This window comes from Jaculus jaculus, chromosome 5 (assembly GCF_020740685.1).
Source record: "Jaculus jaculus isolate mJacJac1 chromosome 5, mJacJac1.mat.Y.cur, whole genome shotgun sequence".
NCBI lineage: Eukaryota > Metazoa > Chordata > Mammalia > Rodentia > Dipodidae > Jaculus > Jaculus jaculus.
Window position 1 is genome coordinate 60,069,009 of NC_059106.1, and position 144,179 is coordinate 60,213,187.

Genomic DNA, 144,179 nt, shown 5'->3' on the forward strand with positions numbered 1-144,179 from the left:
TCCCTCCCCACATCTAACACGTGTCCCTGGCACAGGTAACAGTATCTTCATTTTACAAATGAAGAAACTGAGAGTGATGGGCTCAAAGTCATATATGTAGAAAATGGTTTCCAAGATTCAAACTGGGAACATCTGTTTCCAGAATCTGTGTTCTGTCTCTTGAGACGTGACTTCTCATTTCCCTTTTTCCCAATCGTGGGGCTTGGAACCTTCTAGACCTTGACTTCTATCTTCAGAGCCAGTGGCCCACATTTGGGAGGTGGTCAGATGGGGTCTTGTACTTGTGGGTCATTCTTTCCCATACACAGGTGAGGAGCTGCAAGTGTGTGCAGTAAGGACTGAGTTTGGGACCTCAGGAAGGAAGACCCCTATTATATAAGTTAAGAGCAAGCTCAGTTGTGGGGTGACTCAAAAGGAAGTATTGTGCTGTAGTGTGCAGCTGTAATCCCCAGTTTGGGGAGGCAGAGGCAGGAGGATTGTGAGTTCTTAAGTCAGCCTCAGCTACATAGTGAGTTCAGCACCAGCCTGAGATACATAGCAAGACTCGATCTCTAAAAACCTAAGGGTATAGATCATTAGTAGAGTGTTAGCAAGGCCCTGGGTTCAATCCTCAACAATAGCCAAACACACACACACACAAACCTAGGTGTGGGGGCTGGAGAGGTGGCTCAGCAGTTAAAGGCACTTACTTGCAAAACCTGAAGACCCAGGTTCAATTCCCCAGTACCCGTATCAAGCCAGATGCACAAAGTGGAGCATGTGTCTAGAGTTTGCAGGGGTAAGAGGCCCTGGCACACCCATACTCACACATACTCTCTCTGTGTCTGCCTCTTTGTCTCTCACATAAATAAATGAAATTATTTTTAAAAATTAAAAAACAAATGTGGTGCACACTTGTAATCCCAGCCCCTGGAATATCAGGCAGGAGGATCTCAAAGACAGTCACAGCAAATTCAAGGTCAGCATGGGCTACATGATACTCTATCTTAAAAGCATAAATAGGGCTGGGGAGATGGCTTACTGGTTAAAGAGCCTGCCTGAGAAGCCTGAGAACCCATGTTTGATTCCCCAGATCCCACGTAAGCCAGATGCACATGATGTATGTGCAAGGTCATGCATGGGCACAAAGTGGTGCATGTGGCTGGAGTTCTATTGCAGTGGCTGGAGACCCTGTTGTGCCAATTCTCTATTTCACTCTCTCTCATTTAAAAAAAAAAACAAACCATAAATAAATAGCTGGGCATGGTGGAACACACCCTTAATCTCAGCCCTCAGAAGGCAGAGGTAGTAGGATCGCTATGAGTTCCAGGCCAGCAAGGGCTAGAGTGTGACCCTACCTCAGAAAAAGAAAAGGAAAGGAAAAGAAGTAGCTGGGCATGGTGGTGCACGCCTTTAATCCCAGCACTTGGGAGGCAGAGGTAGGAGGATTGCCACAAATTCAAGATCACCCTGAGACTACATCTTGAATTCCAGGTCAGCCTGAGCTAGAATGAAACCCTACCTCTAATAACAAACAATTGCTTCCCTGCCTTTTGGCTAAGACCAAGTGAAAAAAAAAAAGAAAAGAAAAAGAAAGAAAAGAAAAGAAAAGAAGGGGAGAGATGGCTTAGCAGTTAAGGTGCATGTTTGCAAAGCCTAAGGAGCCAGGTTCGATTCTCCAGGTCCACATGAGCCAGAGGCACATGGTGATGCATGTGTCTGGAATTGGTTTGCAGTGGCTGGAGGCCCTAGCGTGCCCATCCCCCCTCTAATAAATAAATAAAAATAAATCTTAAAAAACAAAAAAGGTTCTTGCTTGTAAAGCCTGCTGACCAGGCAGGGTTTGATTCCCCAGTACCCACATAAAGCCAGATACACAAAGTGGCACATGTGTCTGGAGTTCATTTACAGAGGCAGGAGGCCCTGGAGTAAGTGCCCATACACTTTTTTGTTTGTTTGTTTGTTCTGAGGTAGGGTCTCACTGTCGCCCAGGCTGACCTGGAATTCACTATATAGTCTCAGGGTGGCTTCAAACTCATAGCGATTCTCCTACCTCTGCCTCCCGAGTGCTGGGATTAAAGGCGTGTGCCACCATGACTGGCATTTTTTGAAAAATCTTAAGTCTATTTTTGTTTATACTTTTTTATTTTATTTATTTATTTTTTTTTACTTTGGATCTCATTCTAGCCCGGGCTGATTTAGAACTCACTCTGTAGTCCCAGGCTCGCCTGGAACTCATGGTGATTTTCCTAACTCTGCCTTCTAAGTGCTGAGATTAAAGGCATGTGTCACCAGGCCCTGCCTGAGTTTTTTTTTTTTTCTTTAATATTTGTTATTTGTATTTATTTATTTGAGAGAGAGAGAAAAAAAATGGGTGCGCCAGGGCATCCAACCACTGCAAACAAATTCCAGATGCATGCACTACCTTGTGCATCTGGCTTACGTGGATACTGGGGAATTGGTCCTGGGTCCTCCAGACTTTTTTTTTTTGGTGTTTTGAGGTAGGGTCTCACTTTAGCTCAAGCTGACCTGGAATTCACTCTGTAATCTCAGGGTGGCCTCGAACATTTTATTTTTATTTTTATTTATTTATTTATTGTGGCTTTTCAAGGTAGGGTCTCACTTTAGCTCAGGCTGACCCAGAATTTACTGTGTAATCTCAGGGTGGCCTTGAACTCATGGTGATCCTCCTACCTCCTGAGTGCTGGGATTAAAGGCATGTGCCACCACGCCTGGCTCTTATTTTTATTTGAGAGAGAGGTGCACCAGGGTCTCCAGCTTCTGCAAACAAACTCCATGTGCATGTGCCACCTTGTGCATCTGGCATATGTGGGTCCTGAGGAATCAAACCTGGGTCCTTTGGCTTTGTAGGCAAGTGCTTTTTACTATTAAGCCATTTCTCCAGCCCCTGAGATTTTTTTTAAAAATATTTTTTCGAGGTAAGAGTCTCACTCTAGCTCATGCTAACCTGGAATTCATTATGTAGTCTCAGGGTAGCCTCAAAATCATGGCAATCCTTCTACCTCTGCCTCCTGAATGCTGGCATTAATGGCATGTGCTACCACGCCGGCTATAATTTTTTTAAATTTTTTTGTTTATTTATTTGAGAGAGACAGAGAGAGAGAGAGAGAGAGAGAGAGAGAGAGAGAGAGAATGGGCACGCCAGGGCCTCCGGCCACTGCGAATGAACTCCAGACGCGTGTGCCCCTTGTGCATCTGGCTAACGTGGGTCCTGGGGAATCGAGCCCTGAACCGGGGTCCTTAGGCTTCACAAGCAAGCACTTAACTGCTAAGCCATCTCTCCAGTCCCCCGCTATAATCTTTTAAAAGTATTTTATTTATTTATTTGAGAGACAGAGAGAAAGCGGCAGATAGATAGAGAGAATGGGTGAGCCAGGGCCTCCAGCCCCTGCAAATGAACTCCATATGCATGTGCCACCTTGTGCATCTGGCTTATGTGGGTTCTGGGGAATCAAAACTGGGTCCTTTGGCTTTGTAGGCAAGCATCTTAACTGCTAAGCCATCTCTCCAGCCCCTAGGTATAATTTTTTAAAAAAAAATTTTTGTTTTTTATTTATTTGTTTGAGAGCGACAGACAGAGAGAGAAAGAGGTAGATAGATAGATAGAGAATGGGCACGCCAGGGCCTCTAGCCACTGCAAAGGAACTCCAGACATGTGCGCCACTTGTGCATTTGGCTAACGTGGGTTCTGGGAAATCGAGCCTTGAACCAGGGTCCTTAGGCTTCACAGGCAAGCGCTTAACTGCTAAGCCATCTCTCCAGCCCCCTAGGTATAATTTTTTAAATTTTTATTTATTTGTAAAAAGAGAGAGAGAGAGAGAGAGAGAGAGAGAGAGAGAGAGAGATTCAGAGACACAAAGAGAGAATGGGCTCTCTTAAATAAATAAATAAATAACTTAATAAAACATTAAAAATAAGAGGGACTGACCTAAAATGTCAGGCCAAAAGTTGTGGCATACTCCTTTAATCCCAGTACTTGGGAGGCAGAGGTAGGAGGATCACTGAGTTCGAGGCCACCCTGAGATTACATAATGAATTTCAGGTCAGCCTGGGCTAGAGTGAGACCTTACCTCGAAAAACCAAAGGGAGGGGGGAAAGTCACTTGAACTGAGTTTTTTTTTTTTTTTTTTTTTTTTTTTTAATTTGAGAGAGAGAGATTGAGAGAGAGAGAGAGAAGAGGTATACCAGGACCTCCAGCTGCTGCAAATGTATGCATCACCTTCTGCATCTGGCTTACATGCGTCCTGGGGAATTGAACCTTGAACCTGGGCCCTTTGGCTTTGCAGGCAAGCACCTTAACCACTAAGCCATCCCTCCAGCCCTGAGCTGAGATTTAAACCCAGGTCATCTCCAATCAAATCTGTTTGTTTCCTATCTCAGGATGTGGGATTTGGGAGTATCTCAGAAAGAGCTAGTCAGGAACATGGGATAGGAGGGCCTGTGCCTATGTTGGGGAGAAGCTGGGGGTCACCAGGTTACACCTAGATCTACAGAGAGGCTGTGTAGGAAGGGGTCTTCTTGCTGCCTCCCCTGCGTCTTGAGGAGTTCCTTACCCAGGTGCTTCTCGACCCCTCAGATCTTCAAGGAGGGTCTGTGTTGGCTCACTTGCTGGGTCTGGAGGCCATGTGCCATGGGTCTGAGGTATTCAGGGGAGCCTGTGCTGTGGTGGGCTGACTGGGGGTCCTCCTCCAGGGGTTCCGCAGACAGGCCTCTGGTTCTCCCCTGTGTCCCACTGCACACTTGCCTCAGGAAGACCTACCCTCCGGCTATGTCCATGGAGAAGTAATTCACACAGCACACCTCATTCAGCTCCCCTGAGTCACGGCGTCTAGCGAAGGCTTGCACTCCCCTCAGAGAGGGCTTCATGAAGGTAGGACTGCATTCCATCTCCAACGAAGGTCCCTGGGAGAAGGTCTATATCCCTTCAATCCCTTGAAAATAGATTTTTTTCTTTTTTTGTCTTTCCTCAGAACTACAGGCTTCTGAAGACAAAGTCATGACTCTTCTCAGACCAAGAACTCCTGACAACTCAGCTTCATTTTGGGTCGCGGGCATGTGAGAGAGTCATGTCTTTTCCCTCAAAAGAGAGCCCCTGAATGCTCTCAAACTGAGTCTCCTATGCCTCAGACTTCTCTGGTACTTAGCCTAGAGCTTTCCAGTGTGTGTGTGTGTGTGTGTGTTTGTGTGTGTGTGTGTGTGTGTGTGTGTGTCTATTTGGGGAGGGGTAGCTAAGCCTTCCAGTCACTCAGCCTCTGCCAGTTTTCCAACAGCCATGCATGATTCTACCCAGCTACACAGCCTAGGAGGAAGGTCCCTTCCTGCAGGGCTGGGCCCTGGTCCTGGGTGGGAGGTGGTGGTGCTGAGGGGACAGCCTTGAGTGCTACACCCTGCCAGGGCCATGACCGCCTCTCCCTGCAATAAGTGAGGAGACAGGAGCTATTAATATAAGATGAGTTCACAGGCTCACAGCTTCCGCAGGCTGGAAAACAGGCTCCCGGGGCCAGGGGCTGCAGCAAGGCTCGTCTGTCAGACTCCCTCTCGCAGCCTGGAGCCCATCCTCCCCCAGCCCCTCATCCTGCAGCTCCTTCCACGCCAAGATCTAGGTCCATGCGCATAGGCATATGCAGGCACACATGTGGGGGACCGGGTGCCTAGAGAAGACACACGCAGGTGTGCATGTGCCAGATGCAGCTGCACACTAGTGCGCTAGTGCAAGCAGTTGTGTACACACAAACACGTCTCTGCACACACGAGCACAAGCCTCATCAAGTCTGCGTGCACATGAACACATGCTGGGAAAGACTCTTCAGTGTATGTGACTTTGAACATATGTGCATAAGGCTTCCCCGTGTATGCATGCATGACCACGTGGGTCTAGACATGTTTGCATAAGCAAACCCATTTGCACAGCACTGCACACCTATAAACATACAGATACCAACCTGTCTGTGTGTATACAGGTGGCATCCATGGCATGTAAACACAACGGTGTGCAGGAGCATATTTACATATATGGTGTGTGCGTGCACACACACACACACACACATGCGCGTGCGCTCCCTGCTGACACCCATACTGAGCAATCATGAGTCCACTGGCCAATCTCTGCATTTGAACGCCGGTAGGCATCCCCGCCCTTTTCTTATGCCTCATAACTGACAGCTCCTGCCAACTCTCATGGCTACCTTCAGTTCCCACCTCCCCCGGGGTCCCCAGATCCCTGATTAACCCCCTCACTAATTAGCCTCCAGCCCCCTGACTTTGCTGCAGGCCTTCATGGGAGCTGGAGGCAAGAGGCTGCAAACTGGCCAAGCACGCTGGGTCAAGGGAATAGTGTGCATGTCAGGGGTGAAGGTGGGAGTGCTGAGAGCCCAGGGCCTGGCTGTAGCCAGCCAGGGCACCCTGCTTACTAGGGTGAGGGGAGCAGCACTAGAATCATCTCTGTGTGTATATATAAACAATATATATACATATATATATATAGATTTTTCTTTTTTTTAAATTATTTATTTATTTGAGAGTGACAGACACAGAGAGAAAGACAGATAGAGGGAGAGAGAGAGAATGGGCGCGCCAGGGCTTCCAGCCTCTGCAAACGAACTCCAGACGCGTGTGCCCCCTTGTGCATCTGGCTAACATGGGACCTGGGGAACCGAGCCTCGAACCGGGGTCCTTAGGCTTCACAGGCAAGCGCTTAACCGCTAAGCCATCTCTCCAGCCCTTTTCTTGTTTTTTCTTTTTTCTTTTCTTTTTTTTTCTTTTTCGAGGTAGGGTCTCACTCTGGTTCAGGCTGACCTGGAATTCGCCATGGAGTCTCAGGGTGGCCTTGAACTCTCGGTGATCCTCCTACCTCTGCCTCCCGAGTGCCTTTTCTTGTTTTTTTGAGGTAGGGTCTTGCTAGAGCTGGACTACACACTGTAGTCTCAGGCTGGTCTTGAACACATAGTAATCCTCCTACCTCTGCCTCCCAGCTTAGAATCATATTTTATCATGAGGGCAATTTTGTAATTTGCATGTATTGTCACATGAAGCCATTCCCTTTTTTTTTTTTTTCAAGGTGGGGTCATGCTGTAGCCCCGGCTGACTTTGAATTCATTTTGTAGTCTTCTGCCTTGAACTCTTGGCAATCCTCTTACCTTTGCCTCCTGAGTGCTAGGATTAAAGATGAGTGTCACCATGCCTGACTTCAGGAAGCCATTCCTGCATGCACACTTCAACACTCACTACTGGTGTCTGAGGCATGTTCCACCCAGGTCTGCACACCAAGTATACTCAGTGCACATGTTTAGTATGCATGCAAGCAGTGGACTGTCAAGACATTCAGACATTTATATATACATACACACACACACACACAGGGGCTGGAAGTGTGGCCAGGTCTTGGGCTCAGTCCTCTGTCCAAAATCCAAACAAAAAAGCCAGGCAGGTAGCCGGGTGTGGTGGCGCACGCCTTTAATCCCAGCACTCGGGAGGCAGAGGTAGGATTGCCATGAGTTCAAGGACACCCTGAGATGATAGAGTTAATTCCAGGTCAGCCTGGACCAGAGTGAGACCCTACCTCAAAAAAAAAAAAAAAAAAAAAAGCCAGGCAGGGCTGAAGAGATGGCTTAGTGGTTAAAGCATTGGCTTGCAAAGCCTACAGACCCAGGTTCTAGTCCCCAGGACTCCTGTAGAGCCAGATACACAAGGTGGCACATACGTCTGGAGTTCCTTTGCAGTGGCTAGAGGCCCTAGCATGTCCGTTGTCTCTCGTGCTTTCTTTCTCCCTCTGTAATAAATACATAAATAAATGAATGAGTGAATACAGGCATGGTGGCTTATGCCTGTAATCCTAGTGCTTGGGAAGCTGAGGCAGGAGGATCCACAGAAGTTTAAGACCAGCTTGGGTTACAGAGTAAGCTCCAGACCAATCTGGGATAGAGTGACATACAAACAAAACCCACCAGAGCTTTAGTTCCAGCACTTGGGAGGCTGAGGTAGAAGGATTGCCATGAGTTTGAGGACAGTATGGGGCTACAAAGTGAGTTCCAGGTCAGCATGGGCTAGAGTGAGACCCTGACTCGAAAGAAAGAAAACAAAAAACAAAAACGGGCTGGAAAGATGGCTTAGGGGCTAAGGCGCTTGCCTGCAAAGCCTAAGGACCCACATTTAATTCCCCACTACTTACATAAGCCAGATGCACATGTTGGTGCATGTGTCCAGGATTGTTTGCAGTGGCTAGAGGCCCTGGCACGCCAGCCCATTCTCTCATTCTCTCTTTCTCAAATAAATAAATCATATATTATATGTAAATAACAGGGGCTGGCCAGGTATGGTGGCACACACCTTTAATCCCAGCACTTGGGAAGCAGAGGTAGGAGAAATGCTGAGAGTTTGAGGCCACCCTGAGACTACATTCCAGGTCAGCCTGAGCTAGAGTGAGATGCTACCTCAAAAAAACAAAAACCAAAACACAAAACAAATGAACAAACAAATAAGAACAAAAGCAAACCAGGAGCTGGAAAGATGGTTTAGCAGTTAAGATGCTTGCTTGCAAAGCCTAAGGACCCAGGTTCAATTCCCCAGGACCCACATAAAGTCAGATGCCCAAAGTGGTGCAGGCATCTGGAGTTTGTTTGCAGCAGATAGAGGCCCTGGCATGCCCATTCTCTCTCTATGCCTCTTTCTCTCTTCCTCTCTCAAATAAAATATAAAAAATTTTAAAAAACAAAACAAGAGCCAGTCACGGTAGTGCACGCCTTTAATCCCAGCACTTGGGAAGCAGAGGTAGGAGGATCACTGTGAGTTCAAGGCCACCCTGAGACTACAATAGTGAGTTCCAGGTCAGCCTGGACTAGAGTGAGACCCTACCTTGAAAAAACTGAAAAACCGGGCTGGAGAGATAGCTTAGCAGTTAAGGCACTTGCCTGCAAAGCCAAAGGAGTCAGATTTGATTCCCCAGGACCCATATAAGACACAAGGTGGTACATGTGTCTGCAGTTCATTTGCAGCAGCTGGAGGCCCTGGCACGCCCATTCTATCTCTCTCTCTAATACATAAATAAAACTTAAAAAAAACAAAAAACCAAAACACAACAACAGAACATGGATGTGGCGGTGCACACCTTTAATCCCAGCCCTCAGGAGGCAGACATAAGAGGACTAACGTGAGTTTGAGGCCAGCCTAGGACAACATAGTGAATTCCAGGTCAGCCTGGACTAGTGAGACTGTACCTCAAAAACAAAACAAAACAAAACAAAACCACAACAAAAATCCTTAACTGCTCCAAATACCCATGAACAGCCTCCTAACAGTACTTGTAGGCATGCAAACATCCTCAGGCGAGTGCACAGACATGGGGTCCAGGCACGCATGTACGCACCGCTGTGTGTCCCATACTTTGATGAACAAGCTAGCAAGTGACTGTAAGCTAGGGAGAAACCCCTTTGGCCTGGCTTTGGCTTTGCATGAAAGAAGCTGGTTTACCCAGTCTACTGACGCCAGTAGGACATGATGCCGCCCACCCAGACTCCAAGTTGCCTTTTCCCAGCTCCCATGCCGAATGCCCAGGCTTGAGTCCTCCTGGGGGGGCTCTTTCTTAAGTCTTCAGGCACCACAGGGACCCTGCTTGTGTTCCCAGAACAAAGAGCAGAGCCTCTGGCTTTACCACCTTCGAGCTCCAGTCCCATTGGCTCTGGGCCCCAGCCTACACAAGGTGCTGTGTTCTCTGGAGTATTGAAAAGATTTTTATTTCCATATGTGCTGCCAGCCTGCTGTGTGAATGAGGCAAGTTGCTATGCCTTTCTGTGCTGCCCTTCCTCAGTTGTGAAATAGGAATGAAAGGCGTGTGGTATGTTGGTAATCCTTCCAGGCCTGTTCTGAGGAGTCCATGGAATTGTTTAGGGATTTTCTCAACGCACAAAGAGGAGCAGTGGCAGCTGCTAAGACGGTGAGACACCAGAGTGGAGGGGTTGCAGCCAGGCCCAGACAGAAAGCGGCAGGTAGGAACTAGGGGAGCTAACCTCTGACTCACCACCGGCGGGCCTGCCCTCGTGCAGGGCATGTGAGAGTGCCAGCACATGTACGCGTAGCTCCTTAGGCAGGGCACGGGTGGCTGCCTGCTTTAGTGGGAGGCTTTGCGGGACCACATGCCTCCAATCTAACCTGTCTTCCTGAAACCACAGGACTGACAATTCTACCCTAAGAGACTCCTTGGAATGGTAAAGGGTACATACATGCAATCCTTAAAGCTTCAAGAATGCCCTTTGGTGGTCCATCCCCTAGGGCTGAAGGCCTAGGAGCACCCGACAAAGCTCCCACGAATCCCTGACCTAGGCTGGAGCAGGCTGCTACCGGCCGCAAGCACAACCCCAGGAAATGGTGCCAGGTTGCCCTGGTGGCCAGGAGAGGGCAGTGAGCAACTGGCCGAGGCAGAGAGCCCGAACGTGGCTTGGGAGGACTGTCAGATGTGCCTGCAATTATGTCTGTTCCTGTAACTGTTTGCTGACTTGTGTCCTTGTTTGTGCAAGGGCAGGGGGCTGCACACACTATGCGCACTTATTTCCGGGCCGGGATCTAGATCCTTGCGTGCCGCTCACACCTGTGGAAAATGCAGGGAAGCGTACGCGAACGAACGCGTGCTCGCAGGGCGCGCCTGCATGGAGGCCGGCCCCTACTTAGGAAGCCCACTTTGTTCCCAAGTAGTCAAGGATGCCGATTCCTTCCCCTGCAAAGGTCAAGGATGATTAGGTCCTCAGACAAGGTTCCTTTGCCTCAAAGGGCAGAAATAACTCACCTCGTCACTGTACCTGTAAAACTGGGCGCTGCGGGTGCGGCGGATACGAGCTGCCACCTCGCACGTGGCCTGGCACCCTCAGGACCCCATGCAGCCTGGCCCCCGTCATTTACCGTGCACACGGCGCGGCTGACAGGGTGTGGGCTGTTCCAGGCCAGCTACTTGAGCGGAGGCGGCCCGGCTCAACCTACAAAACCCTTTTCTCTTGTGGGAAATGGGGGGGGGGGGCGCAAGTGATCAACACGAAGCCTGCGTAGCCCGCGGCAGGTAGCGGGCGCCCGGCAAAGGCTCATTCTTCCCAGGATGCGCTCCGAGCGGCCAAGCGAGCCGCCGGGCCCAGGGTCAGCGCTCCCCGGCGGCGGCGGCAGCAGAAGGAAGCTCAGCCCTCCGGCTTCCCAGAACCGCATTCCTTCCCTCCTCGCAAGGGCGGCTCCGACACCATCTTGTCTGCTGCCAGGGCGGGCGGGCGTCTGGCTGCCTGTCCGTCACCGCGCGGCCGGCTCGGGCCGCCAAGTGCTGACTACACACGGGCCCGCGCGGGCGGCGGCGGCGGCGCGGGGGGCTGCAGGGCGCGCCGGCCCGGCCCGCGCCCACCTCGGCGATGAGCTCAGAGCGCCTGGCGCAGCACTTGCTGACAATTCAGAACTTCGGCCTCCTCTCCTGGGACGCCAGTGGGTGACTGTCTCTTCCAGCAGCAGGCGTGGTGACCCGCGGAGTCACCGGCCCTGCTCCAGCCAGTCTCCTGGGGCCGCCCGGCTGTGTCCGCGGGACCCGGAACTAGGTGTCTTGCTCATAAATTACCCCGAGGGACGGCCACCCGCAGCAGCTGTGCTGCCAACAACCGTTGCTTCCTGGGTCGGTCAATTCCTTTGGGTTACAATGTAAACCCAGCAACCCCCCCCCCCTTTCCCCAGGCAGGCAGGCAGGAAGGCAGGCAGGCAGGAGAGGGGGGCGTGCAGCAGCCTAAACCTTTTATCGGATTCCATTGTAAAGCGGTTCTATTTAAGGTACGTTGCTTGGGTCTGCTAGGCAGACAAGATGCCGGCCAGATGTTGGAAGGCGGCATCAGCATTCAGCTCCTCTCCTGCAGGGTGCAAGGAGATGTGGTCCTCCTGGGCTGGCAAGAGCCTTCCTCACAGAGGGGGATCCTGGGCCACTGGTCCCTCAATTTACAGCTACAGGCAAAGGCCTCCTGCGCTTCAAGACCATCCTCAGGCTCCATTATGGCCTGTGACTATCAGTGTTGCCTTTTCTAATGTCTTCTTCCATAACACACACACACACACCCAGGAGACTGAGTAGCTATGAAGAGTTTATCAAATTAATGAAAACACTAGCATTTAAGTAAGTATTCATGTTTATACATAAAATAGTTACATGGAATCTTCAGGTCACTGGGATATACATGGGGCATACACATACACACGCCTGGGAGGGAGGCAAATTAGACCAGGAGCCATAGGGCTCTCAAGCACTGGTTGTCCCAGCTGAGTGTGGTATGCATAAAATCCCTGTACTAGGGAGGCTGAGGCAGGCGGATCAAAAGTTCAAGGCTAGCTTTGGCTCCATAGCAAGTTTGAGGCTGGCCTGGGCTATGAGACCTTATTAAAAAAAAAAAAAAATCAAAGGATGTCCTTCTAAAAGCATGAGAGTAGAGCAGAAGAGGAAAGGGCCACTTTAGAGGTTTGGTTTAACCCCACTGCTCAGATCTTCAGCTGAAGAGCCCCTTCCCCAGCCTGTGGGGAAAGGGGCTTATTTTCAGATGGTATCCCCACTACATTATTCACTCTCAAAATCCTAATGTGGAAAACACACCCCAAAACCCACTGGAACATGTCCTTATAAATATATTTATATCAGAGAAAACAAGGCACTTTGGGAGCATTACAGCTTACTCTCCTACGAGTACATCATTCTAGACAGAAAGTAAAAATTGGTTAGTTTCTCAAGTGAATTAACTGAATCAAGTTAATACAGTACCAGAATTGTTCCCTGGCCTTCACTGAGGCCCTATTAAGGTGAGTGTGGCAGGAAGCACAAGAGGAGGCATGTCTCTGTGGGACACCTGGTCCCAGGATGGCTGGGCACTGGCAGAACTCAAAGCTGGATGCCCCCCAGGAAGGCTGACATCTCTCCTGAGTAGGAGTGCCTGCCCTGGTGCACAGATTCCCTCCCCAGGCCCTGAGGTCAGGTGAGGGGCGGTGGCAGAAAGCAGTCCTCGTGCAGTGCAGGGACACGGTGGGAATGCTTAAGCAGGGTCACTAAAGCCACAGAGACCTCAATCTGTCCAAGCTGGCGCTGCAGAGTCGGAGGATCGGCGCCACGGGAAGAGATTTCACATTAGCCCTGACAACACCGCCTCAGCTCTGCGGTGACATTGGCCAGGGTCGTTTCTGAGGGCGCTCGAGCTTCCACTGCAGGCAAGCAGGAGCTTGGGCCAGCTGCTCTAAGCCTCCAAGGGATGGCTGCCCACCCCCTTCGCCTGCTCCCTTGGAATGAAATCATCTCACGACCAAGCAAAGCCACAAGTCACTTCTGACATTGCCGACTGCAAGCTGGGCCCCTGGGCCACAGGAATGGGGGCAGGTCCCCTGGGCTAGGCAGTCCAGGAAGGGAGGTGGTTTCTTGGCTTCAGCTCTTAAGAGTCCTTATGGGTCACCATTTCATACTTTTACCAGCCTTGGCCCAGTTTAAATAACCACCGAACTTTGCATTCTACAATTACAGTATTCCACAAACACACGCCTACCTGCACCGGGTCCTTTATCATCTTAAAGGGCTTTGGGTTTAAAGAAGCCCCCCTTTTATTTTTTTGGTGCACATATGCATAAGTAGAGCCCAGAGGGCCTCTCAGCTGACTGGGTCCCCAGCCCCCCGAGCTGAGGAGCTTCGCAAGGCCGGCTGCTACAAAGCACTGAGCTTGGCTGCATAGATTTTAATGAGAGCGTCAGGCAGAGCTGTGCTGTGGCTCTCCGGGACTTGCAGATCATTACCAAACCAGCTGTAGGATGAGAACACAGCACATCGAAACCCTAGGAGGTCAGTGAGCTAATGATCTAATCCTACCTTCCGCAGGCAGGGCCCTCCCCACCTCCTCCTGCCCCCAGCCCTTTCCTGGTGGACTCTGTCCATTCCAGAAGCCAGGCCAACGCCACCCCCTTCAAGGTCAGCGCAGAATGAGAGCGAGCGGCTCTGGCTCCCCTTTTTCCGGAAAGGAGGAGGAGGATGGGGGTAATTTAGTCAAAGCCATTAGGCCCAAACCCTGGCCTGGCTAGGCCCCAGGACTCCTATTTGGGAGAACCACTGCCCTCTCTGCCTGCCTCCCACACCACTGCTGAGTTGCAGCCGGGCACCTTCACTAGACATTTTAGGGTTCTGATGAAAGCACCTTTGGCTTCCAAAGTGCAGAGTGGGAAACAGGCGCAGCATGGAGCTGGGTGCCAAGCCCGGTGCCAGAGATACTGGATCTGGGGAGTGCATTTGTGTGTGTGGTGGCGGTGGGGGCAGGACACTCTCTGGAGTAGCCATAGGAGAGCCTGCTGGCACCTGCAGCTCTATCCCCACATTTGAGTTCAAGAAGAGGCAGAGGGGAGGCATTCAGCTAGGGCGGGCAGCAGAACCCGTGATTACACACTCTCCTCAAGCCAGAGGGGTTTACGAGGGCTTTGGCAATTACTACAACCATTTGCTGTGCTGGGTAGAGACAGATCCTGTTTCTCTTTGTTTCAGGCTCTGAAAGCCAGAGAAGCCAGGAGAAGCCAATTTCAGTGTAAGAGGCTACACAATAGTTGGGGCAGAAGAGAAGAAACCTTGCTGTTGGCCAGACCTGACCAGTTTTTTCCTCAATAACAGCACCTGTGTACTAGCTCTGGAAAGGGGAGCAAAGAGGGAGCCACTATCGCCATGTGCAGTGGGGGGCGGGCAGAAAGAGGACCCCGAGTCCTTCTGCCTCTCAGCCTTCCTCACGGCTGCCAGGCCCCCCCAGGCAGGTACCTGCGGCGGCTGCCAGCCTGAGGGACTGAAGTTTCTGCAGCTGGCAGAGCCTATGCTTAAATTGGGGAAACAAAAGGGGGAGGAGCTGCAGCAGAACGGAAAACAGAACCTGTCAAGGCTGCCTGCCCCACTCCCTTCTCTACTTTTGGTCTCCCAGCACAGCTCCATGCCACATGACTGGCTGCAGATAGGAAGGAAGAACAAAAGGTTGTAAGAAAGGCCGTAAGGTCAGAGCTGCACTGGCAGGGCTGCCACAGGCCCTGAGCCCAGTGGGACCCCTGCACTGGGAGGTCTGGACTAGCACAGAGCCATAACTGCTCTGCCCGGACTCCAGCAGGTGCCCATTATTTGGTCCCAGAAAGCACAGGTGACTTGGAAACAGAAGTCTGATACTATCCAACTGAGTGACCTTGAGCAAGTCACTTTTCATTTCAAAGCTTCAGCATCCTTAGAAGGTAGAACCCAAGGAATTCCACTGTTCTTCCAGCCCTGCAGTTCCAAGTCTCTACGCTCTGCTCCTGACAGCCAGCAGATGCCCAAGTCCCTTGGTGTCAGGGCTAGTTTGGTCATGGAATATGTGAGGTTAAAACTGGGCCTTGCAGACTGAAGGCACCTAGCAGTGAGAGAGGGTCATTTAAAGGACACCTGAACACCATGCTCACTAAGAGGGGGCCTGGCAGAGAAACAACAGCCTCAGTCTTCAGAAAAGCATCACTTCTGGACAGAGGTCCCATGCCTCCTGGAACAAAGGCACCTGAGGAGGAGACATGGTGAGCAAAGCAGCCCCACCCAGAGCAGAGTGTGCGACAAAGGCTGTGGCGGTGTGGCTGGGACTCTTGGCTCCTCTGCCCTCTCAGGGCACAGAAGCGGGCAGCTATGCCTATGCAGGCCACTCCCACTGCTTTAAGACTAGGAGATGGCTAGCATTATTTGAATAGGCTGAGTGCAAAGATTTTGGAAGAAGGCCACAGGTGAAACTGGTTCTTCGAGGAAGGCACCATCTCCAGTTAGACCCAATCAAAGGGGTCTGCTTTAGGTCTCTGCCTTCCCTTCAATAGGCAACAGTCACTTGAAGGGAGGAGGAGTCGCCCCAGCAATGGGACCCTCAGGAGCCCATGGGCCAGGCGACAGGGGAAGGAAATACATAGTGATTTGGAGGAAGTACTTGGGTAGATCTTTGGTTGCTGTAGGGAAGACTCTGGCCCCTTGAAATTCTTTTTCTGCCCGCCCCCTCAGGATCAGATCGGCAGGGGAGGCATCAACAGGCAGGAAGGAGACAAGGAATGTGGGCAGCAGGCACAGAGTTAATCCGACCAGTCGTCTTCATCAAACTCAGAGGAGTCATCTTCTGAGTCGCTGTATTCAACAGCAATGCGACGTGACAAGATGGTAGCCACGTCATTCCCCACGACATCACGCTTCTCTTGTTCCCGCTGCTCCTCAACCCTGCGCAGCTGAAAGCCTGGTGGCAGAGTGAAGCAGGGTTAAGAAGGCAGGCCCCTAGTCTCAATCCATGTAGCCATCGGTGGGGACAGGATTGTAAAGGTCAGAGAAAAAGAATGAACCTCTGAGAAAGAAACAGACTAACAGCTTCTGAGGGTACAGTGGCTAACACACCCCACCCAGAGAGTGCTCAGACTGCCCGCGGCACCTTCCTGTAGCGGGGCTCAGCAGCTCTCCTGTCTCCTCTAGAACAGGAAGTCCTCTGAGGGTCACTCACAGAACAAACTGCTATAACCCACTGGGACTAGATCTGACCGCAGACAGAAAGGGGAAAGAGAAGAAGAGGAAAAAGGAAATAGGGTCCAAGGAGAAAAGAGGGAAGAGGACAGAGCACGACTCGGTGCAGCTGAAGACTGCCTACCAGCTGGGGCAGTGATGCTTGGTTTTAGTTTTCTCTCTTGGAATCCTTCCCCAAGAGGGGGGAAAAATGAAAGCATACCAAGTACACGCTTTCAAGAGTTCCAAGATCCCCACTTTAGCTAGGCGTGGGGGGGCACGCCTTTAATCTCAGCACTCGGGAGGCAGAAGTAGGAGCACTGCTGTGAGTTCGAGGCCACTCTGAGACTACATAGTGAATTCCAGTCAGCCTGGGCTAGAGCAAAACCCTACCTCGAAAAAACAAAACAAAACAAACCTCCCCCACTTCAGCTGAGTCTGTAAAGAAATCTCTTTGCTGGCTCCAGGCCTGAAGTCCCATTCTTGGACACTCCATTGAGGGGACAGATTTCCTTCCCCTGCCAACCCAGCTTTAGGAAAACAAGGATATATACATGGTTCCACACCCACAACTGGGATTTACCTTGACGGATAGCAGAAAGCAGGTCACTGCGGGCATCACTCACAGCAGGCAAGGAGGACTTGGGCTTGGTGGCATCAGAAAGCGGTGGTGACACAGCGGGCTGACCATCAGCGCCACTGAAGGGCAGAGGGGGAGGCCCTGGAGGGGGAGGGGGAGGGGGAGGCGGAGGAGCACCTCCTGGTGATTGGGATAAGGGAGGTGGTGGCATTGGGTAGTCAGCTGCAGGTGGTGGGGGAGGAGGTGGAGGGGCAGCAAAATCTGGATGAGGTGGAAAAGATGGAGGTGAAGGTGGTGGAGGGGTCCCTGGAGACCCAAATCCTATAGGTGGTGGTGGAGGTGGAACGCCTATTGGAGGTGGAGGAGGAGGGGCAGGTGGTGGAGCAAACCCAGGTTTGGGGCCTGGTGGAGAGCCCAGAGGAGGAGCTGGGGGTGGATGGCTTGGGCTGACCACACTGGTTCTTTTGGGTCCAGCCAAGCCAGATCCTCTTTGGTTGTCTGTCGGGTAGCTAAAAGAAAAATAGAGACAAGACTTACTATCACTCTCAGAATGCAAACACCCACCCAGAGGAAGGCTTCTCACAAGCTCAGACTCTTCTACCAAGACCTCTACCAGGACTCTGTCATTTCACTTTGGCTCAGCCAGAAGGAAACATGTAGAGGTCAGAGGAAACCAACGAGGAATGAGCAGTGGGGCAATGAGCTTCCCACCAGCAGAGGATCAGAATCAGAAATGTGGGAAACTATACCTGAGCAATACTGCCAGAGATCTCTCTTAGGTCTCCTTTAACCTTAGCTCTCCAAGATACAGCACCTTCCTAAGACCTCCTGAAGAGGAATGGCCCATGGGTGGCTGTCAGGTTAAGCCAGGACTAAGAATGAATACAAGAAAGAAGCAGGGAGGACTGGAGGGATGGCTTAGTGGCTAGTGGCTAAGGCGTTTGCCTGCAAAGCCAAAGGACCTACGTTCAATTCCCCAGGACCCATATTAGCCAGATGCACAAGGGGGCACACGCATCTGGAGTTCATTTGCAGTGGGTAGAGACCCTCACATGCCCATTCTCTCTCTCTCTCCCCCTCTTTCTCTTTCAAATAAATAAAAAAAATATTTTAAAAAAGGACTAGGGGCTGGAGAGATGGCTTAGTGGTTAAGGCACTTGCCTGCAAAGCCAAAGGGCTTAGGTTCGATTCCCCAGTACCCATGTAAGCCAGATGCACAAGTTGGCACATGTGTCTAGAGCTCGTTTGCAGCAGCTACAGGCCCTGATGTGCCTATTCTCTCTCTGTCTCCCTCCCTCCCTCTTTCTGCTTCTTTCTTGCAGTCTCAAATAATAAAATATTTTTTAAAAAAGAACTAGAATGAAAATTCTAACTCCAACCACTCACTGGGCTCTCTTTCTCAGGCTATTAACATTCACCAGGTTTGGTAAGGGTAGGAAACCTATGTGGAGTGGGCCACAGACAGGTTTAGGCAGCAGCATCTTCAGTTGAGAGATGGCAAGTCTCCATCTGAGGAATGAGGGATGGGACATAGGGAATGCATGTATCACTAACTCCCTCTCTTTTTTGAGACACAGAGAGAGAGAGAGAGAATTGGCACGCCAGGGCCTCAGCCACTGATATTGAACTCCAGACACTTGCGCCACCTACTGCACACGTATGACCTTGTGCTACCTTTGGGCGTTTGGCTTAGTGGCATCTGGAGAGAGATGGAACAAGGGTCCTAAGGCTTCACAGGCAGGTGCCTCAACCGCTAAGCCATCTCTCCAGTCCTATCTTTCTCTCTTTTTAGTATTTTTACATATTTACAAAGAGAGAGGGAGGAAGAGTATGTGCATGCCAGGGCCTCCAGCCACTGCAAACACACTCCAGGTGTGTGCGCCACTTTGTACATCTGGCTTTATGTGGGTACTAGGGAACTGAACCCAGGGTCATTAGGCTTTGCAGGCAAAGGCCTTAACAGCTGAGCCATCTCTCTAGCCTCCCTGCCTTCCTCTTGAGATAGGATCTCACTATATAACCCAGGGTGACTTCAAACTTGTAATTGTGCCTGTAACCGTGCCTCAGCCTCCCAAGTGCTGGAATTCCAGGTGTGAGCCACCAACTCTGAAGGCTCCACTTCTGGGATCAGATCAGTAGGACTGCAGCTTCAAGGCCTCAGGCCACATGTGAGGCCGAAGGCTTTCTTTTTCCATCTTTGCATCCACCCTGCACTAATAGCTATTCCTTCTTAGAAAAACATCCATCTTGGAATTTTCCACAGACCTTCAGGCTTCAGCTGCATCTGACAGGGCAACCAGCAGGAAGTGATTTGGAGGCAGAAGGAGATTTGGGATTAGTGGTTTCAAGGGCCGAGAATAGGGGGAAGAGAGGAGGAGAGTGCTGTTTTAGGTCTCTGTCTGAGGGGCCTTCAGCATATTCAGTCACTAATTAAACAGTGTCCAAGGAGAAAAGAGCACCTTTCAAAGGGCTCATCTGTCAGGCGTCAGAAAGCCATGCAATCTGAACAATCCACAGATTGCCTTTCAGCCATTACAGGCAATCTTCCTCTGTACACTAATAGCCAAAGGGGCCGACTTGGAAGTCCCATCTCCCACCCTTTTCCCTTGGTCTTGTCTCTTTCTGACTCTCCTCTGACAGGGTCTCGTTACAGAGCCTTGTTTCTCCTCAAACTTGTGGTGATCCTCCTGTCTCTGCCTACTGAGTGCTAGGATCACAAGTGTTTGCCACCATGCCCAGCTCAGCTCATTATTTCTGTAACATGGGGAGAGTAACAGTCCCTATCAAGATAATTCTTATTTTGGGCCGGGCGTGGTGGCGCATGCCTTTAATCCCAGCACTCGGGAGGCAGAGGTAGGAGGATTGCCGTGAGTTCAAGGCCACCCTGAGACTACATAGTGAATTCCAGGTCAGCCTGAGCCAGAGTGAGACCCTACCTCAAAAAAACAAAAAACAAACAAACAAACAAAAAAAGATAATTCTTATTTTAATATTTTTATTTTATTTATTTGACAGAGAGAAGAGAGAGAGAGGCAGAGAGTGAGAGAGAATGGGTGCACCAGGGCCTTCAGTCATTATAAACAAACTCTAGACACATGTACCACCTTGTGCTTCTGGCTGATGTGGGTACTAGGGAATTGAACCTGGGTCCTTAGGCTTCACAGGCCAAGTGCCTTAACTGCTAAGCCATCTCTCTAGCCCTCAAAATGCTTCTTGTAGGGATGAAGTAACATATAATGCTTAATATAATACCTGGCACCTTGCAAACACTTGATAAATGTTAGCTATTTCCAATACCTACACATTCTTTTTTTTGTGTGGTGGGGGGGTTGTTTTCGAGGTAGGGTCTCGCTCTAGGTCAGCCTGATCTGGAATTCAATATGTAGTCTCAGGGTGGCCTCCAACTCATGGTGATCCTCCTACCTCTGCCTCCTGAGTGCTGGGATTAAAGGTGTGTGCCACCATGCCTGGCACCCACATATTCTTTGCCTAGAGTAATTTTTAGTGGTCTTGGCCTAGATTTATTTATTTTTGTTTATTCTTATTCATTTACTTTGACAGTGACAGACAGAGAGAGAAAGAGGCACAGAGAAGAACAGGCACGCCAGGGCCTCCAGCCACTGCAAATGAACTCCAGACATGTGTGTCCTGGGAAATTGAGCCTTGAATCGGGGTACTTAGGCTTTACGGGCAAGCGCTTAACCACTAAACCATCTCTCCAGCCCTTGATTTATTTATTTTATTAATAGTAGTAGTAGTTTTTTTTTTTTTTTTTTTTTTTTTTTTTGGTTTTTCAAGGTACTCTCTCTAGCCCAGGGTGACATAGAATTCACTACATAGTCTCAGAGTGACCTTGAACTCATAGCAATCCTCCTACTTCTGCCTCCCCACCATGCCCAGCTTGCCTAGACTTTTTGGTTTTTTGTTTTTCGAGGTAGGGTCTCTATCTAGCTCAGACTGACCTGGATGGAATTCAGTATGTAGTCTCAGGGTGGCCTCGAACTCACGGTGATCCTCCTACCTCGGCCTCCCAAATGCTGGCTCCTAGACTTTTTTTAAACTAGTGTGGCAACTTCCATAAATACATACACAATATACCATGATCATCATCCTCTCCCACCACCCTCCCTTCTCCACTTTAAATCCCCCTCTACTGAATCCCTTCTTTCCAACTAGTCCTTTCTATTTTTGCTTGTTTGCTTGTTTTTGGTTTTTAGAGGTAGGGTCTTGCTCTAGCCCAGGCTTAGTCTCTTCTACTTTGATGTCACCATCTCTCCTCCCATTATGCAGGTCTTTTACAGGTGGCATCAGTCCTTGTGATGTCATGAATATCTACTTGGCCTAGATTTTGAACTATTGCTTTGTTCAACCACCTAGCATGGATGAAAAAGCTTCCACCATTTACCTGAATTCCACCGGTGGGGGAGGTAAATTGTCTTCCGAGAAGGAAGGAGACGGTGAAGAGGCAGAGTCTGACTGTGGTGGTGGTGGGTAGCTGCCTGCATCTACATTTTCAATGGAGCCAATGCTGCCATTCTGGTACACCAAGGCCGACGAGTACCTGACAATGAGCCCAATGCCAAAACCGTCATCCCAAAAGCCTACTTCCAGCCCTAACACGAAAAGAAATGTAAACATACAGTGCCTAAGTGGCTTTCTCTTCTCTTATTAAAAGATACCATTGCCGGGTGTGGTGGCGCACGCCTTTAATCCCAGCACTCGGGAGGCAGAGGTAGGAGGATCGCTGTGAGTTCAAGGCCACCCTGAGACTCCATAGTGAATTCCAGGTCAGTCTGGGCCAGAGTGAGACCCTACCTCGAAAAACCAAAAAAAAAAAAAAGATACCATAGAGCCAGGTGTGGTGGTGCATGCCTTTAATCCCAGGGAAGGAGAGGCAGGACTGCTGTGAGTTTGAGGCCAGCCTGAGACTACTGGGTGAGTTCTAAGTTAGCCTGGGCTACAGTGAAACCCTACCTTGAAAAAACCCCATAGAAATGCAATTGATACAAAATCTATTTAAGTGCTCACTTCAGCAGCACATATACTAAAATTGGAATGAGACACAGAAGATTAGCATGGCCCCTGCGCAAGGATGACACACAAATTCGTGAAGTGTTCCATGTTTTCTGAAGAAAAAAAAACTATTTAACATTAAATTATATATGTGTGTGTATGTGTATACATATATATATATTTTTGTTCCCTAGAAATTTCTGCTAGACTATAGTAATAGGATTCAACCCAGATTATCAAAATCCTGTTCTCTTCCTGGTACAGGTTTGCCAAACACAGCAGTTCTTTCTAATGCTTTTCCAAATATTAGGTGCAGCTATACCTGAATCCCAAAACCTTCTTGGGCAAAGGATGAAGCCAAGCCCTCACAGGCTGGTGAGCTGCAAACATGTGACTGGCATGCAGCCAGCTTTTTGAGGTCAGTAAGCCTCTGGGGTGTTCAGAGGCCAAGGAGGCAGTTGACTGTAGAATCAAGCCAAGGATGAACACAGGTTGCTGTATGGCAGTCAATGTGGTTTCTCTGCCAGGTCTCTCATGAAGTACAATAAGCTGCTGCTTAAGGTGGGGTGCTAGGGCTTGCCTCATACAAACCTGCCCCTCAGCACTCCTTGGGTGAATCTACTCAAGGTGAACATCAAAACTTCAAACAAGCATAAACACCACGCATCAGCTAGTGAAATTTGCCCTGCTCTACTTCCTCCTGCCTCCTTTCCACCATTTTGGGGTTCTACAGAACTCATCAAACCAGGTCCCAGGGACATCAGAGTTGGAGGGAAGTAACCAAATCCAATGATACTCTGAGGTGGAAAATCCCCAAAGCTGGGAACCCTGGAGGCTTGGCACAGTTCTTGCTCACCAGCAAGCATGTTCAAAGAGATTGGTTCACGTAGCTTGTTCCTGGACAACAAGAAAATGGGAGGCAAATTCCTCCACACCACACATCCCACCAAAAAGGGTGCACACAATAGTTGGCATTATTGTCTTAAGAGTCCTTGAACTATGCATGTGGCTGTTGCAACAGGATGGGACCACAGAACAAAATGGCCCATTTACTGCGTGGTGAAGGCAATGAAGGCACCCTCAAGTGGATTTCCCTATAGAAAGGAAGGTCCCTTTTCCCTCTTACCATCCCCATCACTCATTTTATATGTATTTTTTGTTTTTCAAGGTAGGGTCTTGCTGTAGTCCAGGGTGACCTGGGAATTCACTCTGTAGTCTCAGGGTGGCCTTGAACTCACGGTGATCCTCCTGGGTGCTGGGATTAAAGGTGTGAGCCACCACATCTGGCTTCATCACTCTTTCAAAACAAATCTCTTAGTCCACGAAGAACAAGTGTCAGAACTGTCAAGATTTTTAGAAATTATAATTTTCATGGTAGAGTTATTCCTAAAAGTAAGAACAACTTGACATTTTTCCTTTTATCATTCCTCAACATCTAGTATGGGCTGGCATGGTTCCCTGACAGCCAGGATGCAGTGTGTTTAGGTGATACTCATGCCAAGCAGTTCGGATATCTTGGCTTAAATATCTACAAAGGTCAGACACTAGGATTACCATCAAAACAAACTTTAAAACAATGTTTTCCCCTTTAAACCTCCACTGTGATTTGGTATTGGGAAATGGAGTCAGACTGACACCTCCCATTTCCCTGTAGAGATATATAGCCTCCACAGTGGCCAAGCAACCTTTCCCACACTGATTCTGAGATCTGCATTCAGTCCCTTGGCCAGCCTCTCTCCCAAGACTGACAAAGGCTCACTGAAAGTTGCTTTGGTAATGGAAAAAAAATTTGCCTGCCTGGCCCTCCCTACTCCCTCAACCTGCACAACCTTCAACCATGCTCTGAAGGCAAATGGTTCCCAAGACCACTTTCCTTCCCTTTCCATCCTCTTCTCTGAGACCCTTCAGCCAGACTAGTTTCTGGTAGAGTAGGGCACTAGATGTCATGGACTTTTTTTTTTCAGAACACTCAAGTCACCTCATTTAAAATGCTGGGTCTCTTGATTTATTTAGCATTGTTCATCACCAGATGGATGCACTTAAAAGTAGGTGATTAATAATAGTATTGACCTAACCCCCACAGCCAGATTTCAAGAGATGTGAAAGGTGTCCACCAGAGTTGCCCTTATCCGCAGCCCCTTAAAGAAAGGCACTGGGAGTGCAAAGACCACCACCTACCCGGAAGGCCCCAGCTTTTCTTTGGACTCCACAAATTCTTGTCCCATCTTCATTTTCTCCCACTCTTCCTTACGCGTCTTAATTTTACGCGGGTTTACATTCCCTCGATTTGGATTATCTTTCTTTTCTTTCTATAATGAAAATGACCAGAAAAGCCTTTGTAAAATATTTTTCCAGAGTCTTTCATTAAAATTCCATCTTTCTTTATGGGCATACATTCAAGAGATGATCTGCCTAGATGACACATGATAACACAGAATTTACAGAATTACCAGGTTCAGAGTGACCTAGAGGCCAGTCAATTCTAACAACCTCCTGGGCAAAACATTTGCTCAGTCTCATACATGAGCACTTCCAGTAATGGGAAACCCACTACTTCTCTGGGTAATTGTTTCATATCTTTAATTTTTTAAAAAAAAAAACCATATTTTTATTTTTTTATTTGAGAGACAGAAAGAGAGAGACAGAGACAGAAGGGATAGGTGCACCAGTACCTCTAGCCACTGCAAAGGAACTCCAAATGCATGCACCACTATGTGCATCTGGTTTACGTGGGATCTGGGGAATCGAACCTGGGTCTTTAGGCTTTGCAGGCAAGTGCCTTAACTTCTAAGCCATCTCTCCAGCCCCAGTTTTTTTATTTTTTAGGCAGAGAGACTCTAACTCTAGTCCAGATTGACCTACAATTCAGTTGGTAGTCCCAGGGTGGCCTTGAACTCAGGGCAATCCTCCTACCTCTGCTCCTGAGTGCTGGGATTAAAGGCATGCACCACCACGCCTGGCTTATTTTTATTTATTTAATTTATTTTTGTTTTTTTCAAGGTAGGGTCTTGCTCTAGCCCAGGCTGACCTGGAATTCACTTGGTAGTCTCAGGGTTGCCTTGAACTCATGGCAATCCTCCTATCTTTGCCTCCCGAATGCTGGGATTAAAGGCATGCACCACCATGCGTGGCTTATTTTTTAAATATTTTAAAAATATTTATTTATTAATTATTGCTTATTTATTTATTTTGTTGTTTCACGAGGTAGGGTCTCACTCTAGCCCAGGCTGACCTGGAATTCACTATGTAGTCTCATGGTGACCTCGAACTCTCGGCAATCCTCCTACCTCTCTCTACATCCTGATGCAGAGAGACAGAAAGAGGCAGACGGAGAGAATGGGTGTGCTGGGCCTCCTGTCACGGCAAACAAACTCCAGACTCATGTAGTACCTTATGCAACTGGCTTTTACGGCGTCTTTGGGAATCGAACCTGGGCCATCAGACTTTGCAAGAAAGCACCTATAACTGTTGATCCATCTCCCCAGCACCTGTTTCATGTCTTTAACCAGCTCTAATTGTTAGCAAGTTAGTAAACAGTTGTTTGTCATTTGCTCTGGCACAAAGAGAAATGTGGACTGCCAGCTTCAGTTATCTGGGCTATTTGGGGCAGACAAGGAAATAGTTAAAAACAAAAAAACAGGGCTGGAGAGATAGCTTAGCGGTTAAGCGCTTGCCTGTGAAGCCTAAGGACCCTGGTTCGAGGCTCGGTTCCCCAGGTCCCACGTTAGCCAGATGCACAAGGGGGCGCACGCGTCTGGAGTTCGTTTGCAGAGGCTGGAAGCCCTGGCGCGCCCATTCTCTCTCTCCCTCCATCTGTCTTTCTCTCTGTGTCGGTCTCTCTCAAATAAATAAATAAAAATTAAAAAAAAAAAAAACACACCAATGAAGAATTTTCCAGCTCCTGTAGCTGCACTAGTCTCTGGTGCTCTTGGGCTTGCTAGCATCACGCTAGTAAGACTGGGAGGCCAAAATTGGCAGGTCACGCAGCAACAGCAGGCTAAGCAGAGAGGACTGTGCCACAAGCTAGGTACACTTCCCATCCCGAGCTACCCACACAGAAGGGGTTAATCTGCTCCTGTTGCAAACCAAATGCTGCAGAACCTGGTGCCGGCCTTTGAGAAATGGGCTGCGAAACTGGCAGGGAAGGGAGCTAGACTAGGTAGAGTGCCCAAAGAGTCAGGTGTAAATTGCAAGAGAAATAAATGGAAAATGGAAGAGTCAATTTCTAAAACTCAGCCTGAATATACTCCATTGTTAATAGCGCTAGGAGGAACAAACACATTTTTGGTGTGACTTATGCTTTCATCTTGGTAATGCTTGGTATGGACACATTTTTTTTTAAGAGTTTTACCTGGAAGCAGCCACTTGGAATTACTTCACATAAGCCTGGCTTCCTTTTCATCCCCCTCCACAACCGTGCCTACTGATGTGTAGAGCAGAGGCCCTTCCCCTCACCCTGTGCTTTCTCTTCTCTTTCATGATATCCTTGGTGTCCTGCAGCATCTTCTCCTTCCAGAGATCAAAGAAGTATGAAGGGTTGGTGTAGAATTTGAGTGCCTCTTTTCCATCATCCCTGGGATAGAAATGAAGACAAGCAGCTGTCAGCAGATAGATGAGCTCCCAACCAAATCCAATATCCCAAACACCTACCAGTTAGCAGTTTTCACACTAAGAAATCGAGAAGCCATTCAAGTGGACTGCATGGCTCCTCCCCCATACCAACACTTCGATGTCCCCAAGTGGCAGCAGCACCTTCTCCTTTGTAACAATCTTTGCCTTACTTTCAACTCCTGACAGAGGAATTGGCATGGTCAGGGCAAGCACAGGCTAGAGTGGCAGGGATCCTGCTCATTTCTAATGATTTGCATCATCACAGACAACTCCTTAAGGATATCTGGATACTGTGATACATCTGAGGGGATTTCTGCCATTAGTTCTCCATCCCCTACCAATTCCCTATGAATCTCTAGGAAGCATTGTGGTCTTTTCACCTACTTGAAGCATGTGCACTCATGTGTAGGTCCACATGTACACAAATCGTGTAAGTGTATAACTGTTATTCTACATACACATAACCAGTGTCCTGAACTTTCTGCCTTCTTGAGTACCTCAGCATCCACCCCAACCACGAGGGGGCGCCACTGAGAACAAGTGGTCAGCTGGTTTAAGACCACAAGGTTTATACCATCTCTCAGTCGTGTAGTGAGCTACTGAGTGTCATTTTAAGGGTTACTTGCCAGGGCCAATGATCCTAGTTGGAATTGTCCATTTTGACATGGTTAAGCTTTCACTGTCCAGAAGGCATGCACTTCAGGGTGAAGATTTATTTTAACATTGTTATCCTGGACTAAGAATTGGAAACCAAGTGTGGTAGTGCATGCCTGTAATCCCAGAACTAGGGAGACAGAGGCAGAAGTATCCCGAGTTCAAGGCTACCTGGTTTACATGGAGAGACCTTGGCTCAGAAAAACAAACAAAAAAAGACAATTTTATTTGCTATGCTCCAGTCCTATCAAAACACACAGAACAGATTTCAAATACTAATAATCCTTACATTAAACACTGTTCTGAGATATATATACTGCTACTCATTTCTATAGAGCTAAGTCCAGATAACTGAGAGAAGACACTAATTCTGGTATTGTATGTCGACAAGAAAAATACTACTTCTAGGGTTGGAGAGATGGCTTATGGTTAAGGCACTTGCCTGTGAAGCCTAAGGATCCAGGTTCAATTCTCTAGATCCCACGTAAGCTGGATGCACAAAGTGGTGTCTGGAGTTCATTTGCAGTGGCTAGAGGACCTGGTGCACCCATCCCCCCCATTTTTCTCTGTCTCAAATTTAAAAAAAAAGAAAAATACTATTTCTAGAAAAATAAAATTTTCTTAGTAACATGTGTTTAACCTATTGTACCACAAAAACCCTGTACCATAGTCCCTTACAATATTATCAGGTACCCCTTCCTGCCCCTCAACTCTACTCAAACCCAACTAAAGGAAAGGACAGCAGCACAGTGTTAAAGCTCTATCCTGCTACCCTTGCTAGCACCATTGAGAGCAGAGGGGCAAGGACAATTTCACATAATAATAATGGGGTAGATAACGCTCTGCTTTCTTTGTATCTGTGTGAGAAGATACTACAGTCCTATTCCAGGTTCCCTGAATCAGTCTGGTGGTGTCCTTAAATTTCACAGGTATGTATATTACTTTGCTGTGTACCCATGTCTGAAGTAGACATTGCTATCTATAATTACTCCCCCCGCCCAAGGGAGGGTCTTACTCTAGCACAGGCTGACCTGGAACTCACTCTGTAGTAGCAGGCTGGCCTCAAACTCATGGCTATCCTCCTACCTCAGCCTCCCAAGTGCTGGGATGAAAGGTGGGCACCACCACACCTGGCCTGTAATTACTTTTTAACCTGTTCCAAATATATTTTATGGATACAACCGAGATAAATGTTCACTTTCTGCCGATGTTCACTGGTTTTGTGCAGGAGGAGAATATGGCCAAACCACTGGAGGTACGGGGCTCTAAGATGTGACCTCACTTTCCAAGTCCTGCTGCAGCAGCGTGGGTTCTTACAGAGGGAGACATCGAAAGGATGTTCAAAACAAAGTGAAAGACACTCACGTGGAAGAATGCCAATTATTCTGTAAGCTCTGGACAGACCCCTCTGAGCCTACAGCAGCCAGTCCGTGAGGCCGGTCCCACTAACACGCCCAAACATCTGGTAATCTAGTGGTTTCCAAATAAGTGGAAGCCCTGCTGGAATGTTGCCCCTGGGATCCATACTGTGCCTTGTAACAAGGTCCTTTTGCTTCTATAATAACTAAATTCCTTGGATGCAATCCAAGACGGACCTGCTTTTACCAAATTAAACTCTGCAGTATGCAATGTTATAGCAAACTTTCAATATACATTATATTCGCTATGAATTTCGGAAACCAAACAATAGTAAGTGACAACTGTATCTAGTGTAAACTTTATCTTTTCTGCCATAGGCAACTTGGGGGTAGAGAGTAGTGGGGTTTTTTAAACAATTCTTTGATGTAAACAGCATCTTTAGGCATTTTAGACAATCTAGTGGGTTTTTTTTTAGCTAAAGGCCAAAAAAAGAAAAAGAAAAAAAAAAAAAGCCAACCAGCTATTACCTGTAAGGGCTAAGATTGTTAAGAGGGGGAGGAGTATCACAGGTGTTATAGGTTTCCAAGACAGGCACTGGGAGAGAATTTCTGTCAAAAAGCTTCTGGTCTTGAATGGTGGAGCTTCTGAAGGCCTTCCGGGTGTTGATTCCTTGTAGTGACACTGAGAGAAGATGGAAGGCGTTAGAAAATGGACGACAGGCTATTTGAGCAAACACTGAGTCACACTAGTCAGAGAGGCCTCAGCTGCTGCATTTCTTGGCTGCGGCTGTCTGCAGCCAGGCTTTTTTTTTCCCTCCCTCCCCCTCTGGGGAAGCCCCACAAGGCTGTCAGCAGCCCAGCCATTTCATGACTGAACAAAATGAGGCAACACAAAGGTTTACTATGTGGCCAGATCCAGCAGGCCTTTCCTTAGGTGGAAGGGATCGTCCAAGTACTTTTATGGTAGCAAATACGATTGAGGGAAGGGAAATTTGAGAGCAAGGGAATTGGGGAATGGGAGAAAGGGAGTGTGTGTGTGTGTGCGGGGGGTGGCGCTGAAAAGGTTTCTTTATGCCACCATAGATAGGTCTCTGTGATTTCTCGTCTCGGTTTTTTCCAAATCAGGGGGAAGTTTTTCTTAAACTGCTCAGCAAAGCCTGCAAGTGCTGAGCTCAGCTTCCTTACCCTCCTCTTCCTTGGGATCCAGCTGAGTGACTTTAACTTGGAGTCGGTCGACCCTTTCAGCAAGGGAGCTTACCCGAGAGGCAAATGTATTTGCCTGAGTAAAAATCTCTCCAAAAATGTCCTCTGCATGCTTACCTGGAAAGAGTGAAGAGACCAAGTCACTAGTACACACAAATGACAGAAAATTTAGCTATTATTTCTCCCACCAAACATACATGCACATGCCTATCCTTGGAGAGACAGATATTGGCCATAGCTTGGGCAGTCTGTACATGTGTTCCATAACTGACAGAACCTTCTTGGCAAACTCCAACAGTCCTGAAACTCAAAGCAGGTCGAACAAAATCAAAAGGTGTGATGTCAAGAATTGATCCTGGAAGAGCAATGTCTCTATGCTTGTCTCTAGTGCTTTACCCTTTGCTAGTCTGTAGAGCACCTTAGAAAATGGGAGTTAAGGACCTACTCGTGTGCATAATGAATATGATAAATAAGAACTTTCTTCTCAGTGGAATTTCGTAAGCCCACTGAACAACCAAGATGAGTTATGGTATCTGAGGGCTTGAACTTACCACCACTCCACACACAGATGCATAACTTCTGCTAGGGGATGAAAAGGGTACCACTTTATGTTCTGTCCTTGCTGTAAGTTACAATCCTTCAAATCTACACCTCAGGGACGTAAAAAGCTGAAACTTTCAAGCCCTCCCTGGAAAACAATACACCAGTAGTCTATTTCCACAGTGTCTTGCTTTTGAAAGAAAGAAGAGTTCTGTACTTTCAACCCTGAATGCAAGGAGAATTTGCAGCCAAAGAAGCCTTACAGCAATATGAACTACCTCCATAGTGTTGTCCTAGCCACAACATGCCTTCTTACGAGAAGTGAAAAGTGGTCAATGGAACTCTCAGGAGCTGTAGATCGTTGCTAGAAAATTTTCGGTGCCAGGGAAGGGATACCTTCCAGTGAGTTGTTGGCCAGGCAGGTCCCCGATGCCCCCAAAACATTACAGGCCATTGCCCACCAGGAATAGATGGTAAGACCCTATTGCTGAAGACTCCACATACTTAGGCTACAAGGCCACTGAGAAATACTGCTGGAACTGAGCTGATAAACTCCTCCATGTAGACCAGCTGACAGAAAGCTGGAAGAAGTCATTCTGCATGCAGTTCAATGGGAGAAAGAGATACCACCAGTGAAGATACTTAACAGTGGACACTGCAAGCCTCATAATTGCCCAGCAAGGACAAATGAGCCAATGGGTACAATAGTGGCATGTCTGTCATGGTGGAAACCAGCTGCCCTCTAATTGGGCAGGAGGCCCGCTCCATGGGAGGGAATACACCCCTGATACTGAAAACTTAAAATAGGAGTAGTCATGAGACCTAGGGGTGTAATGTCTGCTGCTGTCTGGCTAAATGTGTACACTATGCTCATCAAACTGCCCAGTAAGCACTTCTGTTAATGTTCATACCCTTATATTAATGCTACTCTCACTTTTGGTAGAGAAGCTTCTCTTTTCAGATGGCAGTGACCCTGGGATGACTCACAAGACATCATAGTGCTGGAAAGAAATGACAAGAGTGCTTAGTACTGCAATATCTCTATCACACTTTCCAAGGCTCAGCATCCATGGTGGAAGAGGTGGCGGAGAGCATGTAAGAGCCAAAGGAAGGGTAGGACTCCTTACAACATGCTCCCCCCAGATACAAAATGGCCTAGATATCCATGACCTCACAGTGCCTGACACTACCTACACAAGACCATCATAATAGGAGGAAAAGATTATGACATCAAAACAAAACAGAGACTAATTGGGGGGGAATATGATGGAGAATGGAGTTTCAAAGGGGAAAGTGGGAGGAGGGAGAGCATTACCATGGAGTATCTTTTTTATAATCATGGAAGTTGTTAATAAAAAAAAAAAGTTGAAGCCGGGCGTGGTGGCGCACGCCTTTAATCCCAGCAATCGGGAGGCAGAGGTAGGAGGATCGCCATGAGTTCAAGGCCACCCTGAGACTACAGAGTTAATTCCAGGTCACCCTGGACCACAGTGAGACCCTACCTCGAAAAAGCAAAATAAATAAAAATAAAAAGAAAATTTGAAAAGAAAATAAATGGCATACATGAGTGAATATATCGTTTGAGTTCCTTTTATAAAAAAAATATTTAAGCCGTGGGGCTAGAGAGATAGCTTAGTGGTTAAGGCACTTGCCTGCAAAGCCAAGGGACCTTGATTCAAAATCCCAGGACCCACATAAGCCAGATGCACAAGGTGGCACATGCATCTAGAGTTCATTTGCAGTGGCTGGAAGCCCTGGAGTTCCCATTCTCTCTCTCTCTTTCCCTCTCTCAAATAAATAAATAAAGCTGGGCATGGTGCTCCACACCTTTAATCCCAGCACTTGGGAGGCAGAGGTAGGAGGTTCGCCGTGAGTTCGAGGCCACCCTGAGACTACATAGTGAATTCCAGGTCAGCCTGAGCTAGAGTGAGAGCCTACCTTGAAAAAAACCAAACCACAACAGACCAAAAAATAAAAATAAATAAATAAAATCACTGCAAACAAATGCCTGATGCATGTGCCACCTACCTTGTACATCTACCTGGCTTATGTGGTCACTGAGGAATCAAACCTGGGTCCTTTTGGCTTTGCCAGCAAGTGCCTTAATCTCTCCAGCCCCATTCGAGGTTTTTGTTTTTGAGTCTGGGTCTTGATAATGTAGAACTGACTAGTCTGTTCCTGGTGATCATCCTGCAGCTCTTCCCCACAGGACTGACATTACAGATGTACATGGCCACACACAGCTGTGTACATGGGTGCTGGGGAATCCAACTTGGATGGTCTTGAGCTCCCTGAGGTCTTTGTGCTTGGGTGGGAAGTGCTCTTAACCAGCCCTGTACCTGCGCACTTCTTTGGAAATAATTCTCTCTCAATTTCTGTTTCCTCATTTGTAAAATGAGTGTTGTAACTATAGCTATCTCATCAATTTATCTATTTACTTTTGTTTTTTTGAGGTAGGGTCTTGCTCTAGGCCAGGCTGACCTGGAATTCACTCTGTAGTCTCAGGGTGGCTTCAAATTCTTGGCAATCCTTCTATCTCTGCCTCGCAAGTGCTGGGACTAAAGGTGTGTGCCATCACGACTGGCTCATCAAATTATTATAAGGACTAAACAAACTAGAGATCCAGATTATTACAAAAAGATCATTCCTCCCTCCCCTCTCCTTTTTTTTTGTTTTTTTTCCAGGTAGGGTCTTGCTCTAGCCTAGCCTACCTGGAATTCACTATGTAGTCTCAGGGTGGCCTTGAGCTCAAGGTGATCCTCCTATCTCTGCTTCCCAAGTGCTGAGATTAAAAGTGTATGCCCCACACCCAGCTCATCCCCCCCCTTTTTTAGATTTTTTTTTATTTGTATTTTTTTTAAATTATTTATTTATTTATTTGAGAGCGACAGACACAGAGAGAAAGACAGATAGAGGGAGAGAGAGAGAATGGACGCACCAGGGCTTCCAGCCTCTGCAAACGAACTCCAGACGCATGCGCCCCCTTGTGCATCTGGCTAATGTGGGACCTGGGGAATCAAGCCTCGAACCAGAGTCCTTAGGCTTCACAGGCAAACGCTTAACCGCTAAGCCATCTCTCCAGCCCTAGATTTTATTTTTATTCATTAGAGACAAAGAGAGGGAGAGGGACAGAGAGTGAGAATGGGCATACCAGGGCCCCTAGCCACTGCAAACAAACTCCAAATGCATGTGCCACCATAAGCATCTGGCTTATGTGGGACCTGGGGAATTGAACCTGGGTTCTTAGGCATCACAGACATGCACCTTAACTGCTAAGCCATCTCTCCAGTCCCCCTGCCTTTTATGAGGTAGGGTCTCCCTCTAGCCCAGGCTGACCTGTAGCTTTGTTGCAAGTTGGCTTCAAACTACTTCAGCCTCCCAAGTGCTTGGATTAAGGGTGTGCACCACCATGCTGGTTAAGAGTCTTCCTAATGTTGTTCAGCCATATAGATAACTCCTCCCCCCTTCATTGTAGGGTCTCACTCTTGCCCAGGCTGACCTGGAACTCATGCTGTAGTCCAAGGTTAGCCTTGAACTCACAGTGATCCTCCTACCTCTACCTCCTGAGATTAAAGGTGTGTACCATCAAGCCTGGCTCACATAGATAATTTTTTTTTCTCCTCAATTTTTTTTATTAACAACTTCCATGATTGTAAACAATATGCCATGGTAATTCCCTCTCTTCCCCCTTTGAAACTTCATGCTCCATCATATCTCCTACCCCTTTCAATCAGTCTCTCTTTTATTTTGATGTCATCAGCTTTTCCTCCTATTATGATGGTCGTATGCGGATAGTGTCAGGAACTGTGAGGTCATGGATATCCAGGCCATTTTGTGTCTGGGGGGAGCACGTTGTAAGGAGTCCTACACTTCTTTTGGCTCTTAACATTCTTTCCACCACCTCTTCCGCAAGAGACCCTGAGCCTTGGAAAGTGTGTTAGAGATATTGTAGTACTAAGCACTCCTGTCACTTCTTTCCAGCACCATGATGCCTTTTGAGTCATTGCAAGGTCAATGCCATCTGAAAAGAGAAGATTCTCTACCAAAAGTGAGAATAGCATTCACATAGATAATTTAGAAAAATAATTTTATTTAATTACAGAGAGGGAGCGAGATGGACCCGTCAAGACCTCTTGCCACTGCAAACAAACAGCAGATATGTGCAGCACACTTTTGCATCTGGCTCTACATGGGTACTGGGAAATCAAACCTGGGTTTTCAGGCTTTGCAGGCAAGCATCTGAATAACTGAGCCATCTCTTCAGCCCAACACAGATAATTTCTAAGAGGTAACTATCTAAGCTGATGTGGCGTCTCACCTGTAGCCCCAGCCACTTAGGAGGCTGTGAGGCTGAGGCAGTACAAACACCTGAGCTCATGAGTTCCAGTGCAGCCTGGGAAACATCGCAAGATCATATCTCAAAAACAAACAAAAGAATGTGACTAAATATCCTAAGCTTTAAGCTTAGAGGAACTTTTAAATGATTTGATAGTCTCTAGTCTTCAAATGGCAAAAACTACTTCAATTCTAGAAATAGAGGTATGACATCAAAATAAAAGACTGATTGAGAGGGGAAGGGGATATGATGGAAGATGGAATTTCAAAGGGAAAAGTGGGGGGAGGGAAGGAATTACCATGGCATATTGTTTACAATCATGGAAGTTGTTAACTATAAAAAATTAAAATATTAATAAATAAATATTTATTTATGTCCTATTATTATTTTTAGTTTTTCAAGGTAGGGTTTCACTCCAGCCCAGGCTGACCTGGAATTCACTATGTAGTCTCAGGGTGGCCTTGAACTCACAGTGATGTTCCTACCTCTGCCTTCCAAGTGCTGGGATTAAGGGTGTGTGCCACCACGATTGGCTGCCTTTTTTTTTTTTAAGATTTATTTTTTATTTATTTATTAGGCAGAGAGAGAGAGAATGGGTGCACCAGGGCCTCCAGCCACTGCAAACGAATTCCAGATGCATGTGCCTCCTTGTGCTTACGTGCGACCTGCAGAATTGAATCTGGGTCCTTAGGATTCGCAGGCCAGTGCCTTAACTGCTAAAGTATCCCTCCAGTCCCTCTTTTTTTTTTTTTAATGCAAAGGAGCTGGGGGCGGGGGCGTTAGTGAGAGACAGGACTGGTGTACCAGGGCCTCCAGCCATTGCAATCAAATTCCAGACGTGTGCGCCCCCTTGCGCTCATGTGCGACCTTGTGCACTTGCTTACATAGGACCTGGAAAGTCAAACATGAGTCAGACATCGCAAGCAAACGCCTTAACCATTAAGCAATTTCTCCAGCCATGTTTTTTTTTTTTTTTTTGTTTGTTTGTTTTTGTTGTCCTGCGAAGTAGGGTTTCACTCTAGTCCAAGCTAACCTGGAATTCACTATGTAGTCTTAGGCTGGCCTCAACTCACTGCAATCCTTATAATTCAGCTTCCCAAGTGCTGGCATTAAAAGTCTGTGCCACCACGCCTGGCTCAGTCTGTTTCTTTTTTTGTTTGTTTGTTTTTGTTTTTTTCAGGCAGGGTCTCACTCCAGCCCAGGCTGGCCTACAACTCACAGCCATCCTTCTACCTCTGCCTCCAAAGTGCTGGGATTAAAGACGTATGCCACCACGCCGGGCTCAGCCTGTTTGTTTTTGAGGTAGGGTCTCACTGTAGCTCAGGCTGACCTGGACTTCACTGTATAGTTACAGGCTGGCATCCAACCCACAGCAATCCTCTAACATCTGCCTCTCAAGTACTGGAAAAAATTTTTATTTGATATAACAGGTTATACTTTTTTAAAATTTATTTTGTTTATTTTATTTATTTATTTGAGAGCAACAGACAGAGACAGAGAAAGAGGCAGAGAGAGAGAGAGAGAATGGGCACACTAGGGCTTCCAACCACTGCAAACGAACTCCAGACGCATGCACCCCCTTGTGTATCTGGCTAACATGGGTCCTAGGGAACTGAGCCTCAAACCGGGTTCCTTAGGCTTCATAGGCAAGTGCTTAACCGCTAAACCATCTCTCCAGCCCCAGGTTATATTTTTTAAGAACTATTTTTACTTACTTATTTGAGACAGAAAGAGACAGGCAGAGGGCTGGAGAGATGTCTTAGTGGTTGGATACTTGCCTGTGAAGCCTGATGATCTAGATTCAATTCCCCAGTGCCCACGTAAACCAGATGCACATGGTGGCACATGCGTCTGGAGTTTGTTTACAGTGGCTGGAGGTCCTGGTGTATACATTCTCTCTCTCTCCCTGTCACTCTACATTTTTCTGTCTCTCAAATAAATTCATAAAAAAATTACAAAAATCAGAGAGAATTGTGCACCAGGGCCTCTAGTCACTACAAACTCCATATACACACTAACTTGTACATCTGGCTTTTGGAGGTCCTGGGGAATAAAAGCTGGGTCCTTTGACTCTGCAGGCAAGCACCTTAACCACTAAGCCATCCCTGTAGCCTGGTTATAACAGGTTACATTTTATCCCCTCAATTCTGCTCCCATCTTTCTGGGGGCCCTCCTCAGGGGGATTATGGTGGTATTCACTGTGGGGTCATGAAGGCCACAGTCAGTTTTGGTGGTGGTGTTTTTTTTTTTCAGAGGTAGAGTCTCACTGTAGCCCAGGCTGACCTGGAATTCAGTCTGTAGTCACAGGGTGGCCTCAAACTCATGGTGATCCTCTTACCTCTGCCACCTGACCAAGAACAGCTTGTAGGACAAAGGGTTTGTTTGGCTTAGACTTGAGGGGAAGCTCCACGATGGCAGGGGGAAATGATGGCAAGAGCAGAGGGTGAACATCAGCTCCTGGCCAACATCAGGTGGACAACAACAGCAAGAGAGTGTGCCAAACACTGTCAAGGGGAAGCTGGCTACAACACCTATGAGGCCACCGCCAACAACACATGGCCTCTAGGAGGATCCAGTTCCCAAACTGCCAACAGCTGGGCACCTAGCATTCAGAACACGTAAGTTTATGGAGGACATCTGCAGCAAACCACCACATCTACCCTCCACATACACACAAGCACACATCACACCTGCACACACATAAACATTCGTACACTCAGTTCTGGTTAAAGTACAATGCAAAAGGCCAAGGTCAGAGCCTGAAGCACATTTGAACACATTCCTGAACCCTCTCTGCTTACGGAAATGCTATCTTTCAAGGCCCAGTTCAAATGAAACCTCTTCAAGCGTTCCTTGACTCTCCCTCTCCCCACCTATGCTCCCCTTCCCATACAAAATAATCCTTCCTTCTCTATATTCTGTATGAACTAACAGCACAGAATGGTAGGAACATTATATGCACAAATTGGTCAATAAATATTTACAAAGCTTCTACTGGGTGCCAGGAACTATACAGACAGAGGTTTAAAGAACAAATGAGGGCTGGAGAGATGGTTCAGCGGTTAAGGTGCTTGCCTGTGAAGACTAAGAAACCAGGTTCGATTCTTCAGTCCCACATTAGCCAGGTGCACATGGTGGCACATGTATCTGGAGTTCATTTGCACTGGCTAGAGGCCCTGGCATGCCCATTCTCTCTCTCTCTCTTTCCCCTCCACCTCTCTGTCTCTAATAAATAAAATGATAAAGAACAAATGATTCTTGCTGGGCATGGTGGCAGACCTTTACTCCCAGCACTTGGGAGGCAGAGGTAAGAGGATTACTGTGAGTTCACAGCCATCCTGAGACTACATAGTGAATTCCAGGTCAGCCTGGACTACAGTGAGACCCTACCTTGAAAAAAAACTATTTAAGGGGCTATAGAGATGGCTTAGCGGTTAAGGTGCTTGCCTGTGAAGCCTGATGATCCAGATTCAATTCCCCGGTGCCCATGTAAGCCAGATGCACATGGTGGCGCATGAGTCTGGAGTTTGTGTACAGTGGCTGGAGGTCCTGGTGTGCCCATTTTCTCCATCTGCCCCTTTCTCTCTCTAATAAAATTTATTTTTTTTTTTTTTTTTTTTTTTTTTTTTTTTTTTTTTTTTTTTTGAGGTAGGGTTTCACTCTAGGCCAGCCTGACCTGGAATCCACTATGTGGTCTCAGGGTGGCCTTGAACTCATGGTGATCCTCCTACCTCTGCCTCCAAGTGCTGGGATTAAAGGCTTGCACCACCACAATCAGCCTAAAAAAATTTTTTTTTAAGGAACAAATGTGGGCTGGAGAGATGGCTTAGTGGTTAAGGTGCTTTCCTACAAAGCCAAGGACCTATGTTTGACTCTCCAGATCCTATGTAAGCCAGACACACAAAAGTGAGGCAAGTGCAAGGTTGCACATGCCCACTAAGTGGCACGAGTGAGTGTATGGGTTCTATTGCAATGACTGAGGCCCTAGTGTGCCAATTCTCTCTTTTCTCTCTGTCACTCTCTCACTAAAATAAAAATATAAAGGGAGTTAGGAGTTCATTTGCAGTAGCTAGAAGCCCTGGTGCACCCATTCTCTCTCTCTGCCTCTTTCTCTCTGACTCTCTCATTAATTAAATTAATAAATATTTTTTTAAGTTTAAAATAAAATTTTAAAAGGGGTTAGAGGGATGGCTTAGTGGTTAAGGCATTTGCCTACAAAGCCAGAGGACCCAGGTTTAATTCCCCAGAACCCATGTTAGCCAGCTGCACAAGGGGGCACACACGTCTGGAGTTCGTTTGCAGTGGCTAGAGGCCCTGGCACACCCATTCTCTCTCTCCTTCTTTCTCTGTCTAATAAGTAAATAAAAAGAAAATATTTTAAAAATAAAATAAGGAACAAGCTGGGTATGGTGGGCACATGCTTTCAATTCCAGCACTCGGGAGGCAGAGGTAGAGGATTACCAAAAGTTTGAGGCCATCCTGAGACTACATAATGAATTCCAGGTCAGTCTGAACTAGAGTAAGACCTTACCTTTAAAAAAAAAAAAAAAAAAGTGAATTCTCTTCATCCTCTCTTCATTGTCCCAAGAATTATTCGTTTCTTGGTACATTATGAGCTCCTACAAGGCAAAGACCATTTATTCTTGTCCCTGTATCTCAGCATCCAGCATATGAATTACACTGTCACTAGATGAAGCGTCAGCCAGCCCCATATGTGAGAAAATTTTGTTTCCTTAGGCAAAGCTGACCTAGCCCTCAGATGGGCTTCCTCGAGACAGGAGGGTCTGAGCACAAGTGGGAGACTCCGGAGTGGCATCTATCAACACTATGCTAGAAAAACACCTGAGAGGGAGCCTAACTCCTGCTGAGTGAGAAAAGAAGCGTCATTAGCTGGGTGTTCTTTGTCCTGTAGAGAAGGAACCAGGTGTGATGGACTTCGACCCGTTGGGCCTTCTCAGGGTGACAGAAGCAGAGGTGATGCTTTAGAAGCGGGGTGGCTCTGCAGCGTCGCGTGCTTCTTCGCCGGCGCTCCTTTGTGTAAGACATGCACTGGCAGGGCTCCGCTTCTTCTTCGTGTCCCGCCCAGGGTTCCTTAAGCCCTGGATCAACTGAGACGGTCCCTGAGCTAGGTGATGGCTTAGGCATCTCAGACTATGCATCATATGGTCACAGAGCTGTTTCCTCAGGCTCCTACTTTAGAGGAAAGGCCTATTACTATCTGGGGGAATACAGGCTTCTTTAATATTCCACTGCCTTTACTGAGAGCAGTGATGCGACAGGAGGGGTGAGCGTCAGAAATAATTCACACCAAGATGCCTTGGTTAAGGACGATCACTGAAATGGCATTTTGACGGGGATGCTTATGGGAGCTGGGGTAGCACTAGACAAATTCAGAACTAGTCCAAGCATCGGAGCTTGCCAGACCTCAGCTTCAAACAAACAATGCCGGCTTGATTCAGCATGACACCCAAACCACATGCAAGTGCACCACCCAAGACACTCATTTATCCATTTTTTTTTTTTTTAATGCACAGGCAGGAGCAAGCGAGCGAACAAGAGGCGCGCCGGAGCCTCCAGCCGCTGTCATGGACCGCAGACAGGCGTGCCACCTAGCGTGCCCGTGCAACCTTGGCACTTGTGTCACCCTGCATCTGGCTGACGTGGGACCGGGAGAGCTGAACCTGGGTCCTTAGGCTTTGCAGACAAGTGCCTTAACCACGAAGCCACCTCTCCAGCCCTTATCCAATTTTTTCTTAGTTTGTCAATGTAGTGTTTCCCTGTAGGCCAAGCTGACCTGGAATTCACTATGTAGTCTCAGGACGGCTTCAAACTCATGGCTATCCTCCTGCCTCCTGCTGGGATTAAAGGCGTGTGCCACCATGCCCGGCTCCCTTATCCAGTCTTTAAAAAATATTTTATCTATTTGTTATCAGAGAGAGAGAGAGAGAGAGACAGGGAGAAACACAAACACATACACACAAAGAGTGGGTGTGCCAGGGCCTCTTGCCACTGCAAATGCAAACTCCAGATGCATGTGCCACTTTGCACACATGCTTTTACATGGGACTGGGGAATCAAAACCCAGGCCATTAGGCTTTTCAAGCAAGTGTCTTAACCACTGAACCATCTCTCCCACCCCCATTTATCCAATTTTTAAAGTTGTATTTCCCTAAGCTCCAAAGAAGACCAGGCTAACTCCACCTTCCTCTAGAGAAGAACACCTCCAGCTACCATTTGTGTCACTGTGTGTTCACACAGCTTGCAAAACTCCCAATTCTCTAGAGACTGCAGAAGTAATTTGTACCCTGAACTTGGACCTGGGGGCTTGCAGCACAATTAAATGTGTACCAGGGTAGACAAGTCAGCCAGAATCTGAGTGCATGTTTGCTTTACTTCTCTTTGGGAAAAGGGGGGCGAGGCGTGGGGTAGAAAAAGACTATTGGCACATTTGAGGCTTCCACAAAGTCAGGCTACATGGAACGGCTCGTGTAATTACAGGCACATTCCTCGACCCAAGACACTGCTCTGTGAACCTCCCACTTTACACAGAGAATTCTGCTCTGTCATTCCATCTGCAGTTTTTGCTGCAGCCCTTCCTGACACCCTTCCCACAGATTTCTTTTGAAGCAGGTGGAGAAGGTAGAGGGAACCCAGGGGGTGCTGGTAGATGAAGAAAGGGTAGAGGGGAAAATCTGAACAAAAAGGAGCCTTTCTTTGGGGACGGGGGATGGGATATATTTTCACATTACTTGGGGAAGGCAGATGGGGAAGGAATAGGAACAGGGGAAGAGAAGGAAACTAAATAAAGAGCACCAACGACCCCTGAGGGCAAAGCACAGGCTCTCCAAGGCACTCACTCAGGCTGCCCAGCTGTCGGATGACATTTGCCAGGGTGATGTTGGTCCTGCATTCCAGCTCGCTTGTATCGCTAGGCAACGTCTGACGGCACAGGTGCCTTGGCTCGATGTTCCTGGTTACTAACGGCATGGTGGACCTGCTTCAGGCAATGTTCTCAATGATGAAAAACAACCTAAAAAAGAAATAACAGGAAAGTATTACTCAGCCACAAATTCCAGGCACACTGGGGCTGTGTGAATCTTTTTCCCTTTCTTTTCTTTCTTTTTTGGTACTGCTCTGATCTGAAACAATTTTTATAAAATCTTCACTCCTCTATCTTTTGTTCCCCTTAAATACCTCTTCCCCCGTTCTTTTCAAGATTAACTATCAGAAGACTTACTGTAAGCTTAAAAATTCTGAACAGGTGACTGCTATGTACACAGGCAACACAAAAAAAACCTTAAAGTGGGACTGGAGAGGTGGTTTAGCTGTGAAGCCTAGGGACCCAGGTTTGATTCCCCAGTACCCATATAAGCCAGCTGCACCAAACAAGCCAGATGTACATGGTGGTACATGCATCTAGAGTTCCTTTGCAGTGGCTAGAGACCCTGGTATGCCCATTCTCTCTCTCAAATAAATAATTTAAAATAAAAATATTTTTTTTTAATTTTTTATTTATTTATTTGAGAGCGACAGACACAGAGAGAAAGACAGATAGAGGGAGAGAGAGAGAATGGGCGCGCCAGGGCTTCCAGCCTCTGCAAACAAACTCCAGATGCGTGCGCCCCCTTGTGCATCTGGCTAACGTGGGACCTGGGGAACCGAGCCTTGAACCGGGGTCCTTAGGCTTCACAGGCAAGCGCTTAACTGCTAAGCCATCTCTCCAGCCCAAAATAAAAATATTTTTAAAAACCACCTTGGGACTGGCTTAGCAGTTAAGGAACATGCCTGCACAGCCTAAGGACCCCAGTTTGAGTCCCCAGTACCCACGTAAGCCAGATGCATAAGGTATGCATGTGGAGTTCACTTTCAGTGGCTGGAGGCCCTGCTGTGCCCATTCTCTCTCTCTTTCTCTCTAATAAATAAAATATTTTAAAAAATTTTTTAGAAAAAAAGGGCTGGAGAGATGGCTAAGTGATTAAGCACTTGCTGGTGAAGTCTGAGGACCCCCAGGACCCACATTAGCCAGATGCACAAGGGGGCACACATCTGGAATTCGTTTGCAGTGGCTGGAGGCCCTGATGTGCCCATTCTCTCTATATATCTGCTTCTTTCTTTCTCTGTCGCTCCCAAACAAATAAATAAAAATAATCAAAAAAGTTAAAAACAAAACACCTTAGGGGCTGGAGAGATGGCTTAGCGGTTAAAGCATTTGCCTATAAAGCCAAAGGACTCAGGTTCAATTCCTCAGGACCCACATAAACCAGATGCACAAGGTGGCACAAGCATCTGGAGTTCATTACAGTGACTCAAGGATGTGGCCCACCCATTCTCTCTCTCTCTCAAATAAATTAAAAAAGAAAGACAAACCTTAAAGTGACTATTGCTCCAACTAACAAGAGTACCCAAGGCAAGAAGGCATGGCCAGAAAATAGTCCATTCAGCAGGCATCACATGGTATGATTCTATCTTTGGGATGTCTCTAACCAAGTTACATCAGATTCTAGGCCATTAATTATAAGGACCAAAAAAGCTCCCCCAGCACTTGGGAGGCATTGGTAGGAGGACTGCCATGAGTTTGAGGCCACCCTGAGACTAATTCCAGGTCAGTCTGGGCTACAGTGAAACCCTACCTTGAACTCCCCGGCCCCCCCCAAAAAGAGCTCCCTGACTGAGCCGTAGCTCAGCTGGAGCAGCGCTTGCCTTGCACACACGACTCCCTGAATGGACCCGAGGCAGGAGAATCGGGAGTTCAGATCCTTGGTTACACAGAGAATTTGACTGAGGCCAGCCTGTCCAAAAATGACCAAACAACAAAGCAGACCTCTCTATTTGATACCTTCCACAGTGAAACCAAGCTGTCAACAGTTTCCATTGATACGCCTCTGGACACAAGTTCTCTAGGTCTTCCTATAGGTGGCTGTTGATGTACAACTAAATACTAGCGCCAGTATCTACTAACACTAGCAAAGTTTAGCCTATAAATTGACAGAATGAAAGAAAATCAAGGCAATTCTTATATATTCAATATGTCAAGCATGATGCTGAGCCAACTGTGCTTTAAGATTTTCTAGTTCTTCCTCCTCTCCCCAGGCACTCTCTTTCTTCTACTGGGTTCTGTACACCTGGGCCAAGGAGCTCTGGAGGCACAGGAAGTGTCTGGAGCAGACCCGGAAACCTTCCAGTTGCTATTGCTTATCCTGGCGACTGAACCCCTTTCCCTAGGAAATGTCCCACGCTTCAGGCTAATGCTGCTCTATTGTTTTAGATTTGGATTCCCAAATTCCTAATTTTTCCAGCTTAGGAGAAGGTTTTAATCTCAACAAAATAGGTATTACTGGGCAAGTCCTATTTCGATATTTTATGAAACTATAAAGTAATCCAAATGGTTTTTGTGTTAGAAAAAACGGCAAACTCACTCCACATGAAAAGATATGGCACAAAAGTAACTATCAAAACCCCCAGTATTATAAATTCCTCTTTAAAAAAAAGAAAAGAAAAGCAGGCTTACTTACATCAAATTTTAAAACACCAGCTCATCACCAAAAAAAGTTGACTGTGAATACAAAATGCTTAAGCCAAACTAACTACCATGATCTTAGACACGAACCAACATATTGTCTGACCAAAAGGAAAAAAAAAAATACAGCCCTTTGGGCTCAAACAGGGAGTAGAACCCTTTGGAACAGACTGCTCCTTGTTATGGACATTCTGATCTGCTACAAGTAAAAATAAAACAGGAAGCCAGCAGCTTGGGGAACAAGACTTCCTGTCACCAACAGCAACAGCCTAAGAACCAAGAGAATCAGCTGTTTGCTTATAACTTTGAACCTCCCTTTAATAGTCACTCTGTGGCAGCTGTGCCTATCTTTGGGGTGCAGAGGTGTTTCCTGAATATTTGTCTACTGTCTTAGGAAATGATTTCCATTCCATTTCTCTACTAAGATTCTCCTTTGACACAACAGTTTTTTGTTTGCTTGTTTGTTTGTTTTTCGAAGAAGGGTCTCACTGTAGCCCAAACTGACCTGGCACACACTCTGTAGTCCCAGGCTGGCCTCGAACTCACAATAATCCTCCTACCTCTGGCTCCTGAATCCTGGGATTAAAGGCATGCACTACCACTAATGGCTCTCAAGAGTTTTTTTTGTTTGTTTGTTTGTTTGGGGGGGGGGTCTCACTCCAGCCCAGGCTGACCCGGAATTCAATATGTAGTCTCAGGGTGGCCTTGAACTCACGACAATACTCCTACCTCTGCTTCTCGAGTGCTGGGATTGAAGGCGTGCGCCACCACGTCCACTCTTTCCCTCTTGTACTTAAAAGAGTTTTAGGTACTGCCCAGATGTGGTGGCCCAAGCCTTTAATCCCAGCACTTAGTAGAGGTAGGAGGATCACTATTGAGATTGAGACCACCCTGAGACTTCATAATGAATTCCAGGTCAGCCTGGGCTAGGTAGAGTGAGACCCTACCTCAAAGAGAGAGAGAGAGAGAGAGAGAGAGAGAGAGAGAGAGAGAGAGAGAGCGAGCGAGCGTGCGCTCATCAGGAACTAAAAGCAACCTTAAGAAACACATAGTGAAAAGAATCTAGAATACGAAAGGAGTTGGGAGATCAAAAATAGAACTGTAGGTTTCTGCACACCACCATCATCAGAATGTCATTAGATCCCCAAATTTCAAACTTTCTGAAAGAAACCAGAATTCAGAATAAGTCAGGAATAAGTGCAACTAGCCACTAAAGCAGACATGCTGGTGTCACCAGTAATCCCAGCACTCAGAAGGCTGAGGGCAGGAGGATCCCAGGTTGGAAGCCTGCCTGGGCTACACAGCAAGTTTCAGGTCAACCTGAGCTACAAAATGATGCCAATATATAGCAAGACAAAACAATAAAAAAGTGGACATATTTTTACATTTATGCTGGAAGTGGTGGATCATGCTTTTAATTCCAATACTCCGAAGGTTAGCTGGTCGTGGTGGCACACACCTTCAATCCCAGCACTCGGGAGGCAGAGGTGGGAAGATCACTGTGAATTCAAGGCCACCCTGAGACTACATAGTGAATTCCAGGTCAGCCTGAGCTACAGTGAGACCCTGCCTTGAAAAACCAAAATAAAATAAAATAAAACCCAATACTCTGAAGGCTGAGGTCAGATTGCCTTGAACTGGAGGCCAGTTTGGGCTACAGAATGAGTTCTAAATCAGCTTGTAAGATGTTGCCTTAAAAAAACCAGACCAGGGGGCTGGAGAGATGGCTTAGTGGAGAAGTGCTTGCCTGTAAAGCCTGAGGACCCCAGTTCAAGGCTGGATTCCTCAGGACCCACGTGAGCCAGATGCACAAGGTAGCACACGCGTCTGGAGTTCATTTGCAGTGGCTGGAGGACCTGGTGCGAGCATTCTCTCTCTCTGCCTCTTTCTCTTTCTGTCTGTCACTCTCAAATAAATAAACAAAAATAAAAATAAAGTTAAAAAACCAAACCAGGGCTGGAGAGATGGCTTAGTGGTTAAGGCACTTGCCTGTAAAGCCACCCAAGTTTAATTCCCTAGGACCCATGTAAGCCAGATGCACTAGGTGGTACATGCATCTGGAATTTGTTTGCAGTGGCTGGAGGCCCTGGTCCACCCAATTCTCTCTTTCTATAAAAATGAATAAAAAAATTATAAATAAATTAAAAACCACCTGAACTGTAGTAGAGATGGTTCAGCAGTTAAGGCACTTGCCTATAAAATCTACCAACCCAGGTTTGATTCCCCAGTACCCACATGAAGCCAGATGAAGAAAATGGCACATGCATCTGGAGTTCATTTGCAGTGACAGGAGACTCTGGTGTGCCCATTCTCTATCTACCTCGTTCTCTCTGTTTCTCTCAAATGAATAAATAAATATTAAAACCATAAAAAAAGAGGAGCTGGAGAGATGGCACATTGTTTGGGTGCTTGCTTGCAAAGCCTCAAAGGCCTGGGTTCAATTCTCCAATACTTACATAAGGCAGATGCACAGAGTAGCACATGCATCTGGAGTTTGTTTACAGTGCCAAAAGGCCTTGACATACCCTTTCTCTCTGTCCTTGCAAAAATACTTTCTAAAAAAATTTTTTAAATAAAGAAAGAAAAAAGCCAGGCATGGTGGTGGACACCTTTAATTCTAGCACTTAGGAGGCAGAGGTAAGAGGAGTGCCCTGAGTTCAAGGCCAGCCTGGGCCTACAGTGAGACCTTACCTCGGAAAAAAACAAACAAGGGCTGGAGAGATGGCTTAGCAGTTAAGGCACCTGCCTGTAAAGCCTAAGGACCCATGTTCAACTCTCCAGATCCCACATAAAGCAAAATGCACAAAGGTGAGGCAAGCACAAGGCTGCACATGGCCACTAGGTGACACAACTGTCTGGAGTTCTATTGCAGTGGCTGAGGCCCTGGCACACCAATTCTCTCTCTCCCTCTCTCTACCAAAAAAAAAAAAAAAAAAAAGTATTAAAAAAACCCCTTATTGCTGAAGACTCCACATATTTGGGCTGCAAGTCCACTGAGAAATCCTGCTAGAACTGAGCTGATAACCTCTTCCATGTAGACCAGCTGACAGAAAGCTGGAAGAAGCCATTCTGCATGCAGTTCAATTGGAGAAAGAGATACCACCAGTGGAAAATGTTAATAAAAATTGAGAAACAAACAAACAAATAAACAAAAACAAAAGCCATTTGTTTCATAGATACAAAGATTCCCTGCTATACAGAACTGCATGTTTTTTTGTTTGTTTGTTTTTGTTTTTGAGGTAGGGTCTCACTCTAGTCCAGGCTGACCTAGAATTCACTCTGTAGTCTCAGGATGACCTAGAACTCACGATGATCCTCCTACCTCTGCCTCCCGAGTGCTGGGATTAAAAGTGTACACCACCACGCCTGGCTCTGCTGAGTTTTAATTTTGGATAATCAAGGGTTGCTTGTCTTCTGCAAGGAAGCATAGGATTATGCATAATCTAAACCACAACAGAAATCTGAGTGCCCCCACCAAGAAAATCCTAGACCTCCAGCCTCTTGCCTCTAAATTTGTGTGTGTGTGTGTGTGTGTGTGTGTGTGTGTAGTGTCCCCCCCCCCACCCCCGAAGTAGAGTCTTTCTCTAGCCCAGGCTGACCTGGAATTTACTATGGAGTCTCAGGGTGGCCTCAAACTCACGGTGATCCTCCTACCTCTGCCTCCTGAGAGCTGGAATCAAAGGCATGGGCCACCACACACAGCTTTTGTCTCTAAATTTCATTTCAAACTGTAGAAAGCACATGGTTTTTGGAGAGATGGTACGTACATAAGTACCCTGACTAGCCTCTCTTCTTCTTTTAGAGAGAGAGAGAGTGAGAGAGAGGGAGGGAGAGAGGGAGAAAGAGAGAGAGGGAGAGAGAGAGAATTGGCACACTAGAGCCTCAGCCACTGCAATAGAACCCCAGACACTTGTGCCACCTAGTGGGCATGTGCAATCTTGTGCTTGCCTCACCTTTATGTGTCTGGCTTACATGAGATCTGGAGAGTAGAACAAGGGTCCTTAGGCTTTGCAGGCCTTAACCACTAAGCCCTATCTCCAGCCTTTATTTTTATTTTTTGAGGTAGGGTTTCACTCTGTTCCAGGCTGATCTGGAATCCACTATGCAGTCTCAGGCTGGCCTTGAATTTGCAGCTATCCTCCTACCTCTACCTCCCTACCTCTTCCTTCAGAGTGCCAGGATTAAAGACATGCACCACCATGCCAAGATTCTCCTCTATTTTGATGATAGCATTAAAGAAGAAGAGAGACTAGTTGGGGAAAAAAAAGATGGGATTCAGGGCTGGAGAGAATGTTCAATGCCACCAGGCCCTGGTTCAGTTCCCAGTGCCCACATAAAGCCAGATGCACAAAGCACCACATGTGTCTGGAGCTTGTTGGCAATGGCATGAAGCCCTGGGCTTGCACATTCATTCTCTGTGTCTGCCTCTTCTGTTTCTCTCAAATAATTTTTAAAAATTATTTATTTACTTATTTATTCATTCATTATTTGAGAGAGACAGAAGAGGCAGAGAGGGAGAGGAAGAGTGGGTGTGTCAGGGCCTCCAGCCACTGCAAAGAAACCCAGACCATGGCTTACACTGGTCCTGGGGAATTGAACCTGAGTTCTTTGGTCTACAGGCAGGCACCTTAATCACTAAGCCATCTCTCCAGTCCTAAAATATTTGTTTTAAAGAAGGGATTCAGTGGATGGGGGGTTCGGGAGAGGGAAAAGGAGAGTATGGTGAGGGGGATTATGGTCATAATCCTTACCACATGGAAGTTGCCAATAAAACAATTTTTATTAAAAAAAGGATTTTGTAAAATTAAAAGAGAAAAGGTGGAGGAGGGCTAATCAAAATCTAAGAGGATATAAATAAATCATATGGAATCCTCCGGTTTCGGACAATGGAACACTCAGGAGCCATACGTCATTGTTAGAAAATTTTCAGTGCCAGGGATGGGATACCTCCAGTGAGTTGTTGGCCAGGGAGGTCCCTGATGCCCCCAAAACATTACAGGCCATTGCCCACCAGGAATAGATTGTAAGACCCTATTGCTGAAGACTCCACATAGTTGGGCTGCAAGGTCACTGAGAAATCCTGCTGGAACTGAGCTAATAACCTCCTCCATGTAGACCAGCTGACAGAAAGCTGGAAGAAGCCATTCTACATGCAGTTCAATGGGAGAAAGTGATACCACTAGTGAAGATACTCAACAGTGGACACTGCAAGCCTTATAATTGGCCAGCCAGCCCAAATGAGCCAACGTGTGCAATAGTGGCATGTCTGTCATGGTGGAAACCAACTGCCCTCCAATTGTACTGGAGGCCCACTCCAAGGGGGGAAACACATCCCTGATACTGAAAACTTAAAACAGAATGACCCCTAGGGGCGTAACATCTGCTGATGTCTGGAAACAATGTATATACTATGCTTATCAAACTGCCCAGTAAGTACTTCTCTTAATATTTATACCCTTATATTAATGCTACTCTCACTTTGGGTATAGAACTTTCTCTTTTCAGATGGCAGCGACCTTGGGATGACTCAGAAGGTATCATAGTGCTGGAAAGAAGTGACTGGAGTACTGAGTAACATCTAGATCACACCTTCCAAGGCTCAGGGTATAATGTGGAAGAGGTAGTGAAAAGAATGTAAGAGCCAAAGGAAGGGTAGGACTTCATACAACGTGCTCCCTCCAGACACAAAATGGCCTGGATATCCATGACCTCATAGTGCCTGACACTACCTACAGAAGATCATCATAAGAGGAGGAAAAGACCATGACATCAAAATAAAAGAGAGACTGATTGAGATGGGGAGGGGATATGATGGAGAATGGAGTTTCAAAGGGAAAGTGGGGGGAGAGAGGGCATTACCATGGGATATATATTTTTTTAAATATTTATTTATTTATTACAAGCAGAGAGAGAAAGAAAAGAGACAGGCAGAAAGGGTGTGTCAGGGCCTCCAGCTGCTGCAAACGGACTCCATATGCTTCTGCCATTCTGTGCATGTGGCTTTACATGGGAACTGGGGAATCGAACACAGGTGGTTAGGCTGGAGGCCCTGGCACACCCATTCTCTCTCTCTCTCTCTCTCTCTCTCTCTCTCTCTTGCTTTCATAAATAAATAAATAAATATTATTTGTTTATGAGAGAGAGAGAGAGAGAGAATTGGCATACCAGAGCCTTCAGCCACCTCAGTTGGCCTTGTGCCCATGCGTCACCTGTGTACCTGGCTAACATGGATTCTGGGGAGTTGAACCTGGGTCAATAGGCTTCACAGGCAAGTGACTTAACTACTCAGCCATCTCTCCTACTGGTCTATGTGCCGATGACACCCACAGAGCTGCCCCAGGCTTCAGCTTTACTGTTGGACCCTTACCAGTCCCCTCCACCTGGTGGCTCTCTGGTGGGTCCCTTGGAGTCTGTAGCTTCCCCTCACTCCACAGCCTGCTCCTCCTTTTCTCCTCCTGTCCCAGTCTGTCCCTGTGTCTCACCTTACTCCCAGGGGGGTTCCATAAACATAGCAGGCCAGTCCACACCACCAACCTTTGCCCATACTGGCCACTCTGCTTAGAATGTCCTTTATCTCACCATGGGATATTTTTTATAATCATGGAAGTTGTTAATAAAAAAAAGGGATTTTGCAACATCAGTAACACTTTGCTGAAAAAATGGTAGAACACTGGCTGTTGAGGAACTACTGAATTAAGGAAGTACAGGGCCTAATTTGCAGTTTAGACAAATCACTCTGACATAAGGACAAAAGTTATTCTAAAACAGGAGAAGGCTGGAGGTAGAGGACCAACTGGGAAACTTCACAGGTTCAGGAGTAGAAACAAGCCCACCATATCACTTTGCAATTATGAACTGAGAAACTACAGATATGAGGATTGCTGTGAGTCTGAGGCCAGCCTGGGACTACAGAGTGAGTTATAGGTCAGCCTAGGCAAGAGTGAGACCATACCCCGGGGGAAAAAAAACAAAACAAAAGAAATCACAAACCGGTTTCAGGAGTAAACCCAACTTTCAGCCACATCTGTTGTTTGCTCCATATGATTTTTTAATAATATTCACAAAGTGATAATATTTATGATTCTTTTTCCTTTTTTCTTTTTTGGTGGTGCCCTTTAATTCCTACACTAGGGAGGCTGACATAGGGGGATCACTGTGAGTTCGAGGCCACCCTGAGACTCCATAGTGAATTCCAGGTCAGCTTGGGCTACAACAAAACCCTACCTCAAAAAAAAAAATAAAAATAAAAATAAAAATCCTCCTAACTCTAGATGACCGGGTGTCAGATAGGTTTAGGAAGAAATTTCAGAGTTTAAGAAGCTTTGGGAGGAGCTGGAGGCTGGAGTGGAGCTCAGCATAGGGTGTTTATCTAGTTATATACAAAGCCCCAGTTCAATCCCCACCCAAGGAAAAGGAAGAGAAGAAAAATTGGGGGTCATGCTGGATAACCTCTGCAGGATCTTCTAAATCAAAGATGTGAGACAGAGATACAGCTCAACGACACAGTGCTTGCTTAGACACATCTGAGGCCCTAGGTTCAGTCCCCAGTTTAACACACACACACACACACACACACACACACACAGTTATAATTTTCACTGGGCTTCACTCTCCTCATCTATAAAATAAAGGAGCTAAGCTAAATGATCTTTATTCTCACTTTGGGTAGAGAATCTTCTCTTTTCAGATGGCAGTGACCTTGGGATGACTCAGAAGGTATCATAGTGCTGGAAAGAAGTGACTGGAGTACTGAGTAACATCTAGATCACACCTTCCAAGGCTCAGGGTCTAATGCGGAAGAGGTGGTAGAAGGAATGTAAGAGCCAAAGGAAGGATAGAACTCCTTACAACGTGCTCCCTCCAGACATAAAATGGCCTGGAAATCCATGACCTCATAGTGCCTGACACTACCTACAGAAGATCATCATAAGAGGAGGAAAAGATCATGACATCAAAATAAGAGAGAGACTGATTGAGATGGGGAGGGGATATGATGGAGAATAGAATTACAAAGGGGAAAGGTGGGGGGGGGTATTACCATGGGATATTTTTATAATCATGAAAATGTTAATAAAAATTGAGAGAAAAAAAATTAAACACAACTATAAAACTTAAAAAAGAAAGAAATTCCCAGAACTGGACATGGTTGTTGAATGCCTATAACCCCAGTACTTGGGAAGCTGAGGTAACAGGGTCACTGAAAGTTTGAGGCCAGCACAGGTTACATAGTAAGTACCAGGCTGGTAATGACTACATAACAAGACCCTGTCTTATCCTTCAGCCAAAAAGGAAGAATCATAAAATTTTTTTAAATTATTTTTTATTTTTTGCTCAGGCTAACCTGGAATTCACTATATAGTCTCAGCAATCCTCCTACCTCTGCCTCCTGAGTGCTGGGACTAAAGGTGTACACCACCATGTGTGGCTTGAAATACTTTTTTTTATTTGAGAGAGATGGGCTACACTAGGGCCTCCTGTCAATGGAAACAAACTCCAGACATGCGTCACTCTGTGCATGCTGTTTTATATTGGTTCTGGGAAATCAAACCCAGGCATCAGGTTTTGCAAGCAAGTGCTTTTAGCCACTTACCCACCTCATCTCTCCAGCCTCAAATCTTACAAGTTCTGGATTAGCCTTTTGTTTTTGTTTGTTTTGCTTTTCAGGATAGGGCCCAAGCAGACCTGGAATTTACTATGTAGTCTCAGAGTGGCCTCAAACTCACAGCATTCTCCTACTTCTGCTTCCTGAGTGCTAGGATTAAAGGCATGCACCAACATACCCAGCTTATTTTTTAAATTTAATTTATTTATTAGAGAGAGAAAGAGGGAAGGGGAAAAAGAGAATGAGAGCACCAGGGCCTCTAGCCACTGCAAACGAACTCCAGACAAATGCACTATCTTTTGCATCTGGCTTTACATGGTGGGTACTGGGGAATTGAAATGTGGGCCTTAGGCTTTGCAGGCAAGTGCCTTACTGCTGAACTGTCCTTTCAGCCCTAGATTTTTGTTGTGTTGTGTTTTGTTTTGATTTTAATTGGATTTTTTGAGGTAGGGTTTCCACTCTAGCCCAGGCTGACCTGGAATTCACTATATAGTCTCAGGGTGGTCTTGAACTCACAGCAATCCTCCTACCTCTGCCTCCCAAATTCTAGGATCAAAGGCGTGTGCTACCATACCCGGCGAGCTCCAGAGTTTAGGATAAGCTTTTTGCTGAAGATGCTGTAAACTCATTTAGCTAACACTCTCTTGTTGTTCTAAACACAAGATCAGAGACCAGTCTAAAGACGAGAAATAGTCCGGGAATCCCACTTGGAAGGCAGAGGTAGGAGGACAGCTGTGAATTCAAGGTCACCCTGGAACTACAGAGTGAGTTTCATTCAGGTCAATCTGGGCTAGAATGAGACCTTACCTCAAAAGACCAAACAAACCAGGCATGGTGGCACATGCCTTTAATCCCAGCACTGGGGAAGATTGCTGTGAGTTCGAGGCCAGCCTGAGACTAATTCCAGGTCAGCCTGGGCTAGAGCAAGCCCCTACCTCAAAAAAGCAAAAAATGGGCTGGAGAGATGGCTTAGCAGTTAAGGCAAAGCCTACAAAGCCAAAGAACCCAGGTCCAATTCCCCAGGACCCATGTAAGCCAGATGTACATGGTGACGCATGTGTCTGGAGTTCATTTGCAGTGGCTGGAGGCCTTAGTGCAGAAAAAAAGAATAAAGAAAAAAAAAACAAAATAAAATAAAAAGACTAGAGAGGTGTTATGGTACTGCATGCATTTAGTCCCAGTACTCAGGAGTTTGAGGTAGGAGGATCAATGTCAGTTCTAGGCCAGCTTGGGCTACAGAGTGAGTTCCAGGTCAGTCTGATCTAGAGTAAGAACTTGTGTGGGAAAAAAAAAATAATGGCTAGAGAGGTGTGGCCTATAGACATTAATCAAGCCCTTTCTCTACTTCTAGATTCTTTTTCAGTTACTAGGATGTTTGACATATATATATATATATATTAGCGCAAAGAATATTCCAGACAGAACCCTGGAGTTTAGTTATATTCTAGAAGGGTACAAGGCTGATTTGGGAGAGGAATACCCAATAATGTCTAAAGGGAAAAAAAGGGTTCTGGACATCTAGGCCAGACTCGGTAACAATCCCCATGTTCACATTTAGCTAGTCTCAACCTGGAAGAATGAGTCCAAAGCAAACAGAGACTGGACAACCCTTCTTAACCCTGACCTAGCAGTATATTGACCAGTCTGGACCATTAGTGCTGCAATGGGATTTATACTGTGAAAGGAAAACTGGACAAGAAGGTCTTTCAGATCCCCTCCCCCCAAGCAATGAGATTTTTCAAGTCTGTATACTGGAAGTTACCATGGGATATTTACATATCCTTGTTGGTCAGCATAAAGTCAGAGACTTTAACATCCAACCCCAGTTTCTGAGTTCCTGTAATTCTATTCCAGCAGGAGGCTGGGGTGGAAGAAGGCTCAAAAGAAGGGCTGCATGTGAGACACGTGAGGGAGGGCAGAGGCACTCATCTATCTGTACGCTACCCTGTGAACAGCGGTTATTACCAGGACAGAATACAGATGACTGCTCATTTGGCGGTGATGCTCATTAGAAGCTGTTTATTATAGATAAATAAACAACGCTGCACTGAAAGCCAAGGTCATGGATAGCACCTGCAGATTTCTTTGGTCCCATCCAAAAACCAAGTATATGTGAACTACAACAACCACCACCACAATCGAAATGCTTCTCAAGGCAGTTCCTCTTTGAAGCATGACCCAAAATGCTGATCAGCAGTAGCAGGGCACAGGAACATGTGGGGACACTACCTTTGTGGTGATTAGGACTTAGGCTTTCACTTCAGCATTTCTCACTATTCTATAGTTAACAGTATTGTGGAAGGGGGCATACAAGTTTACTTAGTAGTAAGAGGCAAATTTCTTTGTGTTTGGAAAATACATGTCCCATCGGATTCAAGAATTTTCATTAGTTGAGCTTGGTGGTACAGACCTATAATCTTAGCAAAGTCAGGAGGATCAGGAGTTCAAAGACATCCTTGGCTAATTAAGACCCTATCTTAAACAAACACACAAACAAAAAAGCCAGGCATGGAGTTGGAGAGATAGATAGCTTAGCAGTTAAGATGGTTGCCTGCGAAACCTAAGGACCCAGGTTTGAATCCCCAGTACTCATGAAAGCAAGAGGCACAAGGTTGAAAACTAGCATGTGTCTAGAGTTCATTTGTAGTGGCTGGAGGCCCTGGTGCGCCCATTCGCTCTCTCTGCAGAATAAGGGAGAGAAAAGGAGGGAGGAAGGGGGGGGAGGGAAGGAAGGAAGGAAGGAAGGAAGGAAGGAAGAAAGGAAGGAAGGTAAAAAAGAAAGGCATGGTGGCAGACACCTTTCCCTGCACTTGGGTGGAAAAAGTAGAAAGATCACCATGAGTTCAAGGCTCAGGACACCCTGAGACTACATAGTGAATTCTATATCAGCCCAGGCTAGAGTGAGACTACCTCGAAAATCCAAAAAAGTAAAAAAAAGAAAAAAGGGGGGGTAGTGAGGCTGAAGAGATGACTTAGCAGTTAAGGTGTTTGCCTGCAAAGCCTAAGAACCCAAGTTCAATTTCCCAGTGCCTGTGTAAGCCAGATGCACAATGTGGCGCATATGTCTGGAGTTTGTTTGCAGTAGCTAGAAGCCCTGGTGTGTCCATTCCCTTTCTCTCTCTCTCAAATAAATAAATAAAAATTAAATTAAAGAAATTTAAAGGGGCTAAAGAAACGATGGCTCAGAGGTTAAGGCACCTGCTTGCAAAACCTAACAACCAGGGTTTGATTTCCCAGAACCCACATACAGCCAGATACACAAAACGGCGCATGTGTCTAGAGTTCATCTGCAGCAACTGGAGGCCCTGGCACACTTATTCTGTTCCTATAATATTTCTCTCTGCTTGTAAATAAAAAAATTAAAAATATTTTTTTAAGCAGAATTTTTATTAAAAAGTCAAATAGGCCTGAAGAGATGGCTTAGTGGTTACAGTGAATCCTACAAAGCATAAGGTTCGATTCTCCAGGTCCCACATAAGCAAGATGCACATGATGGCACATGCATCTAAGGTTCTTTTGCAGTGGCTAAGGGGCCCTGGCGTGCCCATTCTCTCTCCCCCCCCATCCTTCCCTTCTTCCCTCCCTCCCTGTCTCAAATAAAAATAAAATCTTTTTAAAAAAGTAAATAATCACCTTACTGTTCAGTTTAAAATGATACACAGCACAGTCTTAGTGTGACCTAAGCTGGTATAGTTATTATTGAGCTTCAAATACTGCTGAACACAGCACTCAGTATTACCATGCCAGTATGACTACAAGGAGGAAGGCTCAACAGGCCTAACCACCGCCCACTTCCTGCAGTAACAAGGGTGGAGCTGAACTGACAAAAAGAACCCTTCTTTCTAAACACAAGGAATTACTGACACACCCGGTTAGGTTACTAAAACAATATCCAACAACTAGCAGGAAAGAATGGAAGCCTTGCAGTGGACAGAGAAAGCATGTGACTATGAGAATCAAGGAAAAAAGGATTCTACCTTTTGTTCTTATTGTATTACTTTTCCAGTTCTAATCAAGGCTTTGCTCTTAAAACTAAAAATTATCGGGAGTGGTGGCACACAAATTTAATCCTAGCATTCTGGATGCAGAAGTAAGAGGAACATTGTGAGTTTGAGAATAGCCTGGGACTATGGAGCGAGTGCCTGGGCTAGTGTTAGAACCTACCTGGGGGAGGGGGAAGAAGGACTAATGTGCTGGCACACACCTTTAATCCCATCACTTGAGAGGCTGAGGTAGAAAAATAGTTATGAGGGCTGGAGAGATGGCTTAGCAGCTAAAGCACTTACCTGTGAAGCCTAAGGACCCAGGTTAGATTCTCCAGGTCCCACGTTAGCTAGATGCACATTGTGGCGCATGCATTTAGAGTTTGTTTGCAGTGGCTAGAGGCCCTGGTGCACCCATTCTGTCTTTTTCTCTCCCTCTATATCTAATAAATAAATAAATATATTTAAAAAAGAAAGATAGTTATGAGCTTGAGACTAGGTTGGGCTACAGACTGAGTTCAAGGTTAGCTTAGGCTAAACTGAGACCTTGTTTCAAAAACACTGGAAGGCCAGCCAGGCCAAATGAGCCAATGGGTGCAATAGTGGCACGTCTGTCATGGTGGAAACCAATTGCCCTCCAATTGGACTGGAGGCCTGCTCCATAGGGGGAAACACATCCCTGATACTGAAAACTAAAAACAGGGGGAGTCATGAACCCTAGAGGTGTAACATTTGCTGATGTCTGGAAGAATGTATATACTATGCTTATCAAACTGCCCAGTAAGTACTTCTCTTAATATCTATACCCTTATATTAATGCTACTCTCACTTTGGGTAGAGAATCTTCTCTTTTCAGATGGCAGTGACCTTGGGATGACTCAGAAGGTATCATAGTGCTGGGAAGAAGTGACTGGAGTACTGAGTAACATCTTGATCACACCTTCCAAGGATCAGGGTCTAATGCGGAAGAGGTGGAGGAAAGAATGTAAAAGCCAAAGGAAGGGTAGGTCTATGTACAATGTGCTCCCTTCAGACATAAAATGACCTGGATATCCATGACCTCATAGTGCCTGACACTACCTACACAAGACCATCATCATAAGAGGAGGAAAAGACCATGACATCAAAATAAAAGAGAGACTGATTGAGATGGGGAGGGGATATGGTGGAGAATGGAATTTCAAAGGGGAAAGTGGGGGGGGTATTACCTTGGGATACTTTTTATAGTCATGGAAAATGTTAATAAAAATTGAGGGAAAAGGGCTGGAGAGATGGCTTAGCGGTTAAGCGCTTGCCTGTGAAGCCTAAGGACCCCGGTTCGAGGCTCGGTTCCCCAAGTCCCACGTTAGCCAGATGCACAAGGGGGCACACGTGTCTGGAGTTCGTTTGCAGAGGCTGGAAGCCCTGGCGCGCCCATTCTCTCTCTCCCCCTCTCTCTGTCTTTCTCCCTGTGTCTGTCGCTCTCAAATAAATAAATAAAAAATGAACAAAAAAAATATTAAAAAAAAATTGAGGGAAAAAAAAACAACACTGGAAGGAACTAGGTGTGGTGGTGCACGCCTTTAATTCCAGCACTCCAGGAGGCTGAGGTAGGAGGATTGCTGAGAGTCCAAGGCCACCCTGAGAGTACACAGTGAATTCCAGGTCAGCCTGGGCTATAGTGAGACCCTAAAAACAAAACAAAACAAAAAACAAACAAACAAAAAAAACCACTGGAAGGGCTGGAGAGACGGCTCAATGGTTAAGGCAAAGACTAACAACCCATGTTTGATTACCCAGTACTCATGTAATCTGGAATTTGTTCACAGGAGCTACAGGAGCTAGAGAGATGGCTTAGAGGTTAAAGCATTTGCCTGCAAAGCCAAAGGACCCAGGTTTGATTCTCCAGAACCCATGTAAGCCAGATGCACAAGGGGCACATGTGTCTGGAGTTCATTTGCAGTGGCTAAAGGCCCTGGTGTGCCCATTCTCTCTATCTCTCTAGCTTGTAAATTAAAAAAAAAAAAAAAAAAGGCCAGAAGCTGCCTGTCATGGTGTGGTGACCCTACATCTAAAAATCAAAAAAGGAAAAAAAAAAAGCAGGGCATGGTGGCGCACGCCTTTAATCCCAGCACTTGGGAGGCTGAGATAGGAGGATCACCATGAGTTCCAGGCCACCCTGCAACTACATAATAAATTCTAGGTCAGCCTGAGCTAGAGACCCTACCTCAAAAAAAAAAAAAAAAAAAAAAAAAGAAAGCCGGGCGTGGTGGCGCACGCCTTTAATCCCAGCACTTGGGAGACAGAGGTAGGAGGATCGCTGTGAGTTCGAGGCCACCCTGAGACTCCACAGTGAATTCCAGGTCAGCCTGGGCTAGAGTGAAACCTTACCTCGAAAAACCAAAAATAAATAAATAAATAAAATAAAACAAAACACTAAAAAGGCTGGAGCATCTGTTTAGTGGTTAATATCCCAGTATCCATGTAACTGATGCATCTGGATGCATGCATATGGAGTTCATTTGCAGTGACTAGAGGTCCTAGCATGCCAATTCTCTTGCTCTGTATCTGACTCCCCCCCAAATAAATACACAAAATATTAAAAGAAAAAAAAGCCACTAAATTAAAATTGGGAGATTTCATTTATCTTCAAAATTGGAATTTTTTTGTTTTGTTTTGTCTTTTGTTTTTCAAGGTAGGATCTTGCTTTAGTCTAGGTGGACCTGGAATTCACTATGTAATCTCAGGATGGCCTCGAATCATGGCGATCCTCCTACCTCTGGCATGTGCCACCATGCTCAGCTCAAAACTGAGTTTAGTATCAACTTTCCATAGAAAATTTCCCCATAGTTGACCAAAATTAGGCTCTCTTTTTCAGAAAGTAAGATCAAATTGGCTGTCCAAAAGATTGCACTTAAACTTTGAGTTGGAAGCCTTGACTCTCATTCTCACTCTAATGGCTGGCAACTGGAGATAAAACTTTAATTTATCCCTCTAGGTCAGCTATAAACAACACTTTAAAATGCTCAAGGCCAGCCAGCATGGTGGTGCTCACCTTTAATCCCAGCATTTGGGAGGCAGAAGTAGGAGGGTCGCAGTGAGTTCAAGATCATCCTAACCTGGGCTAGAGTGAAAAAAAAAAACTAAAGTAAAAATGCTCAAAGGTGGGGAAGGGGGTGGCTAGAGAGATGGCTCAGCAGCTAAGGTTCTTGCTTGCAGGGTCAAAAGACCTAGGTTTTGATTTTACCCAGTATCCATAAAAAGCCAAATGCATAAGGTGGTGCATGCATCTGGAGTTTGTTTGTAGTGGCTACAGGCCCTGGCATGCCCATTCTCTCCCTATCTGCCTCTGCCCCCCGCCTCTATCTCATAAATGAATAAAAATGAAGTATTTAAAAAAATACTCCAGAACTGGGCTTAACGGTGCTTGCCTTTAAGCACTCAGATCCAAGCACTGAGGAGGCAGAGGTAGGAGGATCACTGTGAATTTGATGCCAGTCCGGGATTGCAGAGTGAGTTCCATGTTAGCCTGGGCTAGAATTAGACCCTATAACAGAGGAGTTTTTTTTGGGGGGGGGGGCGGTCAGGAAAGGCCCTTCATGCCTCTTCTTAAAATTTTTTTATTTGCCAGGCATGGTGGCACACGCCTTTAATCCCAGCACTCGGGAGGCAGAGGTAGGAGGATTGCTGTGAGTTTGAGGCCACCCTGAGACTACATAGTAAAAATGCTGGTAAGCCTCAGCTAGAGTGAGACCCTACTTTGAAAAACCAACAAAATAAAATAAAATTTTATTTATTTAAAAGAAACAGAGAATGGAGCAAGAGAGAGGAGGAGAGGGACAATGACAGAATTGGCATATCAAGGCCTCCAGCTACTACAAACAAATTCCAGATGCATGCACCACATTGTGCATCTGGCTTTACATGGGTACTGGGGAATCAAACCAGGTCTTTAGGCTCTAGAGGCACGTGCCCTAACCATGGAGACATCTCTTCAGTCCTCGCATCTGGTTTTAGACAAAGAATTACCAAAAAACAAGATTGAGAAGGGTAATTATTAAAGCACTGCATTTATTCAGGGAAAGGGAAGAGCACAGAGAGCGATCACCAAGTGGAAGGGAGGAGGGAGGAAGGAGCCATGTGGGAGCGGAGTCAGCACATGCACTTGGAACCCTATTGCAGCGGCTGAGGCCCTGGCACAGCAATTCATTCTCCCCCCCTCGCTAAAACAAACAAAAAATAATATGCCTGCCTGCAAAGCCTAAGGACTTGGGTTCATCCCCAGTGCGCATGTACAGCCAGAAGCACAAAGTAGTGCATGCGTCTGGTGTTGATCTGCAGCGGCTGGGGGCCTTGGCATGCCTATTCTCTCTCTCTCAAATAAATTTTAAAAAAAGAAGAAGAAGAAGAAGAAGAAGCTGGGCATGGTGGCACATGTCTTTAATCCCAGCACTTGGGAGGAAGAGGTAGGAGGATCGCTGTGAGTTTGAGGTCACCCTGAGACTACATAGTGAATTCCAGATCAACCTGGGCTACAGTGAAACCCTACCTTGAAAAACCAAAATATGTATATGTGTGAATTAAAAAAAAAAAAAAAAAAACCATCCACCCAGCATGAAAGTAGAAGACCTCAACAAATCAGTTCAAAGAACTGCTAGAAATAGACCAATAACTCACAACAGTCCCAATATGCAGCCTCAATATAAAGTACTCTTCATATTCAAATGGTTTCTTTTCAATTTATAGCCAATGGCAGAAGAGAGTTATCTCCAGCTGGTGATACCTAATATTTGACATAAGAGGATAGATATTGTGATGGTTAATCTTGTCAACTAGATGGGATTTAGAATTACAGTGGAAACTAATTCTTTGTGAGGGAGTTTCTAGATTAGGATAGAAGAGGTGGGAAGACCACCCTACATGTGCGCAGCACTACTGCGCGGGCTGGAGGGGCATCCCGGAGTGTTCGCAAAGGAGAAAATGAGACATGCACCAGCATCCAATGCTCTCTGCTCCCTAACTGTGGGTGCAGTGTGACCAGCTGCTTCATGTCCCAGCCACGGAGCCTTCCTTGATGGACTATAACCTTAAACTGTGAGGCCAGATAAACCCTTCCTTCCCTAAGCTGCTTTAAAAAAAATATTTATTTATCTATTTGCAAGAGAGAAGAGGCAGATAGAGAGAAAGACAGAATGGGTACAACAGTGCCTCTAGCCACTACAAACGAACTCCAGACCCCTTGTGCATCTGGCTTTATGTGGGTACTAGAAAATCAAACCTGGGTCCTTTGGCTTTGTTGGCAACTGCCTTAACTGCTAAGCCATTTCTCCATGCCCCCAAGTTGCTTTTGTAAGTTATTTTGTCACAGCAATATAACAAGGAACTAACACAGTAACACAGACAGAAAATGCAATGCCTCAGCTGGCTGTGGTGGTGCCTTTAACCCCAGCACTTGAGAGACAGAAGTAGGAAGGAGTTCTGAGGGGTGGGGAGAAGGGACAGCATTGGAGAGATGGCTTAGTGGTTAACGTGCTTGCCTAATGACCAGAGTTTGACTCCCCAGTGCCCACATAAAGCCAGATGCACAGAGTGGCACATGTATATGGAGTTCGTTTGCAGCAGCTAGAAGCCCTAGTGTGCCTATTCTTTCTGTCTCTCTCTCTCTCTCTGTACTTGAAAATAAACAAATAAAAATAGTTTGTTTGTTTGTTTTTTAAAAAAAAATGCAGCCGGGCGTGGTGGCGCACGCCTTTAATCCCAGCACTTGGGAGGCAGAGGTAGGAGGATCGCCGTGAGTTCAAGGCCACCCTGAGACTCCATAGTGAATTCCAGGTCAGCCTGGGCTAGAGTGAAACCTTACCTCGGGAAGAAAAAAAAAAAAAAAAGCAATGCCAGGGGTTGGAGAGATGGCTTAGCAGTTAAGCACTTGCCTGTGAAGTCTAAGGACCCCAGTTCGAGGCTCGATTCCCCAGGACCCACATTAGCCAGATGCACAAGGGGGCGCATGCGTCTGGAGTTCGTTTGCAGTGGCTGGAAGCCTGGCGTGCCATTCTCTCTCTTTCTCTCCCTCTTTGTTGAATAAATAAATAAATAAACTTTTTAAAAAATGCAACACCATCAGGCATGGTGCACACGACTCTAATCCCAGCACTCGGGAGGCAGAGGTAGGAGGATCGCCGTGTACCCTGAGAGTACATAGTGAATTCCAGATCAGCCTGGGCCAGAGTGAGACCCTACCTCAGAGGGGGGGAAAAAAAAAGCAACGCCTCAAGAGACAAAAAACAGCCAGATGAATGTGGTAGAAGACTTATAAATCTCAGTCCATGGGAAGCAGAGGCAAGAGAATCAGGGTTTCATGTTCAGCCTTGGCTACATATCATGTTGAAGCCAGCATTGCCTAGATGTTACCCTATCTCAAAAACCAAATGAAAACAAAACAAAATAAAATGTATCTCTCAAAGTAACTGACAGAGTAACTGGGGAGCAGGCTGAAGCTGGGCACGTCTTCCAGATGCAAAGCCGAAGTCCACCGCAGCCCCATGAGAACACACAGTCGGGTTGTCGGGTTTGGGCTTTTTCTTCTCCCCTTAGTTCTGAGGATCGAACAAACAGCCTTGAGAACACAAGCCAAGCACTGTCCCCATGTTTGTTTGTTTTTTTTCTGACATAGTCTCCTTGTGTTCTTTTTTTTTTAATTAACAACTTCCATGATTATAAACACTATCCCATGGTAATGCCCTCCCTCCTCCTGCTTTCCCCTTTTTGTTTGTTTGTTTTTCATGCACCACCATGCCCAGCTATGTTTTTTTTTGTTGTTGTTGTTCTTGTTGTTCATTTATTTGAGGGCAACAGGTAGAGAAAGAGACAGACAGAATGGGCACAACATGGCCTCCAGCCACTGCAAACAAACTCCAGATACATGCACCACCTTGTGCATCTGGCTTATATGGGTCCAGGGGAATCAAGCCTCGAACTGGGGTCCTTAGGCTTTACAGGCAAGTGCTTAACCACTAAACCATCTCTGCAGCCCCTCTCTATGTCCTTAATACATAAAACCAAGCTAAGAGTAACTACCTCTTAGTTTTAAATTTTCATTTATTTATTTGCATGTGTGGGAGTGCTAGGGTCTCTTGCCACTGCATGCATTGTTTACATCTGGCTTTATGTGGAGGGCTGGGGAATTGAACCCAGGTCAGCAGACTTTGCAAGCAGGCACCTTTAACTGCTCAGCCATCTCCTTAGCCCCTAAAATGTAAATTTCCAATATCTCCTCTCTATCTCTGTCTCTTTTTATATTTATTTACTTGAGAGAGAAAGAGGGGGAGAGAGAGAAAGGGGGCACCAGGGCCTCCAGCCACTGCAAAAGAATTCCAGATGTGTGTATCCCCTTGTGCATCTGGCTAATGTAGGTCCTGGAAAATAGAACCTGGGTCCATTGTCTTTGTAGGCAAACACCTTAAACATTAAGCCATCCCTCCAATCCTCTCTCCTTTTTTGGGAGGGGTGTTGGTTTTTTGAGGTAGGTTCATGCTCTAGCCCAGGCTAACCTGGAATTCACTATGTAGTCTCAGGGTAGCCTCGAACTCATAGCCACCCCTTACCTCTGCCTCCCAATTACTGGGATTAAAGGCATGCACCACCACACCTGGCTTCCATCTTCCATCTTTATTTTTCAGACAAGGTCTTGCATCAAGGCTAGCTATGAATTTGATCCTCCTGCTTTCCCAATAACTAGAATTACAGTATACCAACCATCTTTCTTTTTAAATTATTTAATTTACAAGAGAAGGAGAAAGACGCAGATAGAGCAAGAGAGAGAATGAGCACACCAGGGCCTTTAGTGGCTGCAAACCCCAGATGCATGTGCTACCCTGTGCATCTGGCTTATGTGGGTCCTGGGGAATCGAACATGGGTCCTTTGGCTTTGCAGGCAAATGCCTTAACCACTAAGCCATCTCTTCAGCACAAGTATACCAACCAAAAATAGCCATAGTCTGTGGGGTTTGTTTTTGTATCTGTTTTGGAGCAGGATCTCATGTAGACCAATTGAGGATGACCTTGAATTCCTGATCCTCCTACCTCTACCTCCCAGCGCTGGGATAACAACTGTGTGCCACCATACCAACTGTATGTACCATACCTGCTGGGGATTGAACTCAGAACCTTGTGCATGTTAGGCAGGCGATCTACCAACTGAACTATATCCTTATCCCACAGTGGGGTAGGTTTTTTTTTTTTTCGTGGTAGGGTCTTATCTAGCTCAAGCTGACCTGGAATTTACTATGAAGTTTCAAGGCAGCCTTGAACTCACAACAATTCTCCTATCTCTGTCTCACAAGTAATGGGCTGGGCTGGAGAGATGGCTTAGTGGGTAAGCGCTTGCCTGTGAAGCCTAAGGACCCTGGTTCATGGCTCCATTCCCCAGGTCCCACGTTAGCCAGATGCACAAGGGGATGCATGCATCTGGAGTTCGTTTGCAGTGCCTGGAGGCTCTGGTGCTCCCATTCTCTCTATCTGCCTCTTTCCCTCTCTCTGTCACTCTCAACTAAATAAATAAATAAAAATAAAAAAAATTAAAAAAAAAAAGCATGAGCCACCACGACCAGCAGGGTGGGGCTTTTTTTTAGTATTTTATTTTTACTTATTTATTTGAAAGAGAGAGAAAGGGGCCAATCAAGAGAGAACTGTCGTACAATGACTTCTAGCCAATGCAAACAAACCCGAGATGCAAGCACCACCATGTGCATCTGGCTTATGTGAGTCCTGGGGAAATCGGACCTGGGTCCTTAGGCTTTGCAGGCCAAGTGCCTTAAATGCTTATTTATTTGCAAGAAGAGAAAGATAGAAGAGAGGCAAAGAGAATGGGAGTGCCTCTGCAAACGAACTCCAGATGTATGCACCACTATGTGCATCTGGATTACATGGGTACTGGGGAATTGAACCCAAGTTGTTAGGCTTTGCAGGCAAGCACCTTAACCACTGAGAAGTCTCTCTGGCCCCCACAGTGGGTTTTTATGAAAGGATCTTATCCCATTTTACTTCCCTACTTCTGACGGACAGAAGATGGTGTTGAAATGTAACTTTTCTTCCTTGGCCCTTACAAGTAGCAGTGAATATGGTAATAAATTAAACTCCCTATAGACAAGACACTAAGTGCCCACTAGTAGATTAGGAATAGTGGCAGGTTTAAATGAAGAGGGAAGGAGACAATCAGATGTGAACTGCACATCAGGCACTGAGTGAGTCTCATTTCATCTTGCCTACTGTCTAACCATTTCAAATTCTATGATGTCTTTCCTCATGTTTAAGCTTCTCTATGCAGTAACCACTCCCTCTCTGGAAAGGAGCAGTCAAATGAGAAATTCACTTTACATAACTGAGAAAGACCATGAAAAAGAAGGTTGTAGAACAACAAGAAGGAAAGAAATTCAGGGCTGCAGAGATGGCTTATCTTAGGTTAAGGCACTTGCCTGCAAAGCCTCTGGACCCAGGTTTGATTCCCCAGTACTTACATTAGCCAGATGCACATGTTGGCACATGAGTCTGGAGTTCGTTTCTCTCTCTTTTCCTCTCTCAAATAAATAAAATAAAATAAAGAAATTCCACAAAATGTTTTGCTGGCAACTCAGGACACTATACAAACATGCCGTGCGGCCACAGAGAAAACAGTTGGAGTTGTTCTGAGACGCGACTGCTCACACACCTTGAGAGCCTGTCTGGAGGGTGCAGCAGGGGAGCACGGCTACTCGAATGCCCTCGACCGAGGACAGATCCTCCTTCTCGGGGAAGGTCGTCCTCTTCAACCGAGCGCACAGCTCAGGAGGGACGCACATTGAGCCGTGAGGGAGGAAGGGGACACCCGCCTAGCCAGCCAGATCAGCTGAATCAACCCTAGCGATCAGTGGGGTGACAGATGTCGCATCCACATCACCCTCATATCCTGTTCATACACCTTGAGTGTGCAGAGAGACGCAGCAAACACAACTACACCTGAGCCATGGGAAGCAGAATTATGGAGCAAAGGGCCATGCCATTCCCTATCAACTTCTATTCTGCCAGCTGCAAAAAGAATTCATTCCTGAAAAGGTGTCATATACTCATCTGCCACTAACAGCCAAGCTGTCAGCAACTAAGAGTCTGCAAAGGACAGCTGAACATCTGCTTCCTCTCATAAGGTCTACTCACCACTTAAAACATGGACTTGGACTGGGGAGTTGGCTTAGCAGTTAAGGTATTTGCCTGCAAAGCCAAAGGACCCAGGTTCCATTCCCCAGGAGCCACATAAGCCAGATGCACAAGGGGGTGCACGTGCCTGGAGTTCATTTACAGTGGCTGAAGGCCCCTGGCACACCCATTCTCTCTCTCTCTTTTTCTCCCTTTTTCCTTTTTTTTCTTTTTTGGTATTTCAAGGTAGGGTCTCACTCTAGTGCAGGCTGACCTGGAATTCACTATGCAGTCTCAGGGTGGCCTCAAACTCACAGCAATCCTCCTACCTCTGCTTCCCGAGTACTGGGGTTATAGGTGTGCACCACCACAGCCAGCTTCTATCTCCCTCTTTCTACCTGTCTCTCAAATAAATATTTTTTTTAAAACCATGGAACTTATTATATATTCATATAATATATAATTTATTTGAGAGAAAGGCAGAATGAGTGTGTCAGGGCTTCCAGAAACTGCAGATTCTAGACACATGCACCACTTTGTGCATCTGGCTTTACATGGGTACTGTACTACAGAATCAAACTTGGGTCCTTAGGCTTTGCAGGCAATTGCCTTAACCGTTGAGCCATCTCTCCAGCCTGCTTTTTGGTGTTTTCTCTGTTTGGATGTATGGAAGCACTTTCTTCTGCAATTGACGGAGCTTCCCCTGGATATATAAGCCTGAACCCAAAACAATTTAAAAAAAAACAATATTCTTCAAACTTTTTCTAAAAAGCATTGTTGTTTTTCCTATTTAGCCCAAGTCAAGATAATTATATCAGAAATGAGTTCTCTCCTATCTCTTTTAGCATATTGATAATACTAAAAAGATTATTTTTTTGGTATTTTGGGGGGTTTTGTCAAGGTAGGCTTTCATTCTAGCCCAGGCTGACCTAGAACTCACTCTGTAGTCCCAACCTGGCCTCAAACTCACTACCTCTGCCTCCCAAGTGCAGGGATTAAAGGCATGTGCCACCACTTAATTAATTAATTAATTTGAGAAAGAAAGAAAGGGCACACTAAGGTCTCCAGTCACTGCAAACGAACTTCAGATGCATGTACCACCTTGTGCATCTGGCTTTCTGTGGGTACTGGGGAATTGAACCTGGGTCCTTTTGCTTTGCAGGCAAGTACCTTAACCACTAAGCCACCTCTCAAGCCCAAGATGTCTTTTTTTTTAAATTTAATTTTTATTTTTATTTATTTGACAGAGAGAAAGAGAGAGAAAAAAAAAAGAAAGAGAGAGAGAATGCACAAGCAAGTACGCCAGGACCTCCAGCCACTGCAAACAAATTCTAGATGCATGTGCCCCCTTGTGCATCTGGCTAACGTTGGTCTTGGAGAATCGAACCTGGGTGCTTTGGCCTTGCAGGCAAATGACTTAACTGCTAAGCCATCTCTCCAGCACGGAGATGTCTTTTTTAATTATTAAATATAAATAGCTCATTAACTTACTAAATATAATCCAATTACTTTAACTGTAAAAAGGCAGTAATTACAATATGTACGTGTATTCTTGACTAGATTTAATATCTTAAATTAATCTTTTTAGCATTAATATCTTAAATTAACCTTCTGACATTAAAAAATGCAAAAAAAAAACCCTGATGTATTGCTTTTAAAATATATGCATAAAGCTATACTTTACAGATCACTGTTGCCATTTTGTCCACAATTTTGGTGGGAAGAGTACACTCCCATAACTAGAAGTAATTATATATCATCCACCCAAACGGATGTGCTTGTTAAAAATCTATGTGTGTGTGTCCATGTGAGTGCTGGCAAGTGTGCGCCCTGTGTGTGGAGGTCAGAGTCAAGTGACACTCCAGCGCTGGTCCTCACCTTCACCTTATTTGAGGCAGGTCTCTTGTTCACTGGTTAGCTGGAGCAAGAGCCTCTGGGGAGTCTCCCTTTCCTCGTCCCCTCTCAGGGTAAAAATACTAGAATCAGACACTCTTGTAAGCATGTTTTACTTGGGTGCTTAGGTTGTCACACCTGTGTACCAAATGCTTTTATCCAGTGACCCACCCATCACCTCAAACCTGAACTTTTTTTTTTTTCAAGGTAGGGTCTCACTCTGGTCCAGGGTGACCTGGAATTCACTATGTAGTAACAGGATGAACTTTGAACTCACAGTTTTCCTTCTATCTCTGCCTCCCAAATACTGGGATTAAAGGCGTGAGCCACCACACCCGGCTTCCTCAAACCTGAACTTGTGATTCTTGTCTGCTACAAATTATGCTAAAGGATAGCTTGGCATGGTGGCATTTGCCTTTAAGTCCAGCACTTGTGAGGCTGAGGTAGGAAGATGGTCATGAGTTCTAGGACATGCTGGAGCTCCAGAGTGAGTTTCAGGTCAGCCTTAGCTAGAATGAGACCCTGCCTCAACAACTGTCCCCTCAGAAAAAAAATATATATATATGATAAAGGGTGGATCTTCATTCTATTGTTGAAGCAAGGAAAAAAGCCAAGAGAGGCCTGGAGAGATGGCTTAGCAGTTAAGGCACTTGCCTGCAAAGTCTATGACCCATGTTCAATTCCCCAGTACCCAAGCAAGTCAGATGGACAAGGTGGTACATGAGTATGGAGTTCATATGAAGTGGCTGAAGACCTTGGAGCACTCATTTTCTCACTCTCTCTCTATTTGCCTCTTTCTCAAATAAATAAAATATTAAAAAAACCAAAGAGCCAAGAGATAAATTCTGTAACATACTAAACATAGCAAAATTTCATTTGGAAAGATAATTCAAATTCAAAATCTGTTTTCTTTTGTTGTTTGCCCCTCACAGTAGGGTCTTGTTCTAGCCCAAGCTGACCTGGAATTTTACTATGTAGTCTCAGGGTGGCCTTGAACTCATGGATGATCCTCCTACCTCTGCCTTCTGAGTTCTGAGATTAAAGGCTTGCAACACCAAGCCTGGCTTTCATATTCAAAATCTGTTCAAAGAATTTTTGGGGGCTTAGTGATTAAGGCATTTGCCTGCAAAGCCAAGGGACCTAGGTTCAATTTCCTAGGACCAACATAAGCCAGATGCACAAAGTGTTGCAAGTGTCTGGAGTTCATTTGCAGCAGCTGAATGCACTGGGGCACCCATTCTCTACCTGTCTCTTTACCCCCGCAACAAATAAATAAAATATAATATAATCCTCTATTTAAAATAAAAGAATTTCAACCAGGTATGGTGGCACACACCTTTAATTCCAGAACTTCAGCACTTGGGAGACAGAGGTAGGAGGATCGCTGCGGGTTCGAGGCTACCTTGAACTTGAGACTACATAGTGGATTCCAGGACAGCCTAGGCTACAGTAAGACCCTACCTTAAAAAGAGAGAGAGAGAGAGAATGTCTTTGGTATACAAACTTACACTCTCCATTTCCTGCTTTCTACTCCGACACTACTCATCAGCCTCCTGTGACCAGTCCCAGGCATCCTTCTTGCTCTCTCATCTCTGACCCTCAAGTTTCTTTGATCACATTTTATCTCAGCAACCACTGGGTTCTTTGGTCTCTACTGGTTTCTGGCAATAACAGCAAACTGTATAGCTATGACACTATGAACTGCTTTGAAAATGGGTTTCGCCAGTCAGTGCACTGAAGACCACTGGTTAAAACAGGAAAGGAGCCAGGCATAGTGGCACATGCCTTTAATCCCAGCACTCAGGAGGCAGAGGTAAGAGCATCACCATGAGTTCAAGGCCACCCTAAGACTACATAGTGAATTCCAGGTCAGCCTGGTCTAAAGTGAAATCCTACGGAGGAGGGGGGGAGAGGAAGGTCTTACAAAGATGAAGAATTAAGAAATTTGAGCAGAATGTGGTGGCGCACATCTTTAATCCCAGCAGAGGCAGAGGTAGAGGAGGGCCATGAATTTGAGGCCAGCCTGAGACTACATAATGAATTACAATTCAGCCTGAGCTAGAGCAAGAAATCCTACCTCATTTGTGCCTATATAATCCTAGTTCTTGGGAGGCTGAGGGAAGGAGAATTAGGATTTTGAGCCTAACATGAGACTAGATCTCAAAAAAACAAAACAAGGGCCAGGTGCGGTGGCACAGGCCTTTAATCCCAGCACTCTGGGAGGAGAGGTAGGAGGATCACTGTGAGTTCAAGGTCAGCCTGGGACTATAGAGTGAGTTACAGGTCAGCCTAGGTTATAGCAAGAGAGTCTACCTCCAACAAAGCAAAACAAAACAAAAAACCCCAAAAGTTTAAGTTGTTTTCCTATAGTCTACTAAAATCTAATTAATTAACATTATTTTAAGATAATGAATATATATTTAGAAAAGTATTACTTTTTCTTTTTTCCAGTAGGGTCTCACTCTAGCCCAGGCTGACCTGAAATTCATGATGTAGTCTCAGAGTGGCCTCAAATTCAAGACAGTCCTCCTACCCCTGCCTCCCAGGTGCTGGGATTAAAGGTGTGCACCATCATGTCCAGCTCTAAGAAAGTATTACATTTATATCAGTACAAAACTTTTTTTTCAAACATCAGAAGTTGTAAGAACTGTTGGATCTACATAGATGATATAGATACATATATAGATAGGTATAGACATGCTGTAGCAACTGGGAAGCCAGGTGGTGCATGTCTCTGTTTCTAGTACTCAGGAGGCTGAGGCAGGAGGATCAAGAATTAGAAGCCAGTCTAGACTACATGGCAAGATCTCATCTCAATAAAAATAAACAAAAAACAGTAACAAAAAAAGGAGCAATTATGCCTAGCTATTTCCTCCAAAACAGAAAAGTTCTATTTAAAGTACTAAGAAGTGCTCTGTGTTTTCAGCAACTCAAGGATTTCACTAAAAGATTTTTCCAGTTCTGACTTTTTATTAATGAGCCAAACGTGCAGCTCTGCCTCACTGATACAACTGCCCAAATCAAATTAACAAGTGACTAACTCCCAGTGACTAACTCCCACAGTTATTCAGATTGAAGCCATGTTGGAGCAGTTCCTGACCGCATAAGGCTGATTTTTTCTGCCATCAGATTAACTTTAGAAAGTTATTTTATAGTCCAAAAGGACCACATGAGTTGCCATGGGTCCTTCATCCCCAGCACTGTGAAGGATTCTAAACAGTTGCCAAGATCAGGAGAGAAATGGGGTCTCCTGGCATCTGATGATGGACACAGTGCTCCAGAGGACAGCATCACTAGACTACAGGAAGTAAGTTCACAGATAAAAGGAACATCAGAGCCAGGCATGGTGGTGCACGCCTTTAATCCCAGCACTCGGGAGGCAGAGGTAGGAGGACTGCCGTGAGTTTGAGGCCACCCTGTGACTCCATAGTGAATTCCAGGTCAGCCTGGGCTGGAGTAAGACCCTACCTCGAAAAACCAAAAAAAAAAAAAAGGAACATCAGCAGCTAAGATGAAGCCCCATTCAAAATTTCAATGATTCAAGTTTCATCTTGAGAACACTGGTATTTTTGTACAAAATATATCTTATTAGAGCAGCTCTTGAAAGTTAAAAAGGTATCTTTAAATGCCTGCTGACCTAAAATTGCCATGTCCCATCTTTACAGGGACTGATTTTCTGGAAAAGGACAATAAGATGCCAAATTCTGTTCAATAGAGATCAGAATTCTACTTGGTGAACTTATTCTGCACCTGTAGACGTGAAAGAATGAGTCTTGCGTGGACAGCCCAGAGGGAGGATGGTATTTATGTGGGCTCTCCCTATGACCTCTTGGCAGCAAATCTAAGAAAGTTCTTTTTGGAGGCTAAGGGGCGGGCCCAGGACTTTCAACTGCCCATTGAAGCAGGGTTACAATTCCCCTCCTCCATAATTAAGTTCCCTTTCCCACTCTCCATGCCTGCATGAATTGCAGTGACAGTGACATGGGGCCTGACATTAGTCTTTGAAGGTCATTTAAATCCCCCTCTTTCCAAGCTATCCTAAGAGCAATGCATCATCCACTCCACAATGCCTGAGTGTAGCTTCACTGGACAGTCCTCAAAGCAGAATCGCCTGAAGAAAACAGGCCTCCAAAGCCAAGCACCTTAAAAGAACCAACCCAAGAAAGAAAACGCGATAAAGCCACTCAAGAGACATATAGTGGACTTATGCCTATAATAGCAGTGCTGACTCAGAGGGAAGGGAGGATCATAAGTTCAAGATGAGCCAGGTCTACCTAGTGAATTCCAAGCAGTCTGATATACAAAGTAAAAATGTGTCTCAAAAAAAAAAATATATATATATATATATGTATGTATATATATATATATATAGAATACATACACACACACATATATATGTGTATATATATATATACACACATATATATATATATCCCATTTATCCAGGAAAACAGAACAGGTTATTCCTAATATGGCCCAGTCTCAGCTCTTGTCCCTTTCTCAAATACACCCCTTTCCTGAAGACCTTCCCACACTGGCTATCCACTGCAACATGTTCTTTTCTCTTTACTTCTTGTTAAAAATTTTTAAATATGAGCCTGGCATGGTGGCTCACGCCTTTAATCCCAGCACTCAGGAGACAGAGGTAGGAGAATTGCCGTAAGTTTGAGGCCACCCTGAGCCTCCAGAGTGAATTCCAGGTCAGCCTGGACCAGAGTGAGACTCTACCTCAAAAAAACAAAAAAACAAACAAACAAAAAAATTAAGTATTTTCTATTTCTTGGGGGGGGGGGGCGAGAGAGAGAATGGGTGTAGCAAGATCTCTAGTCACTACAAACAAACTCCAGACTCATGTGCCACTTTGTGCATCTGGCTTATGTGGGTTCTGGGGAATGGAACCTGGGTCCTTAAGCTTTGCAGGCAAGTGCCTTAACCACTAAGCCACCACTCCAGCCACTTGCTAATTTTTTTTTTTTTTGGGGGGGGGTTCAAACAATTTTTATTTATTTACAAGGAGAGAGAAGAAATGAGAATGAGGCCAGGCATGGTGGCTCATGCCTTTAATCCCAGCACTCAGAAGGCAGAGTTAGGAGTATTGCCATGAGTTCAAGGCCACCCTGAGACTACATAGTGAATTTCAGATCAGCCGGGGTTAGAGTGAGACCCTACCTCAGAAAAAAAAAAGAAGGGGAACCCCAGGGCCTAGTGCCACTACAAATGAACTCCAGACATGTGCCACTTTCTGTGTCTGCCTTTGCATGGGTACTAGGGAATCAAACCCAGGCCATCAGGCTTTGTAAGCAAGCACCTTTAACTGCAGAGTCATCTCTCCAGCCCTTTTTATGTTTGTTTTATTAAGTATTGTACATTGAATCTCAGGCCTTCTCTGCATGCTTGTCATGCTATATCCACAGCCTTTTTTTTTTTTTAGTTTGAGAAAGGGTTTCGCTAAACTGCCTAAGCTAAGATGACTTGAACTCTACCTTTACCCTAGGAAAGCCTTAAACTTTCAATTTTCCTGCCTGTGTCTCCCAACTAAATGTGATCAGAAGACCTGAGCCACCAGGCTTGACTCCATATACCTTGTCCTGACTGTACCATCAAAGTGGATAATGGTGGTGTGCTCTTTTAATCCCAGCACTTGGGAGACAGAGGTAGGAGGACTGCCATGAGTTCGAGGTCACCATGAGACTTCCAGTGAATTCCAGGGCAGCCTGGGCTAGAGTGAGACTCTACCTTGGGGGAAAAAAAAAAAAAAAAACCACAAAGTGGATAATGGCCAGGCATGGTGGCACTCATTTTTAATCCCAGTGCTTGGAAGGCAGAGGTAGGAGAATCACTATGAGTTTGAGGCCAGCCTAGAGAGTTTACCAAGAGAGTTCCAGGGCAGCCTGAGCTACAGTGAGACCCTACCTTGAAAAAAACCACCAACAAAAGTGAATTTTTAAAAAGTGTGCCACCATACCCAGCTTGACAACTGATTGTCTTTCTTTTCTTTTTTTTTTTTTCCAGTGATATTACTCATCAGAATCTTAGTGTCTACCACCATGCTGGGTACAAGGAGAATGCTCTGGAAATGTGTTTCAAATGAATGAAACCAGAGTTAATGGTTTTTGTGCTCTATTCCCTACAAAGATAAGGCTGAGGAGGGTATCTGGACTTCAATTCCCAATAGCGCTGCTAAGGGAAGAGAACCAGTGTTCACACACCAAGTTCAACTTCAGTTTTAGAATTAAAATTCTTGGCAGCCTACCAGGCCACGAGACAGGATCTACACACACTTCCCAAGACTAGGGAAGTAACTAGAAGTCTGACTTGGACACAGTAAAGAGAGAAATTAAAGCTAGAAACCAAGGCAACCTTGACCATGAACTGTCTGCCACCTCCATTTTATTCATGCACCTCAAAGCTCTTGCTAACATAGAGAAGTATGATCACATTATCAGTCTAGGAAGAAAAATTTCCAAAAGGCCAAGAAAGATCACAATGGGGTAAGTCATAAAAACGAGTTCATATCTAAAGCTTGAAAAAATTTTAAAGTGTTTTAAACTCTCCTGGCACTTGGCCTAAAATACTAACAAAGCTCGAAAAACTTTCTTTTCCTTGGAAATAAGCCTTGTTTTCCCTCTTTTCAGTAATTTCCCCCAACATCTATCTACCCACCTACACCTGCCCTTTGTTTCTATTTCATTTCACTTTACTGCCCTTCCTTCCTCTTTAGATACAGAGTTAATTAACACACAAATGACAAATATACATATAAATGACCGCTATAGTAACATGGAGTTGGTATAAAATGACCCATTATTCTCTGCCAGATGTGGAGGCACATGCTTTTAACGCCAGCACTTGGGAGGCAGAGGTAGGAGGATTGATGTGAGTTTGAGGCCTGAGATTTACATAGTAAATTCAAGGTCAGCCTGGGGTAGAGTGAGACCCTACCTCAAAAAACAAAACAAAACAATAAATAAATAAATAATCTACTTTGTACTAAGTGTCACTCCAAATGTTAAGTTCAAAGTGCTAAGAAGCTAAGTGGCTCAGGTTGGGATGGGAGTGAAATAATATTTGTTTTGTTTTTTTCTCACTCTAGCCCAGGCTGACCTGGAACTCACTATGTAATCTCAGGGTGGCCTTAAACTCATGGCAATCCTCCTACCTAAAGGCATGAGCTACCTGCCCAGCTTATATTTTATTTACTTATTTATTAATTTGAGATAAAGTGAGAGAGCATATGAGAGAGAGAGAGAGAGCCAGCGAGCATGATGTGTGTGCCAGGTCCTCTAGCTGCTGCAAAGCCCAGACACCTGTGCCTCCATGTGCATCTGGCTCATGTGAGATCTAGGGATTCGAACCTGGGTCCTTATGCTTCACAGGCAAACGTCTTACCTGCTAAGCCATTTCTCCAGCCCTGAAATATGTGGGGCTTTCTTGTTGTTGTTTGTTTTGGTTTGGTTTGTTTTGGTTTGGTTTTTTGAGGTAGGGTTTCACTCTGGTCCAGGCTAACCTGGAATTCACTATGTAATCTCAGGGTGGCCTTGAACTCACAATGATCCTCCTACCTCTGCCTCCTGAGTGCTGGGATTAAAGGTGTGCGCCACCATGTCCAGATGAAATATATTTTCTTTTCTTCTTTTATTTTTTTGTTTATTTATTTATTTGAGAGCGACAGAGAAAAAGAGGCAGATAGAGAGGGAGAATGGGCACGCCAGGGCCTCCAGCCACTGCAGACGAACTCCAGACACGTGCGCCCCCTTGTGCATCTGGCTGACGTGGGTCCTAGGGAATTGAGCCTCGAACCGAGGTCCTGAGGCTTCACAGGCAAGCACTTTAACCGCTAAGCCATCTCTCCAGCCCATGAAATATGTTTTCTAAAAAGCACATCGGAGGCTGGAGAGATAGCCTAGAAGTTAAGGAGCTTGCCTATGAAGCCTAGACTCAGCTTCAGTTCCCCAGTACCCATGTAAGCCAAATGCACATGGTAATGCATGCTTCTGGAATTCGTTTGCAGTGGCTGGAGGCCCTGGCATGCCTATTCTCTATCTGCCCCTCTGTCTCTGTCTCAAATAAATAAATAAATAAAAACTATTTTAAAAATATTTTAAAGCTGGGCATAGTTGGCGCACCCCTTTAATTCCAGCACTTGGGAGGCAGAGGTAAGTGGATCACTGTGAGTTCAAGGCCACCCTAAGACTACATAGTTAATTCCAGGTCAGCCTAGGCCAGAGTGAGACCCTACCTTGAGGGAAAAAAAAAAAAAAAAAAAAAAAAGCATATGAGGCTGGAGAGATGGATCACGGGTTAAGGTGCTTGCCTGCAGAGCCTAATGACCTAAGTTTGATTCACCAATACCCAGGTAAATCCAGATACACAAAGTGGTGCATGCATCTGGAGTCTGTTTGAAATGGCTGAAGGCCCTAGCAAACCCATTCTATCTCTAATCTATCTCTATCTGCTTGCAAATAAAAATATTTTAGGGCTGGAGAGATGGCTTAGTGGCTAAGACATTTGCCTGTGAAGCCTAAGGACCCAAGTTTAATTCCCCGGAACCCAAGTAAGCCAGATGCATAAGATGGCACATATGTTTGGAATTTGGCTGCAGTGGCTGGAGGCCCTGGCATGCCCATTCCCCCTCTCCTCTGTAGTGGTTTGGTTCAGGTGTCCCCCATAAACTTGGGTGTTCTGGATGTTAAGTTCCCCTGCTGATGGCAATTGGAAATTAAAGCCTCCTGGAGGTAGTGTATTGCTGGGGGCAAGCTTATAGGTGTTATTGCCAGTTTGCCCATGCCAGTGTTTTGGCACAGCCTCCTGTTCCTGTTGTCTACCTTATCTGGGCCAGGGGGTGATGTCCACCCTCTGCTCATGCTATCGTTTTCCTTGCCATCATGGGGCTTCCCCTAGAGCCTGTAAACCAAAATAAACAACTTTTTTTCCCCCCACAAGCTGCTCTTGGTTGGGTGATTTCTACCAGCAATGGAAACCTGACTGCCACACCATCCCCCGCCCCCAAATAAACAAACAGAGCTGGAGCTATGGCTTAGCAGCTAAAGTGCTTGCTGACAAAGCCAAAGGACCCAGGCTTGATTCACCAGGACCGAGGTAATCCAGGTACATAAATTAGCACGCGTCTGGAGGCCCTGCTGTGCTCATTCTCTCTCTCTCCCCTTGCTATTTTTTTGTTGTTTGTTTGTTTTTTAAGGTAGGGTTTCACTGCAGCTCAGGCTGACCTGAAATTCACTATGTACTCCCAGGGTGGCCTTGAATTTATGGCGATCCTCCTACCTCTGCCTCCCGAGTGCTGGGGTGCGCCACCACATCCGGCAAAAAAATAATACTTTAAATAAATGTTTAAAAATATGTTTTGCTGGGCATGGTGGCACACGCCTTTAATCCCAGCACTCGGGAGGCAGAGGTAGGATGAGTTTGAGGCCACCTGAGACTACATAGTGAATTCCAGGTCAGCCTGGGCTAGAGGGAGACCCTACCTTGAAAAAATATGTGTGTGTTAAAGAATATTTTTAAAAGCATATGTTTTGTTTTCTTTGAAAAAGGTTCTCTCCTCCAACTGGCTATGTAGTACAGGTAACTCTCAATCCTCCTGCCTCAGTTTCTAGAATGCTGAGGACAATCAAGTTTATTAAGCAAAGTTCCAGGTGGAGGGAGCAATAGTACAGAAGAAAACAGTGTTCCAGGAAGAGCAAAGAGGCTGGTGGAGCTGAAGCGCAGGAAGTCGGGGTGATGAGGCTAATAAGCAGAGAGCTGAGGCACAGGAGGCCTTGCGTGCCATGCCATGCATGGCATTTAGAGTGTGCTGAAGGCTATAGGGAGCCATTTAAGATTGAGGGCAGAGAGTGACATGATCAGATTTGCATTTAGAAAGCTCTCTTTGGCATCAATGAGGAGAATGTACTACCTGAAGGGGGGGAAGACTGAGGCAGCAGGCCAGGCAGAGGCACTTCTCATTGATCGATAGGATCTACATAACGGGAAGGCTGCAACGTAAGATGATAGAAAGTGCTCTACACTTAGTTGGAAACCGGGTTCTGTCACTGATAAACTCCTTTCTTTCAACAAATTAGTTAAATCTCTCTGGGCCTGTTTTTGTATTCTGAAAAACCTGCCTAAATATGCAAGCAAAACAGGGCAGAATACTAGAATATTACTATTACTATTATTATTATTAATATTACCAGGTGTTGCCACTCGTCTTAATGCTTTACAATTATTTATAGATAGGAATTTTTTAAAAATAGCACTCAAGTTAGGCTTGGTGGTTTGTGCCTGGGCTAGAATGAGAGCCTGACTCAAACAAACAAACAAAAAGCAGCACTCTGGAGGCACAGGCAGCTGCAGGATGAGGAGGTCAAGGCCACACTAGGTTACATACTGAGATCTTATTTCAAAAAAGCAACTGGAAGCCTGGCATGGTGGTGCACGCCTTTAATCCCAGCACTCGGGAGGCATAGGTAGGAGGACTGCCATAAATTCGAGGCCACCCTGAAACTACATACTGAATTCCAGGTCAGCCTAGACTACAGTGAAACCCTACCTTGTAAAAAAAAAGGGGGGGGCTGGAGAGATGGCTTAGCAGTTAAGCGCTTGCCTGTGAAGCCTAAGGAACTTGGTTTGAGGCTCGGATTCCCCAGGACCCACGTTAGCCAGATGCACAAGGGGGCACATGCGTCTGGAGTTCGTTTGCAGTGGCCGGAGGCACTGGTGCACCCATTCTCTCTCTCTCTCTGCCTCTTTCTCAGGCTGTCGCTCTCAAAAACAAAAACAAAAAAAAACCTAGAGGGAGAAAATAATGAACCATGATGATATATAGCATGCAGTGTTTCTGCCATCTACCATAAGAATATTTCTATTGGTTTTAAAGGCCCCTGTAAGCTATTTATTTATTTTAAAATTTTATTTATTTATTTATTTATTTGAAAGAGAGAAAGAGGGGGAAAGAGAGAGAGAGAATGGGTACATCAGGGCCTCCAGCCACTGCAAATGAACTCCAGATGTTTGCATCCCTTGTGCATCTGGCTTATGTGTGTCTTGGGAGAGTGGAACTGGGATCCTTTGGCTTTGCAGGCAAACACCTTAACCGCTAAGCCATCTCTCCAGCCCCTATTTATTTTTGAGAGAGAGAGAGAGAGAGACAGAAAGAATGGGTACACCAGGCCCTTTCAGCCGCTGTGAATGAACTCAGATGTGTGTACCCCCTTGTACGCATGTGTGACATTGTGTGCTTGCATCACTTCTGTATCTGGCTATATGTGGGACCTGGAGATTAGAACAGGTGTTCTTAGGCTTCGCAGGCAAGCATCTTATGCATCTGGCTAACGTGGGTCCTGGGGAATCTAGCCTTGAGTTTAGGCCCCTAGGCTTCACAGCCAAGTGCTTAACCGCTAAGCCATCTCTCCAACCCCAAATGTTTGCACCTTAAATGCTAAGCCGTCTCTTCAGCCCTGCATGCTTTTCCCAGTCCATCGACTTCCCTTCTTACCTTGGGATAACCACTATCCTAAATTAAGTTTATCATTGCCGTGTTTTTCTTTATAACTTTATCATATTTGTATCTTTAAACTTTATTTAACCTTACATATTGACTCCATATATGTCTAGGTTTAATTGAGACAGGTTCTCTTGTTTGCCAGGTTGGCTTCAAATTCAAACTGTGTAGCCAAGGATAACCTCGACCTTTGTTCCTCTTGCAGCTAACTTAGTGCTGGGATTACAGGGATATGCCCCAATGGCCAGTTGATATGGTGCTGGGGATCACACCCAGAGCCTTGTGTACGCTACACAAGCACTCTACCAACTGAGCAACATTCACAACCTTTCTTTGGCTGTTTATTTATGTATTTGAGAGAATGGACCTGCCAGGGCCTCTAGCCACTGCAAATGAACTCCAGATGCCTACCCACCTTGTGCATCAGGCTTACATGGGTACTAAGGAATTGAACCTGGGTCCTTAGGCTTCGCAGGCAAGTGCCTTAACCATTAAGCCATCTCTCCAGCCTGGGATTATTTTTTTTTTAATTAATTTATTTGACAGCAACAGAGAAAGGAGGAGGCAGAGAAAAAGAGAGAGAATGGGCGCATCAGGACCTCCAGCCACCGCAAACAAACTCCAGATGCATTAGACACCTTGTGCATCTGGGGAATCAAGCCTCGAACCAGGGTCCTTAGACTGTGACTGTACAGGCAAGTGCTTAACAGCTAAGCCATCTCTCCAGCCCCAGCCCTTGGATTTTCTTTTTTTATTGTTGTTAGTTTACTGCCAACTGTTGGGACACTTTTCTACATATATGTGATAAATGTACAAAGAATCCTTTAAAGGTTGAAGAGATGGCGTAGTGGTTAAGGCATTTGCCTGAGAAGTCTAAAGACCCAAGTTTGATTCCCCAGAACCCAAGTAAGCCAGATGTACATGGTGGTGCATGCGTCTGAAGCTTGTTTGCAGTGGCTAGACGCTGTGGCATGCCCATTCTCTCTCTCTCTTTCTGTCATAAATAAAAAATACAAAGAAGCCGGGCGTGGTGGCGCACGCCTTTAATCCCAGCACTCGGGAGGCAGAGGTAGGAGGATCGCCATGAGTTCGAGGCCACCCTGAGATGACAGAGTTAATTCCAGGTCAGCCTGGACTAGAGTGAGACCTTACCTTGAAAAACCAAAAAAAAAAAAAAAAAGAATCCTTTAAAACAGATACCAAGCCGGCACATGACTTTAATCCCAGCACTAAGAGGCATTGGTAGGAGGATCACCATGAGTTTCAGGCCACCCTGAGCCCACAGAGTGAATTCCAGGTGAGCCTGGGCTAGAGCAAGACCCTACCTTGAAAGAGAGGGGAAAAAAAGATACCAAGAAGCAGAGTTACTGCATCATACAAATATGTGCATCTTTTTAAATATTTTATTGTATTTATTTACTGAAAAATGACAGACAGAGAATGAGGCAAATAGGGGGAGAGAGAGAATGGGTGCGCCAGGGCCTCCAGCTGCTGCAAACAAACTCCAGACGCATGTGCCCCCTTATGCATCTGGCTAACGTGGGTCCTGGGGAATCTAGCCTTGAGTTTAGGCCCCTCGGCTTCACAGCCAAGTGCTTAACCGCTAAGCCATCTCTCCAACCCCAAATGTGTGCATCTTTAACCATGAGATAATGCTGAGGATAAACCCTGGCCTTGCACATGCTCATTAAGTGTTCTCGCACCAAGCTGCACCCCTAGTTCCCATTCCTCTTTGTAGGACTCTAGGAACTTCATACACTTACCAACAGTTCTTGTCAGACTTTAATCTTTGTCAATTTGACAGACATAAAACTAACACATCGGGCTGGAGAGATGGCCTAACAACCTGAGTTGGATTCCCCAGGACGCACACCAGGGCCTCCAGCCACTGCAAATGAACTCCAGATGCATGTGCCACCTTGTGCATCTGGCTTACATGGGTTCTGGGTCCTTAGGCTTTGCAGGCAAGTGCCTTAATGGCTAAGCCATCTCTCCAGCCCTAAACAATTTTTTTTTGTTTTGTTTTGTTTGCTTTGTTTTTCAAGGTAGGGTCTCAGACTAGCTCAGGCTGACCTATTCTGGAATTCACTCTGTAGTCTCAGGCTGGCCTCAAATTCATGGTGATCCTCCTACCCCTGTCTCCATAGTGCTGGGATTCAAGGTGTGTGCCACCAAGCCTGGCTCTTAAACAGTGTATTTTTTATGGTTTTCGGAGGTAGGACCTTGCTGTAGTCCAGGCTGACCTGGAATTCACTATGTAGTCTCAGAGTGGCCTTGAACTCTGAGTGGCGAACCTACCTCTGCCTCCTAAGTGCTGAGACTGAAGGTGTGCAACACCACAGCAAGCTAAAGGTATTGTTTATAGCTGGCGGTGGTGGTGCATGTCGTTAATTACAGCACTAGGGAGGCTGAGGTAGAAGGATCACTGAGTTACAGACCAGCATAGGGCAATAAAATGAGTTTGGCTGTAGGCTGGAGTGAGTCCCTGTCTCGGGGAAAAAAAAGTCTTTAAACTCTGGTCTCCACATGCATGTGCGCACACTACATAATACACGGCACCACACATACTCTACACACACACCCCAAACAAAGCAAAAAAGAAAATCTCCAGTATAGACTATACTAGAATAATTCTGAAAGCTTGTTTAGAGATTGACCAAAAAATACTAGTCTCTCAGTGAATGTCAACCTCTGGATTCAACTCCAGCGGAATATTATTGCAAACAAGTATGAAGAGAAGGAAGACAACAGACAGTGCTAGGCTGACAGATAACTGAAAACACACACATCTTGGATTCCAGACTGGTATAGTCCTTTTAGACAAACATTAACACAGTCTCCACTACCATACAATAAGGTTATTTTCAAATATCTATGGGAAATTGACAACAGTACTACTTCTCTGCCAATCTAGCAATACAGATGTCTCTTCCAACTCCGATCCTTGTAGAAATCATGTTAATAAAGATGTTTTGGGATTTATGGTTTAAATGCCAATATTTTTTAAAAACAGGACAAGTGTTACAGAAATTCCTGCTGGTATTTTTCAGACGTGGAGGAAATGGAGTTTGACAAAGATTATTTCCCAAGTGGGATGGAAGGCAGCAAAAGAATTAGTAAAATTGACGGGCTGGAGGGATGGCTTAACCGTTAAGGCACTTGCCTGCAAAGCCAAAGGACCCAGGTTCGATTCCCCAGCACCCATGTAAGCCAGATGCACAAGGTGGCGCATGCATGTGTTGTTTGTTTGCAGCTGCTGGAGGCCCTGGCACACCTATTCTCTCTCTCTCTCTCTCTCTCTCTCTGTCTCCCCGTCAAATAAATAAAAATAAAATATATTTTTAAAAAAAGAATTAGCAAAATTGAGAGAAGAAAATATGAAAATACATCAGGTAAAGGCCTATTCTATTGACAGGAGAACAAAAAAAAATCGACACTACATTTAATTATAACTAACCAAGGCCAGGCGTGGTGGCACATGCCTTTAATTCCAGCTCTCCGGAGGCAGGGGTAAATGGATCACCACGAGTTCAAGGCCACCCTGAGACTACATAGTGAATTCCAGGTCAGCCTGAGCTAGAATGAAACCCTACCTCGAAAAACAAAACAAAACAAAAATTATAATTATAACTATACAACTATTATGTCCTGTCACATTTGTTAAAACTGAACTTTGCCCGGGCGTGGTGGCACACGTTTTAATCCCAGCACTCAGGAGGCAGAGGTAGGAGGATCGCCGTGAGTTCAAAGCTACCCTGAGACTCCATAGTGAATTCCGGGTCAGCCTGGGCTAGAATGAGACCCTACCTCAAAAAAAAAAAAACTGAACTTTGCCAGGGCCAGGCATGGTGGTGTACTCCTTTAATCCCAGCAGTTGGGAGGCAGAGGTAGGAGGATCACTGTGAGTTTGAGGCCACCCTGAGATTACATAGTAAATTTCAGGTCAGCCTGGACTACAGTGAAACCCTACCTCAGGGAAAAAAAAAAAAACAAACTGAACTTTGTCAACAGGTATCCTTTCAGAGTGCCTGTTCATTTTTTATTTATTTATTTGAGAGGGGAAAAAAAAAAGGCAGACAGAAAGAGAAAAAAATGGGCCCCTAGCCACTGCAAATGAACTCCAAACACATGTGCTACCATGTGCATCAGGCTTACATGGGTCCTGGAGAATTTAACCTGGGTCCCTAGGCTTTGCAGGCAAGCACCTTAACCACTATGCCATCACTCCAGCCCACACTACCCCATCACTCCACACACACACACACACACAAAGTGGCAGAGAACAACTGAGGAAGGTACCTGACATAGTCCTCTGGCCTCTACATGACACACGCACACACGTGCCCACACACAGACACACTATATACACACACACAAAAATGAAAATTTAAAAAAGAAAAAAGCTTTGAGCTGGGCTGGAGAGACTTCTTAGTGGTTAAGGCACTTGCCTACAAAACCCAATGACCCAGGTTTGATTCTCCAGTACCCATGTAGGCCAGATGCACAAGGTGTTGCATGCATCTCCAATTGAGGCCCTGGTACGCCCATTCTCTCCACCCCCTCTCTCTGACTCTCTCTCAAATAAATAAATTTTAAAGCTTTTAGCTAAAGAAGTTCCTTAAGGGCTGGAGAGATGGCTTAACAGTTAAGGAACTAGCCTGCAAAGCCAAAGGACCCAGGTTTTATTCCCCAGGACCCATGTAAGTCAGATGCACAAGGTGGTGCTTGCTTCTGAAGTTTGTTTACAATGGCTGGAAGTCTTGATATGCCCATTCTCTCCCTCTCTTTCCCTCTCTCTGTTGCTCTCTCTCTCTCAAATAAATAAAAATAAAGATTTTTAAAAAAAGAGTTCTTTAAGCTGGTGGTGGCACATGCCTTAAATCCCAGTATTCAGGAGGCATAGGTAGGAGGATCGCTGTGAGTCTGAGATCAGCCTGAGACTATATAATGAATTTCTGGCCAGCCTGGGCTAGAATGTCTTACCAAAACAGAAACAAAAACAAAAACGGGGGGGGGGGGGGACTTGGGAAATGGCTTAGCAGTTAAGGCATTTGCCCGCGAAGCCTAAGGACCCTGATTCAATTCCCCAGAACCAGAAACTAGATGCACAAGGTGGCACATGTGTCTGGAATTCATTTGCAGTGGCTGGAGGTCCCGGCATGCCCATTCTCTCTCTCTCTCTCTCTCTCTCTCTCTCTCTCTCTCTCTCTCTCTCAAATAAATAAATAAAAATTAAGTATTTAAAAAATATATTTTAGGGGCTGGAGGGATGGCTTAGCAGTTAAGGCATTTTGCCTGCAAATCCAAAGGACCTAGGTTCGATTCCCCAGGACCCACATTAGCCAGAGGCACAAGGGGGTGCATGCATCTGGAGTTTGTTTGCAGTGGCTAGAGGCCCTGGTGCACCCATTCTCTCCCTCTCTCTTTCTCTGTCAAATGAATAAATAAATAAAATTTAAAAAAAATATATATATATATATATATATATATATATATATTAGGCTTAGAGGTTACAGTGTTTGCCTGCAAAGCCAAAGGACTTCGATTCAATTCCCCAGGACCCATGTAAGCTAGATGCAAGCTCCTTTAACTACTGAGGCATCTCTCCAGCCCAAAAAGTTATTTTCATCTCAACTAATTCAACAAATACCTATTACTATATCATTTGATTAATCAGCTAATTTGGATCTCACAAATGTGGGGGGCTTAAAACAAAAAATATCTTATTACTGCTCCCTTTTAATTACTTCATTATAGATAAATAAATTAAGGCTCATAGAGGCCAAATGATTTTACCATAGGTCATGGAGTCACAGGCAACAGAGCCTTTACAAACCTGGGTTCTCAGTGCATTAGTATCCACAACTACCTGATGAGGCCCAAGGGCGATGCTACTCCGAGGTACTAAAGTGAAAGAGCTTTCTGTAAGCTGAATCTTCACTATGCAGATGTAGGAATTCTATTCAGATTCCCTATAATCGCAAGAGGTTGGACTTTCAAATAGTCTTCCTCCATACTATCTCAAATAACTCCCTAAATGTCTCTGAATTGTATGGATATTTTTTAAAAATATAGACTACATATACTTGAAACTTTAAATAAATTCAGATTTGAGCTCTACTTCACCTGTTCTCTAATAAACCTTGTAAATAAGAATTGCAGGGAGAAATGTTTAATGAACTGTTTTTTCAAGAGTCTCATTTACATAAAGTTAAATTGCACATCATTCTCAGCTATTCATTAAACCAGGTACAAGGACCTCTCTACCTAATAAATATCTGGCACCACTATTAGCCTAGTTTCAGTAACTATATAAACTCAAAGTAACAGATTCACTACCCCCCCCAAAAAATAGCCCAAATTAGTAAAGTTGGATGGTACCTCCAATGATGACCCACAAAACCTGTGTTACCCTGATACCCTAGAGAAGTAGCTGAAATGGAGCTCAACTATTTGTCCTACAAACCTGCTAGAAGAAGCAAGCAAGAAAAAAGATGGCAATGGCACAGAGCTAAGAGCCAGAGGGCGAGGCCTGTAGGGCAGATCAAAGCACTAAAGCTGCAAGATCTTGATTAAGTCACTCAATGGCAACTGGCCTTGAGCTGCCTTTCTGAGAACAAGTAATATGTTCTCCATATATATCCCACTAAGAAGACCAGACTTCTTTGAAAAAATGGTAGGAAATGTATAAGATGAATGTGGAAAATCTTTTTCTATTTATTTATTTACTTATTTGAGAGAGAGGCAAGGGAGACAGAATGGGCATGCTAGTTTGTTAATCACTGCGAACGAACTCTAGACACATGTACCACCTTGTGCATCTGGCTTACATGGGCACTGGGGAATCAAATCTGGGTCCTTAGGCTTTGCAGGTAAGTGCTTTAAGCACTAAGCCATCTCTCCAGCCCTATCTTTTTTTGTTGTAATTTTATTTATCTGCAAGCAGTGCAATAGAGAGAGAAAACATGGGAATGCCAAGGCTTCCTGCCACTGCAAATGGACTCAATGCATATGTTTCCTTATGCATCTGACTTTACATGGGGGTGGTGGTTTGATTCAGGTGTCCCTAATAAACTTTAAGTGTTCGGACTGCCATGTCCCCAGCTAATGGCAACTTGGTAATAAAACCCTCCTGGATCCATGTAGACCAGCTGACAGAAAGCTGGAAAAAGTCACACTGCATGCAGCTCAATGGGAGAGAGAGAAATCACTAATGAAAATACTCCACAGTGGACACTGCAAACCTTATATTTGGCCAACCAGGCCAAATGAGCCAACAGGTACAATAGTGACACATATGATAATTTGACTGGAGGCCCGCTCCATGGGAGGGAATACATCCCTGATACTGAAAACCTACAACAGGGGTAGTCATGAGCCCTAGGGGTGTAATGTCTGCTGCTGTCTGGCTAAATGTATATACTATGCTTATCAAACTACCCAGTAAGCACTTCTCTTAATGTTCATACCCTTATATTAATGCTACTCTCACTTTTGGTAGAAAGCCTTCTCTTCTCAGATGGCAGTGACCTTGGGATGACTCAGAAAGTATCATGGTGCTGAGAAGAAGTGACAGATGAGTGTTCAGCACTGCAACACCTCTATCACACCTTTCAAGGCCCAGGGTCCATTGTGGAAGAAGTGGCAGAAAGAATATAAGAGCCAAAGGAAGGGCAGGACTCCTTACAACGTGCTCCTCCAGACACAAAATATGGCCTGGATATCCATGACCTCACAGTGTCTGACACTACATACACAAGACCATCATAATAGGAGGAAAAGACAATGACATCAAAATAAAAGCAAGACTGATTAAGATGGGAGGAGATATGATGGAGAATAGAGTTTCAAAGGGAAAAGTGAGGGGAGGGAAGGAATTACCATGGGACATTGTTTACAGTCATGGAAGCTGTTAATTATAAAAAAGAAAAAAATAGGGCTAAGGAGATGGTTTAGTGGTTAGTGCATGCCTGTGAAGCCTAAGGACCTAGGTTCGATTCTCCAGGTCCAACATAGGCCAGATGCACATGGTGGGACATGCATCTGGAGTTCATTTGCAGTGGCTAGAGGCTCTGGTGTGCCCATTCTCCCTCTCTCCCTCTAACTGTAATAAATAAATAAATGAAGATAAAATCTTAAAAATATATAAATTTAAATAAAACCCTCCTGGAGGTAGTAAATTGCTGGGACTGAGCTTATGGGTATTATAAACAGTTTCCTCTTACCAGTATTTGGCACACTCTCCTGTTGCTGTTGTCCAACTGAAGTTGGCTAAGGGGTGATGTCCACCCTCTGCTCATGCCATCGTTCTCCCCTTGCTGGATCTCCTTCCACAATGGAGCTTCCCCTTGAGTCTGTAAGCTAAAACAAACCCTTTTCCCACAAGCTGCTCTTGGTTGGATGATTTCTGCCAACAATGCGAACCTGGCTGCACCACATGGGTACTGAGGAATCCAACCTGGGCCAACCCAGGCCAGCAGGCTTTGTAAGCAAGTGCCTTTAACCACTAGTCCATTTCCTCAGCCCTGGAAGATCTTATCAAACTAGAAAGAAATGAACACTATCAAAGACTGCTACATTTCAAAAAGAATCAGGAGCCAGCTAGAAAAGTCTTTCCTTGATCCAAGATAGAACAAATTGAAAACTGAACACCCATCAGAAGAACTACAATGAGCTGGACATTGGTGGCACATGCCTTTAATCCCAGTATGAAGTTGGAGAATCACTGTGAATTCAAGGACAGCCTGGGCTACAGACTGAGGTTGAAGTCAAAATAAAATGAGCTTAACTCTAAAAAAAAAAAAAAAAAAATTCAAGATTAGGACTGGAGAAATGGCTCAGCAGTTAAGGTGTTTGCCCATCAAGTTTGATTTCCCCCATTACCCATGTAAAAGACAGATGGAGACAGGTGTGGTGGCACATGCCATTAATCCCAGCACTTGAGAGGCCAAGGTAGAGGATCTCTGTGAGTTTGAGGCCAGCCTGAGACTACATAGTGAATTCCAGGTCAGACTTGGCTGGAGTAAAACCCTGCCTTGAAAAAAAAAAAAAAAAAACTACAATGGATTAAAACACATCAAATAACCAGGCATGGTGGTGCAAGCCTTAAATCCCAGCACTCGGGAGGCAGAGGTAGGAGGATCATCATGAGTTCAAGGCCACCCTGAGACTACATAGTGAATTCCAGGTCAGCCTAAGCTACAGTGAGATCTCACCTCAGAACCACCCCTCCCCCCAAAAATGCATCAAATAGAGCTGGTGAGATTGCTCAATAGGCAGAGTGCTCATTTAGCGTGCATAAGGCCCTGGGTTTGAGCACCACATAAAGCCAGGCATGGTAACCCATGGCTGTAACCATAGCAATCTGGAGATAGAGACAGAATGCTCAGAAGTTCAAGGACATCTTTAGCAAACACAGCAAGTTCCAGACCAGCCTAAACTACATGAAACCCTGTCGAAAAAAAAAAAATAGATATATAAAAAAATCAACAGCCAGGTATAGTGCTGTACACCTTTAATCCCAACACTCAGAAGGCAGAGGCAGGAGAATCGCCGTGAGTTCAAGGCTGCCCTGAGACTAGAGTGAATTTCAGGTCAGCCTGGGCTAGAGGGAGACCCTACATTGAGGGGGAAAACAAAAGGTACTTGCTTATGAAGCCTGCCTGATGGCTCAGATTTGATTTCCCAATACCCACATAAAGACAGATGCACAGAGTGGCACGAGCATCTGGAGTTCATTTGCAGTGGCAAGAGACTGAATGCCAATGGCGAGGGAGAGAGACACACACTATCTATCTATCTATCTATCTACCTAACCTACCTAACCTACCTACCTACCTACCTATCATTATCTATCTATCTATTCCCTTCAAACAAATTCCGAATGCATGCACCACTTTGCATCTGGTTTTATATGAGTACTGGGAAATCAAACCTAGGTCGTCAGTCTTTGCACTAGGATGTATCTTAAATTCTGTTTATTTAATTCTCATTATTCCATGTGTTTCCTCACTTCAGGTGAACGCATATGTGTTATCTGAAGCCCTGCAGACAGTAGGTTCTCTGTAAGCCTGTGTTAGAGTGAACATTAATCAAGTGGTACCCATATTGGATTATGAGGTTAACATTTAACAGATTTACTGATTGCCTAGGGTACATCAGGTACTTGGGACTCTACACAATGATTATGAGAGACAAGGTTTTTGCTCTCATGCAATGAAATGTGATGTACCCCAGTGTGGTGGTACACGCATTTAATCCTAGCATACTGGGGCAAAGGTAGGAGGATTGCTGAGTTTGAGGCCAGCCTGGACTAGAGTGAGACCCTACAGTGGGGGGGGAGGGAAGATGATGATCAGGCGTTCAAGGCCAATTTTAGTAACATAGTAAATTCAAGGTGGGCAACAATTTCAATTCTCTCCTCCGGTTTAAAAAAAAAATTACTGAAACTAGGCATGGTAAAATAAGCCAGTAATGCCAGTTTGAGAGACTACAGCATGAAGACCATCACAAACTCAAGGCCAGCCTGGACTACACAGTAAATTAGAGGCACCTGGGTTACATGAGACACTTTCAAAAACAAAAATAGGGCTGGAGAGATGGCTTAGCTTGCCTGCAAAGCCTAAGGACCCAGACAGATTTGATTCTCCAGGTCCCATGTAAGCCAAATGTACAAGGGGTACATGCATCTGGAGTTCATCTGCAATGGTTAGTGGTCCTGGTGTGCCCGTTCTCTCTCTCTCTCTCGCTCTCTGTCTCAAATAGATTAAAGAAAAATTTAAACCAAAAAGAAAAAAGGCTGGGCAAGGTAGCACATGCCTTTAATCCCAGCACTCAGGAGGCTGAGGTATGTGGATGCCAACCTCAGACTACATACGGAATTCCAGGTCAGCTTGTGCTAGAGAGAGAATCTACCTCAAAAAACAAAAACAAAAACAAAAACAAAAAAAAAGAACAAATCAAACAAACTAAAAAGCCAAGCATAGGCTGAAGAGATGACTTAGCAGTTAAGGTGCTTGCCTACAAAGCCCAAAGACCCAGGTTCAATTCCCCAGGACCCATGTAAGTCAGGTGCACAAGGTGGTGCATGTGTCTAGAATTCATCTGCAGTAGCTGGAGGCCCTGGCATGCCCATTCTCTCTCTTTCTCTCTCTCAAATAAATAAACATTTTTTCAAAATTATTTTATTTATTTTGAGAGAAGAGACAGAAAGAGAGAGAGAGAATGGGTGTGCCAGGGCCTCCAGCCTCTGCAAAGGAACTCCAGACGCATGCGCCATCTTGTTCACATGACTTATGTGGGTCCTGGGGAATTGAACCTGGGTCCGGTCTTTGTAGGCAGGCACCTTACCTACTAAACCATTTTTCCAGGCCTATACACACATTTTTTTTTTAATTTTTTGTTCATTTTTATTTATTTATTTGAGAGTGACAGAGAGAGAGGCAAATAGACACAAAGAGAGAGAATGGGCGCGCCAGGGCCTCCAGCCACTGCAAATGAACTCCAGATGCGTGCGCCCCCTTATGCATCTGGCTAACGTGGGTCCTGGGTAATCGAGCCTCGAACCGGGGTCCTCAGGCTTCACAGGTAAGCGCTTAACCGCTAAGCCATCTCTCCAGCCCCACACATTTTTTTTTAAACAGAATTTCAATGTGTAGCCAGGGTCATCCTTGAACTAACAGCAACCCTCCTGCCTCAGCCTCCCAAATGCCAAGGTTACTGGTATGAGCTATCAGATGCAACTCTATACTCTTAAGCATAGGGCAATACTGCAACCTACAATGTGAGAAATGTTGGGTAGTGCATGTGCAAGAATGAGGTGGGTGGTAGATAATAGGGGAGAGATGGCACACACCTGTAATCCCAGCACATGTGCAGTAGAGGTATAAAGGAATTCAAAGTTTTCCTTAGATACACAGCAAGTTGGAGGCTAGCCTGGGCTAAATAAGAGCCTGTCTCAAAAACTTTAAAGGCTGGAGAGATGGCATAGTGGTTAAGGCGTTTGCCTGCAAAGCCAAAGGATCCCAGTTTGACTCTCCAGAACATGTAAACCAGAGGCACAAGGGGGCGCACGCATCTGGAGTTCGTTTGCAGTGGCTGGAGGCCTTGGCATGCCCATTCTCTCTTTCTCTCTCTCTCTCGAATAAATAAATATATTTTTCATAAAACTTTCATAAAAAAATTGAGGAGCCTGGTGGTGAGTGCATTTAATCCCAGCACTTGGGAGGCAGAGGTGGGACGTTCTCTGAATTTCAGGCCACCCTGGGCTAGAGAGAGAGAACTCTACCTCGGGGTGGGGGGGAAGTACTGGAGAGAGGCACAAAGTGGTACATGCATCTGGAATTCATTTGCAATAGCTAGAAGCCCTGGCACACCCATTCTCTCCCTCTCCCTCTGTGTCTCTCTTGCTTAAAAAAAATTTTTTTTAGAGCCTGGTATGGTGATGCACACCTTTAATCCCAGCACTTGGGAGGCAGAGGTAGGAGACTTGCCATGAGTTTGAGGCTAGCCTGGGACTACATAGTGAATTCCAGGTGGGCCTGAGCTAAAGTGAAACCCTACCTCGAAAAACTGAAAAACCAAAATAATAATAATAATAAGTACTATAATATAGCTACAGTTAGTTGGAAACGGCTCTAGATATGCATCAAGACATGTTCTGATAGACACATCAACATGGATAAATCTCAAAAGCTATGTTGAGGGCCGGGGAGATGGCTTAGTGGCTAAAAGTATTTCCTATGAAAACCTAGCAACCAACCGGAATTCAGATTCCCAGCACCCATGTAAGCCAAGTGCAAGTAGCACATGCAGCTCTATAATTCCTACATGCTTATAACAATGACACGGAGAGTCAGGACAAAGCTCAGAGCTCATGGCCAGCTAGTGCGGCATATGCGGTGCAAACAAGAGAGCCCCTGTCTCCAACACGGCGGAAAGTGAGGATGGACCTCTGAAGTTCTCCTCAGACCTCTCCACACACACGGTATGTGCACACATGTGTGTGCGTGTGTTATGTGTATGGAACAGAAAATGTCAGACATAATAAAGCATGTGCTTCCTAATTCAAGAACAGGAAAACTTTTACAAACAAAAAAAAACCCAGGAAAATTATGAGGTGGGAATAGAAATCAGAACAAGGGTTTCCTATAAAACAGTACAGACTGACCAGATGAAGAAGGCTTGAGGGAACTGTGGAAATATTTATTTATCCAGTTATTTATTTTTGGTCTTTCTATGTAGAGTCTCACTCTCGCCCAGGCTAACCTATAATTCACTATGTAGTCTCAGGCGGAGACAATCCTCCTACCTCTGCCTCCCAAATGCTGAGATTAAAGGTATGTGCCACCAAGCCCAGCTTATTTTTTTTTGGGGGGGGGTTCAATTTTTCAAGATAGGATATTGTTCTAGCCTAGGCTGACCTGGAATTCACTATGAAATTTCAGACTGGCCTCAAACTCAAAACGATTCTCCTACTTCAGCCTCCTGAGTGCTGGAATCAAAGGCATATCAGGTATATTTTATTTTTGAGAGACAGACAGACATTGAGTCTGGGCACACCAGGGCCTTCTGTTGCTGCAAACTAATTCCAGAATCATGCACTATTCTATGTATCTGGCTTTCCATGTATACTGAGAAATCTTACCCAGGCCAGCAGGCTTTGTTCAAGGCTAGCCTGGGCTACACAGGGAATTCCAGAACAGCAGACACTGCCTGACCATGTCTCCACAAAAAAAAGCATAAACCAGGCTCACATCTGTAATCCCAGCACTCAGGAGATGGAGACAAAAGGATCAAAGTTTTGAGGTCATCCCTCGCCTACATAATGAATTCAAGGCCAGTGTGGACCAGCCAGGAGGGAGATAGGAAGGAATAGGAAAGAAAAGGAGGGAAGAAGGGAGAAGCAAGCGTCTATGTAAAGATTCCACTTATTAGCTCAGTGATTATGAAGTTAATCTCTCTGAATCGAGCTGCTTTAGCAATAAACTATAGCTACTAGCAGAATTTATCACAAGGGCCAAGGACTGATCATAGCAGTGTATATCAAAATGGAAGTAGTAACTGCAAATTCTCATCCACTGAAGGCTGAAGGAGCTTTAAAAGTAGGGGAGTGGTCTTTTACCTCTCATCAATCCACACATACCTTTGGTATTAGGAATCGACTGTTCCCAATTGTGAGTGAAAGGGAATACCGCTAAGTATGACCCAAGATCTTTACAACAGCTAAACAATTTCTTAAGACCTGCTTTGAAGCCAGACCTAGGGGTGCAGGCCTGTAACTCTCCCAACTCCTCAGGAGAATGAGACAGAAATTCAAGGCCTTGAACTCACAATACTTCTGCCTAGGCAACTTAGTGAGTCTCTAAGGGAAGAAAGAAAGAGATCTGAGAATGTAGCATAGTGATAGACCATTTGCTGAGCATGGTGAGGCCCTAGGATCAATTCCCAGTATGGGAAAGGAGCTGTTTTGAGGGAAGATTCTTTAGACTACTTACTAGAACAATGGCATCATCAGGGAGAGAAAACTTTTCAATGTTAAATACTGAAGAGCAGGGCTGGGCAGCTTGCTCTGTGGTTAACAGTACTTGCTTGCAAAGACCACTGAATTAGAGGCCAGCCTGGGATACAGAATGAGTACCAAGGCCAGGCATGGTGGCGCACGCCCTTAATCCCAGCACTCGGAAGGCAGAGGTAGGATGATCGCCATGAGTTCGAGACCACCCTGAAACTACAAAGTGAATTCCAGGTCAGCCTGAGTTAGAGTGAGACCTTACTTCGAAAAGAAAAGGAAAGGAAAGGAGAGGGGAGGGGAGGGGAGGGGAGGGGAGGGAAAAGAAAAGAAAAAAAAGAAAAGAAAAGAAAAGAAAAGAAAAGAAAAGAAAAGAAAAGAAAAGAAAAGAAAAGAAAAGAAAAGAAAAGAAAAGACAAGACAAGACAAGACAAGAGGAAAACCAGAATGAGTAACAAGTCAACCCGAACTATAGCGAGATGCTACCTCAAAAAAAAAAACAAACCCTAGCCAGGCATGGTGGTGCATACCTTTAATCCCATTACTTGGGAGGCAAGAGGTAGGAGGATCACTGTGAGTTCAAGGTCACCCTAAGACTACATAGTGAATTCCAGATCAGCCTGGGCTAGAATGAGACCCTACCTCAAAAGACCAAAAAATTAAAAACAAAAAACTCAAAGGGGGTTGGAGAGATGGGTCAGCGGTTAAGGCACTTGTCTGCAAAGCTTAATAACCTGGTTTGATTCCCTAGTACCCACATAGAACCAGATGCACAAAGTGGCACATGCATCTGAAATTCATTGCAATGGCTGGAGGACCTGGTACACCCATTCTCTGTGTCTCTCTTTCATCTACCTTTGTTTATAAATAAGTAAAAACTAAAGGAGCAAAAGAATTGCTCTTAAAATATAACTGCCTAAAAAAACTACAAAGTTTAAATTTAAGTGACACCATACATATGTGTGTAATAAATATGTGAACACACATGCTCAAATTAGAACTGAAATAAACCATACCTCTTTCTCAAAAGAAGTATGTATTCAAAAAATAAAACCAGGCAGACGTGGTGGCTCACGCCTTGAATCCCAGCACCGTGAAGGCAGAGGTAGGAGGATCGCCATGAGTCTGAGGACAGCCTGAGACTATATAGTGAAATCCAGGTTTGCCTGGCTGGAGCAAGACCCTATCTTAGAAAGAGAGAGAGAGGGAGAGAGAGGGAGGGAAGGAGGGAGGGAGGGAGGGAACCTAATTTCATTCAACTGAATTTAACCTCAAACTATGAGAGTACATCTCAGACTTTCTTATACTTTAGCATAAAAAATAGCTTGAAAAAAATCATAAGCAAAATTTAAAAGCCCCAGTCATCAATCTCAAACTGTTTATTTTTACTAATCTGGCTAGAAATCATGATAAAATATTTGTTCTGAGATACTTTTGTATCTGAATATTATTTCCTCTGCTTGTATGCAACAATCCTGTTTCTATTCTTCTCTTTTCTAATTCAATTCTGTTTGGTTTCTAAGTTAAGAAGTGTGTTTCATTTGCATAAATGGTAACTATTCTGAGATACTATTCATAACTATACATTTGAATTCTCTAGAGTACCATTCATAACTTCAAATGAAACAGGAAAAAAATGTTCATTCAATTTCACCTTAATGGTGACTAAGACATGAATGGTTATCATGTTATATTGTAGAGGGCTGTCCAAATGAATGAAGTTCCCAAATGTCCTCCTACCTTGTCAGCTACTTACGTATGATTGGCCAAAGGAACCAAATTGCTTGGATCAATCTACCCATCATTTTAAAATATTTTTAAAAAGCACTGCCGGGCATGGTGGTACACGCCTCTAATCCCAGCACTTGGAAGGCAGAGGTAGGAGGATCGCCATGAGTTCAAGGCCACCCTGAGACTACCTAGTGAATTCCAGGTCAGCCTGGGCTAGAGTGAGACCCTACCTCCAAAAAAAAAAAAAAAAAAAAAAAGAAAGAAAGAAAGAAAGAAAATAAAAGCACTGAGCTTAGAAAAGATTGCCCACTAGCTAAACCTGTTTATTTTAGAGTTATAAAGTATCTTACCAGGGCCAGCAAAAAATACATCCTAGCCATAGAAAGTTGTGTCAAAAGTTAGTGAAAAAAATAAATCAAAATTAAATTATAATTCTAAAAAATGTGAGCCTGGCATGGTGGTGCACACCTTTAATCCCAGCACTCAGGAGGCAGAGAGAGGTAACTGGATTGCTTGAGTTTGAGGCTACCCTGAGACTACACAGTTAATTCCAGGTCAGCCTGGGATAGAGTGAGACTCTACCTCAAAATAAAAAAAAAAAAAAAATTAGTTAAAAAAAAAAAAAGAGCTGGGCATGGTGGTGCACGCCTTTAATCCCAGCACTGGAGAGGCAGAGGTAGGAGGATTGTCATGAGTTCAAGGCCACCCTGAGACTCCATAGTGAATTCCAGGACAGCCTGGACCAGAGTGAGACTCTACCTCAGAAAAAAAAAAGTTAGTGAAGAACTCCAACAATTTTTGGCGGGGTGTGGGGGGGGGGTTTGAGGTAGGGTTTCACTCTAGTTCAGGCTGACCTGGAATTCACTATGTCATCTCAGGGTGGCCTCAAAACTCATGGTGATCCTCCTCTGCCTCCCAAGTGCTGGGATTAAAGGCATGCGCCACCATGCCCGGCTAAATTGTTTTTTTAAAGATTGTATTTATTTACTTATGTTGAGAGAGAGAAAGAATGATGAGAAAGAAATAGAATGGGTGTTCCAGGGCCTCCAGCCACTACAAACTCCAGACACATGCACCACTTTGTGTATCTGGCTTATGTGGGTCCTGGGGAAAGCAATGATGGTTGCCCAGTGTAATGGTGCACACTTTTTTAATTCCAGCATTCAGGAGGTAGAGACAGGAGGATGACTGTAAATTCTAGGCCAGCCTGAGTCTACATGAATCTACATAATTCCTGAGTCTACTTGAATTCCAGGTCAGTCAGGGATAGAGTGAGACCCTATCTCAAGGAGGAAGGCAAGAAAAGAAAGAAGGGGGGGGGAGGGAAGTTTTTCTTTAGATTTTAAGTTTTCCACTATGAGCTTTTATGAGCCCTGCATAGGAGTAATGTTCTACTAGTTCTTTACTCCATCTAATCTTAATCACTGATAAGAAATTGAATTTATATAGATCTGCATAAATAATTCATCTATCTGTACTGCTCTAATATGTGTAAAGTGAATAAAATAAAATTTGAACAGAATAAAAATAATGGGGCTATTTTAACATCATCACTTCCTGATTTTCATTTTCTTTTCTTCTTTCTTTTGTTTTTAATATTTTATTTTTATTAAATTATTTATTTGACAGAGAAAGAGGGAGGGGGAAAGAGAGAGAGAGAGAGAATGGATATGCTAGGGCCTCTGGCCACTGCAAACAAACTCCAGATGCATGCACCCCCCTTGTGCATCTAGCTAATGTGGGTCCTGGAGAATCAAACCTGAGTCCTTTGGCTTTGCAGGCAAATGCCTTAACTGCTAAATCATCCCTCCAGCCCTCTTTTTTTTTCTTTTCCTATTTTTTTTCAAGGTAGGGTTTCACTGTAGTCCAGGCTGACCTGAAATTCACTATGTGGTCTCAGGGTGGCCTTGAACTCACAGTGATCCTCCTACCTCTGCCTCCAGAGTGCTGTTTCTTATCCAAAGCCAAAGATAGACTGGATAACCAAAAAGGAACAAAAGAGGAATTTGCATCTGAGGACTCACTTCTCCCTAGTATATCAACATGCCCACACGTTAATACAGTGTTTCTCAACTGGGGCAATTTTGCTCCCTAGGGTACATGTTACAATGTCTAGAGATATTTCTGGATAAACATTGGGGGAGGATATCACACCAGGAAGTTGTTTAAAGTTCTGGTCAGACCATAAAATAAAGCAGGAGGTTGGCTGGAGAGATGGCTCAGCAGTTAAGACACTTGCCTGGAAAGCCAAAGAACACTGGTTTAATTCCCCAGTACCCACAGAAAGCCAGATGCTCAATGTGGCTCACATATCTAGACTTAATCTGCAGCAGCTAGAGGCCCGGGTGTGCCCACCCTCTTTCTCTCTCTCTTCTGTCTCACTCTGCTTGCAAATATATATTTTTTTTTTTTAATTTATAAAAGGGCTGGAAAGCCGGGTGTGGTGGTGCACACCTTTAATCCTAGCACTAGGGAGGCAGAGGTAGGAGGATTGCCATGAGTTCGAGGCCACCCTGAGACTACATAATGAACTCCAGGTCAGCCTGGGCTAGAGTGAGACCCTACCTCAAAAACCCAAAAAATAAAAAAAGAATTCAAGGCAAAGCAGGTTTGGTGGCACACCCTTTAATCCCAGTACTCAGGAGGCAAAGATAGGAGGATCGCCAGGATTTCAAGGCCACCTTGTATAGTGAATAATTCCAGGTCAGCCTGAGCCAGAGAGTGAGACCTTACCTCAACAAAACAAAACAAAACAAAAGAAAAATTCAAGGTTAGGGCCAGGCCTGGTGACACATGTCTTTAATCCCAGCACTTGGGAGGCAGACAGATATAGGAGGAGTTCGAGGCCACGCTGAGATTAAATCCTACCTCAAAAAAAAAAAAAAAAAGAATTGAAGGTTAGGGCTGGACAGATGGTTCAGTGGTTAAGGCAATTGCTTGTGAAGCCTAAGGACCCAGGTTCAATTCCCCAGAACTGGCCAGATGCACATGGTAACACATGCATCTGGAGTTCATTCACAGTGGCTAGAGGCCCTGATGCACCCATTTTCTCTCCCTTTCTCTCATAAATAAGTAAACAAAGCCAGGCGTGGTGGCACACAGCTTTAATACCAACACTTGGGAGGCAGAGGCAGGAGTTCACCATGAGTTCAAGGCCACCCTAAGACTACATAGTGAATTTCCAGGGTAGCCTGGTCTAGAGTAAGACCCTACCTCTAAAAATCAAAACTAAAACCAAAACCAAAAAAAAAAGAGAAAGAAAAAAAAAGTAAATACAATATTTTTTTAAAAAGAAGAGTTCAAGGCTAGCCGAGACTATAGTAAGAGCCTGCCTAAAAAAAGGAGGGGGAGGGAGGGGGCTACAGAGATGGCTCAGCAGTAAAGGCACTCATCTGTAAAGCCTAAGGACTCATGTTCAACTCTTGAGGTTCCACATAAGCCAGACACATAGTAATACAAGTGTGCAAGGTTGCACATGAGCACAAGGGAGCACACGTCCCTAGAGTTTGATTGCAGTGGCTACATGCCCTGGCACACCCATTATCTCTCTTTCACATAAAAAAGGAGGGGCTGATCTTGTGGGCTTGAATCAAAAAAAACCTTCAAAGAGGCCCCTGATATCCCCAAAACATTACAGGCTATTGCCGAGGTCCTTCGTTTCCCACCAGAAATAGCTGGTAAGACCCTACTGCTGAAGACTCCACATACTTGGGCTGCAAGGTCACTAAGAAATCCTGCTGGAGCTGAGCTGAAAACCTCTCCATGTAGACCAGCTGACAGAAAGCTGGAAAAAGTCACACTGCATGCAGCTCAATGGGAGAGAGAGAAATCACCAGTGAAAATACTCCACAGTGGACACTGCAAAACTTACATTTGGCTAACCAGGCCAAATGAGCCAACAGGTACAAAGCGACATGCCTGTTATGGGGGAAACCAATCACTCTCTAATTTGACTGGAGGTCCGCTCCATGGGAGGGAATACATCCCTAATACTGAAAACCTACAACAGGGTTAGTCAGGAGCCCTAGGGGTGTAACATCTGCTGGTGTCTGGCTAAATGTATACACTATGCTCACCAAATTGCCCAATAAGCACATCTCTTAAGGTTTATACCCATATATTAATGCTACCCTCACTTTTGGTTAGAGAAGCTTCTTTTTTCAGAAGGCAGTGACCTTGGGATGACTCAGAATGCACCATGGTACTGAGAAGTGACAGAGGAGTGCTCAGCACTGAAATATCTCAATCATACCTTCCAAGGCTCAGGGTCCATTGCGGAAGAGGTGGTAGAAAGAATGTAAGAGCCAAAGGAAGGGTAGGACTCCTTACAACGTGCCCCTCCAGACACAAAATGACCTGGATAACCATGACCTCACAGTGCCTGACGCTACCTACACAAGACCACCATAATAGGAGGAAAAGATCATGACATCAAAATAAAAGCGAGACTGATTGAAAGGGGGAGGATATATGATGGAGAGTGGAGTTTCAAAGGGGAAAGTTGGGGAAGGAAGGAATTACCATGGGATATTGTTTACAATTATGGAAGTTGTCAACAAAAATAAATTAATTTTAAAAAAAGGTCTTTAGTCACCTGCCTTTAAAAACCAAAGGGGCTAGAGAGATGGCTCAGTAATTAAGGAGCTTGTGTGCAAAACAAAAGGACCCAGGTTTGTAAGGTGGGTGTGGTGGCACATACCTTTAATCCCAGCACTCGGGAGGGAGAGGTAGGAGGACTGCTGTGAGTTCAAGGCCACCCTGAGACTACATAGTGAATTCCAGGTCAGCCTGGGCCAGAGTGAGACCCTACCTCGAGGGGGGCGGGGGAGACAGAGACAGAGACAGAGACAGAAAAAGAAAACACTAGGTAGTCAATCACCTCTTTGATGACTTCTTGGACCAGCTCTGAAGGATGAGGAGCAAGAAGCATCTTATTTCACAGCCTACCCTCCTCTTTCCAAACAAGCAGCCATTGTGTTCTTCAGGCAGCAGAACGCTGTGGAGCAACAAGTCTGTTACTTGTGTCCTGCTGGAGACCCAAACCCCCAAGAATTCTGCACTTCAACCTACTCCCAATACAGCAGCGTTTACCCTAATCAACCTTAGTAAGGCCAACACCCAAAGAGTAAAACCACTTCCAGTTGCTTGTTGACCCAGACTTCGCCCTATTCTTATTAGTCACCGAATGACGATGCTACAGGCAGAAGAGGCTGCAGTGAGCCGACGAGGACAAGGAGCTGCCATCTTGCACACGAACAATGGCACCAAAGCTATGGGAGCTGATGAAAGAGTCTGAATCCTCTTTAAGCATATCATATGGACTGCAGAGATGGCTCAGCAGTTAAGGCACTTGCCTGCAGAGCCTAAGGACCCAGGTTTGATTCTCCAGGATCCATGTAAGCCAGATGCACAGGTGGCACATTTACAGTGGCTAGAGGCTCTGGCACGTACGCCCATTCATTCCTTACCTCCTCTCTCCCTCTCTCCCTCTCACCCCCCCTCTCTCTCTCTGTGTGTGTGTGTGTGTGTGTGTGTGTGTGTGTGCGTGCGTGCGTGCGTGCATCAAATAAAATAAAATAAAAATTTTTTAAGGATCCCAGTTCAACTCTCCAGAATTCATGTAAGTCAGATGCACAAGGCGGGGCACATATCTGGAGTTCCTTTGCAGTGGCTGGAGGGCCTGGTGCACCCATATTCTTTCTCTCTCTCTCCCTCTCCCTCTCTCTCTCTTACCTCCACCCCCTCAGGGCTTCCAGCCAAACGAACTCCAGACACTTGTGTCCTCTTGTGCATCTGGCTAATATGGGTCCTAGAAAACCAAACCTGGATCCGTTGGCTTTGCAGGCAAATACCTTCACTGCTAAACCATCCCTCCAGCCCAAATAAATATATTTTTTAAAACTTAAACTATGGTTGCTAGAAAATTTTCAGTGCTAGGGATGGCACTTCCCGTGAGTTGTTGGTCAGGGAGGTCCTTGATGCCCCCAAAACATTATAGGCCATTGCCAAGGCCCTTGGTTTCCCACCAGGAATAGATGGTAAGACCCTATTGCTGAAGACTACACATACTTGGGCTGCAAGGCTACTGAGAAATCCTGCTGGAACTGAGCTGATAGCCTCCTCCATGTAGACCAGCTGACAGAAAGCTGGAAGAAGCCATTCTGCATGCAGTTAAATGGCAAACAGAGAAATCACCAGTGAAGATACTCAACAGTGGACACTGCCAGCCTTATATTTGGCCAGCCAGGCCAAATGAGCCAGCAGGTACAATAGTGGCTTGTCTATCATGGTGGAAACCAACTGCCCTTCAAATGGACTGGAGGCCAGCTCCATGGGAAGGAATACATCCCTGATACTGAAAACTTAAAAAACAGGGGTAGTCGTGAGCCCTAGAGGTGTAACGTCTGCTGCTATCTGGCTAAATGTATTTACTATGCTTATCAAACTGCCCGGTAAGCACTTCTGTTAATGTTCATACCCTTATATTAATGCTACTCTCACTTTTGGTAGAGAACCTTCTCTTTTCAGTGGCAGTGACCTTGGGATGACTCAGAAGACACCATGGTGCTGGGAAGAACTGACAGGAGTGCTCAGTACTACAATATCCCTATCATACCTTCCAAGGCTGAGGGTCTAATGAGGAAGAGGTGGCAAAATGTAAGAGCCAAGGGAAGGGTGGACTCCTTACAACGTGCTCCCCCCAGAAACAAAATGGCATGGATATCCATGACCTCACAGTGCCTGACAATACCTACACAAGACCATCATAATAGGAGGAAAAGATCATGACAACAAAATAAAAGAGAGAATGATTGAGATGGGGAGGAGATATGATGGAGAATGGAGTTTGAAAGGGGAAAGTGGGGGGAGGGAAGGTATAACTATGGGATATTTTTTATAATCATGGAAGTTGTTAATAAAAAAAAATTGACTCCCTCCAGACAAAAAATTGGCCTCGATATCCATGACCTCATAATGCCTGCCACTACCTACATAAGACCATCATAAGAGGAGGGAAATGTCATGGCATCCAAATAGAGACTTATTGAGATGGGGAGCAGATGTGATGGAGAAGGGAATTTCAAAGGGGAAAAGGGGGGAGGGGAGTACTACCGTGGGGTATCTTTTATAATCATGGAAAATGTTTAATAAACTTGAGAAAAAATAAAAATAAAAAAATTTGAAAAAAAAAATATAAAAAGTTAAGCCGGGCGTGGTGGCACATGCCTTTAATCCCAGCAGTTGGGAGGCAGAGGTAGGAGGATTGCCATGAGTTCAAGGCCACCCTGAGACTCCATAGTGAATTCCAGGTCAGCCTGGGCTAGAGTGAGAACCTATCTCAAAAACAAAACAAAAAATAAAAGAAAATAAATAAAAAGTTTTTTTTTAAAATACCCTTAAACTCATCATACTCAACTCATTTCAATACCAGTACCAAATTTACCCCAAAAAAGAAAAATCACTTATTGAATATTTATAATGAGATATGTTAACAGTTCTCAACCTGGTTGAATACTGACATCATAGTTCCCAGGCCACATAATGCATTCCCCCTCCCTCCCCAGAGGGTCTCACTCTAGCCCAGACTGACCTGGAATTCACTGTGTAGTCTCAGGGTATCCTCAAACTCACAGTGATCTACCTCTCTCTGCCTCCTGAGTGCTGGATTAAAGTCCTACCCCATATGCACGTTTTTTAATGGAAAGTTCTAATACAAGACTAGTTGGAAGCTCTAACCTTTTGACATTACATAATACAAAAAAAAAGAAAAAAAAGAAAGGAAGGAAGGGGCTTGTATGGTGGCACATGTCTTCAATCCCAGCACTTGGGAAACAGGTAAGAGGATCACCATGAGTTCAAGGCCATCCTGAGAATACATAGTGAATTCCAGGTCAACCTGAACTAGAGTGAGACCTTACCTTGAAGATATTTATTTATTTATTTGCATGGAGGGAGAGGTACCAGAGTCCCTTGCCACTGCAAAGGAATATCAGATGCATGGGTCACTTTTTGTATCTGTTTTTTTTAAGTTTTTTGTTTATTTTATTTGTATTTATTTATTTGAGAGATATAAGCAGAGAGAGAAAGAGTCAGAGAGAGGGAATGGGCGCACCAGGGCTTCCAGCCACGGCAAATGAACTCCAGACGCCTGTGCCCCCTTGTTTTGTTTGGTTTTTTAATTTTTTTTTGGTTCATTTTTATTTATTTATTTGAAAGTGATGGGGGGGCAGAGAGAGAATGGGCGCCCCAGGGCTTCCAGCCACTGCAAATGAACTCCAGTGTGCCCCCTTGTGCATCTGGCTAACGTGGGTCCTGGAGAATCGAACCTCGAACCGGAGTCCTTAGGCTTCACAGGCAAGCGCTTAACCGCTAAGCCATCTCTCCAGCCCAACGCCTGAGCCCCCTTGTGCATCTGGCTAACGTGGGTCCTGGGGAATCGAGCCTTGAACTGGGATGCTTAGGCTTCACGGGCAAGCACTTAACCACTAAGCCATCTTTCCAGACTTTGGAAGCAAGTATCTTTAATTGGTGAGTCATCTTCCCAACCCACCAGCACATTTTAATTAAAGAGTTCTATATGACAAAAAAAAAAGTTTTACATATAATACTATTTTTAGGTTTGAAATTAACTTGATTCTTTTTTTTTTTCATTTTTTTGAGGTAGGGTTTCACTCTAGGCCAGGATGACCTGCAACTCACAGTAGTTCCAGGCCTGCCTGGAACTCACAGCAATCCTATCTCTGCCTGAGTGCTAGGATTAGACAGGCATATACCACCACACCAGGCCTTTTTTCTTATTATTGTTCTTTTCAACCTATGTTTTGTTAATGGAGGCTCACATCTCTTCACTTCCATTCCAAAATCCAAATGACTATGAAAAACAAGTTTACATTATTCATGTGGTGGCAAAGTCTGATGTGAAATGACATGAGGCTATTTATAATATTTATTTTTCCCAGTTAGTGTGAACACTCAAATATTCTATTACTGAAACAGTAATGCATTTGATTAGCAGGTGCTTCTCTAGACTTCTCTGGGGTGTTACATAATACACAGTAATATTCCAGGGGCAGGGAATGTAACTCAGTGGTATAGGACTTGCCTAGCATGCGTGAGGCTCTAGGTTCAATCCCCAGTACTGCAAAAAAATGGAAGAAAGGAAGGCAGGCAGGAAGGGAGGAAAGGAGAAGAGAAGGCAGGACAAAACTACATAGTACATATTCCATAATTCTTTTCTAAAGTCCACAAACTTCTAAATTAAAAAAAAAAAAAAAATCTGTTCCCAAGAACATCTTTCCCTTATACTCAAAGATTTTGCAGACAAGCACCTTGACCGCTGAGCCATCACTCCAGCTACTCAAGAATTTTGAATAGCTCCTAAATACCAGTATTATAATTAATGAAGACTATATCATCTTGTTACAAAGAAAGTGTAAGTAAACTGGGCATGGTGGTGCACACCTTTAATCTGAGCACTTGGGAGGCAGAGGTAAGTGGATCACTGTGAGTTCAAGGCCACACTGAGACTACTGTGAATTCCAAGGCAGCCTGGGCTAGAGTGAGACCCTACCTCAAAAAAAAAAAAAAAATATATATATATATATATATATATATATATGTATGTATGTATGTATATATATGTATACACACACACACACACACACATAATACTGAGAACTGAACTCATGTAGACCTTTGCATTCAGAAAATTCATGACTATCATACACACACAAACCTGCAAAATGAAGCACTAAAAATTGTAAATAATGTCTAAAACCAAGCAGAAGCTGACATTGTGGCATACACCTGTAATCCCAACACTTGTGAGGCTGGGATGGGAAGCTCGCCATGAATTCAAGGCCAGCGTGAGCTACAGAATGAGTTCCAGATCAGCCTGGTCGAGAGTGAGATGCTGCCTCAAAAAAAAAAAAAAAAAAAAGGCCAGGCTCGAGAGATGGCTTAGTAGTTAAGATGCTTGCCTGCAAAGCCAAAGGACCCAGGTTTGATTCCCCAGGACCCACAAATGCCAGATGCACATGGGGTGCATGCATCTGGTGTTTGTTTGCAGTGGCTCGAGGCCCTGGCATGCCCTTTCTCTCCCTCTCCCTCTCTTTCCCTCTCAAATAAATAAATATTTAAAAAAACAGAAAGCTGGAAGAAGCTATTCTACATGTAGTTCAATGGGAGAAAGAGATACCACCAGTGGAGATACTAAACAGTGGATACTGCAAGCCTTATAATTGGCCAGCCAGGCCAAATGAGCCAACAGGTGCAATAGTGGCACGTCTGTCATGGTGGAAACCAACTGCCCTCCAATTGGGCTGGAGGCCCGGTCCATGGAAGGGAATACATCCCTGATACCGAAAACTTAAAACAGGATTAGTCATGAGCCCTAGGGGAGTAACGCCTGCTGCTGTCTGGCTAAATGGATATACTATGCTTATCAAACTGGCCAGTAAGTACTTCTCTTAATGTTCATGCCCTTATATTAATGTTACTCTCACTTTGGGTAGAGAATCTTCTCTTTTAAGACAGCAGTGACCTTGGGACGACTCAGAAGGAATCATAGTGCTGGAAAGAAGTGACTGGAGTACTGAGTAACATCTCGAACACACCTTCCAATAATGTGGAAGAGGTGGCAGAAAGAATGTAAGAGCCAAAAGAAGGGTAGGACTCCTTACAACGTGCTCCCTCCAGACATAAAATGGCCTGGATATCCATGACCTCATAGTGCCTGACACTACCTACACAAGACCACCATAATAGGAGGAAAAGATCATGACATCAAAATAAGAGAGACTGATTGGGAGGGGGAGGGGATATGATGGAGAATGGAATTTCAAAGGGGAAAGTGGTGGGAGGGAGGATATTACCATGGGATATTTTTTACAATCATTGAAAATGTTAATAAAAATTGAGAAATGGAAAGAAATGACCACAGTGCTCAGTACTGCAATATCTCTATCACACCTTCCAAGGCTCAGGGTCTAATGCGGAAGAGGTGGTAGAAAGAATGAAAGAGCCAAAGGAAGGTCAGGACTCCATACACCATGCTCCCTCCAGACACAAAATGGCCTGGTTATCCATGGCCTCACAGTGCCTAATACTACCTGCAAAAGACCATCATAAGAGAAGGAAAAGATCATGACATCAAAAGTAAAAGAGAGAATGATTGAGATGGGGAGGGGGTATGATGGAGAATGTAGTTTCAAAGGGGTAAGTGGGGAGGGGGTATTACCATGGGGTGTTTTTTATAATCATGGAAGTTGTTAATAAAAAAATATAAATAAATAAATAAATAAAAATTGAGAAAAAAAGAGGCTGGGCTGGAGAGATTGCTTAGTAGTTAAGATGCTTGCCTGCAAAACCAAAGGACCCAGGTTCAACGCCCCAGAACCCACATAAGCCAGACTCACAAGGTGGCGCATGCATCTGAAGTTTCTAGGGGCTGGAGGCCTGGACACAGCCATTCTCTCTCTCTGCCTCCTTCTCTCTCTTTCTCCCTTTCTCAAGTAAATAAATAAAAATTAAAGAATATAAGCCAGCCGTGGTGGCACACACCTTTAATCCCACCACTCGAGAGGCAGAGGTAGGAGGATCACCGTGAGTTCAAGGCCACCCTGAGACTACATAGTGAATTCAAGGTCAGCTCAGACTAGAGTGAGACCTTACCTCGAAGGAAAAAAAAAAAAACAAAAAACATTTCATATAATGTGTGTGTGTGTGTGTGTGTGTGTGTGTGTGTGAGTGTAGTTCGTTTGCAGAGGCTGGAAGCCCTGGCGCACCCATTCTCTCTCTCTATCTGTCTTTCTCTCTGTGCCTGTCGCTCTCAAATAAATAAATTTTAAAACAAATTTTAAAAAATGTATTATTTATTTATTTGAGAGAGAAAGAGACAGATAGGGAGAAAGAGAATGGGTACACCAAGGCCTCCAGCCACTGCAGATGCATGCGCCCCTTGTGCATCATGTTTATATGGGTCCTGGGGAATCAAACCATGGTCCTTAGGCTTCACAGGCAAACGCCTTAACCACTAAGCCATTTCCCCAGCTCCCCCACCCCTTGTTTTTGGTGTTTTCAAGGTAGAGTCTCACCTTAGCCTATGCTAACTTGGAACTCATTCTGCAGTCTCAGGCTGGCCTTGAACTCATAGTGATCCTCCTACCTCTGCCTCCAGAGTGCTGGGATTAAAGGCGTGTGCCACCATGTCTGGCCATCAGACTTTTCAAGTAATGGTAGCTTTGCATCATCCTCCAATATCTAAATCAGGTTAAGTTGAAAGTGAACTGACTTAAACCAGTTAAAACAGAGCCAAAGGCTGAATTGGTAACTGTGTTGAAAAAATAAATTATCAGTGATAAGTACTCACTAAAATGTTTTTTTTTTTAATTTATCTTAGAAGGTTTAAGATTTTAAATTATTTCATTTTAGAAGACAATTCTGAGGTCCAACAAGACTTTTTCTGTCTCCAATGTGGCCAGGGATAGCTGTCAAAGCTCTCTGATCAGGAAGAAGAGTTTCACAGTTTTTTCCTTCCTCCCTTAGCTGCTGCTTTTCTGGTTTTAGAATTTCAAACAAAGAAAATACATATTGGCTCCACAGCTAAGAAACGCCCTTTTTCTCAGCAACTTCCTCTTCCAGTTCTCTTCCCCACCACTGACATGAGAACAATGACCCTGGCTGGACCTACCATTTTAATTAGCCCATAGCTCTGAGGTTTAGAAAAATTAAGGGCTGCAATTTATGGTAGCCAATTACCTCTAATCCCAAGTCCACAGTCGTCACTCATCTAAAGAATAACCAAAAATACAAAGAAGGAAATGGTACGCTCCCTCCAAGGAATGCAAAGAAATTTGCACTAACAAATGGGAAATTTCTCCCATCCCAAGAAAATGTGGCCTTCTTCAGGGAGGAGAAAAAGACACCGAGGTGGCACCACCCTGTACCAAAAGCCAACAAAGAGTGGGTGAACTTTCTTCCACAGAACACCTGACCAGGATTCAGACTGAGCTCTCTCAGGTACTCAAGCACTTCAAAGTGACTTTTACCATTTAGACATGGTCCTTTCCAACTCGCAGAGTGAACCATCCAGAGATCAAGATCTGTCCCCATACCAGAAATGCAATCAAATGTCTGAGCTAGATCCTGTCCCTCATTTGTGACAACAAGCAAACTTTATTATCAAGTGACTTACTACCCTGCCCGGCCCAATGATCCCAGAGGAAACACCCTCATGCTAGTAAACTCAGCACTCTACAGTGTGGTCTCTAGCAAGCAAGCAACTTAACTCCTCTGAACCCTGGCTTCCTCACCTGTAAATTTGCAAACGTAGTTGGAAAAGCCAAACAAGGACATATATGTATGCCTAAGCAAAGTCTGGCACACAATAGGGTAATCTTAAATACTGCTCTTCATCTTCCTCTTCTTCAAGGCTGGGCTTAAAGTTCCAACCACAGTCCCAAAAAGACAAGGATTCCCTCCTTATTCCTCCAAAATTTCTCCATCTCAAAGGACCAAAAAGAACCTGACTCCACGCCATCACTTGAGTAGCACCCACCAACTTGACAGAGGAGCCCCTGTAAGTCAGTCAACTCTTACTCTGCCCATCACCCTGTGCACGCCATGTTCACACAGTTGTCCTACCCAAGTCCCCCAAACTCAAGGACCTCAAAACAGCACCTCGATTACTTCATGGTACAGAGATAGAAACTGAGGGTTTCCCCCAAGGTCTCAGAAAACAGGTAAGAGGCCCAATTCACGTACTTTCGCAAAGTCTTCGTTTTACAAAGACGGAAGTGACTTGCCCAAGACCACCAGGCGAACCGGCGGGGGGCAGAGCCAGGGTTCGGGTCTTGACACTTCCGAAGCCTTCGGTGACACCCCTCCCCCGGGGTTCTTCCAAATCGCATGGGGGGGGGAGGTGTCTCCGGTTCACCTCCCTTCCTGAGGGGTGGGGTGAATTAAGACGCCGCTCCGCCGCCGGCTCGCGAGCCGCGGCGCGTCCCAGGCAGCAGGAGCGCGGCACCCATTCCCCCGGGACCCCACCGCGGGGCCCGCCCGGGGCGGCGGGGGGAGGACTTGTTGCTCACCTGATCTCGCGCAGTCGCCCACAGTGATCTGAAAGGCCACTGGACCGCCCGGTCACCGCAGGGGGGGGGTGTGCTCCAGCCCAGCGCCTCGTGGGCTGCCACACCGCCGGACCGCCCGCCCCACCTCCCGGCTTCAAGGCGCTACGCCCCCAGCCGCGCGAACCCGGCCGGTGTCCGCCATTACGCGATTCCCCGCCCCGGGACACAGCCACACCCCGCCAACGGCTCTGATTGGCTCTCCGTCCCACCCCCTCTGGGTTTGCAACCATCCCATTGGCCTGAGCGAAATGCCAGTTAAATAACTACGCAAAAGACGTACTCGTAGGTAGTGTTCCCGGGGAGCTCCACCCGAGCGACTTCCGCAATGGGAGTAAACAGCGGGGAACAAACCAAGTGAAGTGTTTGTGGGGGGGAGCGGAGACAAGGTAAATCAACCCCTGAATTCTGAATAGGAAAATCTGAAGAAATAAAGTGTCAGACCACATCCGTGGTATGCGGAAAGATAATTATTTTTTTTTACTGACGTTAAAAGAACCAGGATTCTTGTAGAAAGGTGTCAAGCCTGTGAACTTCCTGTGGACACCCCTCAAGTTGAATTTGGTTTTGCCCCTTCACGCCTGGGCTCCGTCCCTTCGGAAAGTCGGGTGGGGAAGAGTGAGTCAGATGCTCTAAGCTGATCTAAAGGAGCGGTTTCGGGGCTAACCGTGGGTCCCGGGACTGAGCTAATTATGAGAAGCACTGAGCTGGACCGTCGTTCAACTGCAACTTGAGGCAACTCCCTGAACTTAGTCAAATCTCAGTTTGTCCTTCTGCAAAATAGGCGCATTAGTCCCATGCAAATCTGCCTTCAGTCCTGGGGGGATTATTGCTTATAAATAGGCCTCTGCATTGTGGCAAGGTAACAAAGCCACATCTTAGCTCATTTAGTTCTCTAGAGAAACTCTGTAAAACACGTAATTCTCTCTGTCTCTCTCTCTCTCTCTTTTTTTTTTTGCATGCACATATGCAGGTTAGTATGTGCTCCTGGAAGACAGGTCAGTGTCAGATGTCTTCCTAAATCGTTCTATCACCTTATTTTATTTATTTTTTTATTTATTTTGAAACATGGTCTCTCACAGAACCTTGAGCTCACCAATTTGGCTAGACTGGCCTAACCAGTAAACCCTAGGAATCCTGTGCTGGGACTGCAGGCATGTGCCACCGCTCCTACCATTTTACTTGGGTGCTGGAAATCCAAACTCACGTCCTCACGCTTGCGCAGCAGGCACTTGGCCCACTGAACTATCTCCCCATTTCCCAGCTCCCTGACCCCATGTGTCCTGTTATAGAAAATGGAGTTAGACCCTAGCAGGCAGCTGGTTCTTCTGTCATACCTACTGTGCTCTTTATATAAACTTGCTTTTCTTAAAAACAGAAGCAAGACAAAAAACAGTCTATGGCTTTGTATAATTTTGCACACATTGGCCCAGAGAACTGGAAATAACCCTAGTCCTGTATTTCTTCTTCCCAGGCATTCTCACCTGAGAAAGAATTCTCACCTGAGAAAGACTTTCTTCTTCATCCCCTGGAAGGACTGAAAGGTGCCAGACCAGAGTATTTCTCGCTCTGTTCACCATAGACTGGGACCTAGGCCACCTGCAGCTATAGTTGACAACCAACATTCTTTTTTTTTTTTTTTTTTTTTTTTTGGTTTTTTGAGGTAGGGTCTCACTCTGGTCCAGGCTGACCTGGAATTAACTCTGTAGTCTCAGGGTGGCCTTGAACTCACGGCGATCCTCCTACCTCTGCCTCCCAAGTGCTGGGATTAAAGGCGTGCGCCACCACGCCCGGCTACAACCAACATTCTATGGAAAAGTGACCTAGGAGTGTAGCCAATTTGTTTCTGGGATCCTAGAAATCAAGAGAGAAGGAATGAGCCAGGTATGGTAGGGCACACCTTTAATCCCAGCATTCAGGAGACAGAGGGAGGAGGATTGTGTGAGTTCAAGGCCAGCCTGAGACTACATAGTGAATTCCAGGTCAGCCTGGGCTAGAGTGAAACCCTACCTCAAAAACCCAAAAGAAAAAAAGAGCAAGAGAAGGAATGGATGATACCAGGCATAGCGGCTCATGCCTGTGATTTCAACACTTGGGAGGCTGAGATAGAAGGATCACCATGAGTTCTGGGGCCAAACTGAGCTATAGAGTAAGCTCCAGTTAGCCTGAGCTAGAGTAAAGCTCTACCAAAAAAAAAAAAAAAAGAGTGGGGATAGGGGAGAATGAATGGGTTAGCAACCTTACCTCCTCCTGCAAGGACTTAAATCCAGGTCTGTTCACTCTCAGAACAGGGCTCTGGTCTCCTTGTGATTGTCCCTGAAGGGCTACTTAGTCTCCTGTACTTTTCAATCCTTTTCCCTTCCTGGAAAGGACTTTTCTGTTAAAGAAGTGCCTCCAACATGAGCTTACTGTCATGAGGATGTTTCCTCCAGGATCATTGGGTAGACAAATTCCAGGTCAGCCAAGGGAGGGGGTGGGAATTAAAATTTCAAAAGGGGGCTGGAGAGATGACTTAGCAGTTAAGGGCTTAACTGCAAAGCCAGAGGACCCAGGTTTGATTCTTCAGGACCCATGTAAACCAGATGCACTAGGTGGCTCATGCATCTGGAGTTCTTTGGCCCTGGTGTGCCTATTCTCTCTCTCTAAAATAAACAAAAAATAAAACAGCAACGAAAGATTTCAGAAAGACAGAGACAGACAAGTGGGCACAACAGGGCCCAAGTGATCAGCTGTTTGGCAACTTTCAGGCTTTAATTGTAATGCTCAGTCAGACAACAAATTACTGTATAATGCTGGTGCAGGGCTGGAGAGATGGCTCAGCAGTTAAGGCACTAGACTAACAACTCTGGTTCGATTCCCCAGTACCCATGTAAAGCCAGATACACATATGGCATACATATCTGGAGTTTGTTTACAGCAGCAAAAGGCCCTGGCATACCCATTCTTTTATTTCTCCCTTTCTCTCTCTCTCCTCTCGGTCTCCCTCCGCTTGCAAATAAATAAATACTAGTGTGATTGACTGCCCAAGTCAGCTGTAAAGAAGTCAGTGGCTGAGCTGGGTGTGGTGGCGCACGCCTTTAATCCCAGCACTTGGGAGGCAGAGGTAGGAGGATCGCTGTGAGTTCGAGGCCACCCTGAGATTACATAGTGAATTCCAGGTCAGCCTGGGCTAGAGTGAGACCCTACCTCGGAAAACCAAAAAAAAAAAGAAGTCAGTGGCGGGGCTGGAGAGATGGCTTAGTGGTTAAGCACTAGCCTGGGAAGCTGAAGGACCCTCCTGGTTCGAGGCTCGATTCCCCAGGACCCACATTAGCCAGATGCACAAGGGGGCGCACACGTCTGGAGTTCGTTTGCAGTGGCTGGAGGCCCTGGCTTGCCCATTCTCTCTCTATATATCTCCCTATCTATCTCTGCCTCTTTCTCTCTCTGTCTATTGCTCTCAAATAAATAAAAATAGACAACAAAAAAAATTTTAAAAATAAGTCAGTGACTTTGAGGGCTAGGGATATAGTTTACTTGGTGGAGTGGTTGCCCTGCATGCACAAAGTCCTAGGTTTGATCTCCAGCATTACATAAACAAGGAATGATGGTATGTGCCCATAATCCCAGGACTTGGGAAGTGGAGGTAGCAAGTCCTCAGCAACAGGAAATTTGAGCCCACTGGCTTTGGGGTTAGAACAACCTGAGGTTGAAACCTACCTCCACCATAAACCTAACTTCATGACTTTTTGGGGGTAGGGGGTATGTTTTGTTTTGCTTGTGGGTATGGCTGTGTGTGGAGTATGAGTGCAGTATATGTACATGTATGTAGATGCATGCACCCATGTGCATGATGCATGTGGAGCCCAGAGGAGAATGTCAGATGTCCTTCTCTTATCACACATTTGCATATATATTATTTTTCTTGTTTTGGTTTATCAATGTCGGGTCTCACTCTAGCCCAGGCTGACCTCCCAAGTGCTGGGATTAAAGGGCATGTGCCACCAAGTCTGGCTACATTTGCATATTTGGAGGGGTCGCTCCCTTATCCTGGAGCTGCTGACCATCAGTAAGCCCCAGTGATTCTCTGATATTGCCAGTCCACTAGAGACTAGACTGAGGCTATAGAGCTTTTCTTTTCCTTTGGTTTATTTTATTTATTTGAGAGAGAAAGAGGGAGAGAGAGAGAGAGAGAGAATGGGCACGCCAGGGCCTTCAGCCACTGTAAATGAATTGCAGGTGCATGTGCCACCTTGTGCATCTGGCTTACGTGGGTCCTGGAGAATCAAACCTGGGTCCTTTGGCTTTGCAGGCCAATGCCTTAACTGCTAAGCCATCTCTCCAGCTGTTTTTTTTTTGGCATATGTGTGTGTGTGTGCGTGCACACATATGGCAAGCCAGGTCTCTTGCTACTTCAAATGAACACCAGAAGCACTGGCTGCTTTTTGTGGTTGGCTTACATGGGTAGCTGGGGAATTGAACCCAGGCTGGCAGGCTTTGTAAGTAAGTGCCTCTAACTGATAAGCCATCTCCCTAGCCCTGACGACCAGCTTTTTGCTCATGTTCTAGGAAGCCAAACATGGCGGGTTGCCAGCCCAAGAGTAACAAGCACTCTTCACCCTGAGCCATCTCCCTGGTCCCTCCACCACTTCTGATCTGTCTGCGCCTCCCCCAACTCTTCTCTAAAACAAGGACAGGGCTGGAGAGATGACTCAGCAGTTTAAGGTGCTTGCTTGCAAAGCCAGATGGCCCAAGTTTAATTCCTTTGTACCTATGTAAAGCCAGTTGCACAAAATGGTCTGGAGTTCATTTGCAGTGGCAAAAGGCCCTTGAAGGCCCATATTCATATTCTCTCTCTCCTTCCTTCTCATTGCCTGAAAATGAAGAAGACCCTACCTCAAAAAACCAAAATAATAATAATAATGGTGATAATAATAATAATAATAATAAGTGAGTACCTATCATGTATAGAGCAGCCTGGTAATGGACCAGCTAGCTACCATGGTGAGCAAAGCAGACTGAAACCCTCATGGACTTAGAGTCTGATAGGGGAAAACAAATGATCAGACAAACCAAAATACAATTAGGGGAACTGGAGAGATGGCCCAGCAGTTAAAGCACTTACCTACGAAGCCTAAGGACCCAGATTTGATTCCCAAGTACCCACGTAAGCCAGATGTATAAGGTGGCCCATGTGTCAGGAGTTCCTTTGCAGTCATGCCCATTCTTATTCATATTCTCTCTCTCTCTCTCTCTCTCTCTCTCTCTCTCTCCCTCCCTCCCTCCCTCCCTCTTTCTATCTCCCCACCTCAAATACATAATTTTTTGTTTTTTTTTTTTTGAGGTAGGGTCTCCCTCTAGCCCAGGCTGACCTGAAATTCACTATGGAATCTCAGGGTGGCCTCGAACTCATGACAATCCTCCTACCTCTGCTTCCCGAGTGCTGTGCCACCACACCAGGCCTAAGTAAAAAATATATATATAAATTAATTAATTAATATACAGTTAGAAACCATGGCAAGAACCAAAAGGAGCCGGGCATGGTGCCACACACCTTTAATCCCAGCACTCAGGAGGGAGAAGTAGGAGGATTGCCATGAGTTCGAGGCCACCCTGAGACTCCATAGTGAATTTCAGGTCAGCCTGGGCTACAGGGAAACCCTACCTGGAAAAACCAAAAAGAAAAAAAAGGTAGGGCTGGAGAGATGGCTTAGCGGTTAAGCGCTTGCCTGTGAAGCCTAAGGACCCCGGTTCAAGGCTCGGTTCCCCAGGTCCCACGTTAGCCAGATGCACAAGGGGGCGCACGCGTCTGGAGTTCGTTTGCAGAGGCTGGAAGCCCTGACGCGCCCATTCTCTCTCTCCCTCTGTCTTTCTGTGTCTGTTGCTCTCAAATAAATAAATAAATAAATAATTTTTAAAAAAAAAAAAGGTAAAGGGCAAAGTGCTTATGAGTGTGTCTGGGAATAGGTAAGTCAGAAGAAGATTCCTGAAACAGGTCATGTGGGGTGAATTGATGAATGGAGGGTATCTACCCATCAATGAGTAGGAAGCTGGGAAAGTGCAGCAGGCAGCGGGGAAGGAGAGCTGAGCATGCAGGGGCTGAAGGCCACTAGAGAGATGGTGTCATGGCTGTTGCTGAATGAAAAAGGTGTTACACGAGAGAACCTGACTTTGAAAGTAGGGCTGTTCTACAAGAATCTCTGCAGGTTTTTTGCCATCCCTGAAAGAATACAGGCTTCTAGCTAGATTCTCCTGAATTTGAATCTTGACTCTACCACCTCACCTGCGATTCAGTGACCTTGAACACTCATCAATTCTAACCCTGCTTCATCCCTGGTAGTAAGATAGAGGGTCATAAAGTGGGGGTGAGGAAATGTGATAAAGAGCCTGGCACATAAAAGGTTTGCCATAAATGAAGATAGAGAGAAGGCTCAGCAATTAAGTGTGCTTCCTGGACAATCATGAGGGCTGAGGGGCCTAAAACCACCCAAGTTCCAATCTCCAGAACCCACATAAACAGCTAGGCATGTCCACATGTGCCTGCAACCCAGGACCTGCAAAGAGGAGCAGAGACCAGGGAATCACCCGGGCTTATGAAGCACAGCAAGCTGCAGTATCAGTAAGAGACTGGATAGCACTGGAGAGATAGCTCAGCAGTTAAGGTGCTTGCCTGCAAAACCTATGACCCAAGTTCAATTCCCCAGCATCCACATAAAGCCAGGTGCTCAAAGAGTTGCATGCATCTAGAGTTTGTTTGCAGTAGTTGGAGGCCCTGGCATGCCCATTCTCTCTCTGCTTGCAAATAAAAATAAAAAATTTAAAAAAGAGGGCTGGAGAGATAGCTTAGCGGTTAAGCGCTTGCCTGTGAAGCCTAAGGACCCCTGTTCGAGGCTCGGTTCCCCAGGTCCCACGTTAGCCAGATGCACAAGGGTGTGCACGCATCTGGAGTTCATTTGCAGAGGCAGGAAGCCCTGGCGTGCCCATTCTCTCTCTCTCTCTCTCCCTCTATCTGTCTTTCTCTCTGTGTCTGTCGCTTTCAAATAAAAAAATAAAAAAAAAATTTAAAAAGAGACTCTGGGCTGGAGAGATTGCTTAGCGGTTAAGGTGCATGCCCGTGAAGCCTAAGGTCCCAGGTTCGATTCTCCAGGTCCCACATAAGCCAGATGCACATGGTGGTGGCACATGCGTCTGGAGTTCGTTTGCAGTGGCTGTAGGCCCTGGCACACCCATTCTCTCTCTTTCTCTCTCCCTCTCTCTCTCTCATAAATAAATAAATAAATATTTAAAAAGAGAGAGAGAGAGACTCTGGCTAAAAATAATACAACACTGCTGCCAGGTATGGTGACACATGCCTTGGAAAGCAGAGGTTAGGAGTATCGTGGTGAGTTCAAGGCCAGCCATAATGAATTCCAGGCCCACTTGGGCTGGAGCAAGACCATTCCTCAAAAATAATAATAATGATAATAATAATAATAGAACCAGGTGTGGTGGCTCACACCTTTAATTCCAGCACTCTGAGGCAGAGGTAGGAGGAACATCATGAGTTCCAGGCCACCCTGAGACTACATAGTGAAATCCAGGTCAGCCTGGACTAGAGTGAGACCCTACCTTGAAAAAAATAAAAATTCAGGGCTGAAGAGATGGCTTAACACTTAAAGCACTTGCATGCAAAGCCAAGGGATCCAGGTTCAATTCTCTAGGACACATGTAAGCCAATGTAAGCCAGATGTACATGGAGGCACATGCTTTTAGAGTTCCTTTGCAGTGGCTAGAGGCTCTGGCATGCCTATTGTCTGTTTCTCTCTGTCTCTCTCTGTGTATAAATAAATAAAAATATTTAAAAAAATAAAATGAGGGCTGGAGAGATGGTTTAGCGGTTAAGTGCTTGCCTGTGAAGCCTAAGGACCCCGGTTCGAGGCTTGGTTCCCCAGGTCCCACAATAGCCAGATGCACAAGGGGGTGCACGTGTCTGGAGTTCGTTTGCAGAGGCTGGAAGCCCTGGCGCGCCCATTCTCTCTCTCTCCCTCTATCGGTCTTTCTCTCTGTGTCTGACGCTCTCAAATAAATAAATAAATAAAAATTTTTTTAAAAAATTAAAAAAATAAAATAAAAAATAAAAAATCTGCCAGGCATGATGCTGCATGCCTTTAGCCCCGCACTCGAGAGGCAGAGATTGGAGGATTGCCGTGAGTTCAAGGCCACCCTGAGACTCCATCGTGAATTCCAGGTCAGCCTGGGCTAGAGTGAGACCCTACCTCGAAAAAACAAAGTAAATAAATAAATAAAAATAAAAAATCAAATATGAGAGCAGGGCGTGGTGGCGCACGCCTTTAATCCCAGCACTCAGGAGACAGAGGTGGGAGGATTGCCGTGAGTTCGAGACCACCCTGAAACTCCTTAGTGAATTCCAGGTCAGCATGGGCTAGAGTGAGACCCTACCTTGAAAAACAAAACAAAACAAAACAAAATCAAAATGAATGGTGCTGGATCCACCCAGCATAGAGGGAAATGACTCTGAGGAGATCCAATAGGTGGATTGGGATCAATCCATGACATCCATGTCCGAAGCAAGTTATCACTTGATCTTAATTGTCACAGGGGATTTGGAGCCTGACTTCAAACTAATGTTTTATTACTTTCTAGCTGTGTGACTTTGTTTTGTGTTATTTTATTAATTTTTTTCTTTTGGTTTTCAAAATAGGGTCTCACTCTAGCCCAGGCTGGTCTGGAATTTACTATGTAGTCTCAGAGTGGCCTTGAACTCATGGCAATCCTCCTCTGCCTCCTGAGGGGATTAAAGGTGTGCACCATCATGCCCAGCCCTCTTTACCCCCCCAAAAATTGCTGGGTGTGGTGGCATACACCTTTAATCTCAGCACTGGGGAGGCAGACATAGGAGGATTCCTATGAGGTCAAGACCAGCCTGGCACTACACAGTGAATTCCAGGTCAGCCTGGGCTAGAGGGAGATCCAACTCAAAAAAATGATTATTTATTTTCAAGCAGAAAGAGAGAGGGAGGAGAAAGGGGGATGGTGAGCATGCAAGAACTTCTTGCCACTGCAAAGTAATTCCAGATGCATGGGCCACTTTGTGCATCTGGCTTTATGTGGGTGCTGGGGACTTAACCCTTGCCTTCATATTTTCTCTCCAGCTCTTCTTTATTTTATTTTATTTTTCATTTTTCAAGGTAGGGTCTTGCTCTAGCCCAGGCTGACCTGGAATTCACTCTGTAGTCTCAGGGTGGCCTCAAACTCACAGTGATCCTCCTACCTCTGCCTCCCAAGTGGTATGATTAAATAAAGGTTTGCACCATAACGCCTGGCTTTTTTTTTTTTTTTTTTTTTTTTTTTTTTTTGGTTTTTCAAGGTAGGGTCTCACTCTAGCCCAGGCTGACCTGGAATTCACGATGGAGTCTCAGGGTGGCCTTGAACTCATGGCAATCCTCCTACCTCTGCCTCCCGAGTGCTGGGATTAAAGGCATGCGCCACCACGCCCGGCTGGCTTTTTTTTTTTTGAGAGAGAGAATGAGCACACCAGGGTCTTTAGCCACTACAAATGAACTCCAGATTCATGGATCACCTTGTGCACATGTGCGACATTGCACGCTTGCCATTGCATGCTTGTGTGTGCGTGTGGCTTACCTGGGGCCTAGAAATTCAAACATGATTTCTTAGGCTTCACAGGCAAGCACCTTAACTACTACACCATCTCTCTAACCCCCCCTTTCTTAAAATTTTTTTAAAAATTTATTTATTATCATTATTTGGGTTTTTCAAGGTACAGTCTCGCTCTAGCCCAAACTGACCTGGAATTCACTATGTAGTCTCAGGGTGGCCTTGAACTCACAGTGGCCCTCCTACCTCTGCCTCCCGAGTGCTGGGATTATTAAAGGCATGCACCACCACGCCCGGCTGAAGTCCTTTTTCTACTAAAGGAATCAAAAGTATTAACCAGAGGGCTAAAATTACTCAACACCTGCAGCAAGTCTCCCAGGTTACCAAGGCCAAGCCCTATTCCTTTCCCGCCAGCTCTAAAAGTCAAAGGGCCTGTGCCCAGAGAAGAGCAGCGGAAAGAGGCCCTCTTCCTCCCAAGGGGATGTCAAGACCTTCAGTCACCAGAACTGGATGTGAATCCCAACTTTGCAGCTGAATGCTTCTGTAACCCTAGCCTCAGTTGCCTTACCTATGAGGCAGGCCGGGTAAAGCTGTGCCTGCAAGGTTCACAAGCAGTAAGGCCTGCACAAACTCTAAAGTGCAGTCCACCAGGGAGTTCCCGTCGCCGTTGCTATGGGGACGGTAAGCCCTTTGGGAGAGCAGCCTGTCAGTCTGACAAGCCAAAATTGCCACCTGTGGAAACCGATCAGGGATCCATTCCTAGATCTGCCTCTCACAGTACACAGCTGGGCGTGGAGCACCTCGAACCCCAGCGCTCCGAGGGAGGCTGAGGCTGGAGGACAAAGAGTTCAAGGACAAGACGAACAAAACAACAACAAAAACTAAACAGCCCGAACATGCTGCCTGCCTGACTTCGGACAACTTCTATAACCTGGCAGAGCCTTGGTTGTCTTGTCTATGCAATGGAGTGAATAATATGGATCTAGTGAGCGGGAGGGAAAAATGCGATGTGAGCATGTGTACAAGCGGCGAGCCAGGGTCTGGTAAGAGCCGGCCAAGGCAGGAACAAAGCGAGGGACCAAAGGGAACCAGCCTCCAGCATCTCCCACCTTATCTGAGAGGAAGTGGGTGGAGAGAGTACTGTGCTTGCTTAGAGCCCAGAAAAGTCTCCACCACTCCCCTTCCTCTGGCATCCTTCCCTCTCTCCCTCTCTCCCCTTCTCCCTCTCTCTCTCTCTCTCTCTCTCTCTCTCTCTCTCTCTCTCTCTCTCTCTCTCTCTCCAAACAAGTTCTTCTCCACTGAACAATCCCAGGAGGCTCCAAACCTCGGTTCCAGCCTGCCTTGCAGGCTTTCCCCGCCTCCACATCCTTAATCCGAAGCCATTCCTTCCACCTGGAATGCTCTCTCCTCCAGAGGCCTTTGATGGGGAAGGGGGGCGCTGGAGGGGAAGGATCTGCAATGATGGTCCCCCCCCCCACCTCCTCACTCCTCTCCCCTGCATCCCCCGCAGCATGCCTGACCTCCCCTTCCCAGCGTGGGGGAAGAGGCAGCGCTCAGAAGGGGGGTGGAAAGGGGGAACTCTGTGGGGTTTTTCACCTGCTTGGAAGAGGCAGACAGAAATGAAAGCTTTAGAAGAAAAAAAAAAAAAAGCCTGCTGCTCTGCTTCTGAGGCCCCAACACAGTGGAGCCTCCCTCCTTTCCCACCATGTCACCATGCCACCTCTTTCCCTCCTCCTGCAGGCGAGTGCTACAGTCAGAACATGGGTAGGCAGCAAGGCCAGAGAGACTTGGGTTCAAATCCTATTCCTGCCATTTACCCAGCAAATCACTTGAGCAAACCGCTCAGCTTGCTTCCACCTCATTTCTTTGGAACAGGCGGACAATCAATCCCCCTGACTCTGGGCTGCTGTGAAGACTGAGTGACATGGCAGAGTAAAGTGCAGGATGAGGGCTGCAGAGATGGCTTAGCACTTCCCTTATGAAGCTGAAGAACACATGTTCAAATCTTTCCAGGTCCCACATAAGCCAGATGCACAGTGAGGCAAGCAAGCAATGTCAAACATGCACATGCGCATACGGGGTGGGGGACATGCATCTAAAGTTCCTTTGCAGTGGCTGAAGGTCCTAGCATGTCCATTCTCTCTCTCTCTCTCTCAAAAATAAAAATAAACCGGGCATGGCGGCGCACGCCTTTAATCCCAGCACTCAGGAGGCAGAGGTAGGAGGATCACTGTGAGTTTGAGGCCACCCTGAGACTCCAGAGTGAATTCCAGGTCAGCCTGGGCTACAGTGAGACCCTACCTTGAAAAACCAATAAATAAATAAATAAATAATAAAAATAAGCTGGGCATGGTAGTGCATGCCTTCAATCCCAGCACTCGGAAGGCACAGGTAAGAGAGTTTGAGGCCACCATTAGAATACAGAGTGAATTCCAGGCCAGCCTGTGCTAGATTGAGACCCTACCTCACAAAACCAAAATAAATAAATAAATAAACAGAGCCGGGCATGGTGGCACACGCCTTTAATTCCAGCACTTGGGAGGCAGAGGTAGGAGGACTGCTATGAGTTTGAGATCACCTTGAAACTACACAGTGTATTCCAGGTCATCCTGAGCTAGAGTAAGACCCTTCCTCGAGAAACCAAAATAAACAAACAACAAATAAATACTAGGGGTTTGATGGCATGCCTTTAATACTTCAGAGGCAGAGAGGTAGGAGGATTGCCATGAGTTCAAGGCCACCATGAGACTACATAGTGAATTCCAGGTCAGCCTGAGCTAGAGTAAGATCATACCTCAAAAACACAAACAACTACAACAAAATTATTGGCCTGGAGAGATGGCTTTAGTGGTGAAGGCACTTGCCTGCAAAGGCAAAGGACCCAAGTTCGATTTCCCATGACTCATGTAAGCCACATGTACAAGTTGGCACATGCATCTGGAGTTCGTTTAATAGTGGCTGAAGGCCCTGATGCACCCATTCTCTCTCTCGCTTTCTTTTGTGTGTGTGTGTATGTTTTTTTCACTGTTTTTCTTTTTTCTTTTTTTTTCAAGGTAGGGTCTCACTCTGGTCCAGGCTGACCTGGAATTAACTCTGTCATCTCAGGGTGGCCTTGAACTCATGGCAATCCTCCTACCTCTGCCTCCCCAGTGCTGAGATTAAAGGCATCCAACGCCACAACTGGCTCGCGCGCTCTCTCTCTCTCTCTGTCTCTCTGTCTCTCTCTCTCTCTCTCTCTCTCTCTCTCTCTCTCGCTTTCTGTCTGTATCTGCCTTGTGACTGCTGGAATTAAAGGTGTGCATGCCTGGTTTTAATATTTCAATATTTCATATTTAATGTTTTTTTGGTTTTTTGAGATAGGGTCTTGCTCTAGCCCAGGCTGACCTGGAATTTACTATATAGTCTCAGGGTGGCCTTGCACTCATGGTGATCCTACCTCTGCCTCCCATGTGCTGGGATTAAAGGCATAAACTACCACACCAGCCCTCAATATTTTTTTGTAAGTGCAGGACACAGTCACAGAGATAATAGCGATAGTAGCCAATATTGAGCTCAGTGCCCCTGGAACTGCTCAACATAGTGAATTCCAGGCCCCTACATAGTTAGGCTGGTCTTGAACTCATAGCGATCCTCCTATCTCAGCCTCCTGAGTATTGGGATTAAAGGCATGCACCACCACATCCCTGGCTTCTATTAAAAAATTTTTTTTTTTTTTTGAGGTAGGGTTTCACTTTAGCCCACGCTGAACTGGTATGTAGTCTCAGGGTGGCCTCGAACTCACCGCCATCCTCCTACCTCTGCCTCCCGAGTGCTGGGATTAAAAGCGTGCACCACCACGCCTGGCTCAATTTCAATTTCTATGTATGACTTCTTTCTGGCCAGCCTGGGAGCCACTTGCACGCAGAGACTGGGTGCATTGATCCTGGGCTATACGTGCCCTGCATAAGCCTTGGCAGAAGCAGGCGGGAGTCCTTACTTATTAAATGAATAGGCTGGTAAAGAGGTCAAGTTCAGACAGGATTTTGACTTTTCTGTGGGGAGGGGGCAGTGCTGGGAAGTGAACTCTGGCCTTGCTCATGTTAAATGCTAAGCACATACTGCCACTGGGCAACACCCCAGCCGCGGGCAGGATTTTGAAAGTCAGAGGAAAGCATAGCATGTTCTCACTGAGGACACACAGTAAGGACGGACAGTCACAGATCATCACCCTCAATGACAGGGAGTGAGGTCGCTTTGTTAGATAGTTTAGGGTGACTGGGCCCTGAAAGCAAAAATCAGGAGTATCACTGGGCTTAACTAAGGGCAACTGGTGTGTTCACTTCCCTTCAACTCCTTGCCTTATTCTTTCTCCCAAACATTTTCTTCCAGGATTGTCTTCCTACACTCCATCAATACACTTTCGAGGTCCCTTAGATAGTTCCCCCTCTGGGAGAGACTAACTGCAATTACTCTACAGCCCTGCTCAGCTGGAAACAGTTAAGGGACTGACCACTCACTGTCCTCTTTCCCCTAACAGCTAGAGCGTATTCTCAGGAGAGGGGGGAATGAGAGGGAGTGATTGTTGCCTAGTTTAGGGTGACTGGGGCCCTGCAAGTAAAAAGTAGGAATGGCTTTGTGCCTATCCTTGCAATCTCCACTTTGCTGGACATCAAAGTATGAACCCGAGACCCTCCTGGGGTTCCTAGAGCTTAAATCTGATCCTGACATTGTGGTTAGTCAAGCTCAGCACCAGAACTTGCCCTCATGGTTGGCTTCTTGCTGAGCCAGACTCTAGCCCAGCCCAGTCAGCTGCCTCTCTGACTCACCTGAGCCAAAAGTAGGGCTTACCATAAGGTTAATATGGGGCGGGCTAGCTCTCTTGGCCAGCTCCTGAACGTCAAGGTTCTGGTAAGCTTCCCTCGTTTTTGGACAAGGGGAAACTCCCCCTTCCTCCCACATGGGTTCTTTACCTCCTCCTGCCTTCCACGTGGCAGGATCTCTTTGTACTTTCTTGTCCTTCCTTCCTCTCTCTCTCTCTCTCTCTCTCTCTCTCTCTTTTTAAATTTAATTTGATAAAGAGAGGTGGGGGAGAGGGAGAGAGAGAGAGAGAGAATGGGTGCACCTGGGCCTTCAGCTGCTGCAAATGAACTCCAGACACATGCAACACCTTGTGCATCTGGCTTATGTAGCTCCTGGGGAATACAACCTGAGTCCTTTGGCTCCGCTGGCAAACGCCTTAATTGATAAACCATCCCTCCAGCCCTTTAACTCTTTTTTTTCTTCTTGAGGTAGGGCTTCTATGTAGTTCTATGTAGTTTCAGACTGGCCTCAAACTCACAGTGATCTTCCTACCTCTGCTTCCCAGCTGCTAGGATTGAAGGCGTGAACCACCACCTCTGTCTTGCTCTCTCTCTCTTTTTTTCTTTCTTTCTTTCCTCTTTCTTTCTTTCTTTCTTTCTTTCTTTCTTTCTTTTTTTCGAGGTAGGGTCTCACTGTAGCTCAGGCTGACCTGGAATTCCCTATGTAGTCTCAGGGTGGCCTTGAACTCATGGTGAATCTCCTACCTCTGCCTCCCTGACTGAGTGCTGGGATTAAAGGTGTGTGCCACCACTCCCGGCTCTCTCTCTCTCTCCCTTTTTTAAAATTTTTTTTTTGTTTATTTTTATTTATTTATTTGAAAGTGACAGAGAGAGAAAGAGGCAGATAGGGAGAGAGAGAGAGAGAATGGGCACGCCAGGGCTTCCAGCCACTACAAACGAAACTCCAGACCCATGCGCCCCCTTGTGCATCTGGCTAACATGGGTCCTGGAGAGTCGAGCCTCGAACCGGGGTCCTTAGGCTTCACAGGAAAGCACTTAACCGCTAAGCCATCTTTCCAGCCCTCTCATTTTTTTTTTTTTTTTTTTTTTTTTGGTTTTGGTTTTGGTTTTTCTAGGTAGGGTCACACTGTAGCTCAGGCTGACCTGGAATTCACTATGTAGTCTTAGGTTAGCCTCAAACTCATGGTGATCCTCCTACTTCTGCCTCTTTAGTGCTGGGATTAAAGGCGTGCGCCACCACACGTGGCTTGTTTTGGTTTTTCAAAGTAGGGTCTTTCTCTAGTCTAGGTTGACCAAGAATTCATTCTGTAGATTCATAAGGAAGAGAGAGAGAGAGAGAGAGAGAGAGAGAGAATGTTAGGATCTCAGCCACTGAAATCGAATTGCAGACACTTGCGCCACCTAGTGGGCATGTGTGCCCTTGCCTTTGCCTCACACCTTTGTGCATCTGGCTTATGTGGGATCTGAAGAGAGATCAAACATGGGTCCTTTGGCTTCACAGGCAAGTGTCTTAACTGCTAAGCCATCTCTTCAGCCCTGCATCTGGTTTTAAGTAGGTACTTGTGAATGAAATCCTGACCATCAGGCTTGGCAAGTAAACACCATTAACCACTGAGCAACCTCTCTATTCTGTGTCTCCCTATTTTTCAAAAATATCTTATTTCACTGGGCTACATAGTGAATTCTAGGTCAGTCTGGGCTAGAGCAAGACCCTACTTCAAAAACAAAAAACAACAACAACAAAAAAGCCGGGCGTTGTGGCGCACACCTTTAATCCCAACACTCGGGAGGCAGAGGTAGGAGGATTGCTGAGAGTTCGAGGCTACCCTGAGACTATGTACTGAATTCCAGGTCAGCCTGGACTAGAGTGAAACACTACATTGAAAAACAAAACACAAAGGGGTAAGTGGGGAGAGGCAGGGTATTACCATGGGATATTTTTTATAATCATGAAAGTTGTTAATAAAAATTTGAAAAAAAATTATGAGTTTACAAAACTGAGAGAATTTACCTGGGAGACTGAAACTGGGGAGACATATGGAGCAGGAGTCATTTAAATGGGGTTCTGTACTGTAGGCACAAATTCCTAAAAGGCATGTGAGGCAACATCTTGAGGGGGTGTTAATTCTAGGAAATGAACCCAGAGCCCTGCAACTAGGCAAGTATGCTATCACTGAGATGCATCCCAACCCATGGGGATTAAGTGGGGACCAAGAATATGATATGTAGGGCAGACCTAACACGGGGGATTAAATGAAACAGACTCATGAGTAACATGCTTGGGGTCGGTTCCAGGTCCTGTATCGGGCACTGTTGGTGAAGGAGCAGAATAATATTAACTAGCCTCTTGGTGAGCTTACAAGCCTAGAGCAGAGAAATGGAGAACAAATAAAACAAGAATATTGATACTACAATTTAGAAGGGATACAGGAGAGGAGGGGTGGAGGGAGGATTAACAAAAACTAAAGAGAGGGGCTGGAGAGATGGCTCATCAGTTAAGGCGCAAAGCGTCATAATCTGGATTCAATGCCCCAGTACCCACGTAAAGCCAGACGCACAAAGTGACACTTGATCCTGGAATTCCTTTGCAGTGGCTAGAGGCACCAGCACAGCAATTCTCTCCCTTTCTGCCTCTTTCTCTCTCTTGCTCGCTCTCTGTCTCTCTCTACTTGCAAATAAAATAAAATAAATAAATAATACTTTTAGCTGGGCATCATGGCACATGCCTTTAATTGCAGTACTCAGGAGGCAGAGTTAAGAGGATCAACATGAGTTCAGTGAACTCCAGATTAGTCTGGGCTAGATCGGGACACTACGTTGAAAAAACATAAACCAAAAAGAAAAAAAAAAAAAAGGCAGAGTAGGGAAAACTGCTGGCGAGATGGCTTAGTGGTTAAGGCACTTGTCTGCAAAGCCAAAGGACCCAGGTTGGACTCACCAGGACCCACGTAAGCCATATGCACAAAGTGGTACATGCGTCCGGAGTTCATTTGCAGCTACTGAAGGACCTGGTGCACCTGTCCTCTCCCCCCACAAATAAACAAAATTAAAAAAAAAAATTAAAAAGCAGGCTGGGGACTGGACAGGTAGTTTAGGGATTAAGGCACCTACCTGAAAAGCCAAAGGACCTCGGTTCGATTCCCTGGGACATGTGTAAGCCAGATGCACAAGGGGGCGCATGTGTCTGGAGTTTGTTAGCTGAGGCTGGAGGTCCTGGCGTGCCCATTTCTTCTCTCTCTCTCTCTACCTCTTTCTCTCAAATAAATAAATAACAATAAACTTAAAAAAAAAAAAAAACAGGGCCAGAGACGTGGCTTATTGGTTAGGGTGCTTGCCTATGAAGCCTAAGGACCAAGTTCAGACTCCCCAGAACACCCGTAAGCCAGAATCACAAGGTGACGCATGCGCACAAGGTCAAGCATACACACAAGAGGGCACATGCATCTGGAGTGCGATTGCAATGGCTAGAGGCCATGGCCGCCAATTCTCTCTCTCTCTCTCTCTCTCTCTCTCTCTCTCTCTCTCTCTCACACACACACACACACACACACAAATGAATAAAATATTTTTTAAAAATCCTGTATCTGGGGCTGGAGAGATGGCTTAGCGGTTAAGTGCTTGCCTGTGAAGCCTAAGGACCCTGGTTCGAGGCTCGATTCCCCAGGACCCACGTTAGCCAGTTGCACAAGGGGGCGCACACGTCTGGAGTTCGTTTGCAGTGGCTGGAAGCTCTGGCGCGCCCATTCTCTTTCTCTCTGCCTCTTTTTTTTTTTTTTTTTAATTTATTTGAGAGTGACAGACACAGAGAGAAAGACAGATAGAGAGAGAGAGAGAATGGGCGCGCCAGGGCTTCCAGCCTCTGCAAACGAACTACAGACGTGTGCGCCCCCTTGTGCATCTGGCTAACGTGGGACCTGGGGAACCGAGCCTCGAACCAGGGTCCTTAGGCTTCACAGGCAAGCGCTTAACCGCTAAGCCATCTCTCCAGCCCTCTCTCTGCCTCTTTCTCTCTCTGTCTCTCACTCTCAAATAAATAAATAAAAATTAAAAATATTTTTAAAACATCCTGTAGCTGGTCATGGCCTGGCAGCGCATGCCTCTACTCCCAGCACTCGGGAGGCAGAGGTAGGAGGATCACTATGAGTTCAAGACTACCCTGAAAATACATAGTTAATTTCAGGTCAGCCTGGGCCAGAGGGAGACCCTACCTTGACCCCCCTCCCGAAAAAAAAAAAAAAAGAAAATGGGCTGGAGTACTATGGAATGCTGTCCTCCAAATGGGAGGCAGCCATTGCATTTATGAGCTCACAGTGGCTGTGGTTACCTGTGAAAGGCTTATGCAATACTGTACCATCAACATTTCTTCATGGATAGTGGACAAAGGCATGAGGTCCCCACCCCTCACTGAGACATTAGTGGCACTTAAGTGTTACTGGGGGTGAAGGAGACTCACTCACTCCCCTTGCTCTGCTTATCTCAAGTAAATAGATAGAAATATTAAAAAAAAATTCACCTCCCCCCCCCAAAAAAAAAACACACACAAAAAGAGCTGGGTGGGTATGGTGGCACACGCCTTTAATAACAGTACTTGGGAAGCAGAGGTAGGATGGTCGCCATGAGTTCGAGGCCATCCTGAGACTACATAGTGAATTCCAGGTCAGCCTGGGATAGAGTGAAACCCTACCTCGAACCAACCCCCCCAAAAAAAAAATCAGAAGCTGGGTGTACTGGCACACACCTTTAATCCCAGCATTTAGGAGGCAGAGGCAGGACGTTTGCTATGAGTTCAAGGCCAGCCTGAGACTACATAGTGAATTCCAGGTCAGTCTGGGCTAGAGTGAGACCCCCCTACCTCTGGAAACCAAACAATAAAAAATGGGTGTGGGGTGGGCGGGCAGAGAGATGGCTAAATGGTTGAGGAGCTTTCCTACAAAGCCTAATGACCTGAGTTCAATTCCCAAGTACCATGTAAAGCCAGGTGCACTCAGTGACACATGCATCTGGAATTCGTTGGCAGTGGTAAGAAGCCCTGGGGCACTCATACTCACTCTTCCTCTCCCTCCCTTCTTCCTCTTTCTTGTGTGTCAGCCTCTCTGTCCTCTGTAAAATAAATAAATAAATAAATGTCTGGAGAAATAGTTTAGCGGTTAAGGTGCTTGTTTGTAAGGTCAAAGGGCCCAGGTTTTATTCCCCAGTACCCACATAAAGACAGATGCATAAGGTGGCGCATGTATGTAGAGTTCATTTGCACTGGCTATAGGCCCTACTGTGCCCAGTCTCTATCTGCCTCTTTCTATCTCTCAAACAAGTAAATAAAACTTCTGGTTTGTTTTGCTTTTTCAAGATATGGTCTCACTCTAGCCCAGGCTGACCTGGAATTCACTCTGTAGTCTCAGGGTGGCTTTGAACTCACAGCGATCCTCCTACCTCTGCTTCCTGAGTGCTGGGATTAAAGGTGTGCACCCCCATGCCCGGCAATATATATTTTTTAATTTATTTGCAAGAAGAGATATATAGAGAGAATGGATGTGCCAGGGCCTCTAGCCATTGAAAACAGACTCCAGATGCATGCACCACTTTGTACATCTGGCTTTACTTGAGTACTGCGGAATCAAACCTGGATCCTTAGGCTTTGAGGCAAATGCCTTAACTACTGAGCTATCTCGCTACTTGCCAGGCATGGTGGCATACACCTTTAATCCCAGCACTCTGGAGGCAGAGATAGGAGGATCGCCGTGAGTTCAAGGCCAACCTGAGACTGCAGAGTGAATTCCAGGTCAGCCTGAGCTAGAGTGAGACCCTACTGCAAAAAATAAATAAATAAATAAATAATAAATAAATAAATAAATATATACATATATATATATATACATATATATATATATATGTATATATATATATATATATATAAAACAAAAGAAGAAGAAAGGGCTGGAGAGATGGCTCAGCAGTCAAGGAGCTTGCCTGCAAAGCCTATAGACCTGGGTTTGATTCCCAGTACCCATGTAAGCCAGATACACAAAGTGGCATATGCATCAGGAGTTAATTTGCAGTGGCAGGAGGCCCTGGTGTGTCCATAATCTCTGTTTCTCTCCTTTTCTCTCAAATAATCTTTAAATTAAAAAAAAAAAAATGTTGAAGCTGGGCGTGGTGGAGCATGCCTTTATTCCCAGCACTTGGGAGGCAGAGGTAGGAGGATCGCCATGAGTTCAAGGCCACCCTGAGACTCCATAGTGAATTCCAGGTCAGCCTGGGCTAGAGTGAGACCCTACCTCGAAAAACCAAAAAAATAAAAATTAAAAAAAAAAAAGTTGTTGTTGTTGTTTTGTTTTTCAAAGTAGGGTTTCACTGTAGCCCAGGCTGACCTGGAATTCACCATGTAGTCTCAGGGTGGCCTCCAACTCACAGCGATCCTCCTACCTCTGCCTCCCAAGTGCTGGGATTAAAGGTGTGCATCATCACGCCTAGCCTCATTTTTTTTTCCTCCATATTTTATTTATATTTATTTATTTGAGAGTGAGAAAGAGGCAAAGAGAGAGGAAAGAGAGAGAGAGAGAGAGAGAGAGAGTAGGCATACCAGGGCCTCTAGCTGATGCAAACTCCAGATGCATGTGCCACCTTGTATATAGGGCTCACATAGGTCCTGGGACTTGAATCTGGGTCCTTTGACTTTGCAGGCAAGTGCCTTCCTTAACTGCTAAATCATCTCTCCAACTCCTTTTTTTGTTTTGTTTTTCTTTTTTCTTTTTCTTTTTCTAGGTAGGGTTTAGCACTAGCCCAGACAGACCTGGAATTCACTATGTGATCTCAGGGTGGCCTCGAACTCATGGCCATCTTCTTACCTCTGCTTCCTGAGTGTTGGAATTAGAGGCATGTGTCACCATCCCAGACCCACCTCCCAACATTTGTTTTATTTAAAAAAATTATTTTTGGCCAGGAGTGGTGGCACAGGCCTTTAGTCCCAGCACTTGGAAGGCAGAGGTAGGAGGATCACCATGAGTTCAAGGCCACCCTGAGACTACACAGTCAATTCCAGGTCAGCCAGGGCTAGAGCAAGAGTCTATCTCAAAAAAACAAGGGGCTAGAGAGATGGCATAGTGGTTAAGTGCATAAGTGGTTAAGGACTCCAGTTTGAGGTTCTATTCCCCAGGACCCACGTTAGCCACATGCACAAGGGGGCACACACGTCTGGAGTTCGTTTGCAGTGGCTGGAGGCCCTGTCATGCCCATTCTCTCTCTCTCTGTGTCTGCCTCTTTCTCTCTCTCTCTCAACTAAAGAAATAAATAAAATATTTTAAAGTTTTTTTAGCAGTTAAGCAGTTAAGCGCTTGCCTGTGAAGCCTAAGGACCCCGGTTCAAGGCTCGATTCCCCAGGACCCACGTTAGCCAGATGCACAAGGGGGCGCATGCATATGTAGTTCGTTTGCAGTGGCTGGAAGCCCTGGTGCGCCCATTCTCTCTCTATATCTGCCTCTTTCTCCCTCTGTCTGTTGCTCTCAAATAAATAAAAATGAACAAACAAATTAATAAAACAACATACACACACACACACATATGGGAGAGAGGGAGAATGGGCGAATCAGGGCCTCCAGCCCCTGCAAACAAACTCCAGGCACATGCACCACTTTGTGCATCTGGCTTAAGTGGGTCCTGGGGAAGGTAACTAGATTCCTTAGGTTTCACAGGCAAGTGCCTTAACTGCTAAGCCACCTCTCCAGCCCCACCCCCTAATTATAAAACAAAAAGTGAAAGGAGGGTCTGAGGAGATGGCTCAGGGGTTAAAGGTGCTTGCTTATAAAACGTGCCAGACCCAGTTCAATTTCCCAGCCACCCTTGTAAAGCCAGGTGGGCATTCATTTGCAGAAGCAAGGGATCCTTCCGAGCACGCACAATAGTAACAGAGGGCTCAGGACATAACTCAGTGGTAGAGAGTTTGCTAGCATTCGTGAGGCATGAGCCCTCAGTCAGTCTCAGAGAGAGGCAGGGAGACTGTTATGCTTGATTTCTTGCTTTGCTAGTACTCCCAATATCTGCTTATTCTGCCCCATGGTAGTGTGGCAAAGGAAGGTCAGGGAGTCAGCCGAATGCAAAGTACAGGGGTTGGCAGGCCGAGGGAGTGTCGCGGGCAAAGACCCAGAGGCAAGAGGAAAGAGAGCTCACTGGGGAAATCCTCTCAGAAGGCGTGAGTGAGTGGGGAGAGGGCGAAATAGAAATAGAAGATTGCACTGGATTCTGAAGGTCCTGTGAGACAAGTAGAAATGGAAGGCCTTTTTTAAAATTAAATATTTTTACTTATTTATTTGAGAGAGAGACAGGGAGAAAGAGACACACAGATAGATAGAGAGAGAAATGACTATGGGGGACACCACAGTGGGTCTTCTGCCACCAACAACAAACCCAGACACATGTGCCACTTTGTGCATTTGGCTTTAAGTAGTTACTGGGGAATGGAACAAAGAACTTCTGGCTCTGCAAGCAAATGGGAAGGCGCTTTTCATTGTTTTATTTTCCCAGCACTTGGGGAGGCAGAGGTAGGAGGATCGCAGTGAGTTTGAGGCCACCCTGAGACTACATAGTGAATTCCTGAGCTAGAGTGAGACCTACCTCACAAAACAAAAACAAAAACATCATGGCGATCCTCCTACTTCTGTCTTCTGAGTGCTGGGAGTGAAGGGGTGTGTCAGGCTGTGTTTTGAGGTAGGATCTTACTGTGGTGAACTTAGGAGGATTGCCATGAGTTCAAGGCCACCCTGAGACTACATAGTGAATTCCAGGTCAGCCTGTGCTAGAGTGAGACCTTGAACTCACAGTGAGTTCAAGAGAGCTAGGATTCCAATTAGGCACTTTAAAAAATATTTTTTCTTATTGGGCTGGAGGGATGGCTTAGCAGTTAAGGTGCTTGCCTGCTAAGCCTAAGGATCCGGTTTGTTTCTCCAGATCCCACGTTAAGCTACATGCACATGATGGTGCATGCATCCAGAGTTCATTTACAGTGGCTAGAGGCCCTGGTGTGCCCATTCTCTCTCTCTACTTCTCGGTGTTGTGGCCATGCCTTTAATCCCAGCACTCAGGAGGCAGAGGTAAGAGGATCACTGTGAATTTGAGGCCACCCTGAAACTACATAGTGAATTCCAGGCCAGCCCTGACTAAAGTGAAACTCTACCTCAATGCAACAACAACAAAATTTATTTATTTATTCACAAACAGAAGGTGATAGAGAGAAGAGAAGTCAACAGAAGTGAGCCAGAGCTTCCAGCAGCTACAGACTCCAAACGTGTGTGCCACTTTGTGAATCTGGCTTTACATGAGTAGTGGGGAATCAAACCTGGGTCATTAGGCTTTGCAGGAAAGCACCTTAACTGCTGAGCTATCTCTCCAGCCCCAGTTAGGGACTGTTTAGAGAGAACAAAGGGCCTGACGTTGGCTGCCACAACTATGGAGGGTCTCAATGGGCAAAAGCCTAGAATATGAAAGTGAATGACTTTCATAAAAACAAGACAGCCAAAAAAAAAAAGGGGGAGAGATGGCTTAGCCATTAAGGTGCTTGCACACAAAGCCTAAGGTCCCAGGTTTGATTCCCCAGGACCTATGTAAAGCCAGATATACAAGGTGGCACATGCGTCTGGTGTTCCTTTGCAGTGGCTGGAGGCCCTGGTGCACCCATATCTCTTTCTGTCTGCCTCTTCCCCACTCCATAATCAAATAAATAAGCAAAACATTAAAAAAACAAAAAACAAAAAAAAAACAGGACGACCTCGCCAGGCCTGTAGTTCCAGTAGTCAGTAGGGAGGCTGAGGTAGGAGGATCTCTGGGAGTTCTGAGGTCATCTGGACTAGAGTAAGACTCTGCTTAGGAAACAAAACAAAACAGGAAAAGAAAAACAACAAAACAACAACAACAAAATAAAAGGAAACCAAGCGCTCTGAGCTCCATAAGAGAGCTCACACTGGAGACCAGTGACTCATAGATGAGGAAGGAAAAAATGTATTAGATCCCATAACCTAAGCGAGTGCAGGGTCCTCTACCCCATGTTTGCTCAGCTCGGCTGGACCTTGCAGCTTGTCTCCGGATTCCACAAGGCAGACCAAATCCTGAAGGAGAAGCAGGCGGGCGGGTGGGGTTGGTGGCACGTGGGAGCCGCGTTCAGGCCTCGCTCCCAGCAGGACCTTCCTTGCAGAGCCTGCAGCCAACTGGCTGGCTGGGCAGGCAGAGGTTACAGGCCAGGATTAAGGAGCTGGTCGCTTTTCCACTCAAACTGAGGCTGCATTTCCTTTTCTCCCCCTTTCTTTCAGGCCTCCCCCTTCCTCTTTTTTTTTTTTTTTTTTAAAGAAAAATGTTCCTGTACACGCACCCGGAGGCTTTTGCAGGAGGAGGCTTTTGGAGAACTAGGAAAAACAAGCTAAGACGCAGAAGAGAGGAAAAAGACCACGCCTCGCCTGGCAGATTCCTAATGGCCCAGGAGACCCGGGCTTAGCAGAGGGAGCTGGCTGGGCTGGGGGCTGGCTCTGGGGGGAGGGAAGGGCAGGCCGAAGGACAGCCACTCGCTGGCCAGTGACCTTGGCAGGGACGGTACCTGCTTCCCTCAGATGAGGATGGAGAAGAGGGGACAGGGGGTCGGCTGGCCAGCTGAGGTCACAGGAAGGCCCCTTCCAGCCTGAAACATGATCTCAGGATGCAAGGCCTGCCAACCTGCAGCGACCCTGGGCCAGCTGAGATGAAAGGCTGCCTGTCTCCAGCTTCCAGACCCCCACCCCCCACCCAGGCCCCAGTGCCTGAAACTGGGAGGGCAGCAAAGCTGTCGCAGCTGGCTGAAGCCAAATGCTGGGTTCCCTCCCCATGCCACCTAGATCCTGGCACCCTCCCGTTTTCTCTGGTGGAGAACATTTGGCCCAGAGAAGGCTGGTGACCTGCCTGAGGCCACACAGCAAGTTGAAGTGGCTGAGCCAAGACTCACCACAAAGTCTAGACTCCGACTCCGGGCTTCCCTGCCTTTCCCAGAAACTTGGCTGCTTGGGATGCTTACCCTGGGGACTTGGAAGGACCTAGGACTGAGAAGGGCAGTTCAGAGCTCTATCTGTTTGAAGTCACGACTTAAAATCGACTAAAGTGGTTTTAGGGAAAAAAAAAAAAAAAGACCAAAAGAACATTCCAGGCCCCTGCCTAGGTCTGGACTTGCTCTCCTGGCAAGGAAGGAATGCAGCTCTGGCCATCACAGCTGCTGGTGGCCAGCTGCAGCCTCAGCTCTTGCTGTTCCCGCCCCAGCAGGCACAGGGACAAAGGCCTCTTCTCAGACTTCAACTCTCCAGCCGCCCAAAGCTAAGCTACCTCCTCACAGACCCGCCAAGTCACTGTTCTCTCTGCACCTTGGTGCTCTCTCTGTAAAATGGGGACAGTGTGCCTCCCTGACCTATTTCCCAACACTGTTTTGAGGTTCAAAGAGCCAAAGTGACAGAAATCCAGACCTCCCAGAATCTCTTTCCCTCAGGACCCACCTCACTGTCCCCTCCACCTCCACAGCTCTCCCTCTCTCCAGCTTCCCTGGCAGCCCAGCCCATCCCAGACCAGTTCAGCTCAGCTCAACTCCGAGAAGCCCGCCCTCACCTCCAACCTCTGCTGCTGCTTCCGGCTAGTTGTCGCTAGTGTAATTTTCAAAAATATTTTTTATTTGTTTGAGGGAGGGAGAGAAAGCAGGCATGCAGGCAGGACCTCTTACTGTTTCAACAAAACTCTGGATACATGTGCCACTTTGTGCCTCTGGCTATTCATTGGTACTGGGGAATCGAACCCAAGTCAGAAGGCTTTGCAAGCAAGCACCTTTAACTGCTGAGCTATCTCTCCAACTCTCTTTATTGCAATTAAATAAGGCCAGACATGGTGACACATGCCTTTAATCCCAACATTTAGAAGACAGAGAGGTAGGAGGATTGCTGTGAGTTCTAGGCCAGTCTGAGACTACAAAGTTCCAAATCAGCATGGGCTAGAGTGAGACCCTACTTTGAAAATAAACAAAAACAAACAAACAAACAAAAAATCCTGGGGCTGGAAAGATGGCTTAGCAGTTTTTGCTAAATAGCCTAGGTTGGCCTTGAACTCTCAGCAGTCCTCCTGCCTCAGCCTCTGGAGTGCTGGTCTTAAGGGCAGGCAGCGCCTCACCCAGTTCTGTGAGAGCCTTTCTTGGCAGGGAGGGAAAAGGATTCTGCAAGGACTTGGTCCCCCGAGGCGCCTGGGCTCAGGAACAGGCTCTATGGGTGTGTGAGAGGGGGTGGAGGAAACACCAGGCCTCCATCTCAGCCCTGGTTTCCTCTTGGAAGCCGAGGCGGAGAATCCAGGTGTGGAGCTCGGCAGGTGGGGCTGGAGCGTAGCCTGGGGCGTGGGTGGGAGCTGGCAAGCCCGCAGCGCCTCTGAGACCAGGGCTGGGCTGTGCGGGTCAGAGCCTCACTGCCGAGTCCCCACCTGCACTGACTGCCCCACCTCATGCTGGCACTTGGATTAAGTGACTTTTCAAGTGGTAAAACTCCATCTTGATTGTAAAGGCATAGAGTCCAAGCGTGGCCCTGTCTCCATGCTGAGCTGGGGGAAGAGGGCAGGATTTCTTTCCTTTTCTTTCTTCCTTCCTTCCTTCCTTCCTTCCTTCCTTCCTTCCTTCCTTCCTTCCTTCCTTCCTTCCTTCCTTTCTTTCTTTCTTTCTTTCCATCCTGGGCACATCAGAGAAGGTAAGTAGGTTTTGCAAAGCCTGTGTAAGGTCCCATTATCCCCAGCCTTTGCTTCATTAGCTGTTCTTGCCACTCCCTTGCTTAAATGTTCTCTTGACTGCCTACTGCCTTCAGGATGAAGTCCTAACCCAACTCAACCCATAGAGCCCTGAATAGTCTGACCTGCCCAGCTCTTGCACTCTCTCTCATTTCAGTCTCCTGTCTTTGCATGTTCTGGCTTTTTTGTTGTTGTTTTTGTTACCCCAACACATGGTGCCCTTCTCTCCTCTTTGAATTCTTCTTCTTCTTATTAATTAATTTTTTATTTTGTTTTGTCTTTTCCAAGTAGGGTCTTGCTCTGGCCTAGGCTGACCTGGAATTAACTATGTACTTTCAGACTGGCCTCGAACTCATGGCAATACTCCTACCTCTGCCTCCCGAGTGCTGGGATTAAACTATTCTCCCCCCCCCCAATATATTTATTTATTTATTTATTTATTTATTTATTTGAGGAGAGAGAATGGGAGAATATAGATGTGCCAGTGTCTTCTGTTGCTGCAAATAAACTTCAGACACATGCACCACTTTGTGTATTTGACTGTATATGGTTATTGGGGAATTGAACCTGGGTTGTTGGGCTTGCAAGCAAGTGTCTTAACCGCTGCACCATCTGAGACCCCCCCATTTTTTAAGATTTATTTTTATTTATTTATTAGAGAAAGAGAGAGAGTGCGAGAATAGGGACACCAGAGCCTCTACCCACTGCAAACAAACTCCAGATGCATGCACCGCCATATGCATCTGGCTTATGTGGGACCTGGAGAACTGAACCTGGGTCTTTAGGCTTTGCAGACGAGTGCCATACCCACTAAGCCATCTCTCTGGCCCTCTTGTTTTATATATATATATATATATGTATATATATATATGTATGTATGTATGTATGTATATGATTTATTTATTTATTTATTAGAGACAGAGAGGGGGGACAGGGAGAGAGACAGAATGAGAGAATGGGCATGCTAGGGCCTCCAGCCATTGCAAAGGAACTCCAGATGCATGCACCACCATATGCATCTGGCTTATGTGGGACCTGGAGAACTGAACCTGAGTGTTAGGTTCATAGGCATGCACCTTAACTGCTAAGCCATCTCTCCAGCCCCCTCTTGTTATTTAATTTATTTGTGTGTGCATATGTGTGTGCACAAGAGAGATGGAGGGAGTGAGAGATTGAGAAACATCTGTGCTTGACCTTCTTTGGGTGAACAAACTGACAGACTGCAAACACATGATAAACTAGTTGCCCCTAAGCTTCAGGAAAGCAGGATTTGCAAGCAAGTGCCCTAACCACTGAACCATCTCACTAAAACCTCCTCTTTGAACTGCTGTTTTTTTTTTTTTTTTTTTGAGGTAGGGTCTCACTCTAGCCCAGGCTGACCTGGAATTCACTATGTAGTCTCAGAGTGGCCTCGAACTCGTGGCGATCCTCTTACTCCTGCCTTCCAAGTCCTGGGATTAAAGTGTGTGCCATCACGCCTGACTAATTCTTTTTGTTTTTAATATTTATTTTTAAAAATTAATTATTTATTTATTTGAGAGCGACGGACATAGAGAGAAAGACAGATAGAGGGAGAGAGAGAATGGGCGCGCCAGGGCTTCCAGCCTCTGCAAACGAACTCCAGACGCGTGCGCCCCCTTGTGCATCTGGCTAACGTGGGACCTGGAGAACCGAGCCTCGAACCCGGGGTCCTTAGGCTTCACAGGCAAGCGCTTAACCGCTAAGCCATCTCTCCATATATATATATATATATGTGTGTGTGTGTGTATGTATATATTTATTTATTTATTTATTTAGGAGAGGGATGGCACACTAGGGCATCCAGCCACTTCAAACAAACTCCAGAAGCATGTGCCACCTTGTGCATCTGGCTTACATGGGTCCTGCAGAATCAAACTTGGGTCCTTAGGCTTCACAGGCAAGTGCCTTAACTGCTAAGCCATCCCTCCAGCCCATCATACCAATATATTCATGATACTCTCACCTTTGATTACAGAAGCTTCTCTTTTCAGATGGCAGTGACCGCTAGGATGACTTAAAAAGCACCATGGTGCTGAGAAGAAGTGATAAAGGAGTGCTCAGCACTGAAACATCTCTATCACACCTTCCAAGGCTCAGGGTCCATTGCAGAAAAGGCGGCAAGAATAATGTAAAAGCCAAAGGAACGGTTGGACTCCTTACAATGTACTGTTCCTGACACAAAATGGCCTGGATATCCATGACCTAACAGTGCCTGGCACTACCTACACAAGACCATTGTAATAAGAGGAAAAGAGCATGACATCAAAATAAAAGAGAAACTGATTGAGAGGGGAGGGGATACAATGGAGAGTGGAGTTTCAAAGGGGAAAGTGAGGGGAGCAGGGAATTATCATGGCTTATTGTCTATAATTATGGAGGTTGTCAATAATAATAAAAAAAACTGATGAGAAAAAAAATCTATGCATAATTTTTTTTTTTTTTTTTTGAGGTAGGGTCTCACTCTAGCCCAGGCTGACCTAGAATTCACTATGTAGTCTCAGGGTGTCCTCAGACTCACAGTGATCCTCCTACCCCTGCCTCCTGAGTGCTGGGATTAAAGGTGTCCTCTTCCATGCCTAGTTAAAGCAATTGATTTGGGGGACTGGAGAGATGGTTCAGTGGTTAAGGTACTGCCTGCAAAGCCCAGTACCCACACAAAGCCAGACGCATGCATCTGGAGTTTGCAGTGGCTGGAGGCCCTGATACACCCATTCTGTCTGTCTGTCTGTCTGTCTGCCTCCCTCTCTGCTTGCAAATAAATGGATTTCTTTTTCTAGGTAGTTTTTTTTTTTTAATTATTATTATTTTTTTCGAGATAGGGTTTCACTCTAGCTCAGGCTGACCTGAAATTCACTATGTAGTCTCAGGGTGGCCTTGAACTCATGGTGATCCCCCTACCTCTGCCTCCCGAGTGCTGGGATTAAATGCATGCACCACTATGCCCGGCTCTAGGTAGGGTTTGTTTGTTTTATTTTTTCGAGGTAGGGTCTCACGCTAGCACAGGCTGACCTGGAATTCACTCTGTGTTCTCAGGGTGGCCTCAAACTCATGGCAATTTTACCTCTGCCTCCAGAGTGCTGGGATTAAAGGCGTGTGCCACCACATCCAGCTCAAGACTGGCCTTTATGGGGGAGTTGAGCATGGATCCTTAGGCTTCACAGGCAAGCATCTTAACCACTAAGCCATCTCTCCAGGCCTGAGGTAGGGTTTTGCTCTGGCCCAGGCTGACCTGGAATTCAGTATGTAGTCTCAAGGTAACCTGGAACTTGCGTCAATCCTACTACCTTGGCTTCCCAAGTGCTGAGATTAAAGGCATGCACCACCACACCTGGCTAAAATATATGTGTGTGTGTGTGTATATACACACACACACACATAATGTATATGTATATATCTCCACAAATTTTTTCATTTTTTTCCGAGGTAGGGTCTCACTCTAGCCCAGGCTGACCTGGAATTCACTATATAGTCTAAGGCTGGCCTCGAACTCATGGCCTCCCTAGTGCTGGGGTTAAAGGCGTGTGCCACCAAGCCCAGCTGAGTATTGTTAAAAATATATTTTTATTTATTTATTTATTTGATAGAGAAAGAGGGAGAGAGTGAGAGAATGGGCATGCCAGTGCCTCCAGTCACTGCAAACGAACTCCAGATGAGTGCACTCCCTTGTGCATCTGGCTAACGTGGGCCCTAGGGAATTGAACCTGGGCCCTTTGGCTTTGCAGGCCAACACCTTAACTGCTAAGCCATTCGTCCAGTCCTGAGTATTTTTAAAAAATATTTTATTATTTATTTATTTGAGAGAGGGAAAGAGGCAGAGTGAGAGAGAAAGAAAGAGAGAATGGGCATGCCAGGGCTTCCAGACACTGCAAACGAACTCCAGATACAAGTGCCACCTTGTGCATCTGATTTACGTGGGTACTAGGGAATCGAACCAGGGTCCTTTGGAGGCAAGTGCCTTAACCACTAAGCCATCCCTCCAGCCCCAAGTTGTTTTTTTTTTTTTTTTTTTTCATTTTTGGTTTTTCAAGGTAGGGTCTCACTCTGGCTGGGGCTGACCTGGAATTCACTATATAGTCTCAGGGTGGCCTTGAACTCACAGTGATCCTCCTACCTCTGCCTCCCAAGTGCTGGGGTTAAAGGCCTGCGCCACCATGCCCAGCTGGCTTCCAAATCTTTACTGAATGAATGAAGTGGCTGGTGATGCTCAGTTCCTCAGAGAACTCCAGCAGGAAGCCGGTGTTCCTCAGTTGTACCTCCAGCTTGGTGTGAACTCAAGGGGGGTCCCTTCTGCTCTCCAGGTCTCAGTTGGCTTGTCTATTAGATGAACGTGGAAGAAGGAGATGGGACTAATAATGTCCTTGGGGCTTTTCCAGATGCTGTATCTGGGGCAGGATTAACCCCCAGGGTCCTGGCTTTGGAGCTCTGTACTCCATCCTTCAGAGCTATTCTGGTCTCCTGGCTGAAAATGAGGTCCTGGGAGGATTGGAAACTTGATCCATGTACAGTGTCAAAGCCTTGGCCTAAGATTCGGGAGACCTAGGTTTGAATCAAGGGCTGGCCCCTTAATGACCTTGGCTTCATCTCCCCAGCCCAGGCCCTGTTACTTCACCTAGCACGAGAAAGGTCAAGGAAGACCCACGGGGCAGCTTCCAGACCTCGGAGCTCTAAGTTTCACTTCCTGGGAAGGGCAGCTAGGCTTTGGGTTGCGCTCTGCGGGGAACCCTGGTGGGATGGGAAACGCGGAGTGTGATGCCGCCCCGGGGTTAGACAACTCACAGTCTGGCCAGGGGACCCAGTGTTCAGCCAGACACCAAATGGAAAATGAATGGATAGTCCAAGTGATTCTCAACTTGGGGGGACTGAAGAGAGAGGCCCTGGGGGGGGGGGTCCCGAGTGGGAGCATAGAAGACCCAGGGCGTGGTGACGGGGAAGACAGAGAGGGGCTTCCTGGGAGAGAAGGCTTTGGAAATTGGCAGAGCCGGGATGGGAGGAGGCAGGAAGAAGGAAATTGGGTCCAGGTGACCACAGAGCAGCAGCTTGGCCTGGGGTAGGAGAGGCGGGGCCAGCGGCAGCTTGGGCGGCAGCCACAGCTGGGCCTTGGAGGGGAAGGGGGCGGATCTGGCCTCGGCCCTGGGAAAACGCCATCTTCTCAGGCCACAGGCATAATTAAAACTGGAGGGGCCTCTCTCTCTAAAAGGGTCTCCAGAGCCCCACCTGGCTGTCATAAGAGGCCAAGACAGAGTGGAGCCAGGTCAGGCTCCTGTCCCTAGCCCCTGAGCTCCTCCCATGGGGACCATCAAGAGACCATCAGCTGGCACCACACTTCTGCCTCTCAGGCGTTTCCCCCAGGGACTCCGTGGAGCTTGTCTGTGTCCCATTCCTCAGGCCGACTACTGAGGCCAGGGGCTGCTAGCAAAATTAAGGGTCTAAGATCATGGTACTGAGCAGCAGAGATAGGGTTAAGAACCTGACTGCCAGGGCTCAGCTCCCAGCTCTGCCTCTTAGGCGCTGTGCCTCAAGCGGGTCTTTTAACTTTGCTGGGGCAGGGAACTAAACAAAGATAAATAAATAAAGCCGGGCCTGGCGTGGTGGCGCACACCTTTAATCCCAGCACTTGGGAGGCAGAGGTAGGAGGATCGCCATGAGTTCAAGGCCACCGTGAGACTCCATAGTGAATTCCAGGTCAGCCTGGGCTAAAGTGAGACCCTACCTCGAAAAACCAAAAAATACAAATAATAAATAAAATAAATAAATAAGAAAGCTGGGCATGGTGGTGCACGCCTTTAATCCCAGCACTCAAGATCGCCATGAGTTGGAGGCCAACCTGAGACTACACAGTGAATTAATTCCAGGTCAGCCTAGGCTAGAGGGAGACCCTACTTTGAAAAACAAAATAAAATAAAACAAAACAAAAAAGAACTAATGTGGGATGATAAGTCTTTACATAGGGTTATTGTGAGGATTGAATGATGTAATAGGTGTCCAACATTTAGAATAAAGCCCTGCCACCTCAGAGGTGGTAGAATAAGCAGGTTTTGGAGTCACCTAGTTTATCTCTAAAATGGGGCTAATAATTCCTGCCTTCTGGGGCACTTGCTGCCAGAAAGGACAGGCTGTTCCGTAACAAGAGTACACTGGAGGCCCTTCTCATCCCACACCCCCTTCCTGCCCCACAGCTCTTTTCACCACCCCCCACACCCCTAAACAGCTGCTCTTGGCCATCCCTCAGG

At 45.8% G+C, this 144,179-nt stretch overlaps 1 protein-coding gene and 1 non-coding gene across 3 annotated transcripts; one reads left to right on the forward strand and one right to left on the reverse strand.

The window, feature by feature from the left end:
• Positions 1-12,069: 12,069 nt before the first annotated feature.
• Positions 12,070-110,871, reverse strand: Wasf2 (WASP family member 2). 2 transcript variants are annotated; one of them, XM_045149408.1, is made up of 9 exons: positions 110,750-110,871; positions 41,639-41,811; positions 29,888-30,022; positions 29,231-29,384; positions 26,535-26,652; positions 24,258-24,388; positions 21,472-21,627; positions 17,070-17,575; positions 12,070-16,229 (listed from the first exon to the last, which is right to left on the reverse strand). In XM_045149408.1, the coding sequence occupies exons 2-9, from the start codon at positions 41,766-41,768 to the stop codon at positions 16,072-16,074; spliced, it is 1,488 nt and encodes a 495-aa protein (XP_045005343.1). In that variant the 5' UTR covers positions 41,769-41,811; positions 110,750-110,871; the 3' UTR covers positions 12,070-16,071. The 2 variants fall into 2 exon arrangements, with proteins under 2 accessions (XP_045005343.1, XP_045005342.1); XM_045149407.1 differs by lacking the exon at positions 110,750-110,871 and adding an exon at positions 110,424-110,442.
• Positions 22,087-22,193, forward strand: LOC123461102. The gene has a single exon (XR_006637420.1). It is a non-coding gene; the product is annotated as a U6 spliceosomal RNA (small nuclear RNA).
• Positions 110,872-144,179: the final 33,308 nt, after the last annotated feature.

Bases quoted from the DNA above. Each gene is read 5' to 3' on its own strand.
- Wasf2 (XM_045149408.1), bottom strand. From the start codon at position 41,768: ATGCCGTTAGTAACCAGGAACATCGAGCCAAGGCACCTGTGCCGTCAG. The intron at 30,023-41,638 runs GTGAGTGCCTTG...CACTCTTTCCAG, and splicing joins CCGACAGCTGGGCAGCCTGA to GTAAGCATGCAGAGGACATT. The intron at 26,653-29,230 runs GTAATAGCTGGT...TTTCTATCCCAG, and splicing joins AACAATCTTAGCCCTTACAG to GGATGATGGAAAAGAGGCAC.